The sequence below is a fragment of the Sinohyriopsis cumingii genome, chromosome 6 (assembly GCF_028554795.1).
Source record: "Sinohyriopsis cumingii isolate HCF-2022 chromosome 6, ASM2855479v2, whole genome shotgun sequence".
NCBI classification, from domain to species: Eukaryota; Metazoa; Mollusca; class Bivalvia; order Unionida; family Unionidae; genus Sinohyriopsis; species Sinohyriopsis cumingii.
Window position 1 is genome coordinate 156,410,457 of NC_142966.1, and position 144,179 is coordinate 156,554,635.

The following is a 144,179-nucleotide window of genomic DNA, read 5'->3' on the forward strand; positions in this document are numbered from 1 at the left end:
AATGCACAATAATGACTATTTATTGTCTAGGCCATGGTGTATAAAACTTATAGAATGAATATTTAGTACCTAGGGCATGATGTACAAAACCCTATATAATGACTATTTAGTACATAGGCCATGATGTACAAATCACTAAAGAATGACAATTTATTGCCTAGGTCATGGTGTATAAAACATTATAGAATAACTTTTAAGTACCTAGGCCATGATGTACAAAACACTATAGAATGACTATTTCGTGGCTAGGCCATGGTGTAAAAAACAATACAGAATGACTATTTATTGCCTAGGCCATGGGGTTTAAAACACTATAGAATGAATATTTATTGCCTAGGTCATGGTGTATAAAACACTATAGAATGACTGTTTAGTGCCTTGGCCATGGGCTATAAAACACTATAGAATGACTATTTATTGCCGAGGCCATGGTATATAAAACACTATAGAATGATATTTAGTGCCAAGGCCATGGTGTATAAAACACTATAGAATGACTATTTATTGCCGAGGCCATGGTATATAAAACACTATAGAATGACTATTTAGTGCCTAGGCCATGGACTATAAAACGCTATAAAATGTCTGTTAAGTGCCTAGGCCACAGGGTATAAAACACTATAGAATGACTATTTATTGCTGAGGCCATGGTATATAAAACACTATAGAATGACTATTTAGTGCCTAGGCCATGGGGTATAAAACACTATAGAATGACTGTTAAGTGCCTAGGCCACAGGGTATAAAACACTATAAAATGACTGTTTAGTGCTTTGGCCATGGGCTATATAACACTATAGAATGACTGTTCAGTGCCTTGGCCATGGGGCATAAAGCACAAACGTATGACTAATAAGTGCCCATAGTATCTGCACACTCTTCCATTTGTACCACCCACCAATTTTAAAAACAAAATGCATCTGTGACATAAAATATGCACAAAACTTAGTCATTAATTCATCAATTTATAATTTCTAACTGGATTGTTGCCAGAGGGTCCTTAATACTGTCAACTTATTCACATTTCAAACTAAATGAAAGCTCTCAATGTAAACAAGCATACAGGCTGCTCACTGTCTTTTTCTGGTTGTAGAATAGTCCATTTCATTCAAATATGTGTCGTCTGCATCCAATATTTGTAATGTCTGGTTTAAATATTTCTGGAACAAACTGAATAAATAAAAAGGAGGAACTTGATACATGTGTTCAAAGAGATTAACTCCAAAACTTATGGAAATACTGAAATTATCAAAGACAGTGAACTACATCACATCTTTTGGTGGAAAACATAGACCTGAAATTCAAATACAGAAACCATAATACTAAAGAAACTCCCATTTGATTCAAACTGCCAACAAGCTGACAGAAAATCTGGGACCCACTGGTAACAATCAGGTTACAAATTCAATAATGAAATGACTAAGTTTTGTGCATTTTTTATATCCTTGATGCCTACTGAAATCTAGTTGGGGATACAAACAAAAGGGAAATGAAGAAAATATTATAGCCAATAGGATTTGTGATTATTTAGTACCTAGGCCATGGTGTATAAAACACTATAGAATGACTGTTAAGTGCATAGGCCACAGGGTATAAAACACTATGGAATGGGTGTTAAGTGCCCAGGCCATGGTGTATAAAACACTATAGAATGACTGTTAAGTGCCTAGGCCATGGGGTATAAAACACTATAAAATGTCTGATAAGTGCCTAGGCCATGGTGTATAAAACACTATAGAATGACTGTTAAGTGCCTAGGCCATGGGGTATAAAACACTATAGAATTACTGTTTTGTACCTAGGCCATGGTGTATAAAACACTATAGAATGACTGTTAAGTGTCTAGGCCACGGGGTTTAAAACGCTATAGAATGACTGTTTTGTACCTAGGCCATGGTGTATAAAACACTATAAATGACTATTTTGTACCTAGGCAATGTTGTATAAAACACTATAGAATGATTATTTTGTATCTAGGCCAAGGTGTATAAAAATGACTATCTAGTGCCAGGAAAATATGGTGTAAAGCACCAAAGTATGACTATTGAGTGCCGAGGAAATGGGATGTTAAATACCATAGTGTGATTATTGCATGACTAGAAAATTGGATGTAAAACACAATATGCAGAGGAAATGGGATGTAAAACACCATAGTATGACTACTGAGTGCTGAAGAAATGAGATGTAAAGCATCATAATGTGACTACTGCATGCCTAGGAAAGGGATGTAAAACACCATATGCTGAGGAAATGGGATGTAAAACACCATAGTATGACTACTGAGTGCCGAGGAAATGGGATGTAAAGCATCATAATGTGACTATTGCGTGCCTAGGAAATGGGATGTAAAACACCATAGTATGACTACTGAGAGCCCAGGAAATGGGATGTAAAGCACCATAGTATGATTATTGAATGCCTAGGAAATGGGATGTAAAACACTATATGCAGAGGAAATGGGATGTAAAACACCATAGTATGACTAATGAGTGCCAAGGAAATGGATGTAAAACACCATATGCCATGGAAATGGAATGTAAAAACCGACAGTAAAACTATTCAGTGCCTAAGCAATGGAATATTAAATGCTATTGTATGAATATTGAGGACCTAAGTAATGCTGTATAAAAGGACTATTTAGTGCCTAGAAATGAGGTGTAAAACAACAGTATAACTACTGAGTGCCAAGGAAATGCAATATAAAGCACTATAGTATGACTATTGAGAGCTGAGGAAATGGGATGTAAAGCACAACAGTATGACTACTGAGTGCCTAGGAAATGCAATATAAAGCACTATAGTATGACTACTGAGAGCTGAGGAAATGGGATGTAAAGCATAACAGTATGACTACTGAGTGCCTAGGAAATGCAATATAAAGCACTATAGTATGACTATTGAGAGCTGAGGAAATGGGATGTAAAGCACAACAGTATGACTACTGAGTGCCTAGGAAATGCAATATAAAGCACTATAGTATGACTATTGAGAGCTGAGGAAATGGGATGTAAAGCACAACAGTATAACTACTGAGTGCCTAGGAAATGCAATATAAAGCACTATAGTATGACTATTGAGAGCTGAGGAAATGGGATGTAAAGCACAACAGTATGACTATTGAGTGCAAAGGAAATGGGGTGCAAAGCACCACAGTATGACTAATAAGTGCCTAGGAAATGGGACGTGCCTAGGAAATGGGAAGTAGAGCACCACTGTATGATTACTGAGTGCTAAGTCAAATGTGGTTCAAAGCACTATGCCAAAATACACTAATAAATGCAGATGTTTAAAAAAAGGTTTAGAGTTACTATATCAGTACAATACCTAAGTAAATATAAAACTGCATTCATTTTTAAAGCAAGAATGACTAGGACCTTTGAGCATGGTATCTGAAAAAATACTAAGTACACAATACCATCAGATGATAATAAAAATGGATGTTTCAAGAAATTCTACACACAAAAAAGAACTATCACAAGATATACAGATAATTACAACATTCATATTTAATTTCCTCTGACTCTGAACTTTAAAGGTCATCGGCCATCCTCCAACATTTTCCTATTTATATCAGATTTTCATTACATGATTAAAAATAGTTATACTCACACAAAAATAAATAAAAAATTATCAAGGGTAAAGAAGAAATAATAATTTAATTACTTGAAATATATGTATACAACGCTGTTACTTCCCCTTAGTTACGATTTCCCACCTATAGAGGACGCAACCGGAAATGACGTACATTTATCCCTACAAGACGAAGTACATGCTTCTTGTTGTTGAAAAATAAAACACTATAAACTATGGATAGGGAATATTTTAGATGAAACTAATGAAAACTAATTTACTGTTCAGCCTTATATTGGTATGCGTGCAAGACGCACTAGATTGTGTTGCTTTCAAAACTGTTCCATGTTTCAATTTATTTCGAAAATTCCTGTTAATACAGGTAAAAAGAATCAATCCTGGCTTCCGTGTCGGCAGACTTTATAAAACAAAAAAGATGAAAGAAATCGGCACACTTAAAGAATCCAAAGGAACCAAATTTTACTTCCTTTTGTCAGCCAACTTCAGAAGAAAAAATCGGCACACTAAAAGATACCAAAGTGAATTTTCCGGGGTTGGTTTGCATTGTAATAAAATAAACTATGTATTTGATATCCTGTCGGTAAGTTCAAACAATGAGTTTATTGCTCCATGCCAGCTGTGTTTATCACCCGGGCTTCTATTTGTTTGCCATATGTAATCATAATTCATGCTTTGCAGGGCAAATATTATACACAATAATAACTTGCTTTAATAATACTTTATCATTTGCACTCACATTGAATGTATTTTAAAATAATGATTCTTTTTTGGTGGTTTGTTTGCGAGATACGGACTTATAGTTAACCTGGATAGAATACAATCTGGGTCAGTTTGCAATAAGTAACTTGTCATGCGTAAATGGCAGGTGCCTTCAAGCAATCGGGTGATACTTTCGTCTCATTTGCGATTTTGTTTTTTGACATAAGCGATACACACTACACTAAGGATGCATACGCAAGCCGGCACCCACTACAAATAAGGAGTTCGTGGACATATATTTTTAAAAAATAATTTTCGCATAATGAAAACAGAAGGAATATATGATAACAATGCAATATTAATTTCTTTCATTTTATTTTCAAACAAGTTTATGTTTATCAATTTATTTTGTACCGTGAGTGTGTATGTGTGTGTGTGGGGGGGGGCACAAATTAAACACAAAACTGTTTCCTTTCTAATTTGTACGGAATAATGGAGGAAATATGATTGACAATACTGACAAGTAATGACAAGCTTTCAATTTACTCGCACAAACACTAAGACACCTTGAAAAATAAAAACAATAAACTGGTAAGAGCTTCATATTGTAACAACTAAATACTGACAAAATGCTCAACATCATTCTTCCCCCCTTCTCTCTCTCTCTCTCTCTCTCTCTCTCTCTCTCTCTCATGTGTAATCTAGTATGTATTGTATGCAGCTGTGTTACAACGTGAAGCCTAAAATTAAGTATATTTGTTATAATATCTCATGTACACTACCCTTAGCAAAATGTATACGTATTACGTAGAATATTATCTGTTACATACTTTTGTTTTATAAATGATTATTGATAATTTGACAGGAAGACTTAAACTGAGAACATCATTGTGCAGATGCATATATTTGTTAGCATAAAAAATGTATATAAATATTTTAATTAGAACAAGCAAGATATGTCAGTTTGTGTTTTCTCTCATAAATATGTATGTTACGAAGTATGATTATTTTCTTTCAAAGCATATCAAAATAGTTTGTTTAAATTTAGTTTTTTCCCCCCTAAAACCTATCTTACATTGAATCTGCTCTTTTGTTGAAGAAAATGAACGTACAAACTATTGTTAAGTTTGGCCAAATTGTATTTCGAGATGGGCCGAATTGTCTTTGGGCCAAATTCACTATAATCCGGCATAAATGATACAAACTTTCCCATCCCTCCCCTATTGGATCCCACAGATTAAATACACTTTTTTCTGGTAAACATGGTTTTTTGGAAAAAGAAAGAATGCCTTTTCCCCATCATCACTATTTTGGTTACATCCGTATGCAACACAGTGCACCATATTTGCAGTACAAAAGCACGATCGTACGCTATATCACATAGACATTTACGTGGGGAAATTATGCACTTGAACGGCTAGGTTGAATAGAAGGGATAAATATACGTCATATCCGGTTTTGGCACGCGGAAACTACCGATTGTTTACGGAGATTGCCGAATCATTTTTTCATTTTATAAAGCGGAATTTTAAGTCTAATTAAACATTTTTATGGTGTGCTTACATAACCAATGCGTTTTGTTTATAACTATAATAATATCACACGTTTGTACAATATAGGTGGCAGGTGACCTTTAAGCCAAACATCTTAATTTGGTATATGCAATGATCTACATTTTGTAAAATGAAAACTTATTGAAATGTACAAGATTATACACAGGAAAGATTTTCAAACATGTGTGAGCATTGCCAATAGCAAAATATTCTGAGCAGCTGAAAGGTTCTAAACCATGCCCAAGTATTTAAAGATGGAGAGAAAGGCAGAGAGACAAAGAATGGACAGCAGAACAAAGCACTAATAGAATCATGACTTTTAAAACAGGCGTAACCAAAAATCTAGATAATGGGATGACTTCAGCTTCCAGATCTGTACCAATCACACTCAAAATGACTTAAATGAAGTTTCTTTAACTAACTGATATTGAATGGCATATTAGCACACATACATGAGTGCTGTGTGCTATAGCAAGGGGAGTAAAGCACCTTGCCCTGAGACAGAACTCAACCAAACATGAGTGCTGTGTGCTATAGCAAGGGGAGTAAAGCACCTTGCCCTGAGAGAGAACTCAACCAACCTCCCTGGTCAAGGCAGGATTTGAACCCACAACCCATGAGCCCTGTGCATTCATAACCATGTCACTGCATCTCCAGACTTAAATATAAATATGAAAGGATCATAAATGAGTACCATGGCATAACAATGCTGTATAACTAACTCACATGCTTATGCTTTTGGGGGGGTGTCACTGAAACTTATAAATAAAATTAATGTACATGGTGTTAGAACTTCATTTTTTCAGCAATAACAGACCAATTTGAGTGGTCAAACATGCTGTGAACTGTCCTTAGGTCCCCAATATGTCCAGAAATAAGTTGCTCCAACTCTCCTTTCTTGAAGACATGATAAAATCGACAGAGTTCCTGCCTGGTTGCATCAGACGGACCTGGACCTTTCTTGCACATATCTATACCTTTCAAGTGCTGAGAATTTTTAATGAAGAGACTCTCACCAGTATAGTTGGTGTTCCTATGTAAATTATTATTGTCTGGATGTGAAGTACTTGGAGGATTGTACTTGACATTCGGCTCTTCTGCAAGTGGAAGCCAAGAATTACAAGATTCTGATTTTGTTTTATTCCCCAAGTATTCTCTTTTTGAAAAACATGAAATATCAGGATTTTTCTCTTTGTGACAATTTCTACTAATATTAACATTTTTCATTTCTCCTTCAGGCAAACGGTACAAGCTTTCACTGGTAATGTTTTTATTTCTAGCAAGTGACTGGCTTGAATTAATAGTTCTGTTTGTTTTCCCAGTTTCACTTATTTTCTTACCCACTGCTAATGAATTAGACATTGATGCAGTAGAAAGACATTTTTTGACATCCTGCTGACATTGTAAATCAGGCTGGCAGTTATATTCCATTCTTTTTTCATTCCCTGATTTTCCTACTTCTTTATATAATCCCCAGGACCGAATCTTCCCATTATTTATATTTTCAGAAATTCTTTTTTCATTCCATTTCATATCTACATCAGCTGCAGGAAGAATTTGGCAGTGGTCCTTTTGATTTGAGCCGGTCACAAAATTATCATGTGGACTACTTTCATCTAATGCCAAGTTAATACTTCCTAGCATAAAGTTTGAACAATGAAAATCTTCCTCATGTGTAATTGTATCGTTGGGTACTAATATATCCTCTTGATTGATGTAGAACTTTGGTTTCAATGATCTTTGGCACTCCCTCTCCACTTTGACTATAGATTCCAAAGTTTGTTTCTGTACACTAGCTTTATTTGAATAAATGTACTTGTGGTCACTTGTTACTTCTTCTTTGTTGTTATGATTATGGTTATTCATTTCATTCTGATCACTGTTACCTTCCATGTTTGACTCTGCTGATGCCTCTAAGGTTCCTGTCATAACAAAATCCTGAATACCACTGACTGGTTCTAAGTTTTGATTATTTACTGGAAGGAAACTCTCCTCTGCATCAAAAGTGCTCTTCAAGTTTGACAAGGGGCTCTGACATTTCTCCTCACTAACACATTGCAGACTAGCTTTGTTTAATGATGCATCGTTATGACTCAAATATTCTGTGTCTGTACAGTCATCACTCATGTCAAGAACAAAGCTTTGACGGAATATTGGGCAGCTGCTCAATGGAAATTCCCTGACTGCAAAACTAAATGGATTTGGAAATGAACACAAATTATTTGACAATGCTGCTCTATTTTCAAAGTGTAACTCATCTGAAAATAAACATGAATCATCTTTTAGTTCTAATCTTTCCCCTTTCTTTCGGCAAGTTTTCTCTATATTATTTTTTATTTTGTTTTCCTCAATCTGATAGTCATCATCGAGAAATTTCATGAATTTCATCTTAAGGATCTCAAAGAGTGATAATCTGTGCTTCTTCTCATCATTTTTGAAATGAACACTTTCACTTTTAGATGAATTAACTATTTTTCTGGGTATACCACAGTGAGATGACATCACAGGGTAAAAAACTTCGTCTCCCTGTGCTTCAAAGTTTCCTAAATCTAAAGATTTCATATCTGACTTCATAAACTTAAAAAAAGAAAACTTCTCATTCAAAGTATTGCAGTTTGCACCCTGAGTGTTTTCAATTAAAAGAGACTTTTCATTTACAGTTTCTGATATTTCTGCCCAATTTTTTGATGAAAGACTTTTGTTCTGTGTTGTCATTTTATCTGAGCAATCAAATTTACTGCTTGTTTCATCAAAAATTATCCCATCTCCTTCAGGATGGGACCATCCGTAGACATTGCCATCTTGAGATAATGACTGTTCATGGCAAATACAATCTGCAGAAAGTGCTCGAATGGAGACTTCAAGTTTACGACACTCTTGTGTTATTCGATCCTTGTCACAACTGAAAGAAACATTGTCATGAAGTTTGTAAGAATTGGTCAACACTGACTTGGACTCCTGGGAAAGACTACGTTTGTAACTATGAGCATTCCTGTACTGCACTAAACTCCCAGAACTATTTTGTAGTAGTTGGGTTGACTCCTGTTGATCATGAAAACAACTGTCTTGAAAAGATGGTTCCCCTGCATCATCATCCTCACTGACAGAACTGGTACTGGAGAAACTTTGATCAGACCCACGACTTTTCATTTTACTGTCTACAAAAAAAAAATGTATCAATATCAAGTTGATTATTAAAACATAAAGGGGCAACTCACTATAAAATCTCTCAGTACACAAGTGATCCACCTATAATGAGGATAGAAATAAATGGAGTACTATAAGCAATGTTGTGAAGTTTTGCATCCAAAACGTTACAAGGAGGTACACCTCCTGGCCCCCTCCCTCCCCAAAGGGAAGTGAAGAGTACCATACCTTACTGAGGGGTTTAGTCATCAAATTACTACTAGCTTTCCAAACATACCATATGATGGAGGTTCTTAGTAAACAGTCAGCAATCTTTTCTTCACCATCAAACATGTCCCCAAAGTTATGCAACCTTTCTCGGTTGTGAAATTTGTTTCCTTCTTTATTTTATAAACAGATCACATTTTCATACCACCTTTCCAGTTCAGTTAAAACCATGAATATGATAACTGCAACCTAGGATTATGCTTGCATTTTTTCTCTGGCAGTCATTGATCTCCATGTCACATGTCATGTCATGTAAGGTGCTGAAATTACTGAAATGACATTTATTCTCTCCCCACTATCAGTATTTCGTTTAATGATTTCTAACACCTGACAAGTGCTAAGTATGACAGCTACCAGTCTGTCCAAGCCACACACCAATTTCAATATCCCTCTAGGCACAATTATGCATGCATGTGGTCTCTTGTCAGAATCATTGCTTGTACCCTTGAATGTTACAAGTCCCAGTCTAATTTAGAACATTTTTTCCTCTCTAATTTTGGTGGTGATGCATGAGTTAGATTGAGGCATTCTGGGTATAGATTTAGAGGAAATTGTTTATTCTTTAGAATATTAGCATTATGGTGTGGTTGTCAGTATGTATTTTGGCAAGAGTGCACACTGAGTGGTGCTGATCCCAAAGTGAAAATCTGTGACCCACTGAACGTTGTTTACAGTCCAGCCTCTCAAAAAATGACGGATAACTTATAGCAAGAATGTCACAGTGAGTTCATCCTCGAAGATAATTTAGATTACATATTATTTATTAGGAGCTGGACATATAGGGGAAAGTTCATTACTGACAAAGAAATGTACCAACTATACAGGAAAAATAATTGTAATCTGAGTGCATATGCACTGACCAATTTCCAGGGAAGTGAAGTTCTACAGATAAACCATACTGAATGGTACTGGCATATGGAAAGGAAACTGGAATATTTAGATGTAAATTGACTACATTTTAAATTAATTATCACACACCATTATATTAAACATGTGCAATCTTATTTCTTTTGTACAACTTCTCCCCCTTTAAGTTTGTCTTCGTAAGGAAGTTGCCAGTGGAATGGGGAGGGAAATGTTAGATTGTGCAGACCTGAATGCAACACTAAAACCTATCCTCAGGTAATGATACAAGTGTTCCCTCACTAAACATGGTTTATGGAATCCATAACACTGCACTGTTATAAGTGATGCCACCTATAGCAAAGGATGTATACATAACTAACAGAAAAAAGGCAGGGAGCAGTTACTGAAAGTGCAATATAATATCTTTCCTACATTAACAAAAGTAAAATCTTAAGACTTCAACTAATCACCTGTGATAGGCCTAAATATATATATTTGTGCTAGCGCAAGGATATTTGTGATGAGGGGTGAATGGGTCTTGTTGGGCACTGGAAAGAAAGCAATATCGACCATCTGGGGCCATCCAAACCCAGGAATGGGGTCACGTGACATGTTCAGCCAATGGAATATAGTTTGTGACATGTTCAGCCAATGGAATATAGTTTTAAGGTGTACGAATATATGGGTCAGCATCCTTGGCGTCACTTGCAAAAGAATTCTTGAAGATATGGGTAGTATATTCAGTGAGCATAATTTTTACATTTTTCTTCTTTCTAATCCTAATTGTTCCTGTTTCTTTGCACTATTATTCCTCATAATCGTAAGGATCATTTTCTTGCTCTCACTATGGAAACAAGAAGTTGAGTTGATTTTTCTTTTGTACATAGCGATCGTCTAAATTTGGAAAGACAATGACAAAAGCACTTTTTATGGGTCATTCCCTTTGTAAATGGCTAGATCAGTATTTAAGGTTCGGGACGGATCTTAGACTAGTTTCGTCTTTTAACATAACAGAAGTTTGTAAAGTAAACATGAAGGGTGTCAGAGGGCGCACAATCGACAAGTTTTGCAACATGACATGAATAAAGTGTGCATAAGAAGCCCCGACATTGTAATTCTCCTGATTGGGGACAATGATGTAAACACCGATACATCGCCAGAGGTAACTGCACATAAGACGGTTGCATTGGCTATGCTTTTACATAAGAAATATGAGATTAAACAGATCATTCTGTGTCAGCTTATGCCGAGATTATTATTTCACAAGGGGTCTTTTATGAGTGGCTTCCCATGTTCTAATGTCTTTAGTTATCTGCTCACTTTGGGAGATAACAGGCCAGGTCCCATAACTGTCCTCGTTTCCTTTTGCACTTTTGTATCAGCCTGTTGACTGCCATCTTCTATACATATGCCATTTTGCTAATAACAAATTGGTCACACCCATTATAGCTTTCAAAAAAAAAAAAAAAATATATATATATATATATATATATATATATATATATATATATATATATATATATATATATATATGGTAACCATACATTCATCAGTTTGCCAATGACAATTTGTTTGTGCATTTTCCATTAAATAATAGCATGCCTTGTGCATAGGTCCATACAAGATAGTCCATATTACTTGTTTCTTACTATTTACTATTATGTTCAATACATTATTTTTTCTAACTTTACCAGATCATACCAACCAAGCGCAAAGCATCAGCAGGGGTTAAACGGGCTGTAAAGAGGGTTAAGTCCAACGGTTTATGGATTAGGTCAGTTGACCACCATAAACAGCAGCATGGAGCTGGAGCAACACATGCAGATACAATTGACAAAGCTACTGTTGACCGGATAACACAGCAGGTGGTACAGCAGATTACACCAGTCATCACCACTCAAGTAGATAGAAAGTTGGACCACATCTTGGAAATGCTGTATAGGGCGACTCGTCCGCAACAACCTGCCATGTTGTCACGGGAACCGGAGCAAGGGCCATCTGCCTCCTCCAGCGCCCAAACAGAAAGAATGTTCAACAGTCAGTCGGGGGAAGACATTGCACAGGCTACCTCAGCCTTAACAGGACTCTCTCATACAGGTATAGGTACTCTTAAGTGATTTCTTAACACCTATTACTACTTTAGATACACAAAATCAATCCAACTTTGTAAGCATGTCATATGATATAACTGCCTCTATAACTGAAAAAATTAAGCAGCAGATTTGGGCTGGGGCATACATAGATTCTCAAACTCTTCTTTCAACATCCACAGATAATATATATACAGTTCAATATCACATCAAACACATCTGAATTGAACCTAGTCCCCATGGCCATGAAATCCCCACTCTCGATCAATCATAGGTTGACAACATGGAACAGATTCGCTATAATATTATGCATGAAATCCCCCAGGTTGAGCACTGTGCTATCTTGCCACATGGAAATCATCATGAAGTTGTCTGAGTGCAGGGCTCATTGGAGATACTAATGATGAGCAGTTTCATCGCATGATAGAGAGGGGAGAGGCAAAGTACAGTTCCACCCACCTTGAACTTTACATGCGATATGTTCTTGACAGCATTGGTGACAGGATGGCCACCAGCACTGCCACATTACCATCCTCAGTCTCCCCCGAAAGGGGCCTGCTTTAACCACCATAGGGGGCTGCAGTGTTCTGCAGGGCTAGCAAGTAAATACCAGCGTAATTGTTTCAAATGCTTGGAAGCTCATCCCTTCACCAAATGCAAACTGCCCATTCAACACCCATTCAATTGTTGCCAAAATATGCCCCAAAACAGGCTAGACCTGATAGCATGTAGCCCTTTTGTGGTGGCTACAAACCTACTCATTCCTAAGGACCTACAGCAAACTCCCTACAACACAGCCAGCAAGGGAAAGAAGACCTGCAAAAACTGTAAGCTTCCTACTCCTGTTAAAGCTGACAGGGTACAACATTGGTTGAAAGTGTACAACACAGCCAAGATAAAAAGTTTGATACATGGATTTACACTTGGATTTAATCTGGGGCACAAGGGTTCTCTGTCACCTATTCAAACTCATAATCTAAAATCAGCCATACAAAATCCACAGATTGTGCAAGACAAAATAGACAAAAAACTTGATGCTGGCATGTTTGCGAGGTCTTTCAAGAGCCACCCTTTCTCACTATTTCAAATATCACCCCTTGGCTTGGTTCCAAAGAAAACACCTGGTACTTTTTGAATGATTCACCATTTATCATATCCTCATGGGCCTTCTATAATGATGGCATATCTCTGGGAAAAAGTGTTGTTCAATATCAAACTGTGAAACACACTATTGCAATCATTAAAAATTTGGTAGAGGTTGTGTTATGGCAAAAACTGACATAGCTAGTACCTTCAGAATTGTTCCACTCTGCCCAACTCAGTATCATATGTTTGGCTTCTCTTGGAATGACCTGTATTATTATGATAAGTGCCTTCCTATTGGCTGTAGCTCCAGCTGTCAAATCTTTGAATATTTAAGCACTGCATTACAGTGGGTTGCAGGACTCAAATTGGGCACTGACCACATGGAACATGTTTAAGATGACTTCTGCTGTTGGAATCAAACTATAACACCTGTAAGGAAAAATTTGACAAATTCTTAATTCTTTATTGCAGATCACTGACCTTTTTGGACTATGAACTGGTTACAATCAAGATGGAAGTAAGACTTCCCATAGATAAACTCCAGAACTGCTACAGTCTGATACCACTCTGCCTACAAAAACCAAAAATGATGTTCCATAGCTCCAATCCATAATTATTACACTCAATTTCATGTGTGCAGTTGTCCTGCCAGGCAGAGCTTCCTTGAGAAGGTTGATTGATTTGACAGTGAGTGTGTCAAAACCACATCACTTCATGCACATTATGAGGGAGGTTCAGGCTAATCTGCATCTGTGGTGCACATTCCTGCGAGAATTCAATGGTATATCTTTATTCCTCCCTGATCGCTGGCTGGACTCTCATGCCATTCATTTGCACACCGATGCATCCAACACAGTTGGCTATGGCAGGGTAATGGGCAGCAAATGTTTCTATGGTGCATGGAATAAAGAATGGTGAGAGCCAAATATCACAGTTCTTGAGCTATATCAAATTGTTCAAGCCATCAAAATTTGGGCCCCTCAACTTGCAAACAATTGCATTTACTTTCACACAGACAACAAGGCACTGGCTGATATTGTAAATAAGCAAACCTCAAAGAACCCTGCCATTATGTTCCTTGTTAGAGATCTGGTCCTTGCATGCCTCAGATACAACATACTGTTTCAAACCTGTCACATGCCAGGAAAGAAAAATGTTCTGGCTGATGCTATTTCTCGATTGCAGGTGCACAGATTCCAAATCTTGGCTCCACATGCAGACCCAGAACCAGTGTCAATACTGGCACTTCCCAACTTGATTCACTAACAAATACACTTGCTACTCTACTGGATAGTACCTCGACAAAAATGTCAAAAGCAGCATACCGACGCAGCTGGAACATTATCGAACTTTCACGGCAGAATATACCTTGGAAACCTCAATCCCAGCCTCTCAGGCTAATTTGGCACTTTTCATTTCTTACCTGGTTAACAAGCACTATGCCTCAGCAACAATATCCTGATATGTATCTGCCATTGGGTTTGTAGACAAAATCAATAATTATGCAGACCCTACAAACTCTTTCCTAATACAGAAACTGCTGCAAGCATGCCACAGGAATAGTTTCTTGTGATGTGAGATTGCCAACTGACAAGTGTATTTTAGAAAAACTTATCCATGCTACAACTGGTACTATAACTTCTTGATACAAACAGTTCCTATTTCGAGCTATGTTTTCCTTGGCATTCCATGCCTTCCTGAGAATTGGGGAGATCACAGTGCAGTTCCTTAGCCTCCATAACCCCAATCTGTTGCACACTCATCAGTTGGCTCTTGACCACCATTCCATCACTCTAACATTCAACACCTTCAAACACAGCCAGGGCCAGAAGTTCACCTTAAAAATTAATAAAAACAATAATGATGCAGTTTGTCCTGTCTCAAATCTCCGGTGATACATCCAAAGGCGAGGTATGGGTTCAGGCCCGATATTTAAGTATCTTTCAAACACACCTATAACTCGGGCAGAATTCAATGCACAGCTCAAACTTGCTCTGCAATTCTGCAGATTTGATCCAAAATGCTTCAGGAGTCAAAAGCTTTAGAATCAGAGCAGCAACAACTGCTGCGGTGCAGGGCTTGTCTGATAATCAGATTCTTCAGTTAGGGCGATGGAAATCGGATGCTTTCAAATGATATATTAGATGTTCTGAACATCATTCCAACCTCTAATTTCTTTCGGTTTTCAATTAAGTTAGCACACAAAGGTGTATCGAGGGTTCTTAGTTACACTTTTTTAAAACCACCTTCAAGTGCATTTTCCATCATAATCATAATCTGGGTAAATATCAGGTTCAACATTCATCCCTACATTATATATAGATATTGTATATCACGTTATTTTCATGTCACATAACTACTTGCGCAAACGTTACCTTCCATTTCAGGTCTAGTGGGTTCACAGACCTGAACACACTGTATAATCCCATCAGAATGGCAAGTGGGTTCACTGCAGATGAATATGACAGGAAAAGTACACATGAGGAACCTCGGCTGAATAATTACAACAACCACGAATCTTTGAATAACTTGAATTGGTGGAAGTCAAGAACCATATAACTCTAACGTGGATACAACAGCATTGATATTTGTTCACTATGTGCAATCTTCACAGTTGGCACTTCTATCCTTCTCACTTGGGAGCCACAAATGTCTGAGCAGAATTCGAAAGGCATGGTTGATGTGGGCCATGGTCCATTTTGGGGCTGCACAGGCCCCATGCAAAGTGGGTGACTTGCATGGTTCCTGTGTTATGGCGGTCTCAGCTCCCAAATGGATTGTTTTTTGGTTTGATGGTTACAAATTTACATTCAGGTCTGAATTTAAACTAAGTCGTTTATCACATACATGTACTATGTTAAAGTAATTTTGTAAATAACCTTATGCATGTTAGATCATATGAACATATGATTATTTTCAATACAATCATCACTTATGTGGCCTGCATCAACAAATCGTTTTCCAGTGTTATTTGTTATGCTCAGATTCTCTCCTTAATGTTGTTATCCTCTCACACACGCTTCATCACACACACACACACACACACACACACACACACACACACACACACACACACATATATATATATATATATATATATATATATATATATATATATATATATATATATATAACCAATCCACCATCAAATATGGCTTCCATACACTATATTATAATGATGGACCACTTGCAATATTACCTAAATATAAGATGGTCTCATTTGCATCACACTACACTACATTATAGCTATTATTACCTCAGTGGAGTTAGGAGAAGAGGATATGGGGAATTGTAGTGCAATTAAAGTAACAGCTAAATCCAGGAATATGTGTGTTTAATTCATCATCCTGAAATATCTTTGATCAAAAGGCTACATGATGTTTCTTTTCATGAATCTTTGACATTATTTTTCTCTTTCAATTCTATGCAAGAACTATTTTGTGATGTGAAAATTTGCTCAGCCAGCAGCCAGGTTCAACGTGACAGATTGTGGTTCTTTTGTTCAATAAATATTCAAGAGAACAGGCTTATTCATCAGTGGTGCTGTATTCATTCCAAATTTCAAGGAGTAAAGGAGTAATAATATATCTTCTATGTCTCTAATATTCAGATTCAATAATTTAAAATCAGGCACTATATCTCTGACTATAGTTACAGCTCAACATTCAAGGGATTTGGTGTAATAACAGTAATACAGAAGATATATGAAAATATTAAGTTAGTAGAAGTGAAATTTAATGTGCACATTATCTGTTATTCAAGAGAATTTTGGAAACCTGTTCAAAACAAAGGATTTTAAGTAATCCAAGATGGCTACCCAAGTGGACTAGCTGAACTACAATGGCTACCATATTTACTGTATATATTGGGACACGATGAAAATAATTATATTTTTTCCTGTCCCTGAACTTATGGTGAAACTTTTTCACCTAGGTCCTCTGTCCCAAGACTTAAGACTCGAAATAACTTTTTTTTGCATTTGTGCTTCTCCCCCCCAAATTGCAATAAAATAGACAAACAAAACACTTATTTGATAATTTAAAAAAAGAAACTAACCTTGTATTGTTATCATTTATTCCTTTTTTTCTCAAATGAGCATTAAAGAATAAAATGAAATGCACATAAGTAGCACAGGCTTCCATACTGTAGCATGTATCGCTTATGTCCGATAACACATGCCGCGTTGTTCATTGGCAAGAATATTGAAAAACAAATTGTTTGGTTGTGCTCAAAGGTTTGAATATGTTATCTGACTGAAAATATATCCAACAAAATTGCAAACGAAAGGGAAATAATCAACTAATATCTTGAAGACAACTGCCATCCACGCATGATGTGGTGTTAGGTGCAAAATAATCAAGACTGAATTATAGCCAGGTCTACTCTATAAAGAGTATCTCACAAATAAAAATCATTCTATGAAAACACATTCAACTGAGTGCAAGTGACAATCTTTTCGCCAGCATGGGTTACCAAAGTATCATTACTATTTACCCAATGCTCCTTTGTATTAATTACTACTATAGGGGCCCCGAGTGGCTGAGTGGTCTAAAGCGCTCACCGTTCCGGATCACTACCATCTCACTTCTGTCTGCGTGGGTTCGAGTCCAAGGCTCGGCTAATGTGGGTACGTGGGAAAGCCTGCCAGTAGCTTCTCATGGGTCAGTGGTTCTTCCCTGGGTTTTCCAGGGTTCTTCCTCCATCAGTTATACTGGCCGCCATGTATAGCCTATCTTGTGCTGAAAAATGGCGTTAAACTCTAGAACAACAACAACAACAACAAATTATTACTACAGATGCCAAGCACATAAAAGCCCAGGTGGTGAATAAACACAACTGGCAGCGAGAAGTAAACAACTCCTTCTTTGAACTTACTGACAGGACATCAAAGACAAAGGTTATTTTTATTACAAAGCAAGCCAACCTCAGAAGCCAACTTTAGATACTCTGAAGCCATTTGTTTTTAAAGGATATCAATATAGAGGTTATTTTATTGCAATAATATAAAGGTCATTTTGTTGCAAAGCATGCTGACCTCAGAAGCCGACTATAGATTCTTTTATGTGTGCCAATTTTGTTGTTGTTTTCTAAATATACAATGACGGCCAAGATACAGATGCTAACATTGGTTCCTTTTCACCAGTATTCATGGGAATTTTCACAATAAACTGAAACAACTGAACTATTTTTAAAGTGACACAATATAGTGCTTCGTGCACGGACATCAATGACCCAGCACTACACAGAAGATTTGGATAAAATAAAATCATGTGATGAATTTGTGAAGGCCAGAAGAGAAGCAGAAAGGCCAGAAGGGAAGCAGATGATTTTGCCGACAATATGATCTAATTAACATGGATGAAATTCTTGTGTACTTTGATAGCATTCTTGGATGGACTAACAATAAGATGGGGGAAAAAAGTGTGAGAATTCGCAAGACTGGTGCAGATTTTTAAAAACTCTGACTTTAGTCCTTGCAGTTTCTGCTTCAGGTGATGTGTTGCCTCTTACAATTTTTCATGGTATGAAAAAGCTAAATAAAATATTCATGCATAGAAAGAATGGATCATACATGTGCAGGAGAAGGGTTGTGTTGATTAGATGCAGCTGCAGTGGATTAAAGAGTTTTAACTCAAGTGCACAGTTTTATATTTTATAAAATAAAATTTCAGTTGGAGTGCATTTTCCGACAAGTAATTTTCTAATGATTTAAAATGTGTCCCACAATTTATGACTGGAAAAAAAAACGATATGTCCCAGAACATACAGTGCACAAAAAAAATTACTTTTAAAATTAATTTATGGTGTCCCAACATATATGGTAAATACAGTATATCTAAACCTTCAGATCATTTATTGCACTGGCACAGAATAGAAGAAATCCATCAATGATAGCATCAAGAGAATTTCAGAATGCAGCAGCTTCTCTGGATTCTCTAAAAGTGAACTTTACACTACTCCCACAAAACAACTATCAAATATTGATGATGGTAATTACAGTCTAAAGTACAACACAAACTCTATAACTATTTGTAATATAAAGCTTATATCAGAATGGCAGAACAAGCTGACCTCAAGGTATGGTCAAGGAAATGATAATAAACATAATGGCTTGATCGTCAAAATTCTGAATTCACCAGAAAATGTGCAGTCCTACTTACAGTGACTCTTTATAGTTCCACAAATACATTACTTATTCTGGGGCCTAATTATAACTAGAGGCCTAACTATAAAGAATGGACAGAAACTAATTTTCATCTCCTAGCTGCAGAAATTTATTCTGAAACAAGTTGTCACGGAAACAATCAGAATATTGTGCATGCTAGTAGCACCCCAAATCAGTCTTTGCTAACCTCTAGTGGGTCTACTGTTCATTTAATGGAAGGCCATGTACAGCTCTCCCCTGTTGGGAATACAGACACAGAAATAAGTGCTGTTACACCAATTAAGTCGCCTAAGATCTTCCTCCATTCAGGAACCAAAAAGTGAAAATCACAGTAGTGAGGAAATTTCAGCTGAGCTAGCTGGAAAAAGCAACAATAATGAATTGCTCCCCAAGGCCATCATAAAGGCTGATGCTCAGCCAGATAAAGTTTCTGAACTGCAGGGTGAAAAAGACATGACAGCCCTAATGAGGCAAAACAAATTGCTACAAGAAGAACTTGCAAAAATGACAGCAAAGGCCAATAAACTGTCAAAGGAATGTGAATCCTTAAAAACCAAACAGAAGTCAGCAAGGAATAAAAATTAATGAGCCTTGAAAAAACAAATAAATCCATCAGATGTGACCTAAGTAAGACATCTAGCCTTATTCTGGAAGAGGACAACACAAAAATGAAAGAGAAAGTAAAATAAATAAAGACAAAGATTCGCTTCTGTCAGAAATTATGCAGTTTAAATATGGCTATGCTGCCTACAACAGCATGCATCCTGACATTTTAACAGCAATGCAGGAAGACATTATAAATATGAAGACAGAAATTGTCAATATTCTCAAAGAAGAGTCACAAAAACACATCAGTGAAATAAGCCAACTTATGAAAAAAAAAGGAAATGCCCAGAGAGAAAATAATAATTTCAAACCCACCCAGAATATAGGAAAAACCCTCAGTCCCTCAAGCTGCAGTAGAAAACACTACCACACAATGTCACAAATAGCAAGAAAGGGTCTTCATATCTCAGAAATAACAGGTTTAGATTTCGTAATACACTGGATTCTAGCAAAGACAGAGAAGAAAACATCAAAGAACATGATAATTCCAGAAAAAAAACACTCATAATTGTAAACTCCATTATTAAATACGTAAATGAAAGAGGTCCGAATCCTTGGGTTCAAGTTAAGTGTTTACCTGGGGTAGAAAATGGTCATATGTTTGATGCCATGAGAAATATTAACCTTTCTCAATATGACAACGTTATAATCAGTGTTGGTGGCAATGGTGTAAATAACAGTGCTCATATTAACCAGATTGAAACCATTTTTATAACATCCTAAACAACATATACCTGGAAAATCCTAAATGCTCAGTCTATTTAAGCAGTGCATGCCCAATTTACATTAGTGAGTTGAATGCTCTAATTGAACATCTATGTCATGAGTGGAATCACAGAATGATAGACATTGAACATGGATTCGTGACCAAGTCTGGATTAGTTCTGGAATACTTAACTGCAAATGACAAAATTCATCTAAATAAGAAGGGTTTGTCCCACTTTCTCCATGCAGTAAATGAGATTTTCCCAATAGTAAATGACAGCCAATAGGCCTCTAAAAAGCATAGAAACATAGATCACAAACATAATTGGGACCATGCAAACTGTTCTAACCGTCATCAGAAATCAAGATGTTTCTACTGTTTTGAAGGTGGGCATAATGTGCAATCATGCAGACACACAAGTAAAATACATTGTCATGACTGTCTACAATATGTAGATATGATTTTGGTCTTCCATAAAATAACCTGAATTTTTTAAAGGGGGTTTGGGGGTCCTCCCCCAATGGGGTCTCGAGTGGCAGTGCCCCCCCCCCCCCCCCCGATCCAAGGGCCTCTGCTCCCAGACCAAAAATGTATTTTACTCCAAGTCTCATAAAAAACTGCTCCTGGTGCAACTTATGATCATAAAATAAACCAAAATAATCATTTGAAATACTAATAAACTTACCAAAAGTGTTCAACTTGGTTTCAATATTTCACAATATTTATTGTCACATGAATTTGTTCTATAATACTATTGTACTACTGATGCTAAGTTATTTCATGTGCATGTCAGTGTTCACATCGTAATTAAGTCACAATAATTTGTCAATTTTTGCAGCAAATATATTATACTTCTCTCTTTTCATAAACAAATCTGTAAAATAAACAACCAAGTACATCAACTATATACCAATATTCCCATACATTCACTTGTCTTTTTCTCCAATGGATACAACCTGTTGATATGCCAGTCGAGCTCTTTTTGCGGCTTTGGCAAAGATTTCTTTTGCCTTCCATTTTGTCACCACTGACTTTTTTGGCTCAAAGTGCAATCATTTCTTTTCCTTCTCAATGACAGCCTTTTTCCTTTCAAGCTGGTGCTTGTATTGGCAACATGCAGTGTGCATATTCTGACAGAGGGCTACATCTGTTCTCTTATGCAATAAATCTTTCTGCTTATAGTAATTAACTGCACTTTTTCGAGATGCCTTCTGAGCTTCATTTTTTTCGTATGCAGCTTCTATTGTAAGTACTGTTCCAAACTCTTCCAACTGCAATTACCCTAATTCAGATCTTTCTTTCAGAGGTCACAAAATGCCAGTCCTCTAGCGTTCAATTTTCTTACAAACTGACCAACTAAATTTCCGCCAACATTTTGCTCCAGCCATTCCCATTTCCATAAGTTTTTTAAACCTTTATCTAAACTTTTTGTGTCATGGTCTCTCTCAACAACTTGGGATGCCATGTTTTGCAAGCATACTTCTTCTGCCACCAATTTCCATTACATGAAGATTCATTGGATGAATTTAAAACTTTGACCAATCAGAATACTCTTTACAAGTCGTGTGCTAACTAATATATGGAACAAATAATTTACAGGATCATTGTGGTATGTGACTGGACAGACAGTTTTTAAAAAACCAGATCGGAGACGATATAAAAACAGACTATGTCAAGAAAATTCATGTCAGGAGAAAAGCAGAATTCTGTTTTAAAACAGAAAAATCATGTCTGAATATGGGCATAAGGTAAAAGACTGCAAAATGTTCCACTCAGATATGCAGTTTTAGGAAAATGGCAATGAAGATGTGATATTAAGCAAGAACTTCTTGAAAATGCAAATGCACTCAACGATTACTTTGTGAATATAAATGAAATACTTTTGTGGATTTCACAACTCCTAGAATATTCTCCAATGATGAATTAAATGAACATATTACTTCAAAACTTAACAAAGAAGAGTGCATAAAAATCCTTTAAATAAGCCTTGCATTCATTTTAAATGAATTCGACCAACTTGATGTCACAACAGCAAAAGGTCTAGATAATATAAGCGCTAAATTCCTAAAACTCTCAAGTGATTGCATCTTCACTTACTTATATCTTCAAAGTATTTCCACAAGTATTTTTCCAAATAGGCTAAAACTGGCAACAGTAACTCCAATATATAAGAAGGGAGATCTTTCTGATATGAATAACTTTAGATCTATATCAGTTTTATCATCACTTAGAAAGACATGATTGTAATGAATTTAAAAACCACCTGGAATCATTTAAATTTTTACATTCACAACAATCAGGCTTTCACAAAGTACATTCATGCCAGACTACACTAACTAGAATGATAGATGACTGGTTAACAGCAATAGATCAAGGCAACCTCCCAGGCAGAGCATTTCTTGACCTTTAGAAGGCTTTTGACCTCGTAAATCACAAAATTCTGCTGGAAAAGCTCAGCATATATCAAGTTAACCATGAAAGCCTAACTTGGTTTTGATCCTATCTTGAAGGCAGACAACAACATGTTTCTATTTTAAATAAACTTTCAGATAAGAAATAAAGTCAGGTGTTCCACAAGGATCAGTTCTTGGACCATTACTCTTTCTGCTGTACATCAATGATTTACCATATTACATTGAGCTATCCACCACCAACATGTTCACAGATGATACAACATTATATAACATTGGATAAACAGGCTATGAAATTGGCATTCAATTAAATAGAGATTTGGTAAAAATAAATAACTCGTGTGAAAACAATGGTATGAAGATAAATGGAGCCAAATCAAAAGCCATGATTATAAGTAGTCGAGCATGAGTAAAACCCAAGAAAAGTGATTTCAAAGTATGAAATACAAAATAGATATGAAAATGAAAAACTACTTGGCATTATGATAGACCATATCTTGTGCTGGAAAATAAAAGCTTGAACAGAATAAAATCTTATCTCCCTCAAGAACAAAGATATTCTACAATGCATATATCAAGCCACACCTAGAATACTGTTGTTCTATCTGGGGTAATAGTGGTACAGAAAATCAAGAAAGATTATTGAAATTTCAAAAAAGAGCAGCTAGAGTTATACTTGATGCTGATTTAGATACCCCATCAAGAAATCTTTTTAAAACCCTAAAGTGGCTTCCATTACAGCAGAGAACTAAATTTCAGAAGGATTTACTGGTCCATAAATTCTTTTCTGGTTTGGCTCCTGATTATCTCAAACAAAAAGTTATATTTGCCTAAACCAAATTCTGAGTTTTATAAGAAGAGTTCTGCTTTTTCTGGAGCCAAACTTTGGAATTCCATACCACCTTATATAAAGTCAGCTGACACATGCCAAGCTTTTGAAAAGCTTCTTAGTCAACATCTACAGAAAAAATCATTTGTATGATTTTGTTTATTTCAGCGCTACTACCTTTTACAGCACTGATATGATGTACTCACCTATAATGTATTACACGTTTACTAGCTGCTATTTGTATGAATCCTGTATGTACTCATCCTTGAAGCCTTGTACATATTTTATTGTAGCAGAATGTAGCAGAAGATCAATTGTAGTTTTTAACAGAATCTGTTGTCTAAAGACTGCATATCTTGTAAAATTGTGCCTCATGATATATATATTGACTAAATAAGCTTCTTCTTTAAATAAAGTTATTATTATTTATTATTATAATTATTATTATTATTATTATTATTATTATCACCATATAAGGTGGCCTCAGTTATAATAGCAAACTTTTACAGCACATATGGACTACCTTATAGTGAATGACTACCTTATAGTGAGGTAAAACCTTATATTAAGGGGCAACCTTATAGTGAGGAGCTACATTACAGTGAGGAACCACTTGTAACATTACCTCAGTATAAGATGAATTCGTAACAGTGCTTTTAATGGCTCCCATGAACCACATCATAGTTTGGGACCACTTGTAACATGACCTCAGTATAAGGTGCACTCACTTATTATGCAGTACACTATTATGGTTCCCTGGAACTATGTGATAATGATGCCTCACCTGTAACATTACCCCACTCTCAAGCGGGATAACCTTTAATGCAGTACATTAACAGTTCCTATGAGCCATGTTATAGCAAGGGCACATTTGTAACTCAGTATAATGTTACCTCACTAATAACAGTACACATTTTTTATTCCCAAATACATAATAATGAGGGCACACTGTATCAAGTGCTTTCAATGACTTGAATATTAGTGTATGGTGGTCTCTGAGGTGGAGGAAACAAAGGAATCAGAGAATAATATTGAGCTTAGATGAATGCATGAGCCAGGATTGGTATACTTCCACTCAAGTAAAATCAAAGAACTTTTCCAGGTTAATGGACTCAAAAATACATATCAATTTTTTTGAGCCCATTAACTTCAAAAAGCCATGAATGCTTTAAAAAGAATCCTTTTTCATGTCATCACAAAAATTTGGAACTTAAGATGGTGTTGTCTTCAAAACAGTTAAAATAGTTTAATTTCCTCGTGCAAGTAAAATTTTAGCTAGAACAAGTCTGAGTGTAAGAAAAGATAAAAATAACAACACAGTGTACCTATAGCAGATGCAAAACAACTGCAGCCACATACACTTGTTTCTGCCAGCATAAATGGTAATATGGACAACAATTACTTCTACAAATTAAGACAAGGTTACTATAACTCTTCTGGATTGGAATCTCCTTCCTTGCCAATTCTGTGCTAATGTGTGTTTTATCACAGCATCATGTTCAGATGGTGATTAAATATATCAATGCAAAAGGAGATATTTCAAACTTGCTCCCCATGTATGATGTGTGTGTGTGTGTTTGGACTTTTAATGTAGCTTTAAAAGAAATTCAGTTATATTGCTATGATGTTTGCAGTGTGGCAGTTTATAGAGATGCCTAGCACTGGGGCATCATGTTTTGGACATGTAGCATCATGTCCCACCCAGTCACATTATCCTGAAACCAGGCCCACCAGTCCTAACACTAACCTCTTAATACTGAGCGCCAAGCGAGGCAACTGTTAGTACCCTCTTTATAAGTCACTGGTATGACTTGGCCGGAGTTCGAACCCACTAGGCCAAGTAGAGTGAACCCATGTATGATGTAAGTACTTTATAGGTCATTTGGGCATAGCTTATCTGTTCCTTTGTATCTACTTTGATAGAGTTTTGATGCAATGCTTTTTGTGTATCATACAGTCAATAAGCTACAGTTAGTTCTGATTTGTGGTTTTTGTTTTACCAAAGACTTGTATAAACAATAACCACCTATAAAAAATGTAATAATACATTTACTGCATGAAAACACCAGAAGTGTAGCCTTCAAATTCAATCCAAGTGGACAAGACACAAAGCAACAGAGAAGCTTCATGTAAAAGTGGTTATTAAATGATCAGTATTTAAATACATGAGGAACAAGTCTCACCTTTACATGAAACAGTGGATAAACATGATGAGAGGACAAAATAATTGGCAAGGAATTGGCAGGGTGGGGGCAGATTTTAAAACATGTGAGTTAGTCGTCTTACGTCAATTTGTACAGGGTGAGTGGGTGTCAATAGATTTATCTTGTTAATCTGTGAGAAATGGGCGCATATGTCTGCAGCAGCTGTTTCAGATGAATTTACAATTTAAAGAATAAAAAGTAAAAACACTAGTAATCATTCATGATTGCAGAAAGATTAAAGTAGAGTGTAAAAAGTGTAGCATCATTTTGTATTTCCTCAACTCTTTAACAAATATAGGTATTGCTATGGAAAAACTATCATTATTAGGGCTGTCAAAGAAAACTTCACCTGGGTACCTGGTGCATGTTTAACGGGTAACGGGGTACCCGTTAGAACATGAAAGACATGTACAACCCTAGTTACCCCACTGTCAAATTTTCACAAACCTGGATTGTTGTAGGGCAACGAAACAAATGGACTATTTTCATCATTTTGCACATTGTTTACCACACTTTATCCACTATTTTGCATTCTCTTTTTTGCATTTTACCAATTTGCACTTTCACATTTCCACATTTGCACTTTACCTACATCCAATGGGAGACGGCTGATAGTATGTCGACAGAGATAATTTGTTTTCCTGTTGTACTTCAAATTGTCTATTATAAATTGTGCTATAATATTTTGTTTGATTTGTCAATAACAATGAATTAATATTACAATGTCGTTTCACTTATTAATAAACTTTCAACAACTTCCACGGCGTGTTTTGTTATTTATTACTCACGGCAAATGGCGGTGAAAGTCAACTTCTGGTTGAGAACTTGAATACTAAAGGAGGTTTAGACATAAGTAAGCAAAACATTGCAATATTAAAATTTCAAACTAGAATAAAATAATGTTTTTTGAATGTTTTTATGAACTAAAAACTTAAAAATGAATGAACTAAGAAAGAATTTATCAAAGCTAAATAATACCAGTCTGTCCTAGTGAACAAGTAAATGATCATTGTCCTCCACAAAATTTCCAGTTTCTGCAATAAAAAACAACATATCGACCATATCTGGCAACAGCAATGCAAGTTTCATGTTTACAACGTGTCCTGCCCTTGAAAAAGCACTTTCAGATGGAATTGACGTTGCAGGAATATGGAGATATTTTCGCACAAGGGCAGCCAGCCTGGTATATCATGTTGTATTATCTTGCACAGCCCAGCATGCAGCAGCCATTTAGTAGTGGGCTGCTGATGCATAATGGGTCATCCTACTCCTAAATATAGACTGGAGCTGCAACTCTGACCAGTGTACTGCTGATGATATATGATATTTTGTAGTGCTGTCGACAAATTATTTTTGTGAACAGGTACTCGTCATTAATTTTCAATGCCCGGGTTTTTCACTACGGTCGGGTACCCAGTTACCCAGTGTCCACCATGCCAGTTACCTGGGTACCCATTGACAGCCCTAATCAATATATCAAGATATTCATTAATCATTTCACCAAGTAAGTCACAATGACCTTCTTATGTTGTAAAGGGATGCATAACCAAATAACTGACAAATGACCTGTGGCATGAAGGGTGATGGCATGCAGGGACAGACTGGGGATTCATCATTGAATTGTGATCTGAAAACTTACTCTCTCCATGGTGTCCACCATGCCAGGGTACAAGAACATCCTGACTGTCAAACTGAAACAGAAGAAAAAGTTGCATGTTCACATGTACACTTTCAACATTTGGATGATACAACTATTATTGTATTATTTATCTGTCACTGAAACTAAATAATCTCAGGCCAAGAACCGTACAAAAATATTTAGTCCAAAAATAATGTCTACTCCAGATCTATAATTTACACATACAGGTTAATACTGCTTGGAATTAAGACTTTTTTTATCCCAAAATCCAATCCTGTAAACTCAGAAGTGTAAAGGCTTCAGTCTCATATTGTGGTAAATATCTATCCCTATGATTTAGTATCTGGAGATTGTGATTCCCTCTGTCTTTGCATACGTCAATCCTTCCACTGGTCTGTCCCTAACCACTGCTTCTCCTAAAGTGCTCTGTCCAGATTTGCCCAAGTTGGTAAAACGTTACCTATGTAATAACCATCTGCAAGAGGAATATCATTTTTATTTCCCTCCCCTGGGATCAAAGGTTAAATTAAACAATAATTGGAATCACACTGGTATTTTTATTTTTTTTTTATTTTACCAAAAGTCTGCACATGCATTTTAAGAAGGACATGTGATATATGAAGCAGATTTTGGGTCACAAACCCTCGGTCAGTCCAGAGGGCTGGTAGTGGGGGCAAACATAAAAGAAAGGATGGGAATTTGCAATGGCAAGTCATGGAAGCCACTCTGGTTTTACCGTAGCAAAGTAATCATAACCATATGCATGCAGTACTACCAGTCTTTTCTAGCCACCCTGGAAAAGGAAACAAATTTGTCTGTGCAACTGAAGTGGCTGCTTAAGAAAGGTAAAATATTATAGTTACTGCATGGCTATACAATACAATTTCCCTTGAGGATAACCAAATATTTAATTATTTGAGGCCAAATAAAAATAACTGTTTTAAAAGTTAGTTTGCCTAATGTTTACAGAAGAACAAGAATTACCTTGATGCTGGTACAAACATATCTTGCACTCTTTCATTATGCAAATTGTTTTAGATGCAGGTAATGTGCATGTTAACTCACCCTGCAATTATTTGTAGGTAATTCCACCTATTGCCCATTATTATATTTAAAGTATAGTAGGTTTCAAAAAGTCACAGAATAAGAATAAAATGGTTAACTACAAACAGAGTAGCACATAGGTAACAAGGTATTAACTCAACAAATGCCAAAACAATAAGAGTTAGAAACTTTGCAAAACAGATTCAGGCTGGACTGAACAGGGTTTAAACCTGTTACCAAGTCTAAGCAAATGATAAGCCAGCATGTGGCAACAGGAAAATTTACTACAATATACAGCTCATCAAGATGCATCAACAAAGGATAAAGTCTTTCCTTCGGTTAAGTCATTAAGGAGTAAGGATAAACATGGGGCAATTTTACCTGCATATCTCAATTCATCTATATTTATTCCAAGTAAATGTCTGTAACATCACAGGATGGGAATATCACAAGTTTCTAAGATATGCCCCAGGGGGATAAGGCCCTGAGGGTAGGAAAAAAATGTTTCTTTTCATGCTCAGTAAGTGAATGTATGGTTATAGGGTGGAAATCTTGATGGCTTCAAATTTGTGACTTAGGGGGCCAAGACCCTGTAAGATTTTTTTGTTACAGGGTGGCAATCTCAATGGTTTCATTATGTTATGATACTGTGGCTAGGTCCAGGGGGTAGGGTAAGAATAACCCAGGTAGTACCAAACTTGACTGTATATCAGAATTTATCAGCGCTACAAACACTGTAGTTTGCTGATGCACCTTAATGAGTGGATTATTGCAGTAATATTTCCAAGTTACTTTCCATGTACTACTCATGAGTACAGGTAAAATTGGGTCTAGTATATTGCAGGTGTAAAGAAAGAATTCAAAAGGTGCTCAAGAATGAAAATTATGTCACAATGACACAGTCTTCAGTTTCATTGAGCTACTCTTACCTGCATACCAATGTTCCTTTGTAGGTTAAATAGGATCCAAGATACACTTAATGGCTCAAAGTACAAAAATTATTCAAAAGGGAAAATTAGGTCAGAGTGACAGTTTTTCATATGGTTGAATTATACTTCAGACGAAGTCACATACTGAATTTCTAGACCAAAGGTTTAAGACATGGTCAAGTCTAGAAATTGAGGGCAAAAATGTTCCCATCGATTTTAAAAAAGGGGAGGGGGAATTTTCTAAATTCTCTGAATATAGAAGGGTTGTCATGAAGAAAAAGAACTGTAAGAAGAACTATAGATTGTTGTTTTGGGGTTCAATGCCATTTTTCAGCACAGTATAGGCTATACATGGCAGCAAGTACAAAGGTGGAGGAAGAACCATGGAAACCCCAGGAAGTACCATCAACCCATGGCAACCTACACTTTCTCACATATCCACACTGGCCGAGCCTGAGACTCGAACCCACACAAACAGAGGTGAGATGGCAATGATCTGTAACGGTGAATGCTTTAGACCACTCAGCCACCAGGGGCCCCAAACTATAGAGAAGAACTGAACAAATTAGCTATTTTACGCCATAGCTTTGTTTCTTATTTAATTTGATGGGATATTTTATGAAAACCACAAAACATGCTAACTTACTCTACCCAACTGAGTCTTAACCATCAAGATGTGATCATGCCTTTCTGAATGCATCACTCAGCTAAGTGACTATGAAAAATTTAGGATACATTTTGACAGCATTTCTGTTTCCATGAGACCAAGTACCTTTATTTCAAACATGCACAATAGCATAGATTTGCAACCAAATGCATGCCATCATACAATATTAACATATTTATGACAGGCACTATAGTTTAACAACTTTAAACTAAATGCTTGCAATAGAATCATTTTACATAATCTGACCGCATAAAAAAATACCTCTTCATGTGTTTTAGTCAAATTTTCTGCAGAAAAAATGGAAATATTCTGCTTATCAGAGTTCTGAGTACAATTTGACTTTTTTTAAGCATTATCATGATGGGAAATGTCACTAGGTAACTTTTCAGGAATACACTGATGGAGATGAATGAATGGAGGAATAATACATAACACATGCGTGAAAATCTGGTTACAAGATAATACATAACACGTGTGTGAAAATCTGGTTACAATTTTTGTCTGTTTGATCCACTCTCTTTGAGATAAATCCAAAAGCTAATTTTATGAGTGCAGGTAAAAAAAAATTATTGATCAGTTAATTTACCTGAGATGCCTAAACATACTGACTTTTTGAGTGTAGGTGAAGTTAGATCCAAATTATTAAGGGCATAATGAGCAAACAAACAAAGGAACAAACACTAACAAATGTATAAATCAAGAAAACATGAACAAATGGGCAAAATATCATATCACGTACCAATGTCATTGCTGTGAGGATAATAAACAGAGACAATAAAGAGAAAATTAATCAGAATCTGGTTCAATAGAGAAAGTCGGGTTTAAGGAAGGGAGGATCCACTGTAAAAGAGATACTTTTGGATTTGATCTTAAAGGAAATTTATTTCCTCTACTCTCATAAATTTTCTAAAAGTTTAGACAAACAAGGAAATTGTTGATTGATTTCAATTTTTGTATTGAGATTTGATACAAGTTTGCCAGCATCATTTTTCTTCATCATTGGTAGGAGTTGTAGCCCCTGAATGCTTGACATAGAATGTTTTTAATTTCCAAATAATGATTTACCCTACTGGAGTATAATCATATTCAGTGCTTTATATTACACGTGTCTTCATATATTACACATGTCTTCATATATTACACATGTCTCCATATATTACACATGTCTTCATATATTGCACATGTCTCCATATATTACAGATGTCTTTATATATTACACATGTCTCCATATATTACACATGTCTTCATATATTACACATGTCTTCATATATTACACATGTCTTCATATATTGTACATGTCTTCATATATTACACGTCTTCATATATTACACATGTCTCCATATATTACACGTCTTCATATATTACACATGTCTCCATATATTACAGATGTCTTTATATATTACACATGTCTCCATATATTACACATGTCTTCATATATTACACATGTCTCCATATATTACACTTCATATATTACACATGTCTTCATATATTACACATGTCTTCATGTATTACACATGTCTTCATATATTACACATGTCTTAATATATTACACATGTCTCCATATATTACACATGTCTTTATATATTACACGTCTCCATATATTACACATGTCTTCATATGTTACACATGTCTCCATATATTACACATGTCTTCATATATTACACGTCTTCATATATTACACGTCTTCAATTGCTTTGATTCATAGCATTCATGTCATCATTTTTAGTTATTGTTCTTAATCAAAAACTCCATACTTTCCATTTAAATACTAGTCAAACCTTTGACACTGAATCATCAAAGGACCACCAAGAAATGGTCTTCAAGATTGTTTTTCTTATATCCAGGAAAATATATGTACTGAGCTGTGCATAAATGTGACCCACACAGAACCTGATCTTTATAGAAAAATGTAATTGTTATATTAAGGTGATCAGCACAACCAATGAGAAACAAAATTTTCTACAAATTTTAAACTGTTACATTTTTACAGTGCAAATATTAAAAGAAGTATCAGACCCTTCTATGCTTCTGTTCAAATGCCCATACATATATCATCAGTTTTCCTCCTGGGCGGAGAATCCTGGTCAACTCTTGTACGGCTCGGACTCGCCTCTCTTCTGAGAAGAAGTGATGAATAACTCCAATAGATATAACTGCATCAAACAGATTGTCTCGAAATGGCAAGTTTAAATTGTCTCCGTATATTACTTCATGGCCTTTGGATCGGCAGCTTTCAACCAGAGGGCAGCAACTATCCAGTCCAACTTTATATACCCGTCTATTGATGTTCAGGTAGCGTCCATTTCCACACCCTAAAAATAAAATTTTCAGAACTGGTCTATGTCAGGAATATCATATTTGTTACACAAAGGACAAGCATACATTATATGCATATATTTTATCTGGAAATTGCTCTGCCATTTGTAGATATGAGGTAGGCCTGTGCACAAACTGCCAAAGTGACATTTGAAAAAAAATAAAAAATTCCATCTGTCAATGTCATTTTTTACTGGTGAAATATCAAATATTGCTGCAGTCAGAAAATCCTCATCTCATTCCAATGTGAGTCAAATAATAATAATAATTAGTATTATTATTATTTTTTAGGGGTGACTCAGTTAGTCGATTATTCTGCCTTGAGACCTTTTTAAAAAAGTACAACAACTGTTATAACCGCTCCAGATGCGGGAGGTCGTGGGTTCAATCCCCGGCCGAGTCATACCAGAGACTTAAAAATAGTACTAACAGCTGCCTCGTTTGGTGCTCAGCATTAAGAGGTTAGGACTGGTCGGCCTGGTGTCAGGACAATGTGGCTGGGTGGGACATTTTGCTACATGTCTGCGGCATGATGCCCCAGTGCTAGACATCACTATAAACTGCCACACTGCAGACATCATGGCGATATGACTGAAAAATTGCTAAAGCTATGTTAAAAATCAAAATCACATCACAACAACTGTTATGTATATTTAATTGAATGCCTAACTTTTGTTCATGATTATAAGCTGTAAATAGTGTAAACAACATGTTTACATAGCTAACCTTTGTCTATTTTTGAGTGTAGAACATTATGGGCACATACCTGTTTACAAAATTGATTGGAATTTTCCATGGAATGACTTGCATCTAGGTCAAGTGAAAATGTGTACAAATAGGGATTTGATGAACATATAATTTATTCCTATCTCAGATCAGGATTCCATTTCTTACCAGATTTTACAGTTGTGTTGAGATATAATTCAAGAGGAATTATTCATTTAAATTTTTCAATGGAATTACCAAGTGCTCATTGACATTTGATTAAAACATTGTTGTGAAATTATTGTGAGTTCATTCACAGACATTCAGGATTGCATTCAAGACTATTGGAATTCAATCAGAACATTCTATGTTTTGGACTTGTGATAAGACATTTAGGATTATTTAGGATTTAATTCACAATATTATAAGTGTCTCTTGAATTTTAGTGAAATAAATAACTTGTTGATCTTACATAAATTGTTGTTTTCACTACTTTTTGTTACATATATATATATATATATATATATATATATATATATATATATATATATATATATACACACACATACATACATGCACATATATTAAGACACAGAGTTGCAACACAATGTACATCATACAAAAGTTTAATAGTAATTACTGTTTAGTTTAACATGTCCTTAGTATTAAAATATTAAATTCAGCTTTAAACTATGATATCTCTTCCTAAATACTTTAATACTCATAATATCTCTTCCTAAATACTCTAATACGCATGATATCTCTTCCTAAATACTTTAATACTAATGATATCTCTTCCTAAATACTTTAATGCTCATGATATCTCTTCCTAAATATTTTAATACTCATATCTCTTCCTAAATACTTTAATACTCATGATATCTCTTCCTAAATACTTTAATACTCATGATATCTCTTCCTAAATACTTTAATACTAATAATATCTCTTCCTAAATACTTTGATACTCAAGATATCTCTTCCTAAATACTTTAATACTCATGATATCTCTTCCTAAATACTTTAATGCTCATGATATCTCTTCCTAAATACTTTAATACTCATGATATCTCTTCCTAAATACTTTGATACTCATGATATCTCTTCCTAAATACTTTAATGCTCATGATATCTCTTCCTAAATACTTTAATACTAATAATATCTCTTCCTAAATACTTTGATACTCATGATATCTCTTCCTAAATACTTTAATACTCATGATATCTCTTCCAAAATACTTTAATACTCATGACACCTCTTCCTAAATACTTTAATGCTCATGATATCTCTTCCTAAATACTTTAATACTCATGATATCTCTTCCAAAATACTTTGATACTCATGATATCTCTTCCTAAATACTTTAATGCTCATGATATCTCTTCCTAAATACTTTGATACTCATGATATCTCTTCCTAAATACTTTAATACTCATGATATCTCTTCCTAAATACTTTAATACTAATAATATCTCTTCCTAAATACTTTGATACTCATGATATCTCTTCCTAAATACTTTAATACTCATGATATCTCTTCCAAAATACTTTAATACTCATGATACCTCTTCCTAAATACTTTAATGCTCATGATATCTCTTCCAAAATACTTTAATACTCATGATATCTCTTCCAAAATACTTTGATACTCATGATATCTCTTCCTAAATACTTTAATACTCATGATATCTCTTCCAAAATACTTTAATACTCATGATATCTCTTCCTAAATACTTTAATACTCATGATATCTCTTCCTAAATACTTTAATGCTCATGATATCTCTTCCTAAATACTTTAATACTCATGATATCTCTTCCAAAATACTTTGATACTCATGATATATCTTCCTAAATACTTTAATACTCATGATATCTCTTCCTAAGTACTTTAATACTCATGATATCTCTTCCTAAATACTTTAATGCTCATGATATCTCTTCCTAAATACTTTAATACTCATGATATGTCTTCCTATAAATACTTTGATACTCATGATATATCTTCCTAACTACTTTAATACTCATGATATCTCTTCCTAAGTACTTTAATACTCATATCTCTTCCTAAATACTTTAGTGCTCATGATATCTCTTCTTAAATACTTTAATACTCATGATATCTCTTCCAAAATACTTTGATACTCATGATATATCTTCCTAACTACTTTAATACTTATGCTATCTCTTCCTAAGTACTTTAATACTCATAATATCTCTTCCTAAATACTTTAGTGCTCATGATATATCTTCCTAAATACTTTAATACTCATGATATCTCTTCCTATAAATACTTTAATACTCATGATATCTCTTCCTAAATACTTTAATACTTTCTGCAGTTTTTAGAAGCAATGAAAGCTTGTTCCACAGAACTGTATCAGAGTACTGAAAGCTTTTCTTTAATGACTCAGTTCTTCATTTTGGTGGATTTAATTGTGATGCTGATGTCAGGTGGTAATGTGTTGAATAAGGTCAGAATAAATCATGAAGATTCCCTGGTGTTGCTCCATGCAGACATTTATACACAAGAACTGCCTTGTAAAAATCAATTCTTTCATATACTGTAGGCCATATTAATTCAGTAAATTATGCTTTGAAGAATAATCAATAGATGCATCTAAAATAATGTGTGCTGTCTATGTCTGAAACTTATATATTCTGTCAAGCTGAGATCTGGCACAATCTCCCCAAACAGATGAATAAGAATAATCCATTGCTGGAAGAATGTATGCATTGTTATACAGAATGTGAATTTCATTGTTGTTGTTGTTGTTTTGGTGGTCCAGTGCCATGGTGATTTTCAGTGCATGACAGGCTATACATGGCAGTCAATATAATTGGTGGAAGGAAAAACAAGAACCCCAGTAAGTACCACCAACCCACAGAAACGTACTGGCAGCTTTCTCACATACCCATGTTAGCTGACCCCATGTCCCAAACCTACACAGATGGGTGAGATGGCAGTGATTGATAAAGGTGAGCATTGTTGACCACTTGGCCACCTGGGTCCCCATTTTTCTGTTGGTAAATTTTTGTGCTTCTACTAAGTAGAACAATTCTTGATGAGTGTTTTACAAATCTAGTCAACAGGGTTATCCCATAGTAAATTATAGTGTTTTACAAATCTAGTCAACAGGATTATCCCATTGTAAATTATAGTGATTCACAAATCTAGTCAACAGGGTTATTCCATAGTAAATTATAGTGTTTTACAAATCTAGTCAACAGGATTATCCCATTGTAAATTATAGTGTTTTACAAATCTAGTCAACAGAGTCATCCCATTGTAAATTATAGTGTTTTACAAATCTAGTCAACAGGGTTATCCCATTGTAAATTATAGTGTTTTACAAATCTAGTCAACAGGGTTATCCCATTGTAAATAATAGTGTTTTACAAATCTAGTCAACAGGGTTATCCCATTGTAAATTATAGTGTTTTACAAATCTAGTCAACAGGGTTATCCCATTATAAATTATAGTGATTCACAAATCTAGTTCCCATTGTAAATTATAGTGTTTTACAAATCTAGTCAACAAGGTTATCCCATTGTAAATTATAGTGTTTTACAAATCCAGTCAACAGGGTTATTCCATTGTAAATTATAGTGATTCACAAATCTAGTCAACAGGGTTATCCCATTGTAAATTATAGTGTTTTACAAATCTAGTCAACAGGGTTATTCCATTGTAAATTATAGTGATTCACAAATCTAGTCAACAGGGTTATCCCATTGTAAATTATAGTGTTTTACAAATCTAGTCAACAGGGTTATCCCATTGTAAATTATAGTGATTCACAAATCTAGTCAACAGGGTTATCCCATTGTAAATTATAGTGTTTTACAAATCTAGTCAACAGGGTTATCCCATTGTAAATTATAGTGTTTTACAAATCTAGTCAACAGGGTTATCCCATTGTAAATTATAGTGTTTTACAAATCTAGTCAACAGGGTTATCCCATTGTAAATAATAGTGTTTTACAAATCTAGTCAACAGGGTTATCCCATTGTAAATTATAGTGTTTTACAAATCTAGTCAACAGGGTTATCCCATTGTAAATTATAGTGTTTTACAAATCTAGTCAACAGGGTTATTCCATTGTAAATTATAGTGATTCACAAATCTAGTCAACAGGGTTATCCCATTGTAAATTATAGTGATTCACAAATCTAGTCAACAGGGTTATCCCATTGTAAATTATAGTGTTTTACAAATCTAGTCAACAGGGTTATCCCATTGTAAATTATAGTGTTTTACAAATCTAGTCAACAGGGTTATCCCATTGTAAATTATAGTGTTTTACAAATCTAGTCAACAGGGTTATTCCATTGTAAATTATAGTGATTCACAAATCTAGTCAACAGGGTTATCCCATTGTAAATTATAGTGATTCACAAATCTAGTCAACAGGGTTATCCCATTGTAAATTATAGTGTTTTACAAATCTAGTCAACAGGGTTATCCCATTGTAAATTATAGTGATTCACAAATCTAGTCAACAGGGTTATCCCATTGTAAATAATAGTGTTTTACAAATCTAGTCAACAGGGTTATCCCATTGTAAATTATAGTGTTTTACAAATCTAGTCAACAGGGTTATCGCATTGTAAATTATAGTGTTTTACAAATCTAGTCAACAGGGTTATCCCATTGTAAATAATAGTGTTTTACAAATCTAGTCAACAGGGTTATCCCATTGTAAATTATAGTGTTTTACAAATCTAGTCAACAGGGTTATCCCATTGTAAATTATAGTGTTTTACAAATCTAGTCAACAGGGTTATCCCATTGTAAATTATAGTGTTTTACAAATCTAGTCAACAGGGTTATCCCATTGTAAATTATAGTGTTTTACAAATCTAGTCAACAGGGTTATCCCATTGTAAATAATAGTGTTTTACAAATCTAGTCAACAGGGTTATCCCATTGTAAATTATAGTGTTTTACAAATCTAGTCAACAGGGTTATCCCATTGTAAATTGTTATCTACAGATACTCCAAAAAGGTTATGAATCCTTGACATTTTTCTAACTGATGTTTATTTATTGTAAGAAATAATTTGGAGTTTTCAAATTTGTTTAGTTTTAGTGATGTCCTCAAAATCATACATTTTGTCTTACGTTTATTTATTACTATTTTGTTGTGCCCAACTTTGAATTCTAAAATGGTCAGAGTTTAATCTTGTTTGGACAACTTCAATATCAGAAATACCTTTCATACTTACAAGTTGGGCACAACTGCAAACTGGATAGACCCAGATACGTTATCACATTTTGCACAGGGATATCTGGGTCTATACAGTTTGCTAGGAGCAATCAGTAAAAAGAAAACACAGACTCTGATCTGCTGGCACATTATAAAACAGCACATCCGGGTCTAAGCTGTTTGCAGTTAGAATCAACTTATAAGCAAGTGTATATGGCAGATGTACTGTGTATAAATTTGGTCAAAAGTGGACTGGAGTTTTTTTGTGAATAGTTTAATTTAGCAATTGTTGTTGGACAGGTGATACAAAATGAATGTATGGGCTGTACCATCAGCTCATATTGCCTTATGGCCATGTCAAATAACAAATGTCCAAATGGGCCTGATATCACTAAAGACAAATGCAGCGATACAGTAGGTACCTCGGGTTGACAAATATCCATGTCAGGTTGATCTGCAACTATTTGGCAGAAATGTATGATATTAACTATGCTTCCACTTTAAGAAGAATCAGCTACATTGGCATCTTTTGCATGAATATAAAATGCTCATTCAGAGTCTCTACCTATTTCATATTGTCTGATGTGGAAAGGCAATTCTGGAAAGAAAGTTGTTCTATGATAGTTATTTTTTATATACAAATTTCCCATAATCATCACCTAAATATAGAGGTGATGTGGTTTCAACAACCATTCTCATTCCACGCTGTAAAATGTTCTCAAAACCAGCAGCAGAGAGGGTGAATCCCACAAACTATTTCGCTTAACAGAGCCTTCTATCGAGAACATTTTAGATAGAGTGATTCTTTTCACAAAATAAACCCCCCAGTCAGAAAACATGACAAAATAGGTTTTCTCTGCTGACTTGAAGGGTTTTCTCATGAAAATATCTACCTATATAACTATTTCTGCTAATACAAGGGTCTATCTTGCGAAAACACTCTGTGGTGTTCAGCCCTCTCTACTGCTCTGTGTTACATAAATCACGTCTGCCACGTGAAAATATCCTGGCAGGGTTTGCCTGTCGTCGCCGTTTCTCTGCTGCTGTCTAGTTAAAAATTTTATCTAACCCGACTCGATATCGTGTTCAAGGATCATGTAAATTTATCGTTACAAATCCGTGCGGTTTTGCCTGAGCACAACTAAAGAAATGTTTAAATTTATTTATATCCATGTCGCCGCTGCACCAGGTTTGATGTATATTTCGTAACGTGTGTGTGTCAACGCCATTGAACAACGCAAGAATGTTACAGTTGTCCCTGATCACTTTCGGGATTTGTGTATATCGTTGAGTTACATAAATCACATCCACGTTTTTATGTCTGCTGCCGGAGAATATCCTGGCAGAATTTGATTGTTTGTCCAACATCACATGGTCGTACACGACTAAATTGTTAATTCTCCCATCAATATCATCGATACTTGGTGATTCATCAATACTAGTAATAAATTCAACAACATCATCACCGTCGTTTAGCGATTTTACACTTTCATTAAAATCTTTTAATACGCTATAGCATTGCTGATCGTCCACAGATGGAGCTACCAAATACAACTTATCCCACTTCATTATTAAATTAAGTAACAACTGCGTCTTACCGCTCCCAGATGAGCCTATAATTATCATTCGAATTGAATTTGGTAGCACTGAGCTATGTTTGATTGGCTCTCATCGTTTTGTAGCAGAAAAGTCAGTGATCTCCATTAGATATATTATAAAATAATATGGATTTATATTGTGTGAAATGTAGAACACGTACCCCAACTGCGGACATAACAACCACTACAACAAAAAATAATCAATCTGCGCTTACAGGCAAGTGTGAACAATGCGGCACAAGCAAGTTTAGATTTATTCCGTCGAGTAAAGAAAAAAGGGAGGTGGTGATATCGCAGCCAAGTTAGGAAAATTACCAGGAACTCCGTGGGCTAAATACCCAGGAGAAAAACATCTTCCGGGATATAATTACTGTGGTCCTGGAACCCGACTTGATGTGAGACTTGATGCCTTAGATCAGCCCAATCCAGATGAGTATCCGATAAACGCTATTGATAAGGCGTGTCATGCGCATGATGTAGCTTACTGAAGTAAGGATTTGCAACAGCGCCATCTCGTAGATGTGAAATTAATTCACACATTAAATGCCATCACTGATAAATCTTTCATAGAAAAGTTAGCTAGCTGGTTAATAAAATCTGCAATGAAAGGTAAATTAGCGCTAGGTGCTGGTAATTAATTATAAATGGAGTCGATTTATTATTCCCCAAAAGGATATTGGAGAGGTAGCGCAGCAATTAGTAAACTCGCTGAAGCAGCAAAAGTTACGCGAGTTACTGCTAAAAATTGGTTATCCCGACAGGCAATATGGCAAATTTATCTACCGCGCCCCAAACAAATTCACTTTGCACATTTTGATGTTAGTGTGCCAAATGAAGTTCACCAAGCTGATATATTATTTCTGCCACACGATACTATTAAAATCCGAAGACGTCAAAACACATACAAGTACGCGTTAACTGTAGTTGATGTTGCAAGTAGATACAAAGATGCAGAGCCTTTAACGACTAAAACAGCATCTGATGTAGCCAGTATCGTCGTTGATGAAGCAACATAACGTTACCATCAGATGAGTGCATACTGAAATTCATCGTGATCAGGCAATTGTTGAGCAATTTAATCGAACACTTGCTGAGCGGTTATTTGGATATCAATACGCGAAGGAATTAATTCAAGATAAAAGATCGCGCGAATGGGTTGCAAGATTACCAAGTGTGATAGCTGCGCTAAATAAAGAAATTACTCGAACAACCAACAATGAAACCTGCCATCGCGATCACAAAAAAAATATATACCTGTGCAATGATGTGGTATTTCAATACAGCCAATATTAGGTGATGTCACTGTGAGATATTTATATGAACCTGGTGAACCTGAAGGTGGTAAACGAAGAGCGACCGATCCTATCTGGAGTGTTACCACACATAAGATATCTAACATAACAAGATCCACTAGTAGACCAGCAATCTACAGGCTGGATTCGACTGCTCCTCAACGTGGATTCACACGTGAACAATTACAAGTAATTCCCGAGGACACACAATTACTACCCCGATCACTTAACTAGCACCACAATGTCGATTACACTCAAGACAGGTCAACATCATATTATCACGTGTATGACCGCGACTGTTATCTTTTCTATCTACAGTGAATTGTCTTGAATTTTTACTCGAATACTGCCATAGCATTATACAATTACAGCTCGCACAGTGATTATTCTGCTGTTGTTTTAGTGTCATGATAAATTCAACATCAAGATCAAAATCGCGATTATTTTTTTTGTCACTCTGTTTGTAACTGGCTAGTTTTCTTTTTATTATGTCGCTGTTGTTTTTATTGTCCGCGTTTGACTCTTCCAAGACAATTCTTCGCAGTTGAGATATTCTTCTGACTCTGGATACAGCTAAGTAAACTAAATTTGACCATTCGATTCGATCATCAACGATCCAGACAGTTTTATCACTGATAGTCAATCCTTGAGATGAATGAATTGTCATTGCGTATCCTAGCGTCCACGGGGATTTATTCATTTTTAGTGCGTCTTTGACAACATTAATGTCAACTGGCACAATATCATTCAATACTAAATTCTGTTTCTCTGTCAAGTTTCCAGGAAACATTGGAAACTTTTCTTCTTGTAATTGAAATAGCTGCTGCTGAAGTGTGTCTCTGATTATCTTTCTACTTGCCACTATCAAATCGTCTGGTTTCCATGTTTTCCAAAAGTCGCTCATTGAAGTTTCAGGAATCATCTCGCGCATAATTTCGCACTGCATTTTATTCGGTTGTAATCTAATTAATTTTTTAAATTCCCTCAACGCTGCATCAAGTGCTCTATGATCATCAGACACTTCTTCGTAGTGGTCAACAAAATCTTTTAACCAATCATGTGGAGATGGACCAACAAACGGAGGTGGCTGACCGTGATCGCCGCACATTATCACTGCAGTATTCGCTGTTAGCAGCCAATCCAGGAACAATTTTAATGTATCTAATGGTACCATACATATCTCATCCTAAATTATTTTCTCGGGAATATATTTTGTTCCCATTCGATCTGGAGTCCATACACCACCGCTGTATTTGAAAAAGCTGTGATAAGTGCAAGAATTAACTCCTCATTGTTTCGTCTCCCTAGCAAGTCTGTGTGTTGGTGTTAACACAATCATATCTGAATTTTGAAATAATTCAATCGCTCGAGTTGTCTTACCAGACCCGCCCGGTCCGTTCAAATAAACAGTTTTGTGTCTAGTGATTGGATCATACACAGATGGTGCAGAAGACATTTCTCATAATTCTGATTTACGATAATCATCCTTAATTGTAACATCAGCAGATTCACAATATCCATGTAACATCTCCGCTTTTATTCTCCACGAACTCCATGATTCATCGTTGCTTGTAAAACAAGCCAGTGATTCGGAATATTTTTTATCGACATAAAATGAATCCGTTGCAACTCTAACTGCAGTCTCAGGAAATCGATTTATCATTGATAGCAAATTTATAGAAACATACGCCAGCATCGAAGATCTTAAATGTGTGTATTGAGGCGATTCTCCGTCGATATAACTTACAATTGTGCCCAACTTTCCCCCGTCGGACAAGAGCGTGTCCTCCCGATTACAAAATATATTTCTCGCAACGGCGTCAGCAATTATAAAATCCAATTCAGCATCATCGATAATCAATCGACAGTGATGTAGTTTATGATCATATGCACCACCTTGAGTAAATTTACCGATTATTCTTCGTCCGAGATCTTTTGCTGTTTTTTCACTATTGCTGAGTTTGATCTCGAGAACTTTAGGAGTCTCAACGACAATGACATCCATGGGAGTATTTGGACTCTCTCGTGCATACTCGCTAATAACATCATCTACAGTGATACGCTCCGGTGTTGGTAACCAAACTGAAGTCTGCAGTCGATATGATATGACTGCTTCACTGACCGTCAATGATACCAGTATTCGGCTGTCAAGCATATATCGCAACAACACTATTGGCGCCCAACGCTTTTCACTAAAGTGTCTGCCAAACCAAACATAACAGCATGGATGAAGTCCAGCGGCAAATTTAAACGAAGTTACACAAGCAAATCCTGTCAAGTCAAAGTCGGGTAAAGGACCGTTTATAGCAACTCGTGTCATCGAGTTCGTGGGATGTCCAAATTGCTTAAAGTATTCGCGGCACTCGCCCATCCCGAGAAAGCTTCCCGGGTAGCACGCAGTCATATCCACGGAAATCATATCTCGGTGGTCATACCGGGTATTCCACAGCCCGCCATGTCCATACTCGACACAACTCAATTGTATATCTGAGAGAAACTCACTTCGGGTTGGTCTCCACGAATTTCTTTCTCTTGCAGCATGGGCGACAACACTCAGAATTGTAAAACAATTAGTTAATAACTGCTCGGTGTTTTCTTAGATTTTCGCATATTTCTTCATTTGTTGTTGCAGAGATTGCGTCCGGCATAATTCGCCGTTAGGTTTTACAAATTGATCATATTCGTCATCTTCGGAACTTTTAAACAACCACATCACCACAGGGTCGGTTTTACTTATCTGTTTAATAAAATCAAATATGTTCCCGCGATAATATTTCACAACACGATCCCGCGGAAATATCGTAACTGTGTTAGTCCAAGCGTGAGCGTTATGATCAATGATATTTATTGGAGCTCCGTATCGATTATATTTCAATTTGTATAACACTTCCTTTGTTATAGTTGTTACGGTTATGGGAAATCTTAATGCGCTTTCTAGCTTGGCGACATCGTTTATTGATGCTCCTGTGTGTTTGACCCGCTCAGCACACGCTGTTATTTTGGATTGTCTTAACGAAGTCAGACCGTTTCCCCACATCGCATTTTTAAAATGTTCCATTACTCGCTCGGCTACACAATTCAACCCTGATGACGTCCTCATCGGGGTGAGTTTTTTTGGTTTTTTATCGGATAGATTCCATAAATGACCGCGGTCACAGGATATGCTCGAACGTAATATGGTTTATCAATCCCAGTCAGCATTCCTGGTTTGGAATTTTTACTTACTTAACAAAATGGTCTTTCCGCTAGCAGGGACAGGGTCGAGTTTGTCACGAATAATCCACGTATCAGAATCTGCTTGCACAATAAATTTTATTCTGAAAAAATATTTCCGACTGCCTTGATGTTCATCAAAGAGATAATTGATAATCGTTTTCGCCCGTACATCATTCATTATAGCATTGATGACAGAGTCAACATTGACACAGTCATCGCGGATAATTTTAAATAACGACCATACGTGAGATGCGCCGTCATCGCGGAATTCTTTTTTGGCATTCCTGATAATATCAAACAAATCAGTCAGGGATTGTCGTCGCGAGTCAGGGGTTAGTCTGTCAAGATCGAATCTCCCGGTGCCAATGGTAGATAATCTTTCAAACTCCTCCATATTATATTTAAGACAAATATTTAAATAAGAAAATATTATATATATGAATCATTGTAAGTGGCTTGGTACAAAATCATCAACTCCTTGTAATAAGTCCTGCAGAGGTGAACTCTGTGGGACACATTCCCAAAGCATTCGAAGGGGGAGTTTAGGGCTAATACCATGCCTGCGATGTGGTGTTGGGGTCAGGGGTAAAACACAGTTATGTGCAAGGTGCGGAGGAAAACGATACCGTGAACTCAAACGATATTACAACAAAAAAAATAACGATACCGCGCTGAAATCCGAGCGCGATTATTTAAATAAGTTTTCAGACAAATTATAAATTAGACATATGAGTTATATATATAATGAATCAAGAATTTGTCCGACATCCAACCACTGAAATTTATGAAGCGAATCACGAGGGAATAGTCAGACACTGTAGATTGAAAAAACCAGTTGGTGCTGTTAACAATACTGGTTATCTAAAGTTTACCATTGGAAAAAAACCTATCTTAATCATAGGTTCACGTACAAGTGTTTCTTTGGAAAGATCAAAGACAGTCTTGTAATCGATCACATTGATGGACAAAGACTTAATAATAATTTATCCAATCTGAGAATTGTGACGCAAAGCCAAAATTGCAGGGCTGGTAATACTGGCCGTAGTTATAAGAGCGCCAAGAAAGTTGTATCCATAAATTTAGATACGAATGAAGAAATAATATTCCCATCTATGAACTCAGCTGGCAAGTATTTTGATATTTGTATATCCTCAGTACGAAAAGTCGCAGAAAAAATATATAAATCCGCTCTGTCAAAAAAATATAATAAGCAGAAAATTATTTTTTATTATTGTTAGGTACTTCACTATAATCAAAAAATTGTTTTTCATTATCACTAAAATCCTCGGATTTCCAAATGGAGATAACTCCATTAGGCATATCTCATGCAATTAGTTTCCTCCCTTTGTCAATGTGCAATACTCCTTACAAGTAAATTTATCCAGCGCGTATACAATTATTATTTACAGCTGGTCTATAACACTTCCGCGTTCACAGGTATTTTTCAAATCAGAATTTAAATTCAGCTTAGAATTTAAATTAACGATATACACCACAGACGGGTAAAAGGTTCTCCGTGTACAGGTAACACGATCTCCAATTACTTCCCGTTGATTTTATCAAAGTGACTTCGTCAAAGTGACTTTGTCAACACCCGCGGGTGTATAATATTTTTTTTCATGGATAAAATATTTATTTTATTACACTTGTTCGGGGTTATGGTTCATCTGTATTTTCCACATGATCATATTTAAGAAAAAAACAAATAAAACATTTTAAACAAGTCACGCCCGAGCTATTTTTGAACTCCCAAGTATTAGTCGGTTTATATACGATACGATCTTATTACAAGACGGAGTCTTCGAAATTCAACAGTGGTATACCATCTCGTCATATCCGCTCATGGCGGATGCTTTTTGCGTCATACAGGGGTTGATTTTGAGGGGATGGTATACCCGTTGTTGAATATAGAAAATGACTCCATTAGGATAAGTCATCTTACTGTAAATAGTGTACCGTCCTACTGTAAATACTATGTGTCTGTGCTGTCCTAGGATAAGTTATATATGGGATTGTAAATACAATGCTGTAAATATGGTTTTATATGTACTGTATCGTCCTACTGTAAATACTATAAATACTATGTGTCTGTGCTGTCCTAGAATAAGTTATATATGGGATTGTAAATAGTGTAAAATACAATGCTGTAAATATGCTTTTATATGTACTGTATCGTCCTACTGTAAATACTATAAATGTGTATGTACCGTCCTAGGATAAGTTAGAATTAAGTTATATATACAATTGTAAACACTATATGTCTGTACCGTCCCAGGATAAGTTAGAATTAAGTTATATATGCAATTGTAAATAGTGTAAATACAATGCTTCAGGGTCAAACGACCCACATTTTTTTTCTTTTAAATATATAATATTTGTATATATGAATTACGAAAATATCAATAATGTGATTGCTGCTATTAAAAAATTAGAAGAGCAAGGATTTAATATATCACTAAATTCTGAAACAATTATGTCTGATTTTGAATCATTACATGAAGCTAAATGCGCAGGGCATTATATTCTTCCTGCTCAGTATTGATTCATAAAAAAAATTCAAAATAATTTGTATAAATCACTGGCTACAGTAGAAGAAGCACAAATAAATGAATTTGTTTCATTGTCTCGTGCAATTGAAAAGATTAGGTTGGCATTGGCGGCCGAGTATGAAATGAAAAAAAATAATAAATACTCGGGTTAGAAAATTGAAAAATTGTATGTCCGCTGACAAAGTCAATGACGAAGTCAGCGCTGATTTCATCAAGGATGACGAGGAAGTAAATATCACACCTTGATGAAGTCAAGTACTTGGAAGTGAAATCAAAAGTAAAAAAGTATATCACTTTTTTTTACTTCCTTGATGAAATCAAGGTGACAAAGTCAAGGATGAAATCAAGAAGATAGTAGTTTTCTTAGTCGGTTGGGTTTAATGCAGGAATGTGCATAATTGAGAATTTGATCTCTGTCACATACAATTGAAATAATAGGCTTGCGTCTGAGACTATCTAACTGTTGCTGTGTTAGTAAGAAATCTTCGTCTCCGTATTCGTCAATGATGAATTTAACGTTAATTTCTTCTTGGGTAAATGCAGCCTTAACTGCTTGCTCGAGCGCTTGTTTGTCATACACAAAAACATCTGTGTGGTGGTACATATTTGAGATTTATATAAAATCTAAGATCTAAATACACGTACATATTCGAGGATTTGATGTACACTGCAATGCACAATCACAACATGATCTTTTATCAATACTTGTAGTTGCGCATCAGTCAGTATAAAATCGTCATGACCGTATATATCAACAATTATTTTTTCCGGGGTAACTTTTCCGGTTTTGACAGCTTTATCAAGAAGTTCTTTATCATGTATGAAACATTTCACACGATGACACATTATATAATACCTGCTTGATTAATTGTGGAAATCTTCCATGATTTTCGGTATTTTTTTACCTTTTACTAAATTCGCATGATTTTTACTAGTAAATACCCCTATGAAATTAGCAAATCAGACGATTTCTGTGATTTTTACTAGTAAACACCTCTATGAAATTAGCAAATCGGACGATTTCTGTGATTTTTACTAGTAATTACCCTATCAAAATTGAGAAATTGGTCAATGTGTGCAAAATATATATAAAATAAAATATTTTTACTGTTCTGCGAAGACCGAAAATCAAAGATTTTTAGAATTGGAATCGTTTTACGATGGAAAGTCCTTAGGACTTGGAAATCATTTACGATTTCACAAGCAGACTAATATGTAGTGTTTCATTCCGTAAATCAGTAAGATTCCCACACTGGTCTGTCAGCGCGAAATTTATTCTGGTCAACCACGGATTATGACATCGTAGACAGACCGAATTTATTGGTTCTTGCACAATCAGAAATCCAGGTGGTTCTTTCAGAGTAAATGAATAAAGAATAAATCCCTGCTGGGTTTGATTTGATACTGTCGTGTCCGTGCTGTAACTGCCATCAATGACATCACACACAAGATTGACCGCGACCACTTCAGTTATATTTACGATGCCCGGGGATACATGCCTGCCTTTCCCTTCGGGGCTATTGTTGTGTCTGAGGATAGTTGGCGCCGGTAGTGTTCGCCTGTGATGTGCAAGTATGTCGTCGAAGGACTTATTGATGAGGTCGGTGATGGATTTTTTCATCTCGGGAACATTATACCCAGGAAATTTAAAATCCGGCAACGTGGCTTCTGTCAGTGAATATGCAGCTAGAAAATTTCATTTAAAGGGTTGGTCGTCAGTATCAGTGTGATGAAAAATGATTGCCTGAACGATTCGCTGGTTAATATATTCCATGTCGGCGGCAAGCTGATTTAATATTTCAATCCGCGTAATAATTTCGCTGCGTGAACTTTGTCAATCAAAAAGATGTTCTTGGAAGAGCTGCCGTAACTGCGTTAGTTGTGTTTTATGTTCTTGATTAATGATTTTAAAATTATAATTAAGATCACCATCGAAAATAGCCGCAACTACATTTTCTCCTCCTCCTAGTTCATGAGAAAAAACCCACCGAATATTGTCCTTGTTGCAAAATTCAAACCAACTAGTACCTCCCGATGTTTTTTTTAAATTATCCAAATTTAATTTATATGGCATGGTAATTTCATGATATGATTGCACGTCAGTGACATAGTCAGACTTTTTAGGTGTTGTGGTATTGGTTGTGCCGGTGGAGCGACTTCAGGCCATCCTAACACTGTTCTGATTGAACTATTATAGATATCCACGGCGTAGTCTGGAGTGTTTATTTCAATGGCCGCCGACAGCGTTGGCTCATGAACAGTTATTTCTATTTTGGATTCCTTTGTTGTAATATTTTTTATTCGACATTGTAATTCCTCATTGATTTCTTCGATTTGATAAGACCCGGTTGGTAACCCAATGACGTTCCAGTCTGGTGTACCATCGGGTTTATTTTTATATGCAAACACAAACGAATTATTTGCTGGTAATCCACCAAATGATTTTGATCTGATATTGGGCCAACTGTGATATACTCATAATTGTGCTAATGCAATTTCGCTTGCTGGAATCGCAGTTGAAAAATTAATATTGAATTCTGGCTTAGTTGAGGTTACTGTTAACAAAGATGTTCGCGCCGGGCTTGTATTTGCAACTATCTGCTGAAGTAATTCCGTTGACATTGCTACTTATCTGCTGTCGTTTCAAATCGAAGTACTTTGTACTTTGGGTGTAGTCGTTGTATATCTTTGCCATTTGCACGAATTTGGAATCTGATATTGTTGTATCGTCAAGACTGGATGATATCAACGATGACAATTTCGAGTAGGTGCTCGTGGCCACACTGTTTAACTTTTCATACTCGTGCAATTTTGTTAACGCACACAAGGATATTTTTTCGCGATAATATTAGCAACTCCTGCAATTGTCGCTGATGTTGAAACTGTAATTGTGACCGCGATTGCAGTTGTCACTGGTGTTAGCGCTGATAATAATACTCCCGTGGATGCAACTACCGCGGATACCGAATACACTATTGTGTCTAACATGGTTATACGCCGTTTGTATTTTTTTACTTTTGCTGTGTATTTGTTGATAGTATTTTTTAACTCTGACTGCCATTCGCGTACTTGATCATATCTGTATTGCTGCGCTGTTGACTTCATTGCTGACTTCGTCGTTGAGGCCATTTTATTATTTTACGCAGTAACTAATTTAGGGGTTTCAGCTACAAATTCCAAACACCACCAGGAAGATGTTGCGGTTAATTTCTTGTCAGCAGATTCCAGTATAAATGTTTCTTCGGTTCCGCTATTTAATATGATAGTCACAACCCCGGAATACTTGTCGGTGGAATGTCTCCAGAGATATGTTGTGAAGATTTCAAATTTAGCGGCACTGAACACAGACAGTCTATACACTCCAGTGGCTGTTGCTGTATATTTGATAGTATTATTTTGTTTGGGCCATGTTGCAAATCCCGATGATACCGTGTATACTACATTGGTAATATGCCCGGGAATAACTCCAGTGGGGACTTTAATCAAACTGGTTTTGTTAATGATCTCAGGAATCACCGTTACGATATCCTGCTGTGTTTGTTTGATTGTGTCAATGTTGTTCTTGATATCAACGAGTTTTATGTCAACGATGGGAGGAGTTCCAAAGAACTTATCCGTGGCATCATCGGTTTTTTGAAAGTTTCTTCGAAGTCTTGTGAACGAGTTTACATGAACATCATACTCAGCCCGCAACGTTGTTAGTTTACCGTCAATGGCACTAACGCCTGTGTCAACATAATTTTTTGTTGCGGCATCATCCGACGATGTTGGATCCGCTAACATAGTTATTTTGTTACCGTTGAGATCGAGTTCACCTGTCATTGTATCACCAGTCCTTTTTACACGTTCCCCTGCAGCTTTTTGCGTATCATCTCGCAACGCCGCGATTGATATCAGCGAATCTTTGATTTTTCCACTATCAGTGAACACAGAGATGTTACCCGGAGTGGCTCCAATAACCCTACGAATTATCTCATGCCATTTGATATCGCTGGTTTTTAGTTTTCTGTGTCAGTCCTGAAAAATAACAACCTCATCTGGGTCTATCCCGGTCAGACTTAAAAGATTATCGATTTCATCTTTGGTCGCATATTTTGATAAATCCACATCGGCGCATTTTTTTGTCTTTGTTTCGATGAGAGATCTTCCGTAAATATCAACCATTATTTAATAGGAAACTGTTTAAATCGACCCATGGTATATTCGTGCATGACTTTGTGAGGTGGTTCGGTTGACGCTGATATCGCATCAAGAACATTCAATACCTCATGGCCACATATCGGAGGATCGGTCAGTGTTTGTGTTGGTAGCACTGAGTACCAAACTTTCGTCATTGTCTTTGACAGGGGGATGTTTTTTGTATATCAGAGAAATTCAACAGGCGGTGCTAACCCATACGAATCAAAATAGATAATTCCACGTGGATCGATCGCGTAAGCAACCCAGTGAGTTCCTGGACCATCACTGTTATCGAGATTAATAATTCCGGTTTCTGGATTATTTGGTTGTCATGGTAATTGATCTCGCATAAAGACGCCTTTGAAATTTTTTATATTTAATTGTTTAACAGCATCAAGCAAATCAAAATTTGACATCGGTAGAAAACCAGCGGTTTTCAGAACCGTTTTGGGTACCACGATGGTGGAGTTCCTGGAAGTCTTAGCCCACGTCCCTTTTTTTTTGTATCCTTTTTCTGTGGCTTTCTTTAGTGCCATTCCAGCAGTGGTTCCAACAGCTCCTAACGCGGCAGCTTTGGCGACTGCGGGAGCAGCAGCAGCTATCAGTGCTGGTATTGCTGCGAGAAGAGGAAATATACCACCGGTTTTAACCATATCTTTGACTGCTGCTGGAAAGAAATCAAGTTGAGTTCCAGTTTTCGCTTGCTTCGCTTTACTGAAATGTTTTAGTTGGGTTTTAGTCAGCAATAACTTGTTTGGACCACCATTAGCGATTTGATCATTTTTTTAGTGTTATTTTTGTCCCACATGTGCTTGCGTTTTTCGATTGTAATTTCTTGACCTGACCAGGAGTCAGAGTGACATTAACGTGACTGTATGACATTTTATTTAATACGAGATAGATCTAATTGTTACACATTGCTTTTAGCAATGCTACATATTTTCCACCGGTGCGTCAACGATTCTCATTCGACCACTAATACTTTCAAGCAACATTGCTTTGTCGGAGAGTATGACCGCAATTGCTCTGTAGGGACCATGAACAACTGGAGGACCAGCTGCGATTTCTGGTAATGCGCCGACACGAGCTCGGAAGTGAATATCAACAACAGACTGCTTGGACAAGTCAAGATGCTCCAGTGAAAAGTAATAAATCGGGTACAAGTCTGTAAAGTCAAACTGTGATATTTGTGTGCCAGTATCTATATTTAGGTTACACGCCAGGAATGTCAACCAGCGATGATATGCGCGCGCCACATGATTATTTGTATAACTCAGTGATATATCTCCGGATGGTTCTTGTTGACCGTTTATTCTCAGCGAAACCTCAGTAACGTCGAGTTTGTCAAATATCATATGAGACCATTCCTGATTACCAATCCGACGCATATCTTGCAGCGCAATAAAGATATGTCGTGGCGCAGAAACTCCCTGTTGTGATGCTATATGCCAAGTAAACACATCTCTGACTTGACTTTGAACGGCGTCTGTAGTTACCGTAAGCCACGATAGCAATGACTTACCGCCTTGATTCATAAAAGAGAGCAGTTGGGGTTCTTCTGTGACTGATGGAGTTAGCACTGGCATCCACAGTGAAAGTTTTGTTATTTTTACTTGGCCGGCATGACCAGCTGTTCGAGAAACCGCATCATTGTCATCGGCTTTTCTATGAAGCATAACTGTGTGTTTAGCTCCGAAGATGACTTTTCTGAAATCTCTGCAAAATCCAAAAATGTGATTTAGTGGAATCGCGCATGAAAAACTTTTATTATCTCCTGACAACATTGCTCGGCGTGTTGCAAATCCTAAGTTGTAAGTCACGCTAGCGCCTTTTATAACATCAAAATCACCACCTGGTCTAGCTTCATGTTCGAAATCAGCTGGTTGTGGATTAGTTGCAGTATTTTGAGGTGTTCGCAACTTAATATACTGAATATGATCGGCGTTATCGGTGATATCCTTGGCAAACATCATCGATGGACCGGATGATCTTGTAAAGTCGTCAGAATATCTCGCTAAACCAATTATTGTTGTGGCAACATCGAGATCGTTCTGAATTATTTCGATATTTTTTCCATCAATCATGTATGCGGCGCTGCTAAACAATGCCATGATCCCGTTGCTGACAAGCCCAACTCGGTCGTTGACACCGTAGTTATTATTATCCGCCCTTACAAGATTGCCTTCTACTTCAATAAACGCCTCAGACGGCAAGAAATATCTGCTTGTATCGTGAACTTGAAGTTCAATATGCCCTCGCTGATTTGGATCTCGTGCATCGTAGGAATAAAACTGATGATCTCGCACCGATTTGTCTCACTCGACCGGCTCATCTATATTGAATGCTGTATCGGATATCAGTTTGAACATTTTATACTGCTGCGTGTGATTTCAAATGGATGATCCCGCTATTAAATTTGCTGTAATAATTTTTTGCACGTCGGATTCCATCGCTGCTAGTTTTTGATTTGTGGCTTGATTTATTATTTTACTAACATCCGCGGGCATGGTTTCGGTGGTTGGTAATTTCACCGGTTTACGTCTCATCAGTCGCGCTAGTCTTTCTTTGATTGCCGAGAGTGCCTTGCCAGCAGCACCAACAATTGCACCAGGATCTTTTTCACCAACAATATTAATGGCTTTCAAAGATAATTGTTTTGCAAGAGGACCCAACTTTGGTGCCAATCCTGCAAATAATCGCTGAGCTGTATCGCCAAGTCCATCTCCGTAAGTTGCTCTATAGATTGGTAATCGTGAGTTTACTGCTCTGACCTGCACAGGTGTGTGTCTGTTATATATGACCATGTTATGCTATTGTCATGTGTCTAATCGCGGTAACCCTAGTCACTATCAACGAGCTCATCGACGAGTTCTTGATACACATGAGCATCCATGATGCCACCTTGAAATAATCTTCGGCAAATATCAGAGGCCTCATTGGTTATTTCCGGTAAGTTGTTTCCGGCGCGTCTTCCTCCGATGAGAACTTCTAGCCAAGACACATCATTGAAAATATTATCAGGGCAAGGAATTCCATAACCACTGCTAGTGGGTGGTAACTGATATTTTTTGCTCATCTCTTCAATTAATTGGCTAATAGATTCATCCAGTTCAGGATTAGCTTTTACTAATCCTGAAACATCAGATGTTGGCGACAGAGATGGATCGGGCACATCTGCATGTGGAACTGTTATCCACTGTGATGGTTTCTTGGGTCTTCCTCGTTTTTTTTTCTCTGTCTGTTGCAATGGCGCAGGAAGTGAAAGGTCTATTTCAGGCTGTCGCACAGGGGAAGGTTGACGTCGTTTTTCTTGTTGTTTTTGCACTTGTGTTAATTTTTTTTCTTGTTGTTTTTGCTCTCGTATTATTTTTTGCTGTTCTCGTTTTTCCACCAGTTGCTGTTGACGCGTTATGTTTTGCTGTTTTTGCTGTTCTTGTTGTTCTTTATTGCAGTCACTTATTCCACTAGCAAAAAATGGATAACCAACATCTGTTCTGTCTATGGTGTAGTCGTTTGTAGCTATTTTATACAACCAATCACCCCAGGTATCTTTTTTTGCACTTTTAACATACTCGGGTTTTAAATATTGATCTCATCGCATAAAATTTTCGGCAGCAAACTTACCAAAATCATAACTACTATGGGCATCTGTCAAGGAAAATTCCTCAATTCGCTTTATACCCTCGGGGGTAAATCTCGATTTGAGATCAATTATTTTTCGTCTAGCAGGTTGCAGCGCGGATTCTTCTCGCAATACTTGAATAAGACTTTTTCCTTCTTCTGGCCCTCCAATAGCAGTTAAAACCTTTTCAGTGATTGCATTAACAGGCTTAAATAATTCTTTTGCTTCAGTTGCGTATTCAACTTGTGCTTGTTGTTGTAATTGCATATACTTTTCCTTTACCGGTATATATTTTTTAAGTGCTTCTGCTCGCTCCCTAGACAACCTGGCTGTGTAAGATTCTGAGTGTACCATTATTTGGTATAAGTAATTTTTAATTTATATCCTCGAGTCGGGTTAGATAAAATTTTTAACTAGACAGCAGCAGAGAAACGGCGACGACAGGCAAACCCTGCCAGGATATTTTCACGTGGCAGACGTGATTTATGTAACACAGAGCAGTAGAGAGGGCTTAACACCACAGAGTGTTTTCGCAAGATAGACCCTTGCATTAGCAGAAATAGTTATATAGGTAGATATTTTCATGAGATAACCCTTCAAGTCAGCAGAGAAAACCTATTTTGTCATGTTTTCTGACTGGGGGGTTTATTTTGTGAAAAGAATCACTCTATCTAAAATGTTCTTGATAGAAGGCTCTGTTAAGCGAAATAGTTTGTGGGATTCGCCCTCTCTGCTGCTAAACCATTATTCTTCTTGCAATAATAGTTACCTTGAACATTGGCCTTTAGACACCAAACTCAAACAGGCTTCTTCTTTACCCCATATGAAAGCCATTCACATACTTTGGACCATGTTTGTTAAGTAGAAGTAATTTCATTGTGCAGAAACTATTTTTGTTCTTTCAAACAGTAATCTTGACCTTTGACCTTTTGAACCCAAAATTAACAGGCTTCTTCCTTACCCCAAGTGCAGGTCATCCACAAAGTTTGGTAAATGTTGATGGTTACCGTTTGTCTGCGGCATGATGCCCCAGTGCTAGACATCACTATAAACTGCCACACTGCAGACATCATGGCAATATGACTGAGAAATTGCTAAAGCTACGTTAAAAATCAAAATCACATAACATCACAACAACTGTTATGTATATTTAATTGAGTGCCTAACTTTTGTTCATGATTATAAGCTGTAAATAGTGTAAACAACATGTTTACATAGCTAACCTTTGTCTATTTTTGAGTGTAGAACATTATGGGCACATATTTGTTTACAAATTGATTGGAATTTTCCATGGAATGGCTCGCATCTACGTCAAGTGAAAATGTGTACAAATAGGGATTTGATAAACAAATAATTCATTCTTATCTTAAATCAGGAATAGGATTCTTCCATACTCCAAGCACAGGCCATCCATAAAGTTTAGTAACTGTAGATGATGGAGAACTAGAGTTCTTGTGTAGAAACCATTTATCTTCTTTTAGCTAGTGACCTTGACCACTGAACCCTAAAGTTGATAGGGTTCTTCCCTAAACCATGTACAAGCCATCCACAAAGTCTGGTGTCTTCAAATGATAAACATCTCAAGCACATACAAAATTGCTGGCTTAATAAGGAATGTCATAACATAATACATTCCGCTTTATGGCAGGCATATAAAATCTGATTTTATCCTTTTAAACAAGTACCTAACTTATAGATTGACATCCTTTCAGAACTTTAACTTTTGTTGGCAAATGAGTAAGCTTAATAAGCTTACTGAAATAATCTTAAAGAGAGCTGTGTTTGAAAAACAAATAAGCCCACCCACCCCTGCAAAAACAAAAAAGTGTAATGTTTGTAAAACATACTTCAGCTCTCCTCTGCCTTTTCCCTTACCCCCAAAATATGTGCCACTAGGATTAACTCCAAGAGGATAACAATAGACCCAGGAATCAATTTTAGCTTCATATCTGAATTCATCTTTCTATGTCAAGTGTGTACATATATATGGTTACAAGGATGGGATCTTGGCAATTTAAAAATTACAACCTAGTGGATTTGATCTCTTGGGATACATACAGGGATGGGCACAATGATAATCACATAGTCCCCAGCTTCCCACCAAAAAGACTCAGCTAAGTTCAAAATAAAACATGAAGTAATTAAATACTAGATGAATTAAATGAACTATGTTCCAAAAAAAGTTATCCTTCATTCCCCTGCTTTTTCCCAACCCTACCCAAACTATAAACTGTGCCACTAAGTCAGGCAAAGAGGTCAAATTTGTTTGCATATTTGAGTGTCTTTTCATACTAAGTAAGTGTATATATGATTATAGGTGGCAGGTCCCAATAGTGTCCAAGTGATGACCCTGTAGTTGATGTCAATTTGCATTTCTCTTTTCATGCTCATCAAGTTAATATATGGTAGGCATGGTGGTCTTGATAGAAAGTTATGCACGTGTGGGATTTGGATTTTTAATGTAACTTAAACAATCATTCATTCATGTTGCTACAGTGTCTGCAGTGTGGCAGTTTTTTAGTAATGTTTAGCACTGGGGCATCATGCCACAAACATGTAGCATCATTTCCTACCTAGTCACATTATCCATAAACCAGGCCCACCAGTCCTAACACTAACCTCTTAATGCTAAGCACCTAGCAAGGTAGCTGCTAGTACCATCTTTTATATGACTCAGCTGGGGTTCGAACCTGTGACCTCCCACATCTGAGGTAGATACTTTAACCACTTAGTGCACCGGAGTGGTCTTGATAGAAAGTTATGAGTTTGGAACTAGGTACAGGGTTCAATATTAGTTGCCCATAAAGCTTTGTCTTTTCATGCCCAGTAACTGCATATATTGTTGCAGGGTGTGGGTTGCAGGGGGTGGGTTTCAATAGCCCAGTAACTGCATATATTGTTGCAGGGCGTGGGTTTCAATAGCCCAGTAACTGCATAATTATATTGTTGCAGGGTGTGGGTTTCAATAGCCCAGTAACTACATATATTGTTGCAGGGTGTGGGTTTCAATAGCCCAGTAACTGCATACATTGTTGCAGGGTGTCGGTTTCAATAGCCCAGTAACTGCATATATTGTTGCAGGGTGTGGGTTACAATAGTTTCTATCATAAGTTCTTGGGAGTATATCATACCTGCCAACTTTATTGACATTGGTGGCATTTATGCCAGACTTGCTTGGGCAGTTTTGTTGTTTCACAGGAGGCAATTGCAATAAGCCCAGGGAAGTGCCATATCATAAGAAATACAAAGATACCAAATTAATTGTATTTATTTTGCCCCTTTGGTTTCATGATACACCTCTCCCTCGATAACTCGTGCACATCAGAGTCCAAAAATATCTACCACACTATAAGTGAGGCGCGAGTTATTGAGAGACCTATTAAAAAAAGCCAAAACCAATAAAGGGATCGACGTAAAGGCAAAAGGCGGGGTTGGAAGGTTATAGTGTGGATTACTCAATTTATAATTATGCTGAGATTAACTGTGAATATATATCTCTTCATAACGGTGTACTTTGTTTATTTTTTCCTCATAGAGCAATATTAATTTCAGGATAAATTACAGTATATTGCGAAGATCATCAAAAACATTATTCACATGGTTTCGGCTAGCTTAGCACGTGTACGACTTCACACATTGTGTATTACATCACAAATTTGTGTGCTGAATTGGAAACATTCTAGTTTTATTGTTTGATCCAAATTAGATGGAGTATTTTTAATACAAAAGATCGACACTCTTTTTGAGAAACATTGTTCATCGAACGAACGAACGTATGATAGATAGATAGATAGATTTGATTGTGGTAGAAGTAAAATGAAAAAAATCACAAGGGTTAATCATTACCAATATGAATTTAATGGGACTACAAATTTAAAACGTCAATTTGAACACGATAATACCACCATGTCGGCCAATTCTGCGCGTCGGGTAATTCTGCGCAACGATACATCATTTCTGCAAACATTGGATCACGTGTTATTTTGGGTCAAAAATCCATTTTGTATCAAGAAAGAACAATCACAATTTAATTAAGAAATGTGATATTCATAAAGTGTACAAAAATATCTGGCATTTCGACTCGAAATGCATATGAAAATGTGATTTAAAATGTCAACATGAAGACCCACTCCATGACCTTCTTGAACCGGTAACCCAGAAAATCCAATTTTCTATGTATCTTTTAGAATCATGCAAATAAATACATTATATAAAAGATGGAAATGTATACCGGTACCTCAAAACAATACTGCATTTTAATCCAAGTTTACATTTTTGCAAGAAGTTCTCCCACACGTACAAAATCATCTGCTACCCAACATGTCAACTTGCCGCTAGAATATAAATTCTCAAGAAATTCACCGGCATATAGTCTGTTTCTAAATTCTCATGTCATTTTTCCCCATCAACAAGACATAAAACACATTACATCCAATTCACTGTTGTTTCTCTTCCACATAATAGATTATTTTTTTTATAAAATGTTGACCTTTAATAACTTTTTTACAAGATCGGTTTTGTTTCCTTAATATATCTTGCCATTTATTGGCATTATTACATTGAATTTTGTAAAACTAGCTATAAACCTGACCATTACTCAACTGAAATGCTGACAGAAACTTTCAGTCCAAAGTAATGCATTTCATTTCTATTGCCCAATTAATAAAAATAAAGCTGTCAGACATTTCTGAGCACTTAAGGTTTCCGTCTCCAATATTGAAGCAAGACGCATACCGAATTTGACCGTTTGATGAAAATAAAATACAGCTTACCATTTGAAAAGAGGCAATTGTCACCAGAATATTCTGTTTAAAATATTATTAATTCTGGACATGGGGGATACCACCCCCATGTTTTCCCGACTCGCAATATGTCGGCCTATTCAGTGCACAGCGTTGAAAAGATGTAATATTTATTAATTGTTTGCCGTTTGTGACAAGCTTGACAACTATAACTTCACATTTTGAAAAAATGAGTTAATTTTTTGTGTGTTTCTCATTGAGTTCTCTGCTGCCAAGCAAAATCCCATATTCAAAATGATAAAACAACACAGGTCTCTTTTAGTTGATTTTTTAATGCAACAAACACGTCCCCAAGTTTTTGATCAAAACAAAGCTGGCATGCAATTAGGTTCTCAAAGTAGTACTCACGGTTTTCAAAGTGACGGTCGATTGACTCTTTTCATCTTTTCACAGAACAGAATATGCTGTGATTATAATTTTTACACTGAATCGGAATTAAAGGATTAGAACGTGACTTTCACGTAGAAAGATATTTAATTGGTGTTTATTTCATTCTTTGTTGCCACCTGTTAGCATTTACCAGAAGTTTTCATTGATCGCTATTTCACCAGACTGTCTATTTACAGTGTATTGATAACTATTTATCATTAAAAAAACTTATATAATACATGTATATAATATCTTATTTAGAACTTGCAAATTTCACAATATGGATTCAAATCTGTACGGGCATTAATCACGATTTTCAATGATAAAATGAGTGGTGTATCAAGGTTTAATTTACCAATTCTTAGTGTAACTTGTTCATGTTCAGCATATTTTAAAGATATTTAAAATATATTGTCTTTGAAAAAAATCAGGAGCCATGCCAGACACCGTGTTATAAGCGGGATCGCAAGTTATCCAGGTGCGAGTTATCGAGGGAGTGGTGTAAATACTTGTAATTTATTAATACTCTGAAACAAAACTGTTCTGACCTTTACATAATAATAAAAGATAACAAAAATGCTATGACCCAATCAATGCAAGCATCACTTACAGTTTTATTTTATCTTGTTCATTTTTATAAACAGTACTTTATAATAAAACTAATATGCCTGATAGCTTATTCATTTTATTGTACCTGACTTTTTTAAAAGAGAAATGTCAAATTCTACTATATTATATCAATTCAAGATATTTTCTGTTATTCTCAACTTATTCCAAATCGTGAATGGTCCAATAGCTTTAATATAGTGGACCACATGGACCAAAAATATAAAGTTTGTGGGTCTTTGCCTGAAATTCGAATAGGAAATACGTTTTGAAAGCTATTTCTGAATGCATCCGAAAACACTAAATCCCAGGTGATCTTTCAATACCATACTGCCTAGTTGTGTTAGAAACATCGTTTTTCATTGGCTACTTGGCTCGTTCATGAGCAGAAGGGTAAAAGTTGGAGGTTTTTTTCTTGGTTTTTTTTGGGCTGAATGGACCCATTATTTTTGTATCGAGACTACTCTTCATTCCAATTGCCCATCTTATCCTATTTTTTGCAAAGGTTCATCTGTCTGCTTGCAGTTCATACCGGTTTGCCTTAGATCTGAGACCAAAAAGTCCAAAATCCAGACACAAAATTGGATCCCAACCAATGGCCAATTTTGGATAGAAAAAAAAAATTGATTGCAAAAATTGAGGTTTTTCGCTTTGTATTTTGTAGTGCAACTAGAAATTCCAGATTATTTGGTATCATTGTAGAGCTACATCTGTCTACCATTCTATAATACCACCCAATTTAGTGTATCGTGCATGACCATGACGCTACAGAGCTCGACAGTATTAGGCTATTACCTTCTGCCACATTAACTCGTCGCTAGGCGTTAATGTGTTAAAAGATCTATATCCTATCACATTCTTTCTTTGGCACTTTTCCAAAACAAATATATATGTACTGTTTGCTCACCAATATCAGCAACAAGTGCTCCTGGGTGTAATAACTTCAAGAATTTCTTGACGTTGGGCCATGCTTTATGCTGTATACTGCCGAGATGAGGGGCAATCTCATCATAGACATGATGGACATGGTCTCGTTCGAATTTGTCAGCAACTCTCCCTCTCCCCAAAGGGCTAGCCATCTTGGGTTCCCACTAAGCTTTTCCATTGAGATATACACACCTCTGAATGTAGCTACATTAATTTCTGGCTACTGCCAAATGACCTGGAAAAAAAATTGTTACGCAAATAAAAAACAAATCACACTCTTTTATCTTAAGTTGGTCTCGCTTTTTCTATAAAATATGCAGTTTTAAAAATACTTTCATCCAATCAACAATCTAAATTTGTGTTCAGTAAAAATGTGACCTGTTTGGAAAAGATGCCACAAATGTCCTGAACATATATTTAATTCCGATCAAAAACAAGATGTTATCCCTGAAAAAATATTTCTAAAATATATTTGCACAGATGAAATAAACTGTAGCGTTAAACCTGTTTATAGTATACTCATGTTCATTCAACATTTCTTAACAAAGGTCTACATAATATTACTAAGACCAGACTGTACAACACTCCCTCAATATAAGGCCATGCATTATAACATGGTGCCTCTTATAAGACCAGTATGGTCATGGTCCCATTTCATTAAGTAGTTGTGAAATTATATGCACTATCTACTTCATCACTAGACAGTATACCCTATGACTCCCATGGGCACCATTATAATCATGTCCCACTTTGTCGCATTATCCTGACACCAGGCCGACCAGTCCTAACACTAGCCTATTAATGCTGGGTGCCAAGCAAGGTGGCTACAAGTACCATTTTTTAAAAGTCTCTGGTTTGACTTGGCTAGGTTTCGAACTCATCATCTCCAAAGTCCAAAGTAAACACTCTAACCACTTAGTCCAAAAATGCAGTCTTGAAAAATAGAAATTATATATATATATATATATATATATATATATATATATATATATATATTTATACAGAAGCTCTAAAGATGTAACCATTAGATATGTGAAAGTCAATGGTACATGAAACTGTCCAATTTACTCACATGCTTCTTACATAAATAAGGACATTCTCTTTTTTGTATAAATTAATATGGCAATGAAAGATACTTTCTAGTATTTCACTTTTTGGCTGACTAATTTAGCTTTAAATAAAGTTATCATAGTCATCCCTAATGTAATCATCACCAGAGCACACATAGATCTTCCCAACCAAATTACAATAAACATAATTTTATAAGCTAATTCAAATTCCTTAAAGCCAAGATTCCCAATAGTACAACTGATGGAGTCCATCAAAAGAACACTGCAAACAGAAGCCACACAAATGTACTATAAATGTGTTATACTGTCATAAGATTAATATCAAAACTAACAGAATTTGTCATTTCATAGTGTTTAATTTTCAAACACATTTGATCTTTTTCAAACACAGCTGATCTTTTTCAAACACAGTTTATCCATAAAACCATTGATTATTTTGATTTTGCTAAAACATTTTGTACTCAAAAGTTTTTTCATTATTAAAAAATTCAATTTTTCGTACAATGGAGTTGTAAAATTAGAACATTGATATGTCTGGGAATTACAGTATGCATATAGTATATAAAAGGCAGAAATAAACTGATGTTTACTGAAAATCTTGTATTGTTTAATTTCCAGACATTTTTATATTTGTTTAAATATATTCTCATGGAGATCGTTAACTAAAAAATGTACAAGCTATTTTCAGTAGAATAAAACTACTAAAATAACAAGGACCTTTATGTACATCAAAATCATCAGGTATAACTTTCACATTTCCTTCTGAAAAATAGCTGGCACAAAAATAAAAGTACAAGCAACACTGAAGCAAAAATGTTAAAGTGTTGTAAAAGCACATGGCTCAACTGCAAAAAGCAGACAGTAATTCAACCTGTGGCTAGTTAATAATGAGAGGGCAGGATATGCATTTTCATATAATTTCCATTTCCTGTTTTATTATTTTTTATTTTCTTAAATAGACATGGATATTTAAAAGTAAAATACACTGAGTAAAATTGCTGAAATCTCTCTCTAGCTAATAGGAACGTAAAGTACCACATTCACTCATTAAGACTCAAGTTGTATTTAGGCACTGGGCATGATTTATTTGGATCATTGATGTAAGAATAAAGGTATGACTGTGGAATACATAACGTTAGTGTTATCCTTTGTCAACTTTTTAATGCAATACACACATGTGCAAACAAATGCAAATTCTTTTAAACATTGGGTCTTTTATTTTTCATAAATGATCACTTTTCAAAAATGAAATATCTTTTGCACATTATTGTTTGTATTTTTACAATACTCTTCAGTTTTTTGTTTCCAAAAAAGCACACAAAATAATGAATATGTGACAGTGAATGTGTGAAATTGGAGAATGTGCACAATCTGGGTTTTTTAAAAAGAAAATGAATACTTTTCCTGATTCAGTCAGGAAATGTTTAGTATATACTCGCTTATAAATCCAACTACAAACTGCACAGACCCAGATCTGGCATCACATAATCTGCCAGCAGATCTCGGTCTGTGCAGTTTGTTAGGAGTATTCAGTAGAACAAACAGCACAGATCCTGATCTGCAGGCACATTATGCTATGGCAGATCAGGATCTTGGTTGTTTGCGGTTTGACTTGATTTATAAGCAAGTACATAGGGTATACAATCACTGCAAAAAACATCAATTATACAGATTCCCTAAAAATCATACTTGATTTCTGTACACATTCCCTAAAATGGTTACAGCTGCAAAATAAAGAACTCCACATGCTGCAAAATAAAGAACTCTACATGCTGTATAATAAAGAACACCACATGAAGCATAATAAAGAACTCCACATACTGCATAATAATGAACTCCACATGGAGCATAATAAAGAACTCCACATGCTGCATAATAATGAACTCCACATACTGCATAATAATGAACTCCACATGCTGCAATATAAAGAACACCACATGGAGCATAATAAAGAACTCCACATACTGCATAATAATCAACTCCACATACTGCATAATAATGAACTCCACATACTGCATAATAAAGAACTCCACATGCTGCAATATAAAGAACACCATGATGGAGCATAATAAAGAACTCCACATACTGCATAATAATGAACTCCACATACTGCATAATAAAGAACTCCACATGCTGCAATATAAAGAACACCATGATGGAGCATAATAAAGAACTCCACATGCTGCATAATAAAGACCTCCACATGCTGCATAATAAAGAACTCCACATGCTGCAATATAAAGAACTTTAAGTGCTTCAAGATGATGAATGTCCTTAATTGAAGGAGACATAGAAACCACAATCTAAGACCTGGAGGCAGTAAGATGTCCTTAACTGAAGGAGGGACAGAAAGCACAATCCAAAACTTGGAGGCAGTTTAACATCCTTAAATGGAGGAGGGACAGAGAGCACATTCCAAGATCTGGAGGCAGTTGAATGTCCTTAATTTAAGGAGGCATAGAGAGCACATTCCAAAACATGGAGACAGTATAATGTCCTTAAATTAAGGTGGCATAAAGAGCACATTGCAAGACCTGGAGGCAGTAAGATGTCCTTAACTGAAGGAGAGACAGAGTGCACAATCCATGACCTGGAGGCAGTATAATGTGAAGAAGGCACAGAGCACATTCCAAGACCTGGAGACAGTATAATGTGAAAAAGGCACAGAGAGCACATTCCAAGACCTGGAGGCAGTATAATGTGAAGAAGGCACAGAGAGCACATTCCAAGACCTGGAGACAGTATAATGTGAAGAAGGCAGAGAGAGCACATTCCAAGACCTGGAGACAGTATAATGTGAACAAGGCACAGAGAGCACATTCCAAGACCTGGAGGCAGTATAATGTGAAGAAGGCACAGAGAGCACATTCCAAGACCTGGAGACAGTATAATGTGAAGAAGGCACAGAGAGCACATTCCAAGACCTGGAGACAATATAATATGAAGAATGCACAGAAAGCACATTCCAAGACCTGGAGACGATATAATGTGAAGAATGCACAGAGCACATTTCAAGACTTCGAGACAGTATAATGTGAAAAAGGCACAGAGATCACATTCCAAGACCTGGAAAGAGTATAATTTGAAGAAGGTACAGAGATCACATTCCAAAACCTGGAGACAGTATAATGTGAAGAATGTACAGAGAGCACATTCCAAGACTTCGAGACAGTATAATGTGAAAAAGGCACAGACAGCATATTCCAAACCTGGAGACAGTATAATGTGAAGAATGCACAGTGAGCACATTCCAAGACCTGGAGACAATATAATGTGAAGAATGCACAGAGAGCATATTCCAAGACTTCGAGACAGTATAATGTGAAAAAGGCACAGAGCACATTTCAAGACCTGGAGACAGTATAATGTGAAGAAGGCACAGAGAGCACATTCCAAGACCTGGAGAGAGTATAATGTGAAGAAGGCACAGAGCACATTCCAAGACCTGGAGACAGTACAATGTGAAGAAGGCACAGAGAGCACATTCCAAGACTTGGAGACAGTATAATTTGAAGAAGGTACAGAAAGCACATTCCAAAACCTGGAGACAGTATAATGTGAAGAATGCACAGAGAGCACATTCCAAGACTTCGAGACAGTATAATGTGAAAAAGGCACAGAGAGCACATTCCAAGACCTGGAGACAGTATAATGTGAAGAATGCACAGACAGCACATTCCAAGACCTGGAGATAATATAATGTGAAGAATGCATAGAACACATTTCAAGACTTCGGGACAGTATAATGTAAAAAAGGCACAGAGAGCACATTCCAAGACCTGGAGACAGTACAATGTGAAGAAGGCACAGAGAGCACATTGCAAGACCTGGAGGCAGTAAGATGTCCTTAGCTGAAGGAGAGACAGAGTGCACAATCCATGACCTGGAGGCAGTATAATGTGAAGAAGGCACAGAGATCACATTCCAAGACCTGGAGACAGTATAACGTGAACAAGGCACAGAGCACATTTCAAGACCTGGAGACAGTATAATGTGAAAAAGGCACAGAGCACATTCCAAGACCTGGAGACAGTACAATGTGAAGAAGGCACAGAGAGCACATTCCAAGACTTCAAGACAGTATAATGTGAAAAAGGCACAGAAAGCACATTCCAAGACCTGGAGACAGTATAATGTGAAGAATGCACAGAAAGCACATTCCAAGACCTGGAGACAATATAATGTGAAGAATGCACAGAGCACATTTCAAGACTTCACGACAGTATAATGTGAAAAAGGCACAGAGAGCACATTCCAAGACCTGGAGAAAGTACAATGTGAAGAAGGCACAGAGAACACATTCCAGGACCTAGAGACATCATAATGTGAAGAATGCACAGAGCACATTTCAAGACCTGGAGATAGTATAATATGAAGAAAGCATAGAGATTGCATTCCAAGACTAGGAGACAGTATAATGTGAAGAAGGCACAGAGAGCACATTCCAAGACCTGGAGACAGCAGAATGTGAAAAAGGCACAGAGAGCACATTCCAAGACCTGAAGACAGTACAATGTGAAGAAGGCACAGAGAGCACATTCCAAGACCTGGAAACATTATAATGTGAAGACAGAGCACATTTCAAGACCTGAAGACAGTACATTGTGAAGAAGGCAGAGAGAGCACATTCCAAGACCTGGAGACAGTAGAATGTGAAAAAGGCACAGAGAGCACATTCCAAGACCTGGAGACAGTACAATGTGAAGAAGGCACAGAGAGCACATTCCAAGACCTAGAAACATTATAATGTGAAGAATGCACAAAGCACATTCCAAGACCTGGAGACAGTATAATGTGAAGAATGCACAGAGAGCACATTCCAAGACCTGGAAACATTATAATGTGATGCATGCACAGAGCACATTCCAAGACCTGGAGACAGCATAATGTGAAGAAGGCACAGAGAGTGCAGTCCGAGACCTGGAGACAGTATAATGTGAAAAAGGCACAGAGAGTACATTCCAAGACCTGGAGACAATATAATGTGAAAAAGGCACAGAGAGCACATTCCAACACCTGGAGACAATATAATGTGATGCATGCACAGAGCACATTTCAAGACCTGGAGACAGTATAATGTGAAAAAGGCACAGAGAGCACATTCCAAGACCTGGAGACAGTACAATGTGAAGAAGGCACAGAGTGTACCTTCCTAGACTTAGAGACAGTACAATGTTCTTAAGAGGCAAGTGATTAAAATATACTTGGTCAATAGTAAATACTTTTGTATTTTTCGATGTCTGATTTAAATGCTGGAGTACATCACTGTAAATACTTGAAATATATGGTTACACGATGTGTCCTATGGCCTCTAGGTGGTATCATGCCATCCTGTATTATGTGCCATAGCTATGATAGGCTTTGGGAATATAATAACTATAACACTGGCAAGTCTGGCATCTGTGGCATCATGGACTTGGGTAACTACATATGTGGCTGTGACATAATATAGACTTGTTAACTATATTTCTTTCTTCCACTATTTCTTTCAGATATGACATACTCCTGTGTGATGATGTTGAAAAGCTGCTGGGAAAATTCTATAACATAAGGTGTCTGAAGATGATCTGATTGCAACATTCAATCAACGTATACTGCTAAAGCTATCCAATGATGAAGCTGCCGCAACTACATTATCTGCCTCATACCATCTAATGTGAGTGTCTCAGCTACAATTGCGGACCTAATCCTGTTTAAGTCAAGTACCTGTGGCAATATGAGAAATATAATGGGGTTGATTGAAGACCGTGTCAATGATAAATATTATATTGCAGTTCATGCAGGCATTTTTAAGGGTAAATATTCTAGGAACTAGTTCAACCTGTGTGTACAAAAGCTTCTGGTGAATAGTGATATCTTAAAGATCAGGAGGTTGCACTAGGAGCTGCATTGCAGATGAATCTGTGTATGGCATTTACAGTTTTGTTAAGTGCAAAAGTGTTGTCTGATACAAGCAAATGTCAATCAAATAGATGTAAATACTTTAAAGCTAAAGTCAAGTTCAATAGATGATACCATTCAAGTTAGTTTGTCATGTGACAATAAAATAACGTTATGATGATGACATCAAAGACAAAATTTAATACTGTACTCTTCGTCTTATATACTGGCGTAAAGTTGGACGAAGTCTGCTCACATTATGCGGTCCAGTCATATACTCACTGCATTTCATTCAAGTCGGTTTAACTTTGCAGTGACAGATGTGATGATGACTTGACAGATGGAAATCAATACTGTACTACATGTACTAGTACAGCCCATGATTTTACAAACTACTACAACTTGCAGGTTGAGTTTTTGTTTTGAAGCATATCGAGTTCTTTATTTCACAACAATAACCATTTCAGGGAATCTATGAAGAAATCAAGCACGGTTTTCAAAGAATGTGTACAATCACTGATTTTTGTTCAGGGATTGCATATATTCCCTGAATGTCAAGGTTACATGTGAACATTTTAAAAAAAACAAAACCCAGGGATGCTACACATTCCTTGATCTGACACATTCACTGCAACAAATATTCATCCTAAAAATGGAATTCATGACAATATGCATGTTTTATGGTGGAGTACATTATAATGAGACACTTTATAGTAAGGGATGATTGTACATGTATATAGCATCATTGATAGGTAACAGACTATTATGAGGAATCAGCCATGACCTAATGTAGCCAGGTTTGATGTGTCATTCAACAAGATGAATGAAATCATTAAAATTTATGTATGTTGACAGCGTTAGGCCCACTGACAACAATCAGGTTAAAAATTATAAACAGATGAATGAAATTATTGTTTTGTGCATTTGTTATGTTCATGTCAGTAGGTGGTACAAACCAGTGGGAAATGTGCAAATACTATAAATTTTCCTTTCCATTTAGGTGACTTGAACTTTGAAAATATATTAGACTACCAGACCTTAAATACATTACATTGCAACTTTGGTGACTACCACAAACGCTCAATGTTTTCATTGCCAGATACATTATTTTAAAATAGACACCTTTATAATACACTGACATCTTAGGTTTATCACTGTTTGCAAATATAACCATCGCTAGCACCAACAGAGACATGGATGGACATCCACTTTAATGAAAAGTTGTAGGCACATTTTTTTTATAATTAAAAAGCATATGGGGGGGAGGTGTTGTGGTGTTGGGGAAACATTTGGGAGACAAAGGACAAAAAACTGCAATAAACCCACGAGTCCATGCTCAATGTGCAACACTGAATTGCGGAATATTTTTAATATGTACTCATTAACTTCACTTGTTTTTTGGTGATGTCTATTGGGACTTGTAATAAATTTGTTTATTAAAACTATGTCAACACAATAAGTTCTGTTAAACCTGTTGATCACTGCATGTCAAAATATAGTACTACAGAAGCACACACACACACACACACACACACATTCCAAATTAGAGACCATCTGAGGGAATTTTCATCAAAAGGATACCTGCCTATGAAGGACAGAATTACCTTGTTTCTCCCGTTCTAGACTGTTCACCGTAATTTATCCCTCAGAATCTACAGTTGCGTATACATGTATCTAACAACAGAGGTTGCATCATGGTACTGTAACCAACATAATGTATCCCTCAGTATCTACAGTTACACACATCAGACACAGGAGGTTGCATATCAATATAGTAAACAACATAATGTATCCCTCAGTATCTACAGTTACACATGTCAGACAATGGAATGGAGGTTGCATCTCACTACAGTAACCACCATAATGTATCCCTCAGTATCTACAGTTACACACACAGACACTAGAGGTTGCATCTCACTATAGTAACCAACATAATGTATCCCTCAGTTTCTACAGTTACACACATCAGACACTGGAGGTTGCATCTCACTATAGTAACCATCATAGTGTATTGCTCAGTATCTACAGTTACACACATAAGACACTACATAAAACTACTGTAGATTTTCCCAAACCAAAATTGCAAGCTTGTTTGAAAGCTTGCAGCAAGCTTGCCACAAGCTTATTTATAAAGCTTGCGGCAAGCTTGTATTTGGAACATTGCAGCAAGCTTGCGGCAAACTTGTATTTGGAACATTGCAGCAAGCTTATTTATAAAGCTTGCGGCAAGCTTGTATTTGGAACATTGCAGCAAGCTTGCGGCAAGCTTGTATTTGGAACATTGCAGCAAGCTTGTATTTGGAACATTGCAGCAAGCTTGCGCAAGCTTATTTAACAAAAGTGTCATAAGCATGCACAAGCTTGCGAAAGCTTAAGCTTGCACAAGCTTGCGCAAGCTTAAGCTTGCACAAGCATGCGCAAGCTTGTTATTTATTTACCTAGTACAATAAGTATACACAAGCTTGTGCAAGCTTGTTACTAGCTTGTTGCAAGCTTGCAGAGATTTCTTGCTACAAGCATCTGGGCTTTCAAAAATCAGACATGATTGTGTTTTCCCCCCTTCCAAAAAACCCCCTGAAAATGTGAAGGGGGGGGGGGTCTGGGAGTCCGAAGGCCCCTGTCCAAAAATGCATTTTAGACTCAACTGCTCCTGGTGGACCAAATTATCATAATATATTGCAAAGTTTTACTTCATTCCAATGAAGTAATCTGCATATTTAATGATTAAATAATGCAATCTTATAGTTGCAATACAGTGGAAAACAAATCTGTTCTGCCAAAACATTAAGTTTAATTCCATTGTTCAAGTTTATTCATTCACTGCAAGCTTACCCAAGGCTGCAGAAGCTTTATGTGTTCCCCTAGCTGCAAGTGTCACGCCCCTATGAAATGATCATGAATAATGAATGAACTGTTCATGAACTTGGTTCAAGAACTGTTCATGAAAGTTCATCAAAAGGTTCATGAATTATTCTAGAATGTGCATGAATTGAAAACAGTCCACAAATTGGATCATCATCATTCATGATCAAGTGCATGAACATATTCATGAACTATGATGAACAAAGTTTCTCAATGATTCATGACTTCACGAACAGTGCCTATAAAACAAAATATGATAACCTGACAAGTCACAAATACCTATTCATCCTGAATCATACAATAACCTTAGATGGGGGATGGGGTTAATACAGTATAAAATGCAACATATTATCTTAAAAACTGTATTTGATTTCAGATAAATTTAAACTGACAAGTGATATTCTTTTTTTTTACCCTTAGCAACACTTTTTGTATGTTCTGTAATTTTTCTTTGAAAAATGTTCAAGAGATATTGGGGCAGTTGCCTGCAATCAACTGTTGAAGCATATTTCATTGTCATGGGGCTGTCTTTCAGCTGGGGTTTCTCCTGACCAATCTTCTTCCAGAGACTGACCTGTCTGATAACTCTTTTGTGAAGATTTTCAGGGTCTATAATTTAATCAAATCCTGTCCAATGTCACTACTGAATGTCTCCTTCTGCAACTTAAGCTGTTCCATCTGATTACTGTTTGGATCTTTAACATTGTTGCAGCAGTCACAATTTAATGTCTCTTCCATCTTGAATCCTCCAGTTTTCAAATTTTCATCCTTAACCTACAAACTTCATCCTCTACCAATTTTACTTTTCTGCTGTCTGGTCTGAAAAAAAGGTAAAGTTAGTTAATTACAGATAATCTCTGATCAACATTGTTTTTAGCTTTTAGCACATTATCATTGTACCCACTTTACTTACTGGAATAATATGATCCAACTCAAAAATGATTTAATCCCTTACACATAATACTGAGCATTTATATTATTGCAGAATTTTGTCACTGTTTTATATTAACTGAATCTGTCTAGCCATAGGTATAGTCACAGGAGACGGATGTTTTATTCAGTAAAATATGACATTTTTTTTGACAACACCGTTACACTAAATAACCGTATATATTACAGATAACGGTTATTTCATGCTTTCAAATATTTTCGCCATTTTTTATTGATAAAACGCCAGACTTGTGTGGTATAGGCCCTTAGTATGTCACTAATGCATCCACTCCGACTCCGCATGTTGCATATAGCTGCTTCCGGTTTCATCACGTTGTTATTTGCACTTTTATTGTGAACAGTTTCACGCATTAACTATTTTCTTAAGGTTTTTTTTTTTTTAAATTACGAAATTACATCAGATTATAGAAATAGTGATGTCATGTAAAAGAAAACGATCTCGAACATCTCAACTCCTATCGATATCGAACCACGTCTGGTATCGAGAACTGGGGTGGGTGGGGGTGATAATGTTTAGTGATTTTCAAAACTTCGATGAGCAAGTTTAAATTAGGTCTGAACAAAATCGTGTCATTAGCTTGGTTATAAATAATATGATGACATATATAAACCAATAAAATATCCATATAACTTCTACTGAAATAATCACGAATGACCAAGAAAAAGATACTCACCGTAATTCTGGTCATCCGGGCTTGGTACGCTTTTCCGCCTAATTTTGCTCTCACCAAATCATTTCCTTCACATTCTTCAAAGTCGCTTCTCTGCACTTCTACTTACTTTAAAAAAATGATATTGAAAATATTCTCATCTGTCCATTCCATGGAGTCCACGGTTTTTGTTCGAGGTTTTTGCCTAACCATCTGCATGATCTTTGGTTTCTGAAGAAGCTTAACTGTAGAAATCGCGCGCGTATATTAACCAATCATATCACGTCTTTTTTCAAAGTCATTCAATCAGAATAATCGTTGTTAATATATTTCGGTTTTTACTGCAAATTGGCAACCAGTGACTAAGTCAATAGAATAAGCAGTTTATAACAGTAATGGAGAGAAGAAAAAAAAACGTTAGGACAAAGTCATAGAAAGCTTTTTAAAGCAAATACATTTTGTTGATGCTGGCCAGAAAATATTTTCCCATATTAATCCAGAAATACTCAGGTTAAGTAAACAAGTATTGAATTAAAGATCTGTATGAACATTTATACAGTATATCATTTTAAAAAAAGAAGAAAAAATTCACCTTTATTTAAATTTCACTAATATTGTGAGAAGTTTGTATGATAAATTTTCATGAACATTTTATGAATATAATGATATAGATATTTAATATACATTTTTTTAAGAAATACCATGGTATTGCATCAAAGTACTTGAATTGTTCATGAACCATTAGTTGATGATATTTCAGGAACTTCAAAGATATTATAATAGTTCATAAAAATTCATCAGTGTGTTCATGAACTTCAAGTACATGATTCATCAAAATTCTTGAAGCTCATGAACTTACTTGAGGAACTTTCATGAACACTTCATGATTGTTCATCAAGTCATGACTTTGTTTTCGTAGGGGCGTGACAGTGATGGTGCCTGCTACTTGGATACATGGTCTCAAACTTTCACAAGCAATGGATACATATATATATATACATATATATATATATATATATATATATATATATATATATATATATATATATATATATATATGAAGAAACTTGTTGCAAGCTAGTTTAAATTTACTTTCTGAAACATACAAGAAAGCTTGCGCAAGCTAGTTTTACTTTCTGAAGAAAACAAGCTTGCGCAAGCTAATTTTATTTTCTGAAGAAAACAAGTAAGCTTGCGCAAGCTAGTTTTACTTTATGAAACAAACAAGAAAGCTTGTGCAAGCTAGTTTTAATTTCTGAAGCAAACAAGAAAGCTTGTACAAGCTTGCGCAAGCTTGTGCAAGCTTGCGGTTATATCCAGCTATCTTGCCTAAGCCTGCACTTGCTTGTACAAGCTTGCGCAAGCATCCATGTTAGCTTATAAACATCAAACTAGCTTATCGCAAGCTTACCGCAAGCTTGCCACAAGCTTTCAGCAAGGATGCATTTTGGTTTGGGTTCACTTAGTCCTTGGGAATGGCACTTAGTTCCCATTTCTTTGGCATGATATTGCCAATTATGTAACTATGCTGATGCCGTAAAAAAAATACATTTAGTCCCTTTAAGAAGTCTAATGTGTATGCCTTCACAGCGTCAATCATAATAAGAAGTCTATGGGGTAACAAACTGTGACACATGTGCTGCATTTATGAGGATACCTTTTTTTCTTTGTCATGGTAAATGGCAAATGCAAGCATTGTGAAACAATTTCCATAAATGTTTTAGGCGTTAATACATTGCATCTATTAAGAAGAACCATTTTAGTGGCATAATAATTTATCTAACTATACTGGTCTGTACAAGTTTCCATTAGACTATAATATACAGTGCTCCCTCATTATAACACCGTTCATGGGAGTAAAAAGGTATTCAGCCTTATAGTGAGAGAGCCTTATAATGAAGTATATTAAAAATATATAAATATTTAAAATCACATAATTAATGGGATATATGACAATAACTTCCTGATGTGTGTGTCTCTGTGTGTGTCTGTGTCTGTCTCTGTGTGTCTGTATGTGTGAGTGTCTGTATGTGTGTGTCTTTGTGTCTTTGTGTGTATGTGTCTGTGTCTATTTGTCTGTTTGTATGTCTGTCTTTGTGTGTGTGTGTGTGTGTGTGTGTGTGTGTGTGCTGATAACTTTGACTCAACTGTTCAATTAAAAATCTTAAGACATGTATGCTGTAACTATCAGACAAGCCCATTCAGACCTCTCATTGTGCTTTATAATAGCAACTTGAAACAATGAAGTATAAGGTTAAACAGTATGCACAAGCAACAATGATTTTTCTAATAACAGAAAAAAATTAACAGTTCAGATGGAGTAGAATTTACCTGGCAGCCAGATGATAAAAAGACAGCTCTTCCAAAGTTTTCAACCAAATAATTTGTCAAATAATTACAACAGATATCTCTTCAAATAATAAGACCATCCCATACTGTTTGCCAAATGTATCAGACTGGTTCCAGTGGCCTCATCATATGATAAATACTGTAAACTGTAACAACCCTTAGTACTGTGTCAATCATCTTAATGTTAACATTAAAACCAAACTGGAGACAATAATTGATAAAGCTGTGTGGTAGCATAGAACAAATTATCGCACAGTATTCCTATGAGTCTCACAGTGTTCTGGAAATTGATATACGATGATACCATCATCGATAGAAATGCGTTGTGGACTGGAATCAATAAGGTTCATAATAAACTGAATTTCAAGATTCTCAGAAAGTACTTTTCATATTTTTTCTGCAAATTGTCTTTTCCAGATACAAAGATGCAGAGCTGTGATTGGATCTAATGGTTCTGCAGAATGCTTTGTAAATAAAACAAATTTATAAAATTGTTTAGAAAGAAGAGCCTCAAGGTTTACTGTTTTCTGAACAACAGTCAAGGTTATTCTGTCAGTGGAAGTTCAAAATTAATTGCAGCTTCTGAACAGTTAATACAGAACTGTTTTCATTTTCTTCTATTCTCTTTTGACCAGCAGATGTTGCACTCAATGCCAATCACTCTCAAATGATCTTTACTGCACTTTGTACGAAAATATCTGGATCAATATTTTATTTTTCTCTGCAGCTGCATGTCCATAAAATGTTCCTCTATCCTAACATGTACATTTCTTTGGTTTCCCATACACCGTGTCTTTAACAGCTCAAACAATACACTACACTGATCACATTTTGTTTGTCATAGGAAACTATGCTTCATTTTATATTTTCAACATATTTTCAAGATTTTCACTATGTCTGAAATAATTATAAAATCACACAGCTTACAAAGATTAGGTTCTTGCTTAAAACAACCAAGTTTGTTGACACTTGGAAGTTTGTATCTCACTATGATTTTCCCTATTCTCTTATTTCATTTATTAGTTCATTTATTATTTCATTTATAAGCTGTAACCAAAGTGCATGTTCCAAAGCTACAGGTTGTTGCGAATCACAACATTTTGTGTGGCATACTTTGATGCAGAGACTGAATGTTTATTAAAATGAACAATGAAGAGAATTATTTCCTGTGTATTTTTCATTAGGTGCAGGTGTTTTACTATATATCTACATAAGGACTCAAAGCCTGGGTCATGGTGTGAATTATTTCTCTATTTATGAGAACTTTTGTGCAAATTCCGAGTCAGGGAGCATTTTTTTGACAAGTTCTGAAAAATGATCTGCTACAGTAAATGGAAGATTATGTTCAGCTATCAAGTTGGCAAACAGTGCCTCGCCAAGTTTGTATTTTTTCACATTCAATGCAGATTCTGTAAACATGATTTCAGTGAAGGTGCAGTAGTTATCACCTTCAATATGCTGCATGATGCTTAACGTTGATTTTAAAATCAGCTTTACGGCATATAGAATGCACATTCGTGTGCTGTTACCTTGATACCAACCACTGAAATTCCAGTTTCCATCTAGCACTGAATATTGAGTGCTAAACTGAGTGCTCAGTTTTGGCATATTAGCAATGAGAATTAAGGCACATTCTGGCATCATGACAAACTTAAAACACTGAAACCAAACCATCCTAATCTTACACTGATCAACCAGCTCTTTAGTAATCCTATGATAATCAGTTAATCCCTATAATCCTTTTAGAATTACTTTTGATCATACTTACATAATGTAATCCACTGGGCCAACACAAGTTTGTGCTGGACAAAACAGCACCCCATATGAGCAATGCTTTCTGTGCCTTGCACTCAGAAAAAAGTCTGTGAAAGCCCCTCTCCCCATTCCACTTGACAGCTGGGGGAACTGCCCATATTACCGGTCCCGTAAGATGGCCTAATAATTAATGTCAACAAACTTTGAATACTTAAGCTAACCAAATCTACCAAGAGAATTAATGGGACGCTGATTTTTTGTTTAATGCTACTTCAAAAATTAGCAACTAAGTCATCTTTCCCAGCTTAAGCCAGTTTACAGTCATGTGATCACAAGTAACATTATCATAACAGGGTCTCATCAGACCTAACAGAAACAAACTATGGCTATAACTCATATAGTTTGGAATATACCTGTTTGCCTATTTTGTGCTATATTATTTATATCTCATCTGCATAATCAGTTGCTGATTACATATATCTATGTAAAAGAAGACATTCCAAACTTTTTCCCCATATACAATGTAAGTTTTTTACAGATCCTATAAAAGCCACTTTTGCACAAAGTTTCTATGATGCTTTTGGTTTCAGTCTGGATGCCAGTGAACAATCCAATTAGTTCCGACTGGTGGTTATTATTTTGCCCTGGGCTTGAACAAATAATAACTGCCAGTCAAAACTGAATGCAACATATTTCACTGCATGACAAACTGGATGTGTAGCTTTCATATTTGATTCAAGTAGACAAGATACAAAGCAACAGATAAACTTTACATAAAAGTAAAGTATTATATGATCATTACAGTACTTAAATCATATATGGGGAACAAATCTGGAATGCCTTCTTTACACCAATATATGTTATCAGTTGCTGAACATGCCGAAGAGATTAAATAATTAACAAGAAATGTGCAAATGGGGGGGGGCAAATTTTGAACAACATAAACTATTCATCTTAAGTTGATGAATTCTCAATTTAAGGGAAAAAATGGCAAATAACTATTAATAATTTATGACTGCTAAAGATTAAAGTAGCTTGCATATGGTATTATAGTTTTTTATCTTCACTTTATGTATCGATATGGGCATCAATATGGAAAAATTATGAATAGACTGATTTATCAATTGTTTTACCCCTACTGGAAGCAAAATGGAGGACACATTGGAAAAAAATAAAATTTTCAATAAAAAATTTTGAGTACATAAGGAAGGACAGGTTAGTTGGGAGACACCGTGCATCTCAGAAGAAAACCCTTCTGTCTAGGTGGTTCACATGTATGAGTACAAAAGGATAACATTTAGTCAGTAATAAATTCCATACTAGTATCTCCATCACTTGTTGGTAACTCCTGCAGTATTTTACAAAAAGGTCACTAAAGAATATATTTCATATGTAATATTACATTAGCTGACTTTCTGGAATAAAAATGGATGGATTTAACATCAGAGACAGTCATTCAAGCCATCCTGTTATTCAAATCAAGACCTCATTCTTTGTATTTGTGTAAGTATAAAACTGTTAGGGATATTGTGGGTGACACTAATTCAGAGAAAATTCTCAACTGAGTTGTGGTGGCCCAGTAGTCAGCACGTCCGATTCAGGCCAAGATGGGCCCAGATGCAGATCCTACCTAAACCTGGGCAGGTCAGCTGCCATGGTATATGCTTACATAACACAACCCTTCACATGTTGATGTTAAACACAATGAGAAACCCAACATGATCTCCAGCAATACATTTCTAAACTTAACATGTATAAAATGACAACAAAGTAGTAAAAGAATATCCTCATTTCCCAGATTCTCTGTAAACTCCAACAGTAATAGGCTATTTTTCATTGTACAAGATGAACATGACAGTGAAATAAACCTTTAGAAATAAAAAATTCCAGTTTTCTTTCAACCTGCTGAAATTTCTAAGATTGTTTTTGTTTTCACCCAGAAAAATTTCAGGAAACTGTTTCAGGCCTTATTACCTATGCCAAATGTCAATAATTGTTAAAAATTATGCAGCAAAAACCAAAAACAAAACATACATATCTAGCAACTACTATAATTTCTGTGTCAGGCGACTACAAACCAAGGAAGTGTAAGGATGGTTTGATGGATTAGATAGATGTAACTGTGGAAAGTGAATAATCAGTACAATAGGGTTTCCCATAGAAACTTTTGGCATGCTAAGTCCTTTCTCCTGGCTCCATGTCCCTCTTGGTATTCTTGCCTTCTTAGCCTGAGAATTTTCCTCAGCATTATGCTGACACAGTCTACTTTTAGTACCACTTTCTGTCTGGCTCTACTGTAAGAGCATCAAAAAGAACAACAAAAGAAACACACACAAAAAAACAATAAAATAATAATAATATGATAAATGCAGGTCCCTTGTTTTTATCAAGGGATGCAACTTTAAACTGACTTTCAGAAGGATTATTACCATGCCATTTTTATATTAAGTCACACTTATCATGCATCTAGAGTTTAGCAATTTGGGCTCTGTCCCCCTTAAGACTGAAAAAAGGGGAACCAATGTGGTCAAAGTTGGGACTTCAAAATACAACATCAAGAAAGAGTAACTAAACATGAAAGCTGGACAAGAGTACAGTAATGAATCCCTTTTTTCACTATAATTAAAATATGACAATGAAAATCCATATTCTCTTTCATTAGCAGATGTTTTAGTTTGTAATCATGTTTCCACTTTCCAGTTAAAACAATAACAAAAACCTGAGGCTGCATTTTCTCCAAACAGTCAATCACTCATTATGTCCATCCTTAAGATCTGAAACAGCAACGACTGTGTTGAACTTTTGCTGTCACAAGAATGTACCACTGAAATAAAGAATCTCCATGAACACTTCCAGTACAGACTTGTTCTTTGAAATTATAACAAGAAGTAATGAATCATCATACTGCTTAACTTCATGTGTGATGCACTGGCATTGCTATTATTAGTGTCACGTCAATCATTCAAAATTCATCAATGGACAAAAACAATTAGAATCAATATCTACTGGTGCATTAAGCAAGTAGTCAAACAATTCAAGATATCAACCCGGATATGTAAACTGTTGTTGCTGTAGGGTTTAATGCCATTTTTCAGCACAAGATAGACTATACATGGCGGCCAGTATTAATGGTGGAGGAAAAACCAAGGAAACCCCCGGAAAGAACCACCGACCCACAAGAAGCTACTGGCAAGCTGTCTCACATACCCACATTAGCCGAATCTGAGACTCGAACCCATGCAGACAGAGGTGAGATGGCAGTGATCCGTAATGGATAGCGCTTTAGACCACTCGGCCACTCGGAGCCCTGATATGTAAGCTGGAAGAGCCAATGTCTTACTGCTATAACAATCAGTGTTGTGCAAGCTCTGTTCCGACAGCGCTGATAGGGGAACTGAAAGATTTTCAAGAATATCTCACATAGCATGAGAGCCAGCATTGAGAATATTTACATTATTTATATTATATTTACACTCATGCCTTTTATCATAATGAGGTAAATCCTGGCACAATAAAATGGTAGTGTTTTCAAATTCTTTTAATTGTCATTTCATTTATTTGAAAAGCAATGTTAGCCATGGAATGCTATAGTTGACCGAACTAAGGCATATTTTCTTCAATGAAATGAACATGTCTTGCCACATTCCACTGAATGTGAGAAGACATGTTCATTTTGTAAAGAATGTGAAGTGGTTGTTCAACCAAATTCAGCAGTCCTTGGCTACCATAGCTCTCCAACCAAAATAAATGGCAGCAACAGTGTACAGAATCAAAATGGATTTTTGTCTACATCTTGGAAACAGAACACATGATTCATGACAATTTCTGCCCAAATATTATTTTCTGCATGATGATGCCAACACAGCTCCAAAATCAATTTAAGCGGCAATTTTACAATTGTGGGTCATAAGTGTAACCCTATATATTGAGGGGGTAGGACACAATGCAATAATATTTGTTACAAGAAATTCTTCTGTTCAACCTGGGTCAACACAATTTTAAGATTGATCACAGTGAATGTGCTGTAATAAATGGGTGATTTAATTAAGTATGTAGGTCTGAGGTGGTACTATTAAGATGCTGGTAAAGGAAATAGCATCTGTGAATAAAAATAATGTCTCATCATGGAATATCTTGATCCAAAATTGTTTTGACAAGCAAAGTGGTTACTCAGTAGGTTCTAACAAGAAAATTTAATGGATTTATGTCACCAGCCTACCATGGTGAGGTCACAAAAGTTCTCAATAATGAAATCTATGACCTTTAAGAAAGCTGTCAAGTTACCAAGCAGTAATGGAAAGTAACTAAATTTCATTACCCTATATCAAGCAACATTAACACATTAACCCCTAGCAACAAGTTAACGTGGCAGGAGATAGTAGCCTACTGCTGAGCTCGGTAGCGTCAAGGTGATGCATGATACACTAAAGTGGGTGGCATTATAGAAAGGGAGACAGATGTAGCTCTACAATGATACCAAATAATCTGGAATTTCTAGTTGCACTACAAAATACAAAGGGAAAAACCTCTATTTTTGGACCAGAATTTTTTCTACTCAAAATTCGCCAGTGGTCTCAATACAAAAATAATAGCTCCATTTAGCAAGAAAAGAAAACAAAATTCAACTTTTACCCTACTGGTCATGTGCTAGCCAAATAACCAATTAAAAACGATGTTTCTAACACAACTAGGCAGTATATTATTGAAAGATCACCTGGGATTTGGTGTTTTCAGATCTATTCAGAAATAGCTTTCAAAATGTGTTTCCTACGCAAATTTCAGGCGAAAATGACATAACTTTCTTGGGGTTAATGTGTTAAAGAAAAAGTACAGAATAAGGAATACAATTTTTATCAAAGATGTTAATAAAAACTTGACTGTGATACATGAGATGCCATAAGTGTACCATGAGAAACCTTAACATATTGACCTCTGATATTTACCTTGAATATAATACCTCAAACGTGCAATGCAACATGTCATCTTCTGGTGATAGCATATAAATACAACACACCTTCATCCATTTATCTCAAACAGCTGTCAAGCAGAGACACTAAGAAATATTCTGTCAATAAATATGATCATCCATGAAGAAAAATACTGATCTAAAATAAAAAATAACTGCTAATTATGGGGCACAGCAAATAAAAGTCCATTAACTCAGCATCCGTGCATGTTGCATTGTTGCATCATGACATAGTACCCATGTTCCAGGCTCTGTGGTGTCATCAGAACTGTGATACAACAAAACAGGTGCTTGCACAAAAAACAGAAATATGTAGTTTTACTAAAATACAAAGCAATCAAGACTTTCTACTCTCATTAAAATATACTGCAGAAAAAAACTAAATTGAGGTCAACAAATCTGCAGGTTGTGGAACCCAAGTTTGTGTGGAGATTTTATACATCCTGCCATCAGATCCAACACAGAAAACCAACCAACTGCAAAAAAAGGAAGTTTGAGATTTGGAGAAAAAAAGGATAAATGGGTCCAACAACCAGAAGAAAAATAATAAATAAATAAATAATAAAGAGGTGCAATTTCCCCCCACCCACCCCATCTGCTCATGCACACACAAACTAGCTGATCAAAATCATTGACTATTTTCCAACTAAACATCTGGCAAAATAAAAATATCTATGAAATATATATAGTTATATAAATATTTGCAGAAAAACATAAGAAATGGTTTCGTTTCTTGTTTATTTGAATGCACCCAGGAAGGTGCATAGGGTCAACAATTGGGAGATATAGGACAAACAAATGCAGTAAACCCACGAGCCTGTGCTCAATGTACAACATCGCCAACCCCCTATTTTAAAGTGAAAATGAAAATAATCTCCCAGTCAGTTATGATCAAAATTATAGCACAGCAGGGTACAATCCTTAGGCATACAGGTAGATTGTGTAGGAGTTACACATGAATACAGCAACTGATATACTGTATATACTCGCGTATAATACGAGTCCAACTGCAAACTGTACAGACCCAGATATGCTGTTGCATAATGTGCCAGCAGATCTGGGTCTGTGCAGTTTGATAGGAGTAATCAAAATAACAAACAACAAAGACCCTGATCTCCTGGTACATTATGATATGGCAGATCAGGATCTTTGTTGTTTGCATTTTGTGTTGACTTGTAAGCGAGCAAAAATGGTAGACGTTAAATAACTTTAAACAAAATTATGAAAAGAATCTTAACACTGACACTAATGCAGATGTTATGACAGCAACATACCATATTTTTCTTGCTATCCCTATGATGACTTAACAAGCAGTAGGTGAGCTTGCCAACATAAAATTGAAATTGTTGTCCTTTCAACAGTCTCTGCCAAAAACTGCCAAAAGTCAAAATAAAGCTCCTTATGAATTTTGCAGTTCAATTTTCTTTGATAAACTCCAGTGCTGATAATCCAGGTAAACTGACAATCCGGTCTCTCCTAAGAGTAAAACTTCCTTTGCAACATCTGTTTGTGAGACTGATAAGGCTTGCTTTCAAGTCTGTGGACACTATATCCAAGATGTAACATCATTATCATTATGCCATGAATCAATGTACCACAATAATAAACTATAAACAAAATTACTGTACACACTCACTTACAAGTTACACCCATCTGCAAACTGCACAGACCCAGATCTGATGTTGCATAATATCTTGGCAGATCTGGGTCTGTGCAGTTTGTCAGGACTAATCGGTAAAAACAAACAACACAGACCCTGATATGTGCTAGGAGACTTATGTGCCTTCAGAATTATTGGGGGAGGAGTGCAAACATATAGTGATCAGCTATTAAGTTTTATGGATGTAGGCAGGCAGATCTGAGTCTATATTGTTTGCTGTTGAACCTGAGTATAGAGGATACATGTACTTGTGATTACTTAAAAATCAATCCTCCGTTACATATGATTATGATTACTGATAACAGTTAAACAGGTTTTGCGGTACTGTACAGATTTTGTAACAAGCATTTCTTTCTTTGGAATATGTACATCAAAACTGTGAACAAACTTTCTCTTACACCAAAAAATAATATTAAATTTCCATATGAACTAAGTACCATATCTCCACATTCTGAACTTAAAATACATTCCTAAAAAAAAAAGATGCAATGAATGAGATTAAGTTTCATATACAGGAAATACAACCATGCCTTACAAATAAACATATGAATAGTACCCGGTATTCATAGTTTAAAAATGGATTTGCAAAAAATTGTTTTTCTTTACTTGAAACCTCTGTATCAGATCAAGAAATAACACGAAACGCTGCTTATCGAGTTGAAGATTATACAGGCTGTTCAGCGATATGAAAAACCACTCCCAAAAATGTAACTCAAGATTATCTAGACAATGAAATTTGTGTTTTATCAGATTTCACATTACAGACCTATGCTGCAGCCAGTATATTTTTTGTACGAAGAACCCCGGATAGAACCAGTGACCCACGGGAAACTAGTGGCAAGCTTTCTGCTATACCCACACTGGTCAAGCCAAGACTTGAATTCATAAAGAGAAAAGTGAGATGTGAGTGGTCTGCAAAGATAGTGTCTCAGATTACTCTGCCACCCAGGAGCCACATCCAGAAAAACAACTGTGCAGACATTGTCTGCAAATCTCAGCAAATAATCAAAAGATTTCTGCATAATTATATAAATCAAATTTTTTGCAAACATTACACCAGAAAATAATCAGAATACAGTAAAAATGTAATGAACACCCAAAAGAAAAACATAAAGTGCATTGTCCTTTGTAAGCAGGTGTCCCTTCTACAAAGGCAATCTTACAAACAAGCGTCCACCTTTTTGTTGATACAACCTTTTATCTAGCTAGAAAGATAAAAATGTTAACACTGCTCTTAATCTAAAACACTTTAACAATAATCTTAATCAAGCATGAGGATAGACATCAAGTCATGCATTAACACTGATCGTAATCTAGCATGTGGATAGACATCAAGCCATGCATTAACACTGATCTTAATCTAGGATGTGGATAGACATCAAGCCATGCATTAACACTGATCTTAATCTAGGATGTGGATAGACATCAAGCAATGCGTTAACACTGATCCATTTCTAGCAAGTGGATAGACATTAAAACAGGCATTAACACTGATCTTAATCTAGCATGTGGATATACATCAAAACATGCATTACCACTGATCTTAATCTAGCATGTGGATAGACATTAAAACATGCAATAACACTGATCTTAATCTAGGATGTGGATAGACATCAAGCCATGCATTAACACTGATCCATATCTAGCATGTGGATAGACATCAAAACATGCATTAACACTGATCTTAATCAAGCATGTGGATAGACATCAAAACATGCATTAATACTGATCTTAATCTAGCAAGTGGACAGACATCAAAACATGCATTAACACTGATCCATATCTAGCATGTGAATAGGCATCAAGCCATGCATTAACACTGATCTTAATCTAGGATGTGGACAGACATCAAAACATGCATTAACACTGATCATTTCTAGCATGTGGATAGGCATCAAGTCATGCATTAACACTGATCTTAATCTAGCACATGGATAGGCATCAAAACATGCATTAACACTGATCCATATCTAGCATGTGGATAGACATCTAAACATGCATTAACACTGATCTTAATCTAGGATGTGGATGGAAATCAAGCCATGCATTAACACTGATCTTAATCTAGCACATGGATAGACATCCAAACATGCATTAACACTGATCTTAACCTAGCATGTGGATAGACATCCAAACATGCATTAACACACTGATCTTAATCTAGCATGTGGACAGACATCAAAACATGCATTAACACTGATCTTAATCTAGCATGTGGATAGACATCAAGCCATGCATTAACACTGATCCATATCTAGCATGTGGATGGACATCAAGCCATGCATTAACACTGATCTTAATCTAGCATGTGGATGGACATCAAGCCATGCATTAACACTGATCTTAATCTAGCATGTGGATAGACATCAAGCCATGCATTAACACTGATCTTAATCTAGCATATGGATAGACATCAAGCCATGCATTAACACTGATGTGATCAATATGTCGAACTGCTGCCAAGCCAGGCTCAATCATGAAGTAATGGGCTCATAAGAATCCATTATAAACAGTTCCTTAAATAGTGCTGCCTGCTCCAGTAACTCAGGTTTTTACTGTACCATCAGTTGGAAATTTTCCATCAGATAATTTTTTTAAATTTGCACTTGGTATACTAATAGGCATCTCAAGACCCTTTTGATTTTACAAACACACTATATAGCTCTACTTACCTGCCAATATTAAATCAATTTCATACAAACAGCTCACCTAGAATAACGAGACCACTCTCTTCAGAAATCAGTCTTGACACAGCCATCAGTGGATCATAAATAATGTCTCTGTTCTGCATGTAGCAATGAGTAAGCCAATCTGACAAAAGCTTAGCACTGTAGGAAGCCTCACCTGAACAAAACTAGCACCATTCACTCAGGGTTTTCTCTTTGTCACACAAATCCCATTATGTACAGTTAGGCGCATGTCCAGAAATAACTGCAGCAGAAATCTGTCTCCAATGTCATAGCAATGGTTTCTAAGGTTACTGTAATTCTAACATCATGAAATGTAAATATCTTAAAAAGAAATCCCTATAAATAAGAAAACTAAATTGCAAAAGCAGTGAAGAATCAATTGTCATTCAAGAACATAAAATAAGAACTTAGCAAAGTTAATATCTCTGCTGAACTGAGAAGGTAAACACAGAAATTCTTCCTGTCACTTACTCTGGCTGCATCACTTCGATGGCATAAATAATGCAAGTTTAATAACATAAATGATTAAATTTTGACAATGATAAAAAAAAAATTAAAATTCAGCACAATGACACACAGTTTATATAGATTCATATCCAGAATTTATTCAGAGTGAGTTATAGCCAAACTTAACTCACCATTGTCACTCTTTAAAAAGTATTTGGAAATGCAAATTTATATCAATCTGATTAACAACAAGATCTCTAAGATTTGACATATACCAAAATGAAGGTCATCTTAACTTGACCTTTCAATTCCCCAATCAAATTACAGCTTTCACATTAATAAAAGTGAAGAAAAAAACATACATTGGAACAAAACATTTCTAACACTGACAATACAATACTTTATCCAATAGGCTACTAGAATAAATGGACCAGAATTCCAAATGCCACCAGAGCATGGACCTTTGTGGTACCATTAGGCTCTGGTTATTATAAGCTGATCACAATTTTAACCAGAGTGAATATTAATGATACTAGATTTTTTTCATAAATTGATGGCTATTTTTGGACTTTCATTGCATTTTAAAACTGTATGTTTGATGTACATTTATAATCCTGTATTTTTTATTTCAAATTGAATGTTGTGTAAAACACAGTACATCCATTCAAAATGTAACATGTAAATCTGAAGCGTTTATCTTCCAATATTCATTCACTTTAAATCTTCCATTATGTAATAATACAATTTAGTAGTAGATTGCATGGGGGGAGGGGGAGGGGGGGGGACAAAAAATACTTATATTCCCCATTCTTTCAAAATAATACAGTGAACAGCCTGCTCCATCTTTAATAGTCCTCTTTGTAGAAATCAGCTTGACTAACCTTGGAAATTACTAACCTGAGGGTCTCAATGACTTGACTAACCTTGGAAATTACTAACCTGGGGGTCTCAATGACTTGACTAACCTTGGAAATTACTAACCTTGGGGTCTCAATGACTGGAACTATACTCACGGTATGTGGCACTGAACTAAAGATTTTGTGCAAAAACCATTATTTCCTTATCAGACTCACCATGACCCCTGACCTTTTGACTCCTGAATCTAATGGTTGCTTCTTCACCCAAAGTGCAAACCAACCAGAGTTTGGTCAAATAACTTACTCTAGATATAAAGTTTTTCTGTAAAGTCCTTTTGTCTTTGAGCCACAATGACCTCAACATTTGCCATTTTGACCCCATAACAATAGACCACTTCCATACCTTAAATGTAAATCCTCCTTGCACTCTGGTCAGTTAATCTGTGGTTTAGAACTACAGTTGTTATGCACAGACCACCCTCCTCCTTTCAGTCACAGTACACCTTGAGCTGTGACCTTTTGACCCCCAAATCATTATGTTTCTTCCTTAAGTGCAGTTTCATTCAGGTCTTTGATGTAAAACTCAAGCTTCTGTGCAGAAACAATTTTTCTTCTTCCAGCAAGAATGACATAGACCTTTTGACTCCAAAACTGATATGATTCTTCATTACTCCAAGTGCAAGTTATCCTCTGTGTGTGTATGTGTGTGTGTGTGTGATTTGGACTTTAAAAGTAGCTTTAAAAAAATTTCAGTCATATCGCTATGATGTTTGCAGTGTGGCAGTTTATACTGATGTCAAGCACTGGGGCATCATGCAGCCATACAGAAGAATAATCACAATTATATATAAAAAATATCTTTTAAAATATAAAGGGATGTGGGATCCCATGCCAAAGGGAAGTGAGATCCCATGCCAAAGGAAGGTGGGATTCCATGCCAAAGGGAGGTGGGATTCCATGCCAAAGGGAGGTGAGAACCCATGCCAAAGGGAGGTGAGATCCCATGCCAAAGGGAGGTGGGAACCCGTGTCAGAGGGAGGTGGGATCCCATGCCAAAGGGAGGTGGGATCCCATGTCAAAGGGAGGTGCGATCCCATGCCAAAGGGAGGTGGGATCCCATGCCAAAGGGAGGTGAGAACCCATGCCAAAGGGAGGTGAGATCTTATGCCAAAGGGAGGTGGGATCCCATGCCAAAGGGAAGTGAGATCCCATGCCAAAGGGGGGTGAGAACCCATGCCAAAGGGAGGTGAGATCCCATGCCAAAGGGAGGTGGGATCCCATGTCAAAGGGAGGTGGGATCCCATGTCAAAGAGAGGTGAGATCCCATGCCAAAGGGAGGTGGGATCCCATGTCAAAGAGAGGTGGGATCCCATTCCAAAGGGAGGTGGGATCCCATGCCAAAGGGAGGTGAGAACCCATGCCAAAGGGAGGTGAGATTCCATGCCAAAGGGAGGTGGGATCCCATGTCAAAGGGAGGTGGGATCCCATGTCAAAGGGAGGTGGGATCCCATGTCAAAGGGAGGTGGGATCCCATGCCAAAGAAGTTCTGAAGACATGTCAAGTAGCATTATGAAAGTACTGACTTTTATTTCCAGCTGATACAAGGATACGACAACTCCAGAAAGAAAAACTGGATTGTGTTCTCCAAAATCAGGCCAAAATAAATTTCATGTGAGAATGGGGGTCACAGGTGATAAATACTGGCAATAGCATATATCAAAGGACATATTGCTATATTGTATAACTTGTCTCCTAATGTTCTTTTACTTAATTGATTTGTAAGTATTAAGAGAAAAGTCGATCAATTTTAAATCTTTAATCGAACAGAAAAAACAAGGAGAAAAGTCAATCTATTTCAAGTGTTGAATCATACAGAAAAAACAATGTAGAACTAAAATTCGACAAAATGGTGGCCTTTTTTTATATTAATTTCCTGATGCTTATTTTCATTTCATAATGAAGACCATAATAAAAAAGAACGAAATATTATCAGAAACAATTTTTTATTTTGTACCCATAAATTTAGTCCACAGCATTTTTATGTGAAAACAAAATATTCATCTCTATGAAGTGCGAGAAAGACAGACAGACATGACACAATTGGATGTATGAACAGAAAGATAGATACCTGACAAAAAACACAGTCACTCAGCATTCATAAGTAATGTCTTGCACATAAACTCAAAGATAACACTGCGATTAGACACTGGGTGAGCCTTCTGAATCTTAAATCACCTTTGTATGCACACATAGCATTTAGCAGTGACAGCTTCATGTTTTAACCAATCAGAATACAACAAAATGAAGTCATATAATGGTTTTAAGCTGTTACAATCCAAGGTCAGCGGTTATTTTTATGGTCTCAAGGAGAGAAAATCAATTTATCTACAGCACACAGGTTTCCATCACAACATGAAAGGTAAGATACAACATGTGGCATGCAAACAATGCAATCAATGCAGTCTGACTATTTTTTCCAATCAAAGGAACAAACTTTTGCACTCAACATGATGTCTTGTTCTTGTGACATAGTAATAGTAAATTGCGGGGGGGGGGGGGGGGGTACTGTATTATCATATCAGTAGCTAAGGTAAACCCCCTCTCAAAAACCGCTTGATCTTGTCATCAAATATACTTAGCATAGGCAACCCAACAAAATCTAAATAAATTAAAAGACAGGAAATCTTGCTGAATTTTAATCTTGGTTCATCTGAAATATTGCCAAATTGGAACGAAATTTATTAAAACAACATGATAAAATATGAGCAAGTGATAGCACTGAAAAATTAAAGATAAATTAAATTTATAATGAAAACAAGGCATGCCAATTCCTGCCTTTAAAGTAAACAAAAGTAAATTTATATCAGTCAGAAACAAATATTGCAAGATCAATTTAGCCTAATCTCATATTTCACATCATGCACATTATGACATTATAATCTTTGTCACAACCCCGCTACTGTATCATAAATAATACTGATCCACTACGGTATTTTAAATAATACTGCTGAAGGTGTGCATTAAAATTTAATGACTCACGATCCCCCAGTCAGCAGTTCCAACTCTCTAAATACATATAACAACTCAAGGTTGAATAAATAACACTTCTATCAAATATACGAATGCAAGAATTTCATGGACATAAATCTTCAGCTCAATATATCATAATACAATAATGGCCGGATTGACCAAATGCCCTTTTCTCTTTACTTCATGATATAAAAATTACTGTCCTATTGTGAGAGAGTCTCTGTTCAGTGAGTTTTTCCCAAGTACTCATCTCATTTCTCTTCTTACCTCCTTCCTTCCTCTTCCTCCTTTTCTATACACTGTGCTTCTTGTGTTCACACTTGAAGTCTCCACGGTTTCCTTATTTTCTAGGTGTCGTCACTTCATACACCCTGGAATATCTCAGCACCAATTCTCACGGCACCCTGGGAGCTTCCTTTGAAAAGCTTGTTTACCCAGTTCAATTCCCTTCTTTTTATGAGTTAAGTCTCGGAGTGGCTTTTAGCTAAAAAATTCCCTCCTCAACATAAGCTTCATGCTTTAATAGACAATTCGTCTCTCTCCCCCGAGAATTAGCAGCTCACTGACGGGTCTGTGTGCATTTACAACTAAGAATTCAGCATTTTCCTGCCTAAAGTATTGGCCCCTCCCAGTGGAAGATCTAGCTTCTCTCATCACTAACTAGTCAACATGCCTACCGTTTGATGTTCTTTCTTCACACCATCTTGGCGTGCTACGGGGTATCCAGCTGGAATATGCCCTTCGGCAGAAGCCCCGCTTGTACAAGAATTAAATGTCTTTGAAGCCAATTTAGAGATACAAAATTATGTAACTTCTAGTAAGACGTCCAGCCAACATGCTCTGATTCTGCAAAATTCTGCCTTTGGTTCGTTACAATCTTGATAACAACTCATGCACATGGGACAGAATCAGAATGTTTCCACTTGATGTAAAGAATCCACAATGGGTACAGGATTTTAACACATATTTTCTCCACACTGTTATCTGCAAATTCTTTAAACAAATACAGTCTGGACAGGCCAAAACTATGTTTGCAAAAGACAGGTTTCACTGCATCATTGCATTTCTGCTGTGATAAGCAGAATGACCTTTTAGTGTACATTTCTGAAGGAAGGTGATCATGAAAAAGACTTAGATTAGAGGAGTCTACCTTAATTCACCTCTTCCTCTGTATTGCACTGTTCAAGGAAGCCATAAAAGTGACTGAGATTAGAAGTGAGGCAGTCTTGTACTGATGAATGCACCAAGGAGCTAACGTTCAGTGACTAATACAGGGTATCCATCTAAAACATGGGTCTCAAACTCAAACCACCCTGAGGGCCACATGAGAGCCTTTTCAATTGCCCATGGGCTGCACCACCTTTGTTATCTCTCATGACTCCCTGTGACACCAATCATTTTGCAGGCCACAGGATACGGCTTGGCGGGCTGTGTGTTTGAGACCCTTGATCTAAAATCAAATTATAACTGGTTATCATCAGCCAGAATATAAACAAACCTAACATACCCCACCCCCCCACCCCAATTTTTTTTAATAAATAAGAAAATGTTACATATAAGTTAAGTAGAAATGATAAAAGAAAATCAAGACAAAGATTTTACTTACGGCTGAAACATGTTATGAAAGTAGGACACAACCCATGTACATTTTGAAAGAGACATCAGTATACTAATGGGACATGCAGTTCAGTACCATTGTATCGTGTAAGTGGTGAATGGCTTATTCATCAAAAAATAGCTCACCCCAAAAAATTGGTTATCTGGAAAAATTGTTCCACAAAATAAAGCATCAAGAATTCATGACTTGTATGTAGGCTCAAATAAATGCTTCATCAATTATGTAAAATCTGTCACACTGTTTAGTATCAATTCCAATATCTGCTCTGAAATGCTTCATCAATTATGTAAATCTGTCACACTGTTTAGTATCAGTTCCAATATCTGCTCTGAAATGCTTCATCTATTATGTAAAATCTGTCACTGTTTAGTATCAGTTCCAATATCTACTCTGAAATGATTTATCTATTATGTAAAATCTGTCACACTGTTTAGTATCAATTCCAATTTCTACTCTGAAATGCTTCATCTATTATGTAAAATCTGACACACTGTTTAGTATCAATTCCAATTTCTACTATGAAATGCTTCATCAATTAATGAATTATGTAAAATCTGTCACACTGTTTAGTATCAATTCCAATATCTGCTCTGAAATGCTTCATCAATTATGTAAAATCTGTCACACTGTTCAGTATCATGAATTCCAATATCTACTCTGAAAAGTTACATCAATTATGTAAATCTGTCACTGTTTAGTATCAATTCCAATATCTACTCTGAAATGATTCATCTATTATGTAAAATCTGTCACACTGTTTAGTATCAATTCCAATTTCTACTCTGAAATGCTTCATCTATTATGTAAAATCTGTCACACTGTTCAGTATCAATTCCAATTTCTACTATGAAATGGTTCATCAATTAATGAATTAAGTAAAATCTGTCACACTGTTTAGTATCAATTCAAATATCTTCTCTGAAAAGTTACATCAATTATGTAAAATCTGTCACACTGTTTAGTATCAATTCCAATATCTGCTCTGAAATGCTTCATCAATTATGTAAAATCTGTCATGCTGTTCAGTATCATGAATTCCAATATCTACTCTGAAAAGTTACATCAATTATGTAAAATCTGTCACACTGTTAAGTATCACTTCCAATATCTGCTCTGAAATGCTTCATCAATTATGTAAAATCTGTCACACTGTTAAGTATCACTTCCAATATCTGCTCTGGAAAGCTTATTGTTCATGCCATTCAAGTTAGATTCCTGAGGGACTGAAAACAGGCCCAAATCCCAACGCACATCACATCCAAATAATGCAGATAGCCAAGTAGCAGAAATTTATTCCATAATATTTTACTCCTAATTTCACGCATTTATTCATAAAATAATGCACTCAGATCCCATTCCTAAAGACCCAAGACTGCAATGCACTCAGGTCCCATTCCTAAAGACCCAAGACTGCAATGCACTCAGGTCCCATTCCTAAAGACCCAAGACTGCAATGCACTCAGGTCCCATTCCTAAAGACCCAAGACTGCAATGCACTCAGGTCCCATTCCTAAAGACCCAAGACTGCAATGCACTCAGATCCCATTCCTTAAGACCCAAGAAGCCCTGTACAAGTCAGCTTGTAAAGAGAGGTTTTAATGTAAAACTGACTAATAAACTAAACTCAGGTTCATTGCTGCTACGATGGAGAATCACTAAATTTATGAGAAACAATTGAACAAAGAAGGTAGACTGCAAATATATCTTGCTCTTTTCTCATGACAATTATATCAATGACACTATACATTGTACAATGACATTCTCTATACATTTTCATTTTCCTGCAGCAAATATCTTATGCATCTACCGTACTTGCTTATAAGTAAAGTCCAACTGCAAACTGCACAGATCCAGATATGCCATCACATAATGTGCCAGTAGTTCTGGGTCTGTGCAAGTTGTTAGGAGTAACTGTAGAACAAACAATATAGACCCTGATCTGTTGGAACATTATGCTACAAAAGAATCAGGATCTTTCTTGTCTGCAATTTGACAAACTTATAAACGAGTATGTATATATATGGCAAATACATACTGATTGGCTACCAAAAATCAGTTTGGTTCTCTGATTACAAAACTCATAGATATGTATGGCACAATAGCGGAGGACACAGCAGTTTTCATGAAACTGAAGCATGACCATTCATACCTATATAATAGAGCACAGTTTTCATGAAACTCTAGCATGACCATGCATGCCTATATAACAGAGCACAGTTTTCATGAAACTGTAGCATGACCATGCATACCTATATAATAGAGCACAGTCTTCATGAAACTGTAGCATGACCATGCATACCTATATAATAGAGCACAGTCTTCATGAAACTACAGCATGCCCATACATACCTATATAATGGAGCAGTTTTCATGAAACTTGAGTATGACCAAGCATACCTATATAATAGAGCAGTTTTCATGAAACTGTAGCATGGCCATGCATATCTATGTAACAGAGCCCATTTCCAGTCCAGATCTATGACATGTTGTTAATGGCAGTGTGGGACTGAATAGTGATGTTCTTACAACTCTGACCCCTACCCCTATGTCTGACACAAATGCAGACCATCAGGATCAACCTTGTCTTGTTTTGGGCAAAGTATATTTAGTGGATGTGCCTGCTGAATGCAATTTTTTTGTTTTCTTTCATATCCATTAGGATATGGATAAGATTTCCACAGCTTCCATGGCACATCACAGATTGTGTTGAAAATAATAAGCCTTCTTTTCATACATGCCAAAGTGCCATGGCACTAAATTCTCTTACTGTTGTCGTTTTGGGTTTAATGCCATTTTTCAGTACACAGTGGGATAAACATGGCAGCCAATATATTTGGAAAAGAACCTGGAAAAACACTGGTAAAAAGCACCTAACCATAGGAAGCTACTGGAAAGTTTTCTCACATACCCACATTGGATGAGCCCAAGACTTGAACCCACGCAGAGTTGAGATGTCAGTGACCGTTAAAGGCACTTTAGAACACTCTGCTACCTGGATCCCCACCTAGTTCTCTTAAAAGTTAACATGGAGCAAAAACAACAAATATATTAATGTTAATCATACATTTTATTTACTTGCAAATAATGTAGGTTCAAATTTGCTCTGCAGCTTTGGACTTTGCAAAGAATTTGAAAGAAAAAGAGTTTTCCTGCTTCTCCTCGCTTGTAATCATCATTTTATAACAAAATGGTGTATCTTAGGCACTGTTAAAAGAACGTTTAATTCCTTTTCTTTTTGGTGTATGATTCATGGGTTTAATTTGGGTCCAAGAGGATACAACTTGGCTTGCATTGATTTGAATAACTGTTAATTTTGTGTACTTTGGACTAGTTCAAGTACATTTCTTGAGTACACGTAAGAAGCTATTTTTATCATATGTCTGCCTTTGACAGCATGTTGTTTCAATAGCACCATATATCAAGGCATTTTTATCACATGTCTGCCTTTGACAGCATGTTGTTTCAATAGCACCATATATCAAGGCATTTTTATCATATGTCTGCCTTTGACAGCATGTTGTTTCAATAGCACCATATATCAAGGCATTTTTATCATATGTCTGCCTTTGACAGCATGTTGTTTCAATAGCACCATATATCAAGGCATTTTTATCATAAGCCTGCCTTTGACAGCATGTTGTTTCAATAGCACCATATATCAAGGCATTTTTATCATAAGCCTGCCTTTGACAGCATGTTGTTTCAATAGCACCACATATCAAGGCATTTTTATCATAAGCCTGCCTTTGACAGCATGTTGTTTCAATAGCACCATATATCAAGGCATTTTTATCATAAGCCTGCCTTTGACAGCATGTTGTTTCAATAGCACCATATATCAAGACATTTCAGTCACAGTACATCAAAGTAACATGTGGATATATCAACGTTCATTCCACTGTGCTTGTAGCAGATACAACATCACCTTAAATATCTACATCTGTCAGAAGTATTTAGTAATGGTAGAATAGAACCTTATTTGACAGAATTGTAAGCCACAAAGTTATTGTAATAAAGCTGAATGATGATAAACTATTGCAAGACTATCACAGCATCAAATTATACCAGCAATAGTAGCAGATCAAGAAATCAATGTTAGCGAATGCATGATTGGATTCGAAGAGGACAGAGGTTAAAAGGTTATCTACACCCCAATTCTGGGTCTAGGACTAAAATCCGGTGAGAGTTGAGTGTCAAGGACCCATACCTGAGCACATTTTGTGGGACAGCATTTTTAAACAAGCATCACGTATGTAGTAGTCATTTGCTATTGCTGGTTGTACATATTTATTTTGTAGTGCCATTAAATTCAATTCAACAATTTATGCATTTCCAAGAACAATGCAAAATATCACTCAAATAAATCAATGCATGTAAAATTAGCAATTTTTGTTTTCAATTAACATGCAGGGATGAAATTAATCTGGACTATATTGATGTCATGTGTGTGGGGGTGTGTGTGGGGTGGGTGTGTGTGTGTGTGTGTGATTTGGATTTTTAACGTAGCTTTAACAATTTTTCAGTCATATCGCTACGATGTCTGCAGTGTGGAGTTATATAGTTATGTCTATCACTGGAGCATCATGCCACAGACATGGAGCACGATGTCCCATTCAGTCACATTATCCTGACACCAGACCGACCTGAGTCCTAACACTAACTCTTAATGCTGAGTGCCAAGTTAGGCAGCTATTCAAGTAATATTTTTGTAAGTCTTTGGTATGACTGACAGCTGTGGATCAAACCCATGACCTCACGCATCCAAGGCAGACACTCTAACCACTAAGCCGCCAGAGCGGTCATATTGATGCCAAAACAAGGTGACTAATGCAAACAAATGACAGCAGCACTTTATCAGAACTGCAGGTCGTCGGTTCGAGTCTCAGATTCTCCCAATGTGGGTATGTGAGAAAGCTTGCCAGTAGCTTCTCGTGGGTCGGTGGTTCTTTCCGGGGATTTCCAGGGTTCTTCCTCCACCATTAATACTGGCCGCCATGTAATAGCCTATCGTGTGCTGCAAAATGGCGTTAAACCCTACAACAACAACAACAAATCAGAACTGCAGGTAATAATGTGCACAAAAAATTCAAGATATTACACAAAAAAATTGTAAATTTATAACTTCTTCTAAGTATATATATATATATATATATATATATATATATATATATATATATATATATATATATATATATATATATATATATCCTTCTTGAGTAGCTGGACATTCTTCCTGTAAACAAGTTTCTGATGCAGTTTTTGTCTTTCATTTATTTATCTGATATGCCTATTAATTTTCCATGAATAATTAGCAAAACACTATCCTGGGATAACAGCAGACAGCAAACAAAATACAGTTCCTCTCCTTGTCTTAATATTCGTTATCAGTCAACAAAGACTTTGAAGTTTCCTCCTGAATAGTTATGTAAATGCTTATTTACTTTTCATAATTTGAGATTTTCTGCTCTTTTGTGCTGATGACGTACTGCAGTTCTCATACTAAGTTCATCTTTCAACTGGCCTATGGCTAAAGTACCACATTTCAGCAGTATCTATGTATAAATCATATTAAAATTATCTAGGTACAAATCCCATTAAAATTACCTAGGTACAAATCCCATTAAAATTATCTAGGTACAAATCCCATTAAAATTATCTAGGTACAAATCCCATTACAATTATGTAGGTACAAATCACATTAAAATTATCTAGGTAAAATCTCATTAAAATTATATATGTACAAATCACATTAAAATTAAAACTTGTGTCCTGTTAAGGATTATTAAATTTAAGTGAGTTTTCTTCTATTACTTGTATACCTGAACATATTTTAATTCAACTGGTGCCACATTTGGTTATCCTGATGTCTGTTTCAGTGAAATATAACTCTGACTTTGCTAACATTTGTTTTAATTTTTCTGGCTATCCCTGAAAATTCAGCTTCTTTTTATTTTTTCCAATTTTTCATCATGATGACGTAACAGTTTGGATCATCATGATGGAATTCTGTAGACTGGGTAGGCAAAAATCTTGACTAATGAGTAATGAACAGAGATTTCAATGTAATTTTGCATTATTAGTCTCATTTTGCAATTTTCTCAAACAAGGCAAGAATAGGGTCAAATTTAAAAAATCCCAATTAAGATCACATCAGTACTCTTAAGACTAGCCCCATATGCTTTCTATAATTAAGACAACAGGATTTCCAAGTCCGGCCCTATATCTCTTCTATAATTAAGACACCATTACTTCCTAGGCGGGCCCTATATCCCTTCTGTAATTAAGACAACAGTACTTCCAAGGCTGGCCCCATATGCCTTCTATAACTAAAGACAACAACAGGACTTCCAAGACTGGCTCCATATGCCTTCTATAATTAAGACCATATCAGTACTTCCAAGGCTGGCCCCATATGCCTTCTATAATTAAGACAACAGGACTTCCAAGGCTGGCCCCATATGCCTTCTATAATTAAGACAACAGGACTTCTAAGGCTGACCCCATATGCCTTCTATAATTAAGACCATATCAGTACTTCCAAGGCTGGCCCCATATGCCTTCTATTATTAAAACCATATCAGTACTTCCAAGGCTGGCCCCATATGCCTTCTATAATTAAGACCATATCAGTACTACCAAGGCTAGCCCCATATGCCTTCAATAATTAAGACAACAGGACTTCCAAGGCTGGCCCCATATGCCTTCTATAATTAAGACCATATCAGTACTTCCAAGGCTGACCCCATATGCCTTCTATAATTAAAACCATATCAGTATGTCCAAGGCTGGCACCATATGCCTTCTATAATTAAGACCATATCAGTACTTCCAAGGCTAGCCCCATATGCCTTCCAGAATTAAGACAACAGGACTTCCAAGGCTGGCCCCATATGCCTTCCATAATTAAGATCACATCAGTACTTCCAAGGCTGGCCCCATATGCCTTCTACAATTAAAACAACAGGACTTCCAAGGTTGGCCCCATATGCCTTCTATAATTAAGACAACAGGACTTCCAAGGTTGGCCCCATATGCCTTCTATAATTAAAACCATATCAGTACTTCCAAGGCTGGCCCCATATGCCTTCTATTATTAAAACCATATCAGTACTTCCAAGGCTGGCCCCATATATATGCCTTCTATAATTAAGACCATATCAGTACTTCCAAGGCTGGCCCCATATGCCTTCTATACTTAAAACCATATCAGTACTTCCAAGGCTGGCCCCATATGCCTTCTACAATTAAAGACCACATCAGTACTTACAAGGCTGGTCCCATATTCCTTCTATATTTAAAGACGACAACAGGACTTCCAAGGCTGGCCCCATGTGCCTTCCATGATTAAGACCACATCAGTACTTCCAAGGCTGGCCCCATGTGTCTTGTTTAATTAAAGACAACAACAGGACTTCCAAGACTGGCCCCATGTGTCTTCTATAATTAAGACAACAGGACTTCCAAGGCTGGCCTCATGTGCCTTCTACAATTAAAGTCCACATCAGTACTTCCAACGCTGGCCCCAGGTGCCTTCTATAATTAAGACAACAACATGACTTCCAAAACTGGCCCACAGACCTGGTAACATTTTTATAAGGCAAGAGATGGGCTGCTGATCATTCAATGTTATCTTTAGTAAATATTTTTAGTAAATATTTTTCACATAAAAATGGCGGTCAGCTTATCATTAAACATAGGTTTAATTGGGTAAATATGGTAAACTAAGTCTGAGCCTGGAGGCATAGTAGTGTTTTTTCAGAACTCATTCTGTAACAAAATCAATGTTAATGACTGAATGGGACTGCTTTTAAGACAAGTCTTATAGCTATGGCAACTGGAAGGGGATCCCCTCGGTATAATGCAGCCTCAAATCTCATGCAGATACAGTCATGCATTCCATTTCAATTAACATACATGTAATAATATTTTATCTTTGCACATTGTATATAAAAGTCTGTATCATGCCTGTATAGTTGTAAACCCAGATATGTGTCACTTAATATCAAAACATTCTGATGTGTAAATAACTAACAAAATGCCAAGTAACTTCAAACTTCCGGGGTCTGTCCACTGCCAAAACCAAGAAAATATGATGCCAATGCTCAGTTAGTCCTCTTCTGATGCCCCAAGTCTGTCCTTAATTTATTTCCCTTTATAGTGACTTTTTGGCTGATGAAAACAGATTATATATTGGTTTCATAAATATTAAATCACTCACCCACTTCTGTCCTAGTTTTGTGGTTTTGTTTACATCACACAATATTATGACAGTCTTGTTTTACACACATACACACACACACACGCACATATATATACATATGTATGTATGTATGTGTGTGTGTGTATATATATATATATATATATATATATATATATATATATATACAAGTTGGTTTAAGTTACAATTCAGTACACTTCACAAGAGCCTGATGTTGGATAGTGTTGACATTTTATTGTCTGTATTATATATTGTATATTTTTTATTATGTACAGAGTGTGATCCAGAAATAAACGCAACTTCAAGCTACTGTGGTCCACTGTTATGTTGTCCTTCAAGTCAAATGACAAGCAGTTATGACTATACAAATCTGAATGGTCACAAATGTTATCACAGTCTTGTGGTACTAACTTTCATGGTTCCCATGAAATGAACCATGTGTGTGACTAATACACTCTAAAAATTATATACGTACATGCTTTTGTACATTAGGTAAATAAAGCGGTAAAAACTGTGTATTTCTTACAGCTGCAGGAGCAGCACTGGACTGACGCCTTGCATACAGAGCATAGATTGTAATTAAAACCTTCTATAGATCAACAAGAATCAATACCACCTGGTGTTTTTATTTGTATGTGATGATATATTATCTGCAAACACATCCAAACACATGCTGAACAGCAAAATAATCATCCAACCAGAACAGTGAAAAGGATGATACTGGTAGTCATCTGTTTTTGTGATTTTATTTAATGTACCGGTAAACTGTGTCAAGGATATTATTTCCAATTACCGGTATGCTGCAAAGCAGTTCTTTTGAGAATACAGATATTAAATACCAATTACTACCACTATGCAAATCATATTTTACAGATAATTATCAATCTGCATGTACATGTAAATGGAATCATTTGGAATAAAGAAAGCATTTTATAAAGTTGTTTATCTTCAAATACAGACCTTACAATTTCCACTGAGATTTTCACCCACATAAAATTTTATTTCATGTGGTCATCATTGCCATTTATTATAGGTTGCATAATTTGTAATGTCAAGATTAACTTTTTTGTCTCACTTAACAAGGACAGACTAATATGAAATTGATGTGAGAAATGACTCTGCCATTATAGGTACACACACTAGAAGTTTGACAGAATAATTCAAGTCAACATATTTAATTAAACTGCACAAATGAATTTTTTGATAGGTGTAAAATGTTAAAAGCATGGCTACCCATGATTAAGACAACCAGACTGAACCATCTTTAAGGCAACTAAAAATAATTACTCAGTTATTCAAAATATTTTGTTCACCTGTCAATTCATGCAGACAGTCCATGTTTTATTGACTTTGTATCATGGAAAACATAATTACAAACCACTGCCAGCAAAATTTGTTTGTCCAGCTGAGCTTTCAATTTTGAACCATATGGTTAACCAGCTTTCATCTTGAAAGTTTATGTTCCCGCTTTGGTCAATGCACCATGTATTTTGACCACATCACTTAAAAATGACCACAGCAAAACTAAATACCAAAAACTAACTGTTATGAACAGTACTATCTAATTTACATTATTTTACAAATAGGTTTAAACATTTAATCAACTGCAAGCTGAGCAAACAAGGTTTTATTTTCCAAAACTTTGCCACAAAGTCCAAAATATTCACCCATGACATCACTGACCACAATAATTCATATACATGACCAGTATGAACTGCATGATATGCTCAGAGATAGCATAGGGTGGGGAAACAAAGAGGATACTGGTAGAGAACAAAAGGGTATCCAAATTACTTCTTTCCTTTACGCACCTTATTCCCAGCACCCCATTTCCTCTTCCTCACATAAATTTTTTTTTTTTTAATGCCATTTAATGCTTTCTATCACTGTTCACACATATTGTAAATGCAATCATTTGGTAATGTCTACCTTTCATGTTACATGCTACATGATTCTCTGTCTCACTGTGATGTTGATCTATTTAACCAGACAGAAGTCATCTGGCTTCATTATGAAACTGCCACCATACAATAACTATGGTGGGAAGACATATGTGCATGTGTTCTTCTTTATATTAGTATGGTTTGTTTCAAAACAGCTTTTAAATATCTCTGGACTTTGTCAAATCTAGTGAAGTTTTGAAAACATGCACAAAAATTTAATTGTTTGTTCTAGAGGCCAGCCAATTAAAAATTTTACCTATTCACAACTGTAATAATGTATATCTATGTATTCAAAAATATTAAAATTAATATGCACAGTTTTTGCTGTGTTCCTCTTTAGTCATACAGCCAATCAAAACATAGTGTACAGTAATGTCCAAATGGGGACTTAAACCTCAAACTGTTTCGAGCTACTAGGCAGTGTATTTTTCTAACTATGTCAAACGAAAGAAAGAAAAAACTAAACAGTACTTTTAAATCATTAAGTTGATAATGTGTATTGCACAAGGTCATAAACTTTATGGCTTCATAACAAAAAATGACAGCTTTCACTGCAGCCAAATGTGGGATCATTTCCAAGTATCCAGATGGAAAAACTGTCCTATTTATATCAGTTGCAAGCTTGCCATCAAGAAAACATACAGTATATTGCACCGTGAACAGTTCGATTGGTTTTGATAAAACAGATGGGGAAACCCTAAACCAATGTTCTAACTTGTCATTCTTTTTCTTGTCGCCCTTAAAAACAGAAATTTGATTTCTGTACATCTATGGAAGAAAAATCTACATTATTCTTTTCTGCAAGCAAGAGTTATCTGTTTGATACTGATCTACAATCTTTAGATAAATCTCTAAACGACCATTATCATATTCATTATCTAAATGTCCTATCTGACTATTTCACCAATACTAGGAATCAAACAAAACTGGAATCTAAATTAAAGGGGGTACACTACCAGGTAAAGTGGGAACAAAGTCACCTAAAAATATAAATTCCGCATTCTTCTTTTAGGAAAGCAACAAAAAATATTTTGCCCAGTGATTTTTTAGATGTACATCATGTGACAGTTGTAATGACTTTTGAGATGCTCTCTCACTCTAGCCAGTGGTATGTTGTAGCACACAGTAAAATGTATTGCATGCATCAAATAGCTGGTTTTGACACCAACTTCACCAAAAATCAAATTCTTTCCCACTTACACAGGCATATTTTAATAGCTGACTGATCATTAGCCCTTTCACAACTGATCATTTAACCTTTTCCAAACAAGTTATCAACATAATTTGAAATTTTGATGATGGAAACATACCAACATGTGTTTTAAAAATTAAACTTCAATATATAAACAGCAATTTGTTTTAAGAATAGAACAGACAAACATCACTTTGTAATGTAACATCATATGTTATACTTAACCTGGTCCAAAATCAAGTTTATTTTCTACTTGACCTGAATTATTGATTTTTTTTTTTTTCTTCTTCTGTAATTTGTAAAAAAAAACTAATACACAGGTAAAATATTATAATGTGTGTACGGGTTTATTATCAGGATAACTATTAATAGAAGTAAATATGTTTATTTGGGTCTGGGTCTAGGTTACTGGGATTCCCATACAATTTACCTGGCATAATCTGACGTTGTCCTGGTTATAATTTTAGCAACTGACTTTCTAATAATAACTACCATAACTTCTTTTTTTTTGTAAACATTAAGAACTTTCTGGAAGATTATTTTCCATTTGGTAATTTTTTTTATTCAAGAAAATCCTTATTGAGATCTGAGTTCAAGTAGAGGACTATATAATATTGTTACTGAAAAAATATTCATTTACGTTTAAGATCTGTTTTGCACTCATGGGGGAGTACTTATTCACCCCCCAAATTCAGCATCCACCCACTAACCATTCATTGCAATGGTAAGTTGCAAGAAGAATGTCTCCCCAACCTAGACTATTACCTAATGAATATGATATAATAAGTTTACGTCTCGTGTATGGGAAGAAAATAGCAAAGAATTTAGAAACAGACTATACGCCAGACAATTTCTTGAGAATCCCGCTCTAGCGGCAAGTTGACATTTTTGATAGCAGATGATTTTGTATGTGTGGGGCAACTGCTTGCAAATTTGGAAACAGATTAAAATGCAGTTTCGTTTTAAGGTATATATTTCCATCTTTTACATAATGTATTTATTTGTATAATTCTAAAAGATATATACTAAATAGGATTTTTGGGGTTAAAAGTTCAAAACGGTCATAGAGTGGGTGTTCATGTTGACATTTTGAAATCACATTTTCAAATGCGTTTAGGGTAGAAATGTGGGATATTTTTGTACACTTTATGGATATCACTTTCCTTAATTAAAAGATGATCATTCTTTCATGATACAAATTAGATTTTCGACCAGAACCAACATGTGATCCCAGTGGCGTCGCTAGGGGGGTGCGGACTGCACCGGGTGACACCATCTCAGAGGGGTGACACCAAAATGAAAAATTGCAAATTTTACAGAGCACACACTGCTCGGTCCAGTCAGATACATGACTAGCAGGCACAGCAGTGGCATCGCTAGGGGGATGCGGGGGGGGTGCGGACTGCACCGGGTGACACCATCAGAGGGGGTGACACCAAAATGACATTACTAAGGATTCTGTATGGTCTGTTATGGAAGGAGGACCATGGGGGTGACACCATGAGTTACCGCACTGGGTGACACCAACCCAAATGACACCTGACGTGAAGAACTGGCTGACATGGTGGTATATGTACAGATATCACACACACACATACACATCTGAATTATTTCACCCATTTTTTTTCTCACAAATGTCATATATTTTAACATAATCATTTTATGGTTTTCTAACTCGAACCATACCTGCAAAATCAAATTCCTAAAAAAAAATTAAAAACTGCGTGATGTAACAATGATCCCCTCCCAAAAAGGCCGCCAACAGACATTTTTTCGACAGGGGGAGGGGTAAACATGTAATGGTCAGCCCTATGTGCAGGCGCCCATGCCACCCCCCCCCCCCACCACCCCCCCCCCCGCATTTCCCTGCTGGGGCCTGGCCCCAGATTGCAGACCACATCTCACTCGCGACAATTACGGGCCTTTGACAGTTCTGCGTTTAAATAATGACTATGGAGACATGTTCAATATGATACCCATACTCCCCAATTATACGTACCTCCCAAAGTTTAGGCACAACAAATTTCCATGCTATTAGACCCGCAGCTCTTAACCTTTCTTAGATCTAACTAAAATATTAGCACAATACCGCTGCATAGGAGAATAAGAACTGTTCGATTCTATTAAATAATTTATTTTCACACTAACCTTCTGCTTCCCACAGTCGTCTTTCCTTTCGTAAACATTCATTATGGATTCCACTCAGTGACTGGGTTGGTAAACATTAACAACGCGCCATCTAAATCTTGGTTAATTAAACCTTTGTCCATCCCTAAAGCGCTTCTTTAGTGGAGGACTCAAACAGTTAGCTCATGATTGATGCAGCTGCCTCGATGTTCGGTCAGACTCGGATAGAGCATGTGTTTTTTCATATCGCCTCGCCCCTTGTTGAAGATGTACTCATCCATAACCACATAATTGCTTGTGGCTGTATCTAGTCATGATCACCGAAACGACTGACTAGTTGACCTAAAACAAAGTTCGAGTAACATTTTGAAAGCATATGATGACAAGATATCGGTACTGCAAAAGATGAAGAAAAGGATGTTGATACTTAAAGGTGCTCTCTTTTTCAAAACAGTACCCTTCCTTTCATTTTCTCTGTTTGATTCGAAATGTCGAAAACTTTAAAATTAAGGTCTTGTTTAATTAATATGGCTGAAACACGCGTCTAAACACGGATATTTTCGACTTATTTAACGGTTTCCTCGTGTACGAAACAGAACTTGACTCGCAAATATGGTCACATGACAAATCAAAAGGGTAATCTACGGCGCGTGAGTGGTTACTAATGATTTCACATTAATTTATGTGATAATAAAAGACTATGTACTGTGTCGCATATAAAACGAAATTATTTTAATACATAGTAGTGTGTTCTCCATTAAGAATAGTTTTAATATGCAGTTTTAGAGCAGTGAATAAAGCAAGTTGTTTGTTGTGTAATGCAGTCAAGGGGGTCATCTTGTTCGGGCATCAGTCGTGCTTTGGAACAATTAATATCTAATTTGGTTATATTCTTTGTTTTTATGTGTATTATTTACAAGTGATTTCTTATTGAGATGATGGTGACTTAATAAGTAAATAATAATGATGTGGTTTTATTCGTGGTTGTCCAGAAGAAGAAAAAAAATATTGGTATGTCTTTGGAACTTCATAAAAACATAAATGTATAGCTCCTCGAAGTTCGCCTAGTTCGATCATTAGTCATGCTTGAAAAATTAATATAATTATCATGTTTCATGACGACATAAGACTTTGTTTAATTTCCTTATGAACATTCGTGTTTATGATGCACGTATATAAACTGTTTATATGGCAGAATCATTCGATCATCGAATGAGAGACTAAAAATAAAGCATGGCTGCTATAACCCTTCATACTATTTCATTTACCAATATTTTTCGTCGTTCTTTCTCAGAATGTCTTGTAATAATTATAGCTATTAATTAAATATTCAATTTATATGAGATGTTCATAGTTTCGTGTGTAACAGTACTCACGATCGAAAGCCCAAAACCAGTCCACAGAGAAGGAATAAGCGGAAGGGTAGCAGAAGCTATCAACCAACCGAAATTAGTAGCTGACACTCTGTAAAACAAAAACAAATATTTTGTGTCAAATAGAAAACAGTTCAAACTGGAGAATGTACCTTGTTGTGAAATACAAGCAATTAAAGAAGTATCCAGAAAGGGAAATTTCGTATTGGACATAAGCGTGAAGCCAGGAAAAATATAAGGGCACACGCACAGGCACGAACGCAAACACACGCACGCACACACATTGCCAATATCATGAGTGAATGCTTGAGAAAGCGCACATATGTGAGAAAATTATTCTCATAAAAATAGCTGATCATTTCCTTTTGATTTGCCCTGTAATTCATAGACTTAATTCGATAATGTGCATTTGTTTCATCGGTTTAAATGTTGCACTGCACAAAAAGACAATAATTCTGCAAGACAAATATGTTGTGCGCAACTTTATGTTCCATACACGTCCAGTTTAAACGGTGCAAGTACCCTCTATATGCACACTGTATATTAATGGTCCGTTTCAATAATTATACAAGTCTATATATATATATATATATATATATATATATATATATATATATATATATATATATATATATATAGTATGTACGCTATATCAATGATATACCACGAGATGGTTAAATTTTTTCGTTAAAAGGAAACGAGGCTTGCCGAGCTTCGTTTTAATGAAAATAAATATACAAGGGGTGGTATATCATTGGTACAGCGTACACACTATACACATATTTTATCTATATCACATAAAAATACATATATTTGCCCTTTAAACGGACCTAAGATATGCTCCGGGAAACTGTATTGACCGAGTGAATGTATGTACTCCTCACATCCACGCGAGTGTGTCCGCTACAAAATTTAGTTCTGTGCCTTTTTCCTATTGTTCATAATTACGTTGCAGATCGATAAGTTGATAGTTTTCTTTTTTAGTTTCTATATTTTTCACATTAATTAAATCCATATAAGACACACGTATGAACATGAAATACTGTTATTGTGAAGAAAGTCGAGCACTACAAACACCTTAGCCACTTGTACACACTTAACGTTCAGCCATTCACGTACTGGCGCATGGAAATTAGTATGGAATAGAAACTAAGCGAAATGACGAACAAACAAGAGCTAATGAAAATATTTTAATATATTTACAGTTGATATAAGTCATTATTCTGCTTTAATTAAGATTACTACCGACCATAACATTCTCTCTCTCTCTCTCTCTCTCTCTCTCTCTCTCTCTCTCTCTCTTTTCTTTGGACGGTTTGACTTAACTTTACCATCAATCATAGGTGCAGTGACCTCGTCGTAAGTAGTGAAGGGGGACACTTTACGTACAATGGGAATTAGCATTAAAAACACCCTTGGGACACTTTACGTACAATGGAAATTTAACATGGAGAAAAATCGTGGGACACTTTACGTACAAGGGGAATTAACATGGAGAAAATCGTGGGACACTCTACGTACAAGGGGAATTAACATGGGAATAAATTGTGGGATACTATACGTACAAGGGGAATTTAACATGGGATTTTTTTTTTAAAAAAAAGTTTTTTTAAAATTTAAATTTAAATTTAAATTTAAAAAAGGGGTAGGCAATTCAAAGACTATCTCTTTTCGAGAAATATGGCTGGCCCTGAAAAGGGCCTTTGGGTTTATGTTAATATGCCCTTAACATAGAGGGCATTTGCGACATCTTCTTGTCCTCAAACTTCGTCTTACAGCAGGGCCATACATCAGAGTCCTCTTGAGGCAACCTTGTCTCTCTATATAGACTCTTCTTATCCACAGGCTGCTGTTGGTCCTGTAGACAACGGTCCACTTGGATCGGACATACATGAGCATGTCCGTCCTGAACATCATTGTTGACACAAGGGTTGAAGATTCAACGTCGGTCCACATGTTGAGGCTCCGAGAATAGGTGAATCAATGCAGTGAACGGCGCTTATTTATAGGGACAGAAAGGATTGAAACGGATTGAGTTCATTCACCAATCCAAACACGCGTTACAGAATTCAGTCAGCCCGCATCCAATCCGAAGAGAGCAGTCTGTGACGTCACGTAGTCAATATAGATTCGCTAGCGCTTGTGTGCAGTCAATCTATGCGATAGTGATTCAACATGACGGAAACTCAGAAAACGATCCAGTGGGGTGCACCAGCAGGGGAGACCGCCCAAGGGAACCCGGACTTACTTTCAGAAGAGGTGAATTGGGATTTTGTGGATTTTCTCTCCTCGCAAGAATTTGTTCCGGAACCTTCGTTACCTTCTTCATTACCGCAAGTGGAGAATTTTAGACAGAGACAGAAAGAAGAATTGGAGAAATTTATACAACGACAAAAGGAAGCGGAACAGGCTTTTCTCCTACAGCAACAGCAGCAAGAAGAAGAGGTAAGAAAAAAACAACAGCAAGAAGAAGTAGCAGCAAAGAAACAAGAGGGTGAAAATCAAACGGTCACGGTACTGTTGGACATTTTAGCGGAGTTAAGAAGTCTGAAACAAATGTATCAGACTTCTTTATCACGACCGAAGAGAATACGACCTTCCCGAGCCAAACATGTCAACCCTGTGACTAAGCCTACCGTACCACCCTTAGTGATTTCAACCCAATCATTATCATCATTACGCAGTCCAGAAGTAGGCCTTGGCCGTGGCAAAGGCTTAAGGCAGTTAAAATTGATTGCTTAAACTCACCCCTGCACCATGAAGAAAAAAGGCCCTTTTCAGGGCCACCCACATTTCTCGAAAAGAAATACAATTTCAATTTGCCAATAACTCAAAAAAACTCACCCATGTTACCCTTATAGTACGTGTCTGTGTATGAGTGCGTGAGTGTAGCTTCTTATTTTAAAATCAAAACTCAAAGACTCTTACCTTATATCATTCATTTATTCTTTTCTCCATTTTTACAATCCAATTCACAATTCACAACACAACACTTTAATAATAAGTTCATTGATTTCTTCTTTTCTCCTTGTTTAGTCTCTCTGTTTTTTGAATTTCTTCACCGTCACACTCTTTTCCTCTTCTTCTTCCTCCTCGCTTTCTTCCCTTCTTCTTTTTTTCTCCTGTTTCCTTTTCTTCACCTGTCTTCTTTCTTCCTCAGAAGAATCCCTCTCTTCCTCTGAAGAATCCCTCTCTTCTTCTGAAGAATTCCTCTTTTCTTCTGACTCCTCTTGTTTCTTTTTTGGGCAATCTGGAGACCAATGTCCTTTTTCTTTACAATAATAACAGGTATCTTGACTTTTGTCTTTTTTATCCCCTGTTTTTTTTCTTTTTTGACGGTCTGGACACTCTGAAGACCAATGCCCTTTCTTCTGACAGATATAGCAAGTATCTTGACTTTTATCTCTAAAGGAAGGAGAGTAGTCCGTAGGCTGGTCTGAAGAGAATTTTCTAATGACCCCTCGCAAAGCTCTGACGAAACGTTCCATCTGGTCAGTCTCTTCCATCGTTGTGCTCAGCTTGAGAGTGAAATGAATAGTGAAAGGACAAGACACACACCCTTTTATATACGCTGGTCTGCTATGACTATAAAGTAGTTTATGGTGTTTGAACTTGAGTCATTTGACTTTTTGCTTTCAAGATGAAACGATCCCATTCATTCGAGAAGAAAGAAGAAAGTAAGAGGCAGAAACGTGATCTATCGCCTCGTACCAGGGCTGAAATCTTGGCACAAATTCATGCCAGTGATTTTGAAGAGGACATGAGTGAACCAGAATCCGAACCCTCTAAATCAAGTTCACCACCCTTTGTCAACCCTGAAAAGTACTATTCCATTCGAGAGACGGAAAAGCGCTCCTCTAGAAAATTTAGAACCACGGCTTACAAATACACGGTGAAGTTTAAAGATTTCAAGTCCGAAGTACCGTTAGAGAAAGCAGAAGTGTTCATCACTGAGGTGTGGGATTCTTTGCTCACTGCACTCAAGCGACAATGTCAACCCAAAGAAGACGATCGCTTGAGACTTTCCATACAACACGACGGTTTGAAATCCCCTGTTTGGATCGAGTTTAGCACCCCTGCAGAATTGACTGCTTCCAAAGTCATGGACAAGATTCAACACGTACAACAATCTAATGATCAGTTTGACATCACCGATGGTAAAGCCACACTGGACATGACCCACGTCTCTCCTCCTCAAGGGACAGGACGCAAAAAGATGTTATTGGTGGACGACCTTCGCAACACCAAAAAGAGTCTCGTCCGAATTAACAACTCTCATGACCAGATGTGTTTAGCCCGTGCCATCGTGGTGGGACGAACCTATGTCGACAAGAACGACACGGTAGAATGGAAAAGAACCTGGAACACTATTCAACGTTCCCATCGAGCCAAGCAACGAAACGAAGCAGAACTCCTGTTGCAACAAGCTGGCCTGTCCAAAGACACACCCTGTGGCATTCCTGAGATGCAAAAATTGCAAGATGCCCTAGCTCCACGCTACACCTTGAAAGTGCACCCTCAAGAAGTGCGCGGACCTCTGTTGTTTCGAGGCCAAGACTTTAAGGACGGAAAATACATTCATGTCTATCATCACGATGAACATTTCGATACCATTACCAGTATCACCGGATTCCTGAAATACGGTTATTACTGTGACAAATGTGACCATGGTTATAACAATCGAGAGCAACACAAGCATTGTGGATCGAAATGCACAGGATGTTTGGCCTCTTCACCCTGTCTGAGCGAAGAACCAGTGCCTTGTTCCACTTGTCTGCGCACGTTTGTCAGCCCTACCTGTTACCAACAACATCTGAAGACGCAAGGTTCACAGAAGAAATGCGCTTGTCAACTGCTGAGATTGTGCTCTACGTGTGAACAAGTCATACGTACCAATAATACCAAGGCACACGTATGTTCAGGAAAGAAAAAATGTCACATTTGTCACCACATCGTGGACTTGGAACACCAATGTTACGTGCAAAAATACCAACCCCCACTAGAGAAAGAGGACGGTCACAAGAAGAAAGGCAATTTCATCTTTTTCGATTTCGAATGCATGCAAGAGACCGGCATTCACATTCCTAATTTCTGCGTGGCTCATCGAGCGTGCGAGAAGTGCATTCAAGAACCTATCTTCAGTCATTGCCCTCACTGCAGCAAGATACCCGGAGGGCGTGAAAAAATCTTTCGGGGACCCAACACGTTAGCCGATTTTGCCCAATGGGTCTTAGACCCCGTCGACAAGACATGGAGCCAAGAGGACATCGAACGTTACGGAGATTGTCATCGTCATGCCACGGTGATGGCTCACAATTTCTCCGGATACGATGGACAGTTTCTTTTGAGGTACTATACGGAACAAGGCACCGAACGTCCTAAAGTGACTTTGAACGGAGCCAAAATCATTTTCATTCAAGTGGGACAAGTGCAGTTTAAAGATTCGATGAGCTATTTGGCCATGCCTTTGAGTCGAATGCCTAAAACGTTTGGAATGACAGAAATGGCTAAAGGGTACTTTCCACACTTTTTCAATACGGAAGCCAATCAACACGCCGTTCTACCCCATTTGCCCGAGGCTCACTATTACGACCCCGACAACATGCGTACCGAACAACGAGAAGCTTTCTACGCTTGGTACCAGGCTCACGCCTCGGACCCTTTCGACTTTCAGGAAGAAATGCTAAAGTATTGTCGTTCCGACGTGGACATTTTACGGCGTTGCTGTGGAAAATTTCGAGAACTGTTCATGGAACACGGAGGGGTCGATCCTTTGAAAGAAGCTTGCACCATTGCCAAAGCGTGTTCCTTAGTGTATCGACAACGATTCATGCCTGAAAAGACCGTGGCTGTCATCAGTCCTCAAACGACCCACTTTGTCAAACGTCAATACTCGGTCAAAGCCCTACGTTGGTTACATTACTTGTGCGACAAGGAAGACAAGTGGATTCAGCATGCCCGCAACGGAGGGGGCGAAAAGACCATCGGAACGTATTCGGTCGATGGCTGGGACTTAGAAAACCCCAAGATCGTGTACGAGTTTAACGGTTGCTTATTTCACGGATGTCCCGTCTGTTACCCTGACCGTGGCACTAAAAATCAGTTTTTGCAACGAACCATGGAAGACTTGTACCAGGACACTTGTCAGCGGCGCCTAAAGTTGGAACAGCAAGGATACCAAGTGGTGGAAATGTGGGAACACGAGTACGATCACCGTATGAAAACCGATCCCGAGTTTAAACGCCTCGTGGAAAGTTACCAGTTCGTGGACCCGCTGAACCCGAGGGATAGTTTGTACGGAGGAAGGACCAATGCCACCTGTTTGCTGTACCAAGCCGACGAAGAGAAAGGAGAAGAAATCAAATACTTGGACGTGTGTTCGCTGTATCCCTACGTGTGCAAATATTGTCGTTTTCCCGTAGGGCACCCACAATTGCTGACGGAACACATCGACCTGAAAAACATTCGACAATACGAAGGCTTGATCAAGTGCAAAGTTTTGCCTCCCACGAACCTCTACCATCCCGTCTTACCTCACCATTGTCAAGGCAAACTGATGTTTCCCTTGTGCCGTACTTGTGCCGAAACGTGCAACCAAGATCAGCTTTGTCAGCACACCCAGGAAGAACGGGCCTTGACGGGAACCTGGGTCAGCGTAGAATTGTTCAAAGCTCTGGACATGGGATACCAACTGTTAGAAGTGTACGAAATTTGCCACTTTCCCAAGACACAACAATACCACAAGGGTGACCCTACTCAGAAAGGCATTTTCGCAGACTACGTGGATGCCTTTTTGAAACTGAAACAAGAAGCCAGCGGCTATCCTTCCTGGTGTCACACTCCCGAAGACCAAATACAATTCAAAGAGAAATACTATGAACAAGAAGGCATCTCTTTAGACCACATCGAGAAAAACGAAGGCAGGCGATCGTTTGCCAAAGTGATGTTAAATTGCTTGTGGGGTAAAATGGCACAACGACCGTGTTTACCCAAGACGGAATATTTGACAGAACCTTCCCGCTACTTCCAGATGATTCACGACAAAACCAAATACATGAAACACGTGGACGTCGTTCGAGAGAATTTAATCTTGGTCAATTACGAAGAAGATCTGGACTTTGTACAAGACGACCCTTTTGGAAATGTCATCATTGCGGCTTACGTGACAGCCCATGCTCGCTTAAAATTGTACGAAGCTTTAGAACTGTTAGGGGAACGCGTCCTGTACTTTGACACGGACAGTTGCATTTACATCCATCACCCGATTCAACATCACCCTAACATCGAAGGAGACCGTTTAGGAGCCTGGACAGACGAACATCCCGACGACAAGATTCTAAGTTTCGTCAGTGGCGGTCCCAAAAATTACGGCTACGAATACCGTGACAAACAAGGAGAAGTGCACACGACGTGCAAAGTGAAAGGACTGACTCTGAATTATCGTACCAGTCGAGTGGTCAACTTTGGGGTATTGAAAGAAGCCTTGCAATCGGGAGAGGATGGAAACTTTAAAGTGACCACCTACCAACCGAACAAAATTGTACGTTTACCCACTCACCACATCGTCAGTCGGCCCTTGGAAAAAGTCTATCAAATTGTATACCAGAAGCGAGTTCGACTTCCCAATCATTTCACCTTACCGTACGGTCACGTCGGTATTGGTCTGTATATAAAAAAGGAACCCTAGGCAAGATCGATAGTTCATTGTGACTACCAAGACCGAGCAAACAAGATGAATACTTTGAAAGAGACATCGTTCCAGTTTGGGGATTGTAAAAAAGTTGTATCTTCCTCTAGTGTGACTAATATTGGATGGATAAGACCCATGCATTGCGACGGAAAATGTCCGGAAGGAAACTGCGATTGTCCATGTGGTTACCATTGTAATTGCGTAACGGAGTTTGCAGACGAGTGCGATTGTGAGCCTTGCGATGGGACCGATGCTGTACCTTGTGACCTGAGCGATGCCGTAAAGCATCATGGGAACTTTAGTGCCCCTACCCCTGTCATGGAAAGTGATGCTGTGCGTGTCAAACCTGTGGGATGCGAAAGCGATGCTGCTCGTCCTCTTGGACATTTTACTGGGTTTCGTTTTAAAGGGGAATGTCGACCTTCACGTTTACCTCCCTACGGATGTCATCCAGCCCTGAGCAAACTCCTACCCATTTCACTCAACCCTCATCGAAACGAACCTGTGAAAAACGAATATTCGTTTCCTGTGCGTTCGTCGGAATACTGCGACTTTGAAAATCGTCTTCAATCGTTCAAAGGAAAATGGCCAAAGTATCTGGGAGGACCGACCCCCGAAGAATTAGCCAGAGCCGGATTTTTCTACTTGGGCGAAGGAGATAAAGTCAAGTGCTTCAGTTGCGGTGTGTCACTTCACCACTGGGAACCGCAAGATTCGGCCTACGTAGAACATGCTCGATGGTCACCGAATTGTCATTACTTACCTTTAGTGGGACCGAGACATTGAAGTAACTTCTTACCATAATCATCTGTTCATGGATACTTTACAAGAGAACATTTGTGCTTTGCCTGTGGAGTTGAGAGAACGCATTTACCGAGAGCTGGTCAAAATACAAGTGAAACGTAAAGAACAATTGCATCCGATACGTCACCGGTGTTTGAACCACTGGTACCTGAAGGCTATACAAGGACTGATTCAATTGAAAGTGTTCCATTGGACAGACATTGATCAACGACCTCCTGGTTATAAAAAGGAATGGTTTGGTATTGACGATTCTATCTACTACATTGTAAACGTATTGCATCGAATTCCAGAGGAAGAGTTAACGAATTACCAACATCTTTCACACAATGTCAACTTGGTGAAAGAGGAAACTTCTGAACGAATTGTAATGTGTAGATTAGTGACTCAACGATTTAAATTCGACACTGAAGTGAAACCATGTTTGTGCAAAGAGTACATTTCTTGTGTCAGACCAAAGAGGATTTAGTATGACCTATTCATGGATACTTTACAAGAGAACATTCGTGCTTTGCCTGTGGAGTTGAGAGAACGCATTTACCGAGAGCTGGTGAAAATACAAGTGAAACGTAAAGAACAATTGCATCCGATACGTCACCAGATCTTTAACCACTGGTACTTGAATGGTATAAGAGAACTGATTCGTCAGAAATTCTTTCAATGGTCAGACATTGTTCAAAACTTTGAGGTCGCTAATGATCGACATGTTCATGATTATGGTTACTTCGAGATTCACCTACAGCAATACATTGAGGAAGACAAGTTAAAGGATTACCAACATATTTTACGTGGAATCTACTTAGAGGAAGAGGAAACACCTAAACGAACTCTGACGTTTCGGTTACAGTATGCAAGATTTAGATTCCCTACTGGAGAACGAAGATCTCTGGCTAGAAAGTACGTCTATTGCATCCGAAAAAAAGAGAATATAAAAACAGGCTGCCATGCCACGGTTTATGTCACATGTCATCCAACAGATTCCGTGGAAGGAACTCAATGACCATATTCAAACCGTGGATCATTACCATCAATTATTACAAGAACTGTATCCATTCAATTTTGGACGACAAGTGGTGTGTGTCTTAGTGACTTGTTTTCTGGGATTTCGTTTACCAGCCGATTCTTTGTGGACTCTTTACGATCAGTACTTACCACCTCCATGGCCTTAAATGGTCACGAAAAACTCCTTTTGCTCAAAGCCTTGCGTTTTCATCTGGATACTTCTCAACCTCAACAGGAAAAAAAGATTCGTCAACTTTTAGCGACCCAAGACGTGTATGACGATGTGTGTGTAGCTTGTGACTTACACCCTCATTGGACAGATGTTCGTGATTGGAAAAAGGGGGGTTTTGAGGCTTGGACCCAAGAAGTGGCCCAGTATGCACAAGAGTTGTTCAAGGAAAAAAGTTACTTTTCAACCCGTGTTAGTGACGGTGCCAGAAGAACCCGTCACCGAGAACAACCACTCGCTTCAGGACAGGACTGTCATGGACATGCCTGAAAGGTCATTCCGGGAGGACACTTGTGTGACAATACCTCATGTAGAGACTGTAAGAACATTACACACTGTCCCTAGGACATCTTGGTTAACCAAAACATGTTGTACAGACACTTGTTTATATTCCACTTTGATCGCTTTGCTGTGTTTTATATTCCTGTACATCACTATTTGGGTTGTATGTATTTTTGTCTTTCGTGTTCATATTTGAAACATTCAATAAACGTGTTCTGAAAAAGTATATAAACTCTTGTCTTGTTTGTTTTTTCGTGTCACAAGTGACATTTCTCATACCATGGCTACCTCTGCTGTCTCTGCTCCCTCTTCCTCTACTGTCAAAGTCATCGACGAACACTTAGATCGTGCCAGTTGGGAGGCTTTGTATCTTCGCCATCCCTTTAACATGCTCATTGCTGGACCTAGCGGTTCAGGCAAAACCGAATTCGTCAAACGTTTGATCGAACATAAACATCATTTGATCGATCGGCCCCCTCAACGGATCGTGTGGTGTTACAAAGAGTGGCAATCGGCGTACAGCCTCTTGCGAGAAAGTCAAGGCGATTCCATCGTGTTTGTGGAAGGCATTCCTAAAGAAGACGATGGCATCGTCTCTGACTCCCGTCTAACCCATTTGGTCATTTTCGACGACATGTTAGGAGAAGACGAAGAAGAAATTAAATTGTGGTTTACGCGCAAAGGGCATCACCGTAATGCCAGTGTCGTTTACATCACCCAAAATTTGTTTCAACAAAGTAAAGCCCATCGCACCATCAGTCTCAATGCGCATTACGTAGTCTTGTTTAAAAGCCCTCGAGATAAATCGCAAGTGCAAGTCTTAGCCAAACAGTTAGGAACGCCTTGGCTGACTCAGGCGTACGACGATGCCACTCAAACGCCACACGCCTATTTACTCGTCGATTTGAAACCTACGACCCCCGAGAATTTGCGATTTCGTACCCACTTGTTTCACCACTGGTGCCAAGACGGAGGACCTGTCCTGTACACGTCTCCGTCCTCGACTTCATTTCACTCCTCCCATGAGAAAAATCTATAAAAACCTCAGACCCTTTTTCGTCTGTCTCACACAGTGTGAACATGACGTCCCTTCAGTCACATCTTCCCGTCAAATTGATTCGTGCCTTGTATGGCATCAGCCGAGAAAAAGATCCACAAACACGAGCCCGTGTCTTAGAAGCTAGTCTCAAAGAAGTCTTACGATGGTTCACGGTGACGGCACGTCAATTACTCCAAGGAATCATTCAGATTCCTCATCAAACCCAACGCTTTTTCGATCGAAACAAAGTCGCTTTGGTCCAACTGGCCGATCCCCGCATCGACACTCAAACCAAAAAACAAATCATTTTGAAACCTGGAGGGAGCGGTACTCTAGGAGGGGTCATCATTCGCTCACTCTTAAGATGGGATCCTAATGCCCCCAAAGTTATCCCCAAGACAAAAGTTCAACGAAGCCCCAAGAAGAAAAAGAAAAAGACCAAGTCCCCAAGAAGAATAACTTCTCCAGTGGCAGGACCCTCCTCTTACCAGACACCACCACCATCACCCCGGAAAAAGAAAAGAAGCCCCCAGAAAAAGAAACAGAGAAAAAGTCCCCAGAAAAAGAAAAGTCCACAGAAGAAAACTAGTCGCAAGAGAGGCACTTCGGCCAGGACGCAACCTTACACTCGCAAGCCACGACCTGCCACAACGTCTCCAGCAGCCTCACGTTTGTCCACTTCTCCGTTGATGTCACCAGGAACTGAAGAGTACTTGGAGACGTTGATTACACCAAGAACTTCTCCGTTGATGACCCCCAAAAGAACTTCCCCAGTGGCAGGACCTTCCCATTTAGCGGCAGTGGCTGCTGCTCACAAAGTACCTTCTCCCAAAATCAAAGTTCAAGAAAGATCGGGCATGTTACAAAGTTTACTGGATTTGTCCAAGCAAGAACTGGCTCGATTTAGTCCGTTACGTACCCCTGCACGACGTGTCATGCCTGTCCTCAAACTGATAAAACGTAAAGACAATCAGTGGCGACGCGTTCCAGTATAAAAAAGGCCTGTGACCGAGTAGGGTATCAGTGTTTTTAGGTGCTCCTAAAGACTCAAAGATGTCACCCTCCAGAAAACCCCAAGGAAAGAAAAGGAAAGGACTGCCACCACGTTTAGCCAAACATGGGGACCTGTTATCTGTCCTGTCCAAAGCTTCTCCACCCCTACGAAAAAAACTCATTCAAACGGCCTCCAAAGAGGTCATCGATACCGTGTGCGAATGTTGTTTGAACGTTTTGAAAGGCACGATCCCTTTGTCCAAACACCAGAAACAATGCTTAGGCAAACATCGTCACGTTCTTCGGAAAATGGTTCAAAAGAAAGTTCCCATTCGTCAGAAAAAGAAGATGTTGGTCCAACGTGGAGGTATTTTACCTCTCTTGTTAGGCCCCATACTGAAAGGAGTCTTGGGAACCATGTTGGGAGGACTGATGGGAGCAAGATAAAAAGGCCTTCGGAAGTCCCAAGATCTCAGAATCGACCGCTGACAACCCCATGGAAGGACGAAAACTAGCTTTAGTGCCTTACAAACGATGGATGGAATACCATCGGTGGCAAGAACAACGCACCCCGCATTTACCTCCCAATCCCAATTTGAGCGAGATGTCCCAGTTACAACACGAATTGCAGTCCTTGATGGATCGCCAAGATTTGTCCGAAACAGAAAAATCGCAAAAGTACGGTCAACTCTTGCAACGAGTACAACTCTTTCACCAGAAAGCTTTAGACGAAACAGCTCTACCCACTTTGAAAGATTTTAAGACCTTGATGAAAAGTCCAGCACCATCACCAGTACCACCAGTACCCGCGACCAAGACAGAAAAAGGAAAAGTAGAAGAAGAAGAAGAAGGGTTTCAAACTCCACCAGAAAAAGTACGCAAGTTAACAACACCACCTACCTCCAGAATTGGATGGATTAAAAAGATGATGGCCACCCCTTCTTCCTCACAAGAGAAAAAGAAAGTGAAGACAGAAGTGAAGACAGAAGTGAAACAAGAACCGATATCCCCTGCTCAGACATCCTCCTCCTCTTCGACACCTATTGCTGGCCGCACACGCAAAGCCTTGCAATCCAAGAAAGTACCCCAAGAGAAAAAGAGTAGCCTCTTCCAAGAGTGGGTGCCTTATTAAGACACCAATCATCACAAAAAAAAAAATGGAAAAAGTCTTAGCTAGCATTTACTACGATCCCTCGCATCCTGCAGGTTACGCAGGAGTTCAAAAATTGTATCGTGCTGCCAAAACGCAACTGAAAAGTCTCCGTTTACCTCAAGTGCAACGATGGTTACAAGAACAAGCTACCTACACTTTACACAAACCCATTCGACGCAAGTTTGCCAGAAGTCGCACCCGAGTGGAAGGTATCGATCATCAATGGCAAGCCGATTTAGCCGATGTCTCTCATTTGGCCAGCTACAATCGTGGTTACAAATATTTGTTTTGTGTCATCGACGTCTTTTCCAAATTTGCCTGGGTCGTACCCTTGACTTCCAAATCCAGCAGCGAGTTAGTGCGAGCCCTGCAACGGGTGTTGAAACAAAGCGGTCGTCGCCATCTTCGATGGCAAACGGACAAAGGCACCGAATTTCTGAATCAAGCTTTCCAAAAAGAATTAAAGAAACGTGACATTCATTTTTTTACCACCGAGAATCCCGAAACCAAAGCCAGCATCGTGGAACGTTTTCAACGCACTTTGAAAGAACGCATGTGGAAATATTTTACGCATCACCACACTCTGAAGTACATCGACATCTTACCGCACCTGGTGCAAGCGTACAACCAATCTTACCATCGAAGCATCGGACGTGCCCCGCAAGACGTGACTCCCGACAACGAAGTGCTGGTGTTCGAGCGCCTGTTCGGTACGTCCCCGACGAGGGCTGTCCCGAAGAAGAGTGGAGAGTTGACCGTAGGAGATTGGGTGCGCATTGGCAAAACCAAACGCACTTTCGACAAAGGTTACTTACCTAACTGGACGACCGAACTGTTTCGCGTCACTGGACGAGTACATGGCCGTCATCCTGCCGTCTATAAATTGGAAGACATGAACGGAGAAGTACTCAAAGGAACGTTTTATTTGCCCGAGTTACAACGTGTCACCAAAAAAGAAGACGACGTGTACGACATCGAAAGCATTCTCGAACGCAGAACCCGTAAAGTGGGCAAACGACGTGTCAAAGAAGTCAAAGTACGTTGGAAAGGATATCCACCCAGTTTCGATTCTTGGATCGACGCTTCGCAAGTCATCGACTATAAAAAGAAGAAGTGACCATCATGCCCTTTCACACAGCAGCAGACGCAGCTACGTCGACCACTCCTTCTTCCCCTAGTTCTTCTGTGCAAGATTTACAAAAACAACCCTTGTGGGTGTGGTGTGGAGAACGTGTGCCTAAAACGCAAATCGTCTTTTTCTGCCAAATCTTCGTGGTGTATTGTGTCATCGGGGCAGCCATCGCCAATTTGAGTTTGCAACAAGGAGACAAACAATTGTGGACCATTTTATTGAGCAGTTGCATCGGTTACCTGCTTCCCAATCCCTCCCTGAAATTCTCCTCGAACGGGAACGTTGTGTCCAGTGCCAGTGCCAGTCACCACTCCAACAACCACAACCAGAACCCCATTTTGGGCGGAGACACGCCTCTGACATCCACTAACCCCTCGGACAGCCACAGAACTCTAGAATTATGAGTCACCAAAACCAATTTTACTTAACCTTACCCAGTGACAGTTCCATGGAGGTGTTTCCCAACAACACGTTGTGCTGTTACACGGCCAAATTACCTCAAGCCATCCCCTTAGATCACGAAGCCCATTGGGAAGTGGCTTTAGTGGAAATGATTCACCCGACCCAAGTCCACAATGTCATTCCCAATCAAAATTATTTTAAGGTGGAAGTTCATGACAAACAATTGCAAGAGGAGTTGGATAAGATTGGCACATATACCAATAAAACCTATGATGAGAAAACTAAAACGACCACCTACAACTTGTTGATTCCCCCAGGCTATTATTTCAGTGGTCATCATTTGGTCGGCGCCATAGCCTCCAAGTTTAATGGCGTGTTCCATAAAGCTTTGGGGAATGTCCAAAAAAGTGTCACCCTGGAATACCACAAAATAGCTCGTCGCTTTCTGATGAAATTTTCTGAGGGGTCCAAAAAATTCATATCTTTCTTATTTTGTCCTGAATTGTTTGACATATTGGGCGGTGACACGGAGCTGAGGAAGATAGGAGAACAAAAAAAAAGCCCCGAATTACCAGTCATTCATGACAACGACTCTTTTGCGAGGTATTTTCGTTTCCCGGTAGAACTGAACCAGGGACTGAATTTGATCTTCGTGTACTCCGATGTGGTGGAATACAAAGTTGTGGGACACACCTCCGTGCCGTTACTGCGTGTCATTCCTTTCAAAGTGGATTCTGCCACAAACGCTGACGAGGAAGGTGGAAACACTTATCACGTCCACCGCGAATTTGTCCATCCTCACTATTTGCCGGTCAGCAAGTCGTATTTGGACACGGTCAACATTACTATAAAAGGAGATTTGGGACAAAATATTCCATTCACCAAAGGAAAAGTCACGGTGAAACTCCATTTTCGAAAACGGTTCTCTCACGACTCGTAAGTAAGTCATGTATCCAGTGTACCAAGGGGTGGCTCGACAGCGAGGACACGGTTTAGGAGACATGTTAAAATCGGCCTTTCGTTCAGTGGCCCCAGTGTTGAAACCGATGGTGACACGCGGATTGCACGCCTTGAAAGATGCGGCACTGACACAAGGCAAAGAATTTCTCCAAAATGTCATCATCGACAAACAAAACCCTAAAGAAGCCTTCATGAGGGCTGGCAAAAATGTCTTGCTGCAAACGGGCAAAGACATTTTAGGCCGACGAGACACACCTATAAATGCCCTGCACGCTACCGAGTCAAGCATTCAGCAAGGACAAGGCAGAAAGAGACGACGAAGAAAACACCCTTTCACCAGACTTCAAGCGAGAAAGGCCAAGAAAAGAAGCACCGTTCGAGACTTAGACGTTTTCGATTATTGAGACACAGCAACAACAAAAAATGATGCACCGAGAGTCTTGCGCCTGTTCCAAGACGGAACTGGATCTGTTTGCCATGCCCCCCACCATGATGACCATGCAAGAATCCCAATGGGTGGAATTTCATCCCGTCTCCTCATTGACCGATTCCGCTCCCATCGAGTTTGAAATCAAAGGACAGCCCGAAGATTACATCGATCTGAATAGCAGTTACTTGTACTTGAAAGTCCAAGTTCTAAAAAAAGATGATAAAGGAGTAGAAGACGATGATAATATAGCTCCCGTCAACAATTTCATGCATTCCTTGTTCAGCTCAGTGGATTTGTACTTGAATAACAAACTGGTCAGCAGCAGCATGGATACATACCCTTACCGTGCCTACCTGGAAAATCTCTTGACGTACGGAACAGATGCCAAGACAAGTCATCTCAATGCCTGTGTGCTGTGGGTAGATGACACACCGGACAAGTTCGACGAAATAGATCCAAGCAATGAAGGCTTTGAGGCAAGAGAAAGCAAAATCCTAAATAAGAACAGTTTAGAACTGATGGATCGTTTGCATTTGGACATGTGGTTGCAAGAGAAATATTTGCTGAACGGGGTGAATGTTCGCTTGAGACTGAATCGCAGCAGTACCACTTTCCATTTGCAGGCTGCTGATCTTGCTAAGGCTCCTAAAAGCACAATTTTAGAGGCCAAACTCTACGTACGACGCGTGGAAGTGTTACCCAAAGTAGGTAACGACATCAGTCAAACGTTGAGCAGAACAACCGCCAAGTATCCCATAAGACGTGTGGAAGTGAAAACGTTCACCATTCCTGCTGGACAGCAATCCATGATCGAAGATCATCTGTTCCAAGGACAGTTACCCAAGCGTTTAATCCTTGGTATGGTCCTGAATTCAGCCTTCAACGGAGCCATCAAAGAAAATCCTTTCAACTTTCAACACTTCAACGTGAAGAAAATCGAAGTCAGTCGCGATGGCAAGACCTTGTGTACCCGACCTTTCGAACCTGACTTTGCCAACAAAAATTACTTGAGATCGTACTTGTCCCTGTACGAAGCCACCGGCCAGTTAGGAACCAACACCAGTCACGGCATTGAGTATGACGATTATGACGGAGGCTATGCTTTGTGGGCTTTCGATTTCACTCCAGACCAAGGCAGCGACGAGGGACATTTCCACCCTATAAAATCTGGCCAGATTCGTGTGGAACTTCAGTTTGCAAATCCTCTGCCAGCAACAGTGAACGTCATCCTGTATGCAGAATTCGATAATACCATAGAAATCAACAGTTTGAGAGAAGTCATTCTAGATTATTAGAAAGCCATGGAAGACTGCTGTCCCTCTTTACCTAGTGGAGACACTTTGGAGATGGAATGTAAGGAGACCGTGGAAGGAGAAGAATCTCAAGACAAAGACGAAGAAGTTTTGATGAAGTCGAGATGGCCAGAACAAGAAGCCCATTTAGTCTCCTGTTTTGCCAAACACTTGGTCGACAAAATGACGGAATTGATCAAGAAAAATTGTTATGGATGTCAAAACGATCATCCCAGTCAAATTCAACACGATAAATGCCTGATGTTGAGTCAAGAAGAAAAATTGGACGAGTATCTGGACGAAGCTTGGAGTCTCATCTCGAACAAAGACGTGTTGCACCAGTGGTATAAAGACTTGCGTGAACATTCTTGTCCAGCATTAACCACTCAAGAGATCCATCGTATCGAAGCTCTCCTGAATCAGAGTGAGGAAACAGAACGAATAACCGTTTATTCGTCAGACATTTTCAAGCAAAAAGTCAGGATCGAATTGACAACTTATTATTACCTGTGAAGAAGAAAACAAACACAAAAAACAATGGATACCTGGGAACTTTATTACCTTTTGAACCACAGTTCGTATACGTCTTCTTGGAATCCCGTCGTCTGTGCTAAAGATGAACTCCCTCATCGCAAACCTAAAGACCATCAAGCTTACGTGATCAACACGGACGACAGTCATCTCCCAGGAACCCACTGGGTAGCCGTCTACTTTCCTCAAGAAGGATGTGTGGAATATTTCGATTCGTACGGATTGCCCCCTTTAGAAGACGATATCATCGACTTTATGAGAAGAAATGCTCAAACCACCCGATTCAATAACGTGAAATTACAAGGCACAGATTCCTTGGTGTGTGGACAGTACTGTGTGTATTTTCTGCATCATCGCAGCCTGGGCTATTCCTTAGAACATTTAGTGACTCATTTTGATCCTCGTTCTTCTGCTAGAAACGATGTGAAAGTAGATCGATGGTTTTGTGACCATTATGCTTATCTTTTGTCTCAAGCTAGGAAACGTAGTGTCCATCAATGGCCTAATGATTTCCAACAGTGGAAATCACAATTTCATTCACAACGTTGTCAGCCTTGTTTAAAGTAGATTGCATTTAAAGAAAAAAATTGTTTGATGTTATAGTGTTGGATTATTGTTAAAAATGTTGTTGTTAGTTAGTGTTAAGTGATTTTTGAATAAAAAATGTTGTCTTTTGAAAAAAATCACTTTGTCTTTTGTTTAGCTATAAGAATGTTGGATTGATGCTCTTTCATTTCTTACTATCCCTCTCATGACACTCACTAAACGTTGCGGCTCGAAAACCGTGTGGGGGATGTTTTCCTTCACGTCCGCGCTTTAACTTTAAGAACCGGGTTGTTCCCAGTCTAGCCATCCATTGTCGACTCATCCTCCTAAGAAGATGTGCTCCAAACTAGCTAAGCTCAACGAAGCCTACGTGAATCTGCATAGGGTCAGACACAGTCTGATACCGAAACCAGAAGAAATAGAGAATGTGAGAATGTTAAAAAGCACTGAAGACCTGATAGAAGAGCTCTTCAGAGAAGAAATGAGCAGGGAGAAAGAAGAATGGACAGAGAAGTACAGACTTCAGAGACAGCAGCAACAGCAGCAACAACAGCAACAGCAACAGCAACCTGAAGCTGACAGAGGCTTTGTCGATTGTCGTATCGACACCAAAGAATTCTTCTTCTCTTTCCGAAGAAGCAGACCTATTGCCAGAAAGTCTATCCTCAGAGGACATCGCATTCTTAGAAACTGAAAAAAGAATGCCATAGCAAAACAAAAAACAGCCCTTTTCAGGGCTACCCAATACTCTAGAAAAGAAATAACTATTAATTTGCCAATGTGTGTAGGTAGAGTAGTGTGAAAATAAACACTAACTCTTTCTTTAAAAATATGAGGGTATGTGTTTGTGTGTTTGTGTTTGTAAGTGATAAAGTAAGTTGGTGTGGATAGTAGATTAAAATGATGTTTGGTTTTTTGGGCTGTTTGAGGTGTATATTTGGGGTTAGATTGGATTGCTTTGCGTATGTGGATAGTCTATTGAAGTGATGGGTAGCATAAAAAAGTGAGCGAGTGTTTCTTTTAGGTCCGCGCGTTGTTGTTTTTTTGGTCATGATCTAGGTAAGATGAATTTTATGTTTTTAGGGGGATGTTTTCCTTCACGTTCGCGCTTTCAGTATAAATTGAAACTCGTTCGGCAGTCCAGCTACCCTTGTTGATTGATCAACACAGCCAGAAGAATGACTAGCAGAATAGTGAAACTGTTAGAACTCCAGATGCACCTGGAATATGCCAGGCGGATAGTAAACGAACTATCAGCGGAGGCTATAGTAGAAGAAGCAAGAATAAAGAAGGAAGAAGAGGAGAGAAGACAGAGGGAAGAGGAGGAAAAGAAAAGAGAAGAGATGATGTCGTTTAATATTCCTGAAACAGAGGATTGGGGTGCTGAAGCGAATCATCCTCCCTCTGCGCTCCCCAGAAGAAAGGTGAAAGAAGACTGGGGAAGAAGATGCGTGTGTGGCGCCAGGCCAGGACGGTGCAACCATTAGATAGGTGCATCAGGAGTTCAAAAAACAGCCCTTTTCAGGGCTACCCAATACTCTAGAAAAGAAATAACTATTAATTTGCCAATGTGTGTAGGTAGAGTAGTGTGAAAATAAACACTAACTCTTTCTTTAAAAATATGAGGGTATGTGTTTGTGTGTTTGTGTTTGTAAGTGATAAAGTAAGTTGGTGTGGATAGTAGATTAAAATGATGTTTGGTTTTTTGGGCTGTTTGAGGTGTATATTTGGGGTTAGATTGGATTGCTTTGCGTATGTGGATAGTCTATTGAAGTGATGGGTAGCATAAAAAAGTGAGCGAGTGTTTCTTTTAGGTCCGCGCGTTGTTGTTTTTTTGGTCATGATCTAGGTAAGATGAATTTTATGTTTTTAGGGGGATGTTTTCCTTCACGTTCGCGCTTTCAGTATAAATTGAAACTCGTTCGGCAGTCCAGCTACCCTTGTTGATTGATCAACACAGCCAGAAGAATGACTAGCAGAATAGTGAAACTGTTAGAACTCCAGATGCACCTGGAATATGCCAGGCGGATAGTAAACGAACTATCAGCGGAGGCTATAGTAGAAGAAGCAAGAATAAAGAAGGAAGAAGAGGAGAGAAGACAGAGGGAAGAGGAGGAAAAGAAAAGAGAAGAGATGATGTCGTTTAATATTCCTGAAACAGAGGATTGGGGTGCTGAAGCGAATCATCCTCCCTCTGCGCTCCCCAGAAGAAAGGTGAAAGAAGACTGGGGAAGAAGATGCGTGTGTGGCGCCAGGCCAGGACGGTGCAACCATTAGATAGGTGCATCAGGAGTTCAAAAAACAGCCCTTTTCAGGGCTACCCAATACTCTAGAAAAGAAATAAGGATCAATTTGCCAATGTGTGTAGGTAGAGTAGTGTGTATATAAACACTAACTCTTTCTTTAAAAATATGAGGGTATGCGTTTGTGTGTTTGTGTGTTTGTAAGAGCTCAGGTATGTTTGTGTGAATAGTAGATTATGGGTTTCTTAGCGTATGTGAAGAGTATAGTTAGGGTTTTATTATATGAAATGAGAAAGTAGGGGGATGTTTTCCTTCACGTACGCGCGTTGTTGGGTCATGATATAGGTAAGATCCATTTTATGTTTTAGGGGATGTTTTCCTTCACGTTCGCGCTTTGAGTATAAAACTAACAGTGTTGGCCATTGGAACCCATTCTACGGAATAAGCAAACAAGAAGATGCCAGCAGCTTCAGCTTTATACAACGATCTTATGGGAAGTTGGTATTGGATGGTAGATGGATTGAGTGTAGTAGAAAGGGTTGAACAGGAATGGAGGTATGCAGTGACAAAAGACTTCGTCTCAAGACAAGTAACCAGCCTCCACTTATCCGTAAATATTGTAAAAGAAATGATAGATGATGAGGAGAAGAGAATCAGAGGTTTAATTAACCCACCGTATGTCAAAGTGGGTAAGTTAAAAGAAGCGATAGATCATGTGACGAGTGCAAGGTGCTTTCTAGAAGACATTGCAGAATGGACAGATTGGTGTTTCGCGAAGTGGGGGTTAGAAAAACTTAAGAAAGCTGAAGAACTAATGAGGAATGTGCTGACCGAAGAGGTCAAGAAGATCAAAGAAAAGTGGTTAAAGGAAAGAAAAGAAGAAGAAAATAGAAAAAAAAGGGATGAATTTGAAAAACTGAACACAAACTGGATGAAAATCCAAGAGAAGTTCCGGGCCATGGGCCACCCGGACTGGTTGCCGGAAACAGAAAAGAAAAAGAAGAAAGGAATGATGGACAAAATAAGAGGATGGTGGAAGAAGTTAAAAAGTTAAAAGAAGAAGAAGAAAAAACCCAAAGGCCCCTTTCAGGGCCAGCCATATTTCTCGAAAAGAGATAGTCTTTGAATTGCCTACCCCTTTTTTAAATTTAAATTTAAATTTAAATTTTAAAAAAACTTTTTTTTAAAAAAAAAATCCCATGTTAAATTCCCCTTGTACGTATAGTATCCCACAATTTATTCCCATGTTAATTCCCCTTGTACGTAGAGTGTCCCACGATTTTCTCCATGTTAATTCCCCTTGTACGTAAAGTGTCCCACGATTTTTCTCCATGTTAAATTTCCATTGTACGTAAAGTGTCCCAAGGGTGTTTTTAATGCTAATTCCCATTGTACGTAAAGTGTCCCCCTTCACTACTGTCGTATGACACAAGCGAAAATCCCCAACGCTCGTATATTGATGGATTTCGTCCGTATTTATTTTTGTTTGTTGGGGGGAGGCAATTTTATATTTAATTAATAATAATCGATTTTTAGAACATCATAATAGGTTTAAATGTTACGAGTCTATGCTCTTAAAATAAATAACAGAAAAGAGTGAAGACAAGAAGCTTTGTAAAAGTCAACAAACAATTTACTTCCCAAAAATACAAACTGAAAAATGAGAAGAAAAAAGAACTTACGGTATTGCGAATTAAATCCAAAAATAAATCAAGAAATAAAGACATAAGTCCTAGTAATAAAAAGTCCTGAATAAAACTCAGTTCAGTCCCAAAGAGATCAAAAACTGAAGGCGATGACGTATATGTTATAGCCTGCGAAGTGCTGACGTGTCAACAGTCTCTTGTTGAATCACAGACATATTATTCCAGGTTTGAATTCAGTGTAAATTCCAATTATTGTCTTTATCCAAGAATTTGGTCAGAGCACTTTTGTATTTCCAGAGAAAATAATCAGTTGAATTCAATAATTTGAAAAAAATAAAGTTCAGCTCGAACTGGTCACAACATAATACAACTTAAAGTGCTAGATGTTAAAGCACAACTCGTAAAATCCTCACAGTCACAAGTTAAAATAGTTCTCTGCTTGACCTCATGTCACAATTAGCATTTTCTTAAAACAACCATTACCTAATGGTAAAAACCTTCTAGAATGATCTAATGAGCCTTCTTTATTTACAACACAACAGCCTACAAAATTCACGTAGGAAGCTCTAAAACCCTGACACAGATCAACATATTTAATCCTTCTTGTTTATATAAATAATAATCCTGATAATAAGCTCATACACATAGAGAATAATGAAGCTAATATTAGCTGTTTACATAAACGAAATAAATTTATAAAATTTTAATTAAAAAAAAGACAATCAGGTCAAGAAGAATTGAACTCAAGTTTGGACAAGGTCAGGTTCAGCATATAATGTTACATTACAATAGCATATAATGAAATTTAAAAAAATTAAACTAACAAAGAATCAGTTAAATTAAATATACAGAACATAAGAAACAACAACAAAGCATTATATACGTTACAGTATGTGTGCCTCGCAACCGACAAATTTAATTTATAGTGTCGACAGGCTATTGAAACTATGTATCATTGATATTATGAACAATGCAGATATATCCCAAGATAAATGTACACATACCGTGACGACGATCCATATTCTTGTAGATCACTTGATGCAAGTTCAGTTTCAAGTTTTTCATCCAGCCCAATTCTCTCTCTCTCTCTCTCTCTCTCTCTCTCTCTCTCTCTCTCTCTCTCTCTCTCTCTCTCTCTCTCTCTCTCTCTATCTCTCTCTCACTTTATGCGTATATTTCTCCTTATGGGAGAGGGGAACGGAAAAAAGAAAGGATTGCGATGAAATTGTGTACCATGTTAAATTCCTTTGGAGATTTAATGCTTTTTATCGTTATTTTCATACGTCATTAATGATTAATGAATGGACATTCATCATTGATCTATAAGCCTGCTGCTGAAAGAATATTTATATATGCATATTATTGCGCCATGGGCGGATCACAATTTGATATACCAATAGCATTGTTATATCAATTTGCTTGATACCAACACTTGAAAAGCCATGTTATTTTTAATGTACACATTAAAAATAACATGGTTTTCAAAGTATTGCTATCAAGCAATTTGATATACCGATTCTATTGGTATATCAAATTGTGATCCGCCCATGGCGCAATAATACGCACATATAAACATTCGTGGAACTGTGCTGTTGATTCAAGCCTATAGATCAATGATAAATGTCCTCTCATTAATCATTAGTGACGTATTAAAATAAGGATTAAAAGTATTAGTAATCTCCGTTTTCTAAATGATTTTTACATTGTACACAATTTCATCGCAATCCTTTCTTTCTTCCGTTCCCCTCCCCTCTTATGAATAAGAGACTAGATACGCAGAAATGTTCGTCGTAATGGTATCTGTACATTTTCCCTGGGATTTATCTACAGTCTTTATATAATCAATGATACAAAGTTGTAATAGCCTGTCGACACTATACGGTAAGATTTTTTTATTTTTGGTTACGAGGCACACATACTGTAATGTATTTAATGTTTTGTTGTTGTTGTTGCTGCTGTTGTTGTTCTTAAACCTATTATAATGTTCCAAATATCGATCAGTATTCAATATGAAAACGTCCAAAGGCCGCTCTCTCTCTCTCTCTCTCTCTCTCTCTCTCTCTCTCTCTCAAGAAAACTATCAACTTATAAATTTGTAAAGGTGATTGTGAATAGCCACAAAAGGCACATAACTACATTTTGTAGCGGACACACTCAGCAGGGATGTAAGAAGTTCATTCACTCGGTCAATGCACAGTTGCATGTAGTCAATCTGAACTCTTTTGAAAGGGCAAATATGTGTGATATAAATAAAATATATGTATAATACATACGCTGTATCACAATGATATACCACTCGTTGTATAATATTTTCATTAAAAGGAAACAAGGCATACCTCGTTTCCTTTTAATGAAAAATTTAAACATCTCGTGCATATATATATATATATATATATATATATATATATATATATATATATATATATATATATATGGGGTTGCTATGAGTCATATATTAGAGATATTTCTTTTGCATAATTTCAAAACTGATATCAGTCAACTAGTTAACCTCATTTGTTTTGTCATTTTCGTTTATATATAGACTCCACATGAAAATATTACATGGTACAAAACAGTATATCATTATACAGCTATATTCGAAATATTTTTATTCGTGGTTCTGGAATATGTCCATTGTAGACAGGGGCGGATTAAGGCTCACTGGTGCCCTAAGCACTGACAAATCTTGGTGCCCCCCCCCCACCTCCTTTCCACGTACACCTGGGAAGATAACCCTAGGGTGCACCATGATCAAGAAACAGAACATTATGATCAATTTGCACTAGTTTTATCAATTTTTTTTACAAATCTTCATTCGTTATTTTTCTTTTCACCCTTTTCTCAACTTTATGGTGCCCCCTTTGGCCCTGGTGCCCTAAGCACGTGCTTAGTCTGCTTAATGGTTAATACGCCCCTAATTGTAGAGACATCGTTATATATAGATATTACACATTTACAGTATCTACTTGGGGCTTTATGGCAGGTGTGTGTGTTTATTTTCCTAGTGGAAACAACTCGCATGGAGATTATTGTGATATGGCTAAGAAATGCCGTCTGCCCGTCTATGCATGCTTGGTTGCGTACGTTCGCGTATACATGAGTTATATTGTTGGCATCTCTGTGAACAGCATTAAATAACAGATTTCGTTAGTATAGAGCAGAGGTGGGCAAACTTTCCAGTGCAAGTGCCGCATACACAAATGTACACCTTGTCGCGGGCCGCATAGTTCATTAGGTAAAATAATTAATATTTGAAATAGCAAAAACAAAAGGTTTTTCTAAATAACATCTAATTAATTTTCAGTTGTTAATATGTTGTTAATATTTGAAAACTTAAACTTAAACTTCAAAAGAAGCACATTTATTTGATAAACAGAGTAACATAAATTGAGTCAGTGCCAATTATGACTTGTTCCTAGGCTGCATGAAAACCCTTTGCGGGCCGCATGAAAGCCTTTGGCGGGCGAATCCTAAGGTTCCAAATGCCGAAATGACGCTTTATGTAAACGCAATTGTCGCCGTCGTTACTGCCCTTTGTTGTCGTTGCCCTCCCTCCTCTGTCCCTTTTCGAAAACTTGGGTCTTTATCGATGTGCGAAAAATTATCCAAAGATCGTATCTAACCCAACTCGATACCGTGTTCGAGGATCATGTAAATTTATTGTTATAAATCCCTGCGGGGTTGACTGAGCACGACTAAATAACTTATTTATATCAATATCACCGCTACACCAAGTCTGATGAATATTTCGTAACGTGTGTGTATCAACTCCGTTAAACACAGCAAGAATATTACAATTATCCCTGATCACTTTAGGAATTTGTGTATATCGCTGGGTTACATAAATCACATAAGTGTTTTTGTGTCTGCCTCTGGAAAATATCCTGGCAGGATTTTATTGTTTTCCAACATCACGTCATCATACACGACTAAATTGTTAATAAATCTATCAATATCATCTAAAGACGGTGCTTCATCAATGTCAGTGATAAATTCAACAACATTGTCTCCGTTCTCATTTAACGATCTTGCGTTTTCATTAAAATCTTTTAACACTTCGTAACACCGCTGGTCATCTACAGACGGAGCTACCAAATACAACTTATCCCACTTGAGCCATCTCATTATTAAATTAAGAAGCAATTGTGTCTTACCCGATCCAGATGGTCCAATTATGATCATACGAACAGAATTTGGTAGCGCTGCGTGATGTTTAACTGGTTTTTGTTTTCGTGTTGCACAAAAGTAAATTACATTCATGATATATATAAAAAGAATATGAATTTATATTGTGTGAAGTGCAGGGCGCGTACCCCAACAAGTGATCTAACAACTGTTACAACAAAAAATAACAGATCTGCGGTTTCGGGCAAGTGTGAGCGATGCGGTATAAAAAAGTTCAAATTTATCTCCATGACTCCGTCAACTGGTAAGTCAGCGCCAAAACCAAAGTCAGCGCCAAAACCAAAGTCAACGCCAAAACCAAAGTCAGGTAAAAAAAAAAAAAGAAACGAGGAGGTGATATTGCCGCCAAGTTAGGAAAATTACCAGGAGCTCCGTGTGCTAAATACCCAGGAGAAAAACACCTACCAGGATAAAATTATTGTGGTCCTGGAACCAGACTTGATATCAGACTTGATGACCAAGATCGACCAAAACCCGGAGAAGAACCAATAAATGCTATCGATAAAGCATGTCATGTCTATGATATAGCTTATAAAAGTAAAAATCTACAAGATAGGCATCTCGCGGATGTGAAATTAATTCACGCGCTAAATTCCATTGCTGATAAATCTTTCAAGGAGAGGTTAGCTAGTTGGTTAATAAAATCTGCGATGAAATCTAAGCTTGAATTAGGTGTTGGTAATTAATTATAATGGAGTCGATTTATTATTCCCCAAGAGGATACTGGAGGGATAGCGCAGCAATTAGTAAACTTGCCAGTGCAGCAAAAGTCACACGTGATACTGCAGCAGATTGGTTATCCAAACAGGCAATATTGCAAATTTATCTACCGCGTCCTAGAAAAATTAATTTTGCACATTTTAATGTTAGTGTTCCTAATGAAGTTCATCAGGCTGATATATTATTTCTGCCACATGATACCGTTCGTCGTCGAACATATAAATACGCACTAACTGTAGTTGATGTTGCAAGTAAATACAAAGATGTAGAACCGTTAACGACTAAAACAGCATCTGAGGTTGCTTCTGCTTTTGAACGAATTTATCAACGAGGTGGTCTGCGATGGCCAAATCTATTACAAGTTGATCCTGGCAAAGAATTTCAGGGTGCGGTATCATCGCTGATGAAGCAACATAATGTCAACATTAGACGAGGACATACCTTAATTCACCGTGATCAGGCAATTGTTGAACGATTTAATCGAACACTTGCTGAGCGGTTATTTGGATATCAATACGCGAAGGAATTCATTCAGGACAAGAGATCACGCGAATGGGTTGCAAGATTACCAAGCGTGATAGCTGCATTAAATAATGAAATTACTCGAACAACCGACATGAAACCTATTAACGCAATTACCAAAAAAAATATACCACAACGACGTGATTTTTCAGCACAACCAATACTGGGTAATGTCACTGTAAGATATTTATATGAACCAGGTGAACTTGAAGGTGGTAAAAAAAAGAGCGACTGATCCTATCTGGAGCATCACAACACACAAGATATCTAACATAACTAGATCCACTGGTAGACCAGCAATCTACAGGCTGGATTCAACTGCTCCTCAACGTGGATTCACACGTGAACAATTACAAGTAATTCCCGAAGACACACAATTACCGCCCAAATCACTTAACTAGCACTTGTGCCAGCACCACGACTTCGATTACATTCAAGACAGGTCAGCATCACATTTTGTCGTGTAAGACCACGACTATTATCTTTTCTGTCTACGGTAAATTGTTTTGGATTATTACTCGAATACTGCCACAACATTATACAATTACAGCTCGCACAGTGATTATTCTGTTGTTGTTTCAGTGTCATGATAAATTCAACATCGAGATCAAAATCCCGATTATTTTTTGTCACTCTGTTTGTAACCGGTGAGTTTTTTTTCTTATTATATCACTGTTGTTTTCATTATTAATTTCATCAGTCATTGACTCATCCAAAACAATCCTTCGCAGTTGAGATATTCTTCTGACTCTGGACACAGCTAAGTAAACTAAGTTTGACCACTCGATACGATCATCAATGATCCAAACAACTGTATCAGAGATAGTTAGTCCTTGAGAAGAATGTACCGTCATTGCGTATCCTAGCGTCCACGGGGATTTTTAGTGCATCTTCAACAACATTGACATCAACTATGACAATATCATTTAATACTAAATTCTGTTTCCCTGACTGTCCTGGTATATCAATGTCAATATTCTGTAACCGCGTATCAGCTGGTCTATAACACAATGGCACTGGCAACATTGGAAATTTCTCCCGTTGCAGTGAAAACAATTTCGCCTGAAGTGTGTCTCTGACTAGCTTTCTACTTGCCACTATCAAATCGTTTGGTTTCCACGTTTTCCAAAAGTCGCTCATTGAAGACTCTGAAATTATTTTACGCATAATTTCACACTGAATTTTATTCGGTTGTAGTCTGATTAATATTTTAAATTCCTTCAACGTTGCATCAAGATATCTATAATCATCAGACACTTCTTCATAATAATCTACAAAATCTTTTAACCACAAATGCGGAGATGGACCAACAAAAGGTGGTGGCTGACCGTGATCACCGCACATTATCACTGCAGTATTTTTTGTTAGCAGCCAATCAAGAAATATTTTTAATATATCTAACGACACTGTGCCTATTTCATCCCAAATAATAATCCGCGGAATGTATTTGTTCCCATTCGGTCTGGAGTCCACACACCACCATTGTATTTGAAAAAACTGTGATAAGTACAAGAATTAATTCCTCGTTGTTTCGTCTCCCTGGCAAGTCTGTGTGTAGGTGTTAGCACAATCATATCTGAATTTCGAAATAATTCAATCGCTCGAGTTGTCTTACCAGACCCACCCGGTCCGTTCAAATAAACGGTTTTGAGTCTGCTGATTGAATCATTCACAGACGGCGCCAACGACATTTCTGATAATTCTCATTTACAATAATTATCTTTAATCGCAATATCAGCGGATTCACAATATCCATGTAACATTTCCTTTCTTATTCTCCATGAACTCCATGATTCATCATTGCTTGTAAAACGAGCCAGTGATTCTGAATATCTTTTATCGATATAAAATGAATCCGTTGCAACTCTAACTGCAGTGTCGGGAAATCTATTTACTTGCGATAGCAAATTTATAGAAACATAAGCCAGCATCGAAGATCTTAAATGTGTGTACTGAGGTGATTCTCCATTAATATAACTAACAACTGTGCCCAACCGTGTTCCGTCGGACAAGAAAGTGTCCTCCCGATTACAAAATATATTTCTCGCAGCGGCATCAGCAATTATAAAATTTAATTCAGCGTCATCCATAATCAATCATGAGTGATGCCGTTTATGATCATACGCACCACCTTGAGTAAATTTACCGATTATTCTTCTACCGAGATCTTTTGCTGTTTTTTCACTGTTGCTGAGTTTAATCTTAAGAATATTAGGAGCGTTATTGTTAATGACATCCATGGTCTGATGGGGACACTCTCGTACATATTCTTCAATGACTTCATCGAGACTGATACGCTCCGGTGTTGGTAACCAAACCAAAGTCTGCGGTCGATATGATATGATTGCTTCACTGACCGTCAACGATACCAGTATTCGGCTGTCAAGCATATATCGCAACAACACTATTGGTGTCCAACGTTTCTCTGAGAAATGTCTGCCAAACCAAACATAACAAATTGGATGAAGCTCTTCAGCGAATTCAAACGATGTCACACGAGCAAATCCTGTCAGGTCAAATCGGGTAAAGGACCGTTTATAGCATCTCGCGTCATCGAGTTCGTGGGATATCCAAATCTTTTAAAATATCCACTACACTCGCCCATCCCAAGAAAGCTTCCCGGGTAACACGCAACCATGTCTACGGAAATGATATCCTTGTGGTCATACTTGGTATTCCACAAACCGCCATGTCCATACTCGACACAACTCAACTGTAAATCTTCAAGAAACTCACTTCGGGTTGGCTTCCATGAATTTCTTTCTCTGGCGGCGTGAGCGGCAACACTCGTAACTGTAAAACAATTAGTTAATAACTGCTCAGTGTTTTCTGAATATCTCTCTGCGAGATTTTTCATTTCTTGTTGCAGAGATTCCGTCCGGTATAATTCACCGTTAGGTCTTACAAATTGATCATACTCGCCATCTTCGGAACTTTTAAACAACCACACCGACACAGGGTCGTTTTTGCTTATCTGTTTAATAAAATCAAAAATATTTTTACCAGAGTTCTCCCCGGAAAACTCCGGGGGGTAATATTTCACAACACGATCCCGCGGAAATATCGTAACTGCGTTAGTCCAAGCGTGAGCATTATGATCAATGATATTTATTGGAGCTCCGTTCCAATTATATTTCGATTTGTATAATACTTTCTCTGTTATCGTTGTTACGGTTATGGGAAATCTTAGTGCTTTTTCTAGCTCGGCAACATCGTTTATTGATGCTCCTGTATCCTTGACTTTTTCAGCCCACGCTGCTATCTTGGAACGTCTTAGATCAGTTAGACCGTTTCCGCGCATCGCATTTTTGAAATGTTCCATTACTCGCTCGGCTACACAATTCAGCCTTGACTTTGTCAAGGATGAGAATCTCATTGGGGCAAGTTTATTGATTTTTGATGTTTTTATCGGATAGATTCCATAAATGACCGCGGTCACAGGATACGCTCGAGCGTAATATGGTTTATCAATCCCAGTCAACATTCCTGGCTTGGAATCTTTACTTAACAGAACGGTTTTTCCATTAGCAAGGACAGGGTCATTTTTATCACGGATAATCCACGTATCGGAATCTGCTTGCACAATAAATTTTATTCTGAAAAAATATTTCAATTATCAAAGAGGTAATCGATAATTGTTTTCGCTCGTGCATCATTCATTGTAGCGTCCCTGACAGAGTCGTCCTTGACTTCGTCGACATTGACTTCGTCAATGTTGCGTATAACTTTGAATGTAGACCATACGTGAGATGCTCCATCATTGCGAAATTCTTTTTTGGCATTCCTGATAATATCAAACAGATCAGTCGGGGCTCGTCTCCGCGTGTCAGGAGTTAGTCTGTCAAGATCGAATCTAGAAGTTTTCCAGGGCTTGATTGCAGATAATCTTTCAAACTCCCCCATATTATATTTAAGACAAACATTTAAATAAGAAATATTATATATATATATATATATATATATATATATATATATATATATATATATATATATATATATATATATATATATATATATATATATAATGAATCAGTGCAAGTGGCTTAAACTTGGATCTGTAACTGTTTGTAACAAATCCTGCAGAAAAGAATTCTGCGGAGAACATTCCCAAAGCATCCGAAGGGGGAGTTTAGGACCAATACCGTGTCTGCGATATGGTGTTGGGGTCAGGGGTAAGACACAGTTATGCGCAAGTTGCGCGGGAAAGAGATACCGTGAACTTAAAAGATATTATTAAAAAAAAAGATAATAATGTTGCGCTAAAATGTGAGCGCGATTATATAACTAAGTTTTCAGACAAATTATAAATTAGACAAATACATTATATATATAAAATGAACCAAGAATTTGTCCCACACCCCATCATCAATAACTACGAAGCAAATCGTGAATGAATAGTCAGAAATTGCAAGTTGAAAAAACCAGTTGGTTTTGTTACTAATGCTGGTTATTTAATGTTTACTGTTGGAAAGAAACATTATCACAATCATCGCTTCGTGTTCGAGGTATTTAACGGAGTGATCCAAGACGGTCTTGTGATCGATCATATCAACGGTGTGAAAACCGACAATAATTTATCCAATCTGAGAATTGTAACACAAAGCCAAAATTGTAAGTCTGGTAATACTGGCTGTAGTAATAAGAGCGCCAAGAGAGTTGTATCCATAAATTTAGATACGAATGAAGAAATAATATTTCAGTCGATGAACTCAGCTGGCAAATATTTTGATATTTGCATGCCCTCATTACGAAGAGTCGCAGAAAATATATACAAATCTGCCCCCTCAAAAAAATATGGGCAAAAAATTGTTTTTCATTATTGTTAGGTACTTCACTAAAATCTTGTAGTTTTTTAATGTAAATAGCATTAATTAAGGGAGATAACTCCGTTAAGCTTATCTCATGCAATTAGTTCCTCCCCTTGTCAAGGTGATTGTACAACACACATATCATTACCTTTTACAGGTAATATTATCCAGCGAGCAGAACTGTATACAGTTGTTTTGCTTTTTGACAGCCAATTGTATACACACTGCGCCACAGTCTATAACACTTCCGTGTTTGTCAGTACAGGTAAGTGTTATTTTCACGGTAATATTTAGAATTAAAATCCAGTTCAGAATTTAAATTTAGTGTTTAAAATCCAATTCAGAATTTAAATTTAGTGTTTAAAATCCAGTTCAGAACTTGTTAACTGTCTGTCAGTATTTACCTCTATGATAATTTTTAAATCCTGTATTATCAGATGAGACCGTGGTACAGTTGTAGAGCTTTTGACTCTCGTCCCGACTCTATCAAATGTCAGCGGTTCGAGTCTCGTCACGGACATATTGTCGACGGTGCCCATTTAGGGTTTTATAATAATTGGGAGGCTCCAGCAGGGCCCTCGTGTACATATCTCCTGAACGTCGAATCGTAGGGGGGTGTTTTTCACCCCTGAGATTTTGATCTTGGGGGGTATGTACACAGACAGTTTCACTTTCGCTTTGGAGCCCCCAAAAATAAACAGTAACCTTGGATGCAGAAAGCTCTACGTCACATGGGTCCAACAAAGAATGAGGCCATTGACTCTGTCACGAGGATGCCGAGAAGCCATTAGAAAGGCTCTGTAAGACTGAGATAAAATCTTATCAATCATGTGATTGTTGCTATTAAAATATTAGAAGAGCGCGGATTTAATATATCCAATGAACTAAATCCTGAAAAAATCATGTCTGATTTTGAAACACTGCACGAGATAAATGCGCAGGGCGTTATATTTTGCCTGCTCAGTACAGATTTATAAAAAGTATCCAGACGGATTTATATAAATCGCTGGCTACAGTAGAAGAAGCACAAATAAATGAATTTGTTTCGTTGTCTCGTGCAATTGAAAAAATTAGGTTGGAATTAACCCAAGAATATGAAACAAGGAAGGTGATAAATACTCGTGTAAAACATCTAAAACAAATGTATGTCCCTTCCTTGACTTTGTCAAGGGGAAGTAAATGCTTGGAAATGAAGTCAAGTACTTGAAAATGAAATTGAAAGTAAAAACAATATATCACTTTTTTTTACTTCCTTGACTTGTATCAGTCCGAGTTAGATAATATTTTCCTTAGTCGATCGGATTTAATGCAAGAGTGCGCATAATTGAGAATTTGATCTCGGTCACATACAATTGAAATAATATGCTTGTGTCTGAGACTATCTAACTGTTACTGTGTTAGTAAGAAATCTTCGTTTCCGTATTCGTCAATAATGAATTTAACGTTAATTTCTTCTTGGGCAAATGCAGCCTTAACTGCTTGCTCGAGTGCTTGTTTGTCATACACGAAAACATTTATGTGGTGGTACATATTTAAAGATCTAAGATCAAATACGCGTATATATTCTAAAATTTGAGGTATACTGGAATGCGCGATCACAATATGATCTTCTTTTAGTCTTTTCAGTTGCGTATCAGTTAATATAAAATCGTCCAAGCCGTATTCGTAAACAATTATTTTTTCCGGGGTAACTTCTCCGGTTTTGACAGCTTCATCAAGAAGTTCTTTGTTATGTATGAAACATTTTGCACGGTGGTACATTATATAATACTCGCTTGATTAATTGTGAAATCGTAAACGATTTTTCTGAAAAAAACATAAATTTTCCTGCAGATTTTAATAAATATATTATTTTTTTTTTGCTTTTTACTGAAAAACGTTGAATTTTTATGATTTTGACTAGTAAATACCCTATCAAAATTAACAAATCGGTCGATTCCTATGATTTTGACTAGCAAACACCCTATCAAAATTAACAAATCGGTCGATTTTTATGATTTTTACTAGTAAACACCCTATCAAAATTAACAAATCGGTCGATTTCTATGATTTTTACTAGTAAACACCCTATCAGAATTGAGAAATTGGTCGATGTGTACAAAATATATATAAATAAAATATTCGTGCACAAAAAATAAAATTATTATACTTATTTGTGAATTTCAGTCGATTTCTATGATTTTTACTAGTAAACACCCTATCAAAATTAACAAATCGGTCGATTTCTATGATTTTTACTAGTAAACACCCTATCAAAATTAACAAATCGGTCGATTTCTATGTTTTTGACTAGTAAACACCCTATCAAAATTAACAAATCGGACAGTGTACACGATTTTTACTAGTAAACACCCTATCAGAATTGAGAAATCGGACAGTGTGCACAAAATATATATAAATAAAATACAGTCCACCTTGAAAGTCTCTAAGATTTCACAAATAAATTAATATGTAGTTTTTCATTTTGCAAATCAAGAAGGTGGCCAGACTGGTCTGTTAGTTTTTGAAATTTATTCTAGTCAGCCACGGATTATGACATCGTAGACAGACTGGATTGATCGGCTCTTGCACGATTAGAAATCCAGGTGGTTCTTTCGGGGTGAATGAATAAGGGAATAAATCCTTGCTGGACTTGATTTGATACTGTCGTGTCCGTGCTGTAGCTGTCATCAATGACATCACACACAAGACTGACCGCGACCACTTCGGTTATATTTACGAGATACATGTCGCCCTTCTCCGATTTGACTATTGTTGTGTCTGAGGATAGTTGACGGTGGAAGTGTTCTTTGATGTTGTGCGAGAATTTGAGGAAAGAACTCGTCTATGAGGTCGTTGACTGATTTCCTTAGCTCGGTTACATTATACCAAGGAAACTTGAAATTCGGTAGATGTTTCCTTGTTGTTCTAAAAATTTTTGTTTAGATTTGTCCTTGTCAGTGTCGACATGATCTCTTATTCCAAAAATTAATCTTTCGTGAAAAAGTTCCATCTCGTATTCGAGTTGATTTAATACGCTAATTTGTCTGGTAATTTCTTCTCGTGTACCTGTTATATCAAAAAGATGTTCTTGGAAAAGTTCCCGTAGTCGTTGCAGTTGTGTTTCATGTTCTTGACCATATTCTTTAAAAAATTCAAGTACCCAATCCATGTCAGCGGTGAAGTACTTTTTGGTGTCAAAATGATAAAAAGTGAATTCAATTTTATTTGAGTCGTGATAGAAAAAATTACTTACTGTTGATTTCCGTAGTTCTTCATCCTTAAATGTGCGATGTGGTTGTGATAGTAAGTTATCAGAGGCATAATCAGACCTTTTTGGCACTGGTGGTATTGGTCCAGCCGGTGGTGGATTTGCAGGCCATCCTAACACTGTTCTGATGGAACTCTGATATATATCTACGGCGTAGTCTGGGGTGCTTATTTCGATGGCAGAAGACAGCGTTGGCTCATGAACAGTTATTGTTATCTTAGATTCTTTTCCTGTGATATTTTTTATTCGATGTTCTAATTCTTCATTGATTTCTTCGATTTGATAAGACCCGGTTGGTAACCCAATGACATTCCAGTCGGGAGTACCATCGGGTTTATTTTTATGTGCAAACACAAACGAGTTATTTGCTGGCAATCCACCAAACGATTTTGATCTGATATTGGGCCAACTGTGATATACTCGTAATTGTGCTAACGCGATCTCGCTTACTGGAATCGCAGTTGGAAAATTAATACTGAATTCTGGTTCAGTCGAAATTATTGTTATCATTGAAGTCTTCACCGGATTTGTATTTGCGACTATATCGAGCAGAGCTCGATGAAGTAATTCCGACATTGTTATTTATCTTTTGTCGCTTCAAATGACTGGTGTAGTCTTCGTATATCCTAACCATTTGCGCGAATTCGAAATCTGATATTACTGTATCTTCGAGACTTGATGATATCAGCGACGATAATTTCGAGTAGGCGCTCGTGGCCGCATTGTTTAACTTTTCATATTCGTGCAATTGTTTTAGCGCGCATGAGGATATCTTTTTCGCGATAATATTGGCAACGCCTGCACTTGTCGTTGAT

At 37.2% G+C, this 144,179-nt stretch overlaps 1 protein-coding gene across 2 annotated transcripts; it reads right to left on the bottom strand.

Annotated features, from left to right (window-relative positions):
• Positions 1–6,579: 6,579 nt before the first annotated feature.
• LOC149798342 (uncharacterized) lies at positions 6,580–106,383 on the bottom strand. Of its 2 annotated transcripts, none has more exons than XM_089963485.1 (5): positions 106,157–106,383; positions 61,851–62,105; positions 32,497–32,792; positions 27,841–27,892; positions 6,580–9,001 (listed from the first exon to the last, which is right to left on the bottom strand). In XM_089963485.1, the coding sequence occupies exons 2-5, from the start codon at positions 62,020–62,022 to the stop codon at positions 6,630–6,632; spliced, it is 2,892 nt and encodes a 963-aa protein (XP_089819611.1). In that variant the 5' UTR covers positions 62,023–62,105; positions 106,157–106,383; the 3' UTR covers positions 6,580–6,629. The 2 variants fall into 2 exon arrangements, with proteins under 2 accessions (XP_089819611.1, XP_089819612.1); XM_089963486.1 differs by lacking the exon at positions 106,157–106,383 and adding an exon at positions 90,136–90,376.
• Between the last annotated feature and the right edge of the window lie 37,796 nt (positions 106,384–144,179).

Excerpts from the sequence above, each read along its gene's own strand:
- LOC149798342 (XM_089963485.1), bottom strand. The coding sequence starts at position 62,022 with ATGGCTAGCCCTTTGGGGAGAGGGAGAGTTGCTGACAAATTCGAACGA. Across the intron at positions 32,793-61,850 it reads AGCACTTGTTGCTGATATTG|GGTGTGGAAATGGACGCTAC; the intron begins GTGAGCAAACAG and ends TTTTATTTTTAG. Across the intron at positions 27,893-32,496 it reads TTGAACAGAAGCATAGAAGG|TTTGACAGTCAGGATGTTCT; the intron begins GTCTGATACTTC and ends CTTCTGTTTCAG.